The following is a 102,694-nucleotide window of genomic DNA, read 5'->3' as shown; positions in this document are numbered from 1 at the left end:
CTTATGCAGAAGATCCTCAACTAATTGGAGCACAGAGGCTTGGACAGTCAGCCCTTTCTGCAGCAAACGATGAGAGCAACCAGCCCACACATCCTGAGCTGCAGCACACTCCCACAATGCATGGAGAATTGTTTTAGGGGCTTGGTTGCAGACAGGGCACAAGTCATTCTCAACAATTCGTCGCTGCCTAAGTTTTTCATAAGTTGGAAGAATATCGTGGCAGGCTCGCCACACAAAAACTTTGATCTTAGTTGGGATGTGAAGCCCCCAAACCTTCGCCCAAACGTCGCTGCCAGCCCTTGGGTTAGACCCCTCACCCTCCTGTTTTGACTCTCTCACCAACTTCCTTGCTGTATAATAACCAGACCGCACCGAGTACCGCCCATTTTTGTTATGCAGCCAAACTATCACGTCTGGAACATATCTTCTGCTCAGAGGAATTCGATAAATAGCCTTAGCATCATATTTGCTAAAAGCCCCGTCAATGAAAGTATGGTCCCATTGGAATATTCCAATCAATTAGCTCCGCCACATACCAATCTTCCCCTACTTCATTCGGTGGAGCCAGGATTTTATTTGTTGGGTGGTGAGGCAGCCACTTGTCAGATAACACCCGAATGGAAGAGCCCGAACCAACACGCCAGCAACACCCCTTTCTCAAAATAGGTTGTGCAGCAATTAAGCTTTTCCAAACGTATGAGCTTTTTGGATGATCAGCCACCTCCAAAAAAGTGCATCGGGGGAAGTATTTTGTTTTAAAACAACGATAAAGAAGAGAGTCATGGTTGGTCAACAATCTCCACCCTTGTTTCGCTAGCATGGCTAAATTGAAACTCCGGATGTCTCTGAAGCCCAAACCTCCTTCCTTCTTTGGCTAGACAAGAGATTCCCAACTCTTCTAGTGTATCTTTTTATCATTCCCACTTTGACCCCATCAGAACCTAGCACACATCATGTTTAATTCGTTACAAAGTTTCACTGGCAGTTGAAATACTCCCATCGTGTATGTAGGGATTGATTGGGCCATTGCTTTTATTAGGACTTCCTTCCCCGCTTTCGATAGCAACTTCCCCTTCCACCCTTGAATCTTCTTTCAAACCCTCTCCTTAAGAAAAGAAAAGGCTTGATATTTTGACTGGCCAATCAGAATGGGTAAGCCCAGATAGGATTCGAATTTTTCCACTTCCTTTACCCTTAAAGCATTTTTTATCCAATCCCTTTGCACCCTTGAAGTATTGCTGCTGAAGAAGACGAAATATTTTTCCAAGTTAATACATGGACCGGAGGCCACAACATACAAATCTAAAACATCTGAAACCACTTGCACTTCCTCCTGCTTAGCTTGACAAAACACAAGAGAGTCATCAGCAAAAAGCAAATGGGAAATAGATGGGGCAAACCGACAAATGGACATTCCATGAAGCCGACCCACCACCTCCTCCCTAGTCAGCAAAGATGTAAAAGCCTCAGCACAAATAAAAAATAAATAGGTGGAAAGCGGGTCTCCTTGATGGAGTCCCTTAGTAGGTCTGAAATTACCATAAGCCTTACCATTGAGGCGGACAGAGAAGGAAGGGGTAGTTACACAACCCATGATCCGGTCAATCCACCCATCCGAAAAACCCAACTTGATCATCATTCCCTTTAAAAATGACCATTCAACCCTGTCGTACGCCTTACTTATGTCCAATTTTAGTGCAATAGCCCCTTTCTTGCCCTTTTTCCGGCCATGCATAGCATGCAGAGTTTCATAGGCCACAAGTACGTTATCAGTAATTAACCGGCCAGGCACAAAGGTGCTCTGAGAGGGAGAGATTAATTGGGGCAAAATCAACTTTAATCTATTAGCCAACACTTTAGAAATTATTTTATAAATAACATTACACAAGCTAATAGGTCTAAAGTCAGACATTTTTTTTGGATACTTCACTTTAGGAATGAGAACAATTAGTTGCCCTTCTTTATAAATATTTTTTTTGTCCCTTTGTGGTTTTGCTACCGAATTGTATTATTTAGATTTAAAAAAATTGGCATTGGTAACCCAAATGATGTAAGCACAAAGCTTGATTTTAATCTATTAATTTTTATATCAAGTAGCCATCATCAACCAACCATAGATAAAATTAGTGTCAACATTGATAACCTAGGATTGACTTAGTCCATGATTTGTTTACCAACCAAAGAATAGGTAAATGAATGGTTTTATTCTCTTCTAATTGCCGAAATAAAAAGTAGGGTCATGCTAACGAGTGCCCCCTTAGGGCACTCGTTAACAATCCATTTTAGAAAAATTTTGACATCATTTTTATGGGAAATGAAAAAAGCTGTCAAAACATTAATTGGATTCTTAACGTGTGCCCTTAGAACACTCGTTAGCATTTCCCTAAAAATTATTCAAAGTTTTCAAACTATTCAGCCATAAATGCAAGTCAAAGAGTTGAAAGTTGAAACCTCGGTTATTGAAAAGTTTTTGGCTTTTCACAAATCGAAAATTTATTAGGTATTTTGTTGCTCAGGTCCTATGGTAGGATTTATGTGTGAGACTCCCTTTTTATGTGAGAGGTGAGGGATTGCTCGTGCTTCTTGGAATATCCTTCACAAATAATAATGAGTTTTATTAATTAAATTTGTGTTAAAGTCTATTATTTATATGAGTGAAGGAAGTAGTATTTACATAATAATAAATAATTTTTCATATTACAAGGTTGATTAGAAATTACCTACAATATCGGTTAGAGATATTTTTAATTTCTCTCCCAAAACTTTTAGTATTCGTAATTAAACTTCCTTATCATTTAGATTGATACAAAATGATTTTTTTTTTTTTTGGTCATAATTATTGGATTTTCTATTCCAAGTTTACAACATGTATATGTCATATGAAAGATGGAATTTAGCCTCTAAATGGGCATGGATAATGTTGAGGTACAAATTTTCAGGCTTTAATTTCATTAGCCCACTCACAAAAATATTCACACAAGCCCATAAATTATTTTGAGCCCACATAAATATCTGCCACATATTACTCAAATATTCTCCTGTGTTATCGGGCCTTCACAAATACTCCATACACAAGCCCATAAATTGCCTTGGGTCCTCTCCTAAATATTACCCATTATATCCCACATATTATCCAACTTGGGTTTCTCACAAAAAATACTCACCATGTTACTACCAAAATTGGGCCACAAATTATGCTATCTCCACAAAAAAACCCAAAATCATTCAACTTGTGGGCAAAGCCCAAAGGCCCAACAAAACCTTCTTACAAAGCCCGCTACGATGCGACATCTCTAAAGTCTGCTATGATGCGGCATCTCTAAAACCCGCTACAAGGCAGCATCTTTAAAACTCACTACGATGCGGCATCTTTAAAGCCCGCTACGATGCGGCATATTTAAAGCCCGCTACGATGCAGCATTTCTAAAGCCTGCTACAATGCGGCATTTCTAAAGCCCGCTACGATGTGGCATCTCTAAAGTCCGCTATGATGCGGTATCTTTAAAGCTCATTACGATGCGGCATCTCTAAAGTCTGTTACGATGCGGCATCTCTAAAGCCCACTATGATGTGGTATCTCTAAAGCCCACTATGATGTGGTATCTCTAAAGCCCGCTACGATGTGGCATCTTCAAAACCCGCTACGATGCGGCATCTCTAAAGCCTGTTACGATGTGGCATCTCTAAAACCCGATACGATACGGCAATATTTTTACAAAATCCTACAAAGCCCAAATGCTAATTTGACAATAGTTTTTATAAAGCCCAAATGTTAATTTGGCACTATTTTTACAAAGCCCAAATGCTAATTTGACACTATTATTACAAAGCCCAAATACTAATTTGACATTATCCTACAAAGCCCAAATGCTAATTTGGCACTATTTTTACAAAGCCCAAATGTTAAGTTGGCACTTATTTTACAAAGCCTAAATACTAATTTGACAACTATTTCTAAAAGCCTAAATAATACAAAAGCCCAAATCTATTTTGGCAACTATTTTACAAAGACCAAAACACTATTTTGGCAAAAATAATTACTTTATGCTCAAAACCCGAATGCTATTTTGGCACTACTTTACAAAGCCCAAATGCTATTTTGGTACAAATACTATTTTTGACACTTGTTTTACATATGCTAAATCCCTCACTCATGGGAAATGTAATTATTCATCTCTCAAAAAAAATCTCTTTCACAAAATTTATGGAAACTATACTTATTTTTCCATAATCGACTAACTACAAAGGCCCATGAATATCACTCATAGCAAAACTCTTCATTTTGTTGTGATAACCAAGCCCAAAAGAGCTCAACTACAAAGCCTAGCTAAGCCGGCCCAACCCACACACAAATCCCAGCAGTTGGAGGTCACGTGAGTTGACCAGCCAAATTTCAGCAACAACTAAACAGCTGGAGCCCCTTCCCATCAGGTCCCAACTTGCCCAATCAGATCAGAAGAGGACACGTGTCCGTCAAGGGTTGAACCCTTCCTTCACAAGCTGAATTCCTATGATTTCTCATGTGACATAAAACTGAGAGGGATGTGACAGAAAGCTGGGAAGCTTCAGACAGCTGTCCTTTCTTTCTTCCCCAACCCAGCCGGTCAAAAACTAAGAGCAGCCATGACTAGGCCATTAAAGCTCCTAAAACAACATGAAATCAGCTCATTTTCATACTGAAAATGTGTATTTTCTAGTTCATGGACCGAGCACATGAACCCCAAATGGGGAAATTTAGGGAAATGTGGTTTGGAGGGCACCAAGGGGATCCCAGCAGAGTTCCCAGCAAGGGCTCCAAGGTTGACACCTGGCTTGGGGTGATCCAATCTGCCCTAAGGAGCTCTGATTCTAGTTGTAGCATAACCAAGATCATTAGCCTAAAGCATGCTCTAATCCCATCAGCCAAGGCCAATCAGCATTCAATACTAAGTCAGAATCCCAACTGTTATTACCCAAAACAGCAACAACCTTCTAAAAGTTGAGCTTACCACTATTAGCTAAAATCCCAAGAACGATTCTCTAAGGATTTTCTGAGGATTGGAAAAGATTTAGCAAAGATTATATGCTAATCACCCCCTAAAACCCCAGATATAAATGGAACTCTCCATTAATGCTGAACAAACACACTAATGACACCAAGATACGCTAAGAGATACACCAGAAAAGATTTTTCCCGAACCTCTCTGTTTAAACCTTCCCTAAGCTCTTAAAAAAGCACGGAATTCTTAGTTTCAAGCCTAGAAACTAAGTCCCTAGCTCCTAGCTCAAAAACACTTCTCATAGCTCTACTTATAAATACTTATCTACCTTCAGCAGAAAGCTTCAGCAGCCTTACTACACTCTCTCACTCATTACTCATACTACTCATAAATGATTCATTACTCACTATATATTCACGAACATGTCTTGGCACCATAATGATCTTATTGAGCTGGCTGGGATCTCTCTCTCTCTCCCTTCATCTCACACTAAGTTTTCCTCATTATTTGTCATAATGGAACCCATTTACTTATTCATTTACTATTAATGGTTATGATGTAACTGTTACTATAAAATTTTTCCCTCATATTATTGTATTAGAAGACTCCTCTCTAGAGCTAACGGATGATGAGTCTGAAAGTGTAGATATTTTCCTTAATCTATGAAATAGCTAATAGCTGGAGGCTTATTCTGTTTTATCTTACTTTACCGCTAGACTATTTTCAGCAGAAACACCTTACCGTTGGGTCATTTTCTGCAAAACATTTTATTGTTGGGTTATTTCTTACAATATGCTTTTTAACCGTGCTGACGTGTCCACTGTAAGGATTGTTTATGTGCTACTCTTGTTAGTTCCAATCTAGGCCCAAGGCATAAAATACAATGAATTCTTTGGATCTTCACCGATAACCTTTGGACCGTGCATCAAGCTCATTGTCGAGTTTCGGTTTAGACCTCCAACCCAATATAAATCCTATTTATCGGAAGGAAAACTTTTTTGCCCCCGACAGATAACTATTAGGCCTTAAGGTTGCTTCTTCTTCTTCTTCTTTTTATTTTTATTTTTTTTAACATAAAATGTTTGTTAAGGGAGACATTTTTTTCCGTGTTTAGTTGTGTTCCTAAAAATGCTTTGAAAAATATATTTTGGTGTTTAGCTTGTATGAAAATCTAACATGGCTAATTGCACAAAATCTAACATAATGAAGAGAAAATCCATCACAAAAAATACACCACTCCAACATATGTTCTCATAACAATCCAACCTACACCAGATCTCCAATCAATCACAATAGCAAACAAAATCTCACAATAATTCCAATGCCACAAATTTTAAGCCAATTTAAAAATTTTTAAAAGCAATATTAATTCTAGACCTTATAAAAATTTATCAAAAAAGACATAAAAGAAACCTTTGTTTCTATTGAAGGGTTTCTAGGAAATTGTTTTATGCCTCTTTAGGGCTGTAAAAAAAATTTATGCCCCACAAACTTTATTTTTCTAGCTAAACCAAAACATTTTGGTTTGACGAACATTTTCAATTGAGCCAAACACCTGAAAATTAATAAAACAATTTTAAAAAAACGTTTTGCGCTGAAATAAATGCAGCCTAAAATCAAGCAATGTATTCTACTACCTCTTCCATGAAACCATAAGTCATATGTGAAAGCTAAATGTGTTCTAATAAGTAGTATTGTTTCCTAAAAAAAAAAAAAAAAAAAAAAAGTGAAGGCTAAATTAGGGTTAAAATTTTGTAGCGATTGATATTTGTGTGTACATGGGAGAGTGGTTCATTATTTGGGCCATATGGATTTGAATTTGAGGGTCCAAATCATTTGTTTGGATAATTTAAAAGGATAAAGGTTTGGATATGACCAAAATCTAGCAAAGATTTCAAGACCCTAAATCTTTTTATTTCAAATGACATCACATTAGTTTGTAACACCTATATTAGTAAAATTATTCTAAAAACTTCGATATACTTGCTTTTCCATCTTGTCTAAAAGCAATAGCAGTTGTTGTATATTTGTAAGTCAACAATCATATACTATTTAAAAGTTTTACTAAGAAGCAGCATAATAACACAAATTAAGACATATTTAATATTCTTCTCAAAAAAAAAGAAGAAGATGTATTTAATATTCTACTAAATAATGTTTTGGCATATTTAAACAAAACAAATTTAATAAATTCAAAATTTGGACAAATTTAAAGAGAACTACACATAGTTATAGATCAATAAATTATTTATATGTAGATTTCTCTTTTCGAAAAGTGTGCATAACAAGTCTTTTTAATGGAGTTTGTATTATGCTTTTGTGATAGAGTCTCATGATATGTTTGCTCTCACTTTTAAATTATTTATAAGTATATTTCTCTCTCCATGTGTGTCTTGTTTGTTTCTAAATTTTTTTTATAAAAAACCTTAAGTTTTGTATATTTATTATTTTTAACATGTTCCCTTTATTGCTTTTGTATTAGAGTCTTAAGTTATGTTTGGTAACAGTTTTTGTTTTCTATTTTCAAAAACTTGTTTTTGGAAAAAATAAAATTTTTTTTCTTGTATTTTTGAAATCAAAAAAATGTTTGGTTAGTTAAAATTTAAAAATAGTTTTTTGAAGAAAAAGTAGAAAATACTAAAATATGTTGTTATTAGGATTTGAACTCTAATGCTAACTCATTAAATGAGATAGATTCATTGAATCAAATGCGTGCTGTCATTGACTTTTGAAAATTATAAAATGAAAATAGTATTTTGCATGTTTTCAGTTTTCTTCACAAAATGAGGTTGGAGAACAGTTTTTGTTTTCTATTCATTTTGGGTTACCAAACATGTTTTTTAGTCTCAAAAATAGAAAATTGTTTTTGGAAACATAAAATAAGGAGAAAAGCAATTACCAAACATACCCTTATTCTCTCTCTCACATGTGTATGTGTTTGTTTCTAAAAAAAAAAAAATGGAAATGTTAAAGAATGTTCTAAGGGCATTGGTTTAGAAATTATTTTTAGAAATATTTTATGGAAAAATGATAAAACAATTAATTTTGTTGACATCTTTTATATTTTCCATAAAAATTATGTCAATTTTCCTAATATGGTTTATTAAAAATTGCCCTAGGAGCATTTGTTAACATGACCCATAAAAAAAACTTTAAATTTTGTATATTTATTATTTTTAACATGTTCCATTTATGGCAGCTGTTTACAATTTTTTAGGTGTTGTACCTTATATTCTTCAATTAAATTCAACCATATGATTACATTGGCCTATATAACACAAATGACAGAACTTAGGTACAATATCTTAGATACTTTTTTTAGGCTTTCCTTTTAAGATCCAGTAATGTGATTATTTAACTAAAAAAATACACTTCTGTTCCATGTGAAAAAATCCACATGACAGAATTTTAAGAGAGGAACATATGGAACAACAGCTAAATACTGTACCTAAGTCTTGCCTTAACACAAAATATGTTTTATTTTCACAAGGACAATTAAATTCATTTATGTGGCTCATTGATCGATACAATCATGTGATTAAATTTAATTGGGAAATCTAAGGTACAACATTGAACAAATTATAACTAAGTTTTGTTGTTATAAAAAAAAGTCACGTTATGAATGTTCTAAGAGTACAAGTTAAAGAATGCTAAGAGAGAGTTTAGTAAGAGTATTTGAATATAGATTTTTGTTTTGTAATCCATAAAATGGTGGGTCCCATACTTGAATTTATTGTTTGGCTAATATTTTCTAAATACAGTTTTCAAAAAACTGTATCCTATTTTCCTGGTTTAGAACATGATTTTGAAAACGGCTAAAAAGGTGTTTTCAGGATACATAAAATGTTTTTAATAACTTTTTTTTAGAAGAATGTTTTTAATAACATGGTTGTAAATAAATTGAGAACAGTGGACCCCACATGTTTGTCCAAGCTTTTTATCTTTTAAATTAAGGAGTTTATCTTTATCACAAAAAGAATTCCCACACTTCAAATTTGAAATTTTTTCATTAAAAAAAAAAGGTACATGATGAGCTTTATTCCCTTATAATTATCTACAGAAAAAAAGTGATCTACAAATTCTACATGTTACTTTTAAATTTTTTTTTTAAAATCTCAAAAATAGAAATGGTTTCCCAAATAATTATTCTTTGATTTTAGTATTTTGAAAATTGTTTTTGAAAGTGAGAGCCAAACTTGTATAATATAAAAATTATTATCTGAAAACTAGTTTCAAGTTCAATTTTTTGAAAATTTTTTTTAATACTATTTTAGAAACAAAAACAAAAATCTTCCTACTAATCAGGCTCTAAAATTATCAACTATAAACTGTAACTCATGATATTGAAAAGAAAAATACACTTGCCAAATTTTTGGGTTGATTTCTCGTATACATATGCAAAGGAAAAAACATCAAGTGTAGTATGTTACTCTTCCAATTGGAGAAGTATTATCCACAACATTTTCTAAACAAATCATAAGTGATAAGTTGTTACTGGTTATAATTTGAATTCATCACTAAAATTACATTTTTACTCACTGGTAACAACTAATAACAACTTGTCATTTATGATTTGTTGTGAAAGTGTTGATAAAATGTTGTGAACATAACATTTCTTAACTAATTAAATTCAAATATATGATTGCATTTATTAGTGAATCACAAACTGTGTTATCTTTTTCAAGGAAAATTAAATTCAATATACATATGTGTGTGATTAATTAGGGAACCTACCAAGAGCTTTGCAGTGTTTTTTTTTTTTTTTTTGGAGAAAGAGAGCTTTGTTTGTAGTTCAAGTGTTCAATTATTACCTTTTGGTGTTTTAGAAGTAGACGTCCAATGTTCAAATCTACTTGCCCAACAATCGAATTATAAAACTAAAAAAAAAAAAAAAAAAATTTTGAAACCTTGTACTGCACATAAAGAAAATATACCTAAGTTTTATCATATTCAAAATGGTTATATGTGAAGCTAAAAAAAAAGGGTTATATGTAGTTTATTTATTTATTTGTGTATAATTTCTTTACTTTTTAACAAGTAAAAGTACATGTTCTTGTGATGATAATTCTTTGCGTTTTTCCTATCTTTGGTAGTATTAGAAAAAATAGGTAAAAATAAATTTTTTTTTAACTTTCTTTATTTAGTTTGTTATGAGATAAAATTATTTTTTAAAAAACAATTTTATCTCACATGAAGTTAAATAAGGAAAATAACCCTATTTCACATGAAACTATATAGGGAAAGTTAATAGATTTTTCAACTCATTTTAGGTTTTACGGCTAAACATAAGAAAATGAAAATTAAAAAAAAAAAAAAATTCATTTTCCAAAAAATAGTTAATGTAGAAACAAAGATAGCCTCATTTCCCCCATCAAAAAAAGAAAAAAAAAACTATATATATATATATAAAACCTCAATTCAACGTATTTCACCGACTGGCCAGTGGAGACTAGTAAGAACTACAAGTGCCAAATCCAACCTTTCTCTTTTTAAACTAATAATTTCCTCGTATTTTCCATCTTGAGATTGAAACTTGTCTGTTCCCAACAATCACGGCAATTTTAATTTTAATTTTTTTTTTTTTTAAATCACGGCGTATACATTTATTTTTATATCGTACTTCAGTGTCGGTCACTTGAATCTATTCTCCAATCAATACCATCCTTATTCCTTGCTCATCATATTCAAGAATTTTAACTCAAAATACTACATAGTTAAAAGCAAGCTCCAAAGAAAGCAACTTGAACCAGCACAGTCCAAGTCTTTCAGTGGGTAGAAAAATGAAGCTCAATTGGTTTAGAAACAAGCAGAACCATATGCTTGTGAAGTTAGTGGTTGCCATTCTGTTGATGGGTTTTGCTTTTCGTCTTGTTTTCTTTCGTTCCACAACAGTTTCTCCCATCTTAGAACAAACCCCTATTGCCCGGAAAAGTGTGCTTCCAAATCCAAATCCAAGTCCAAGTCCAAACCCAAACCCAAAAACTGTTTCTCCCATCTTAGAAGAAACGAATATTTCCCAGAAAAGTGTGGTTCCAATTCCAATTCCAATTCCAAATCCAACTCCAAACCCAAACCCAAACCCACCTGTTTATGTGCAAGTTCAAGGAAATGAAGGTCAGGTGCCTCCAAAAGGTAATCGAATCCAGCTAATCTTTGTTGTGTTTTTGTTGTTTTTACATTTTCTTTGGGTCTTAGCATTGAATGCACTTTATAAATCAAAGCTTACTATTCTTCAAAAGTGTGGTGTAGAAAATAATAAATTTTTTTTTATGACGTAGGAGTACTTCACTCAGATTTAGAAAATAATTGAGATTGGTATGAGATCTATGGACCATAAATGTTTTTTGTGGAGTTTTTTAGTTCTTTTAGAAGTGTGTAGTTAATGACTTAATTCTCATTGGTTGATTCTAACTTATGCATAGAACTGTGATGGTGTTAACTGAAAAATTTTATTGGGTTTTGTTATTTTTTTTGTTCTTTTTACATTTTTTTTTTTTTTTGGATTTTAGCATTGGATGCACTAGAAAAATCAAAACTTTCTGTTCTTGAACAGTGTGGTGTTGAGATGGACACTTGAGATTGGTTTGAGATCTATGGATCATAAATGGTTTTGTGGATTTTGGTGGTTCTTTAAGAAGTGTGTAATTAATTAACGTTGGTTGATTTTAAGTTTTTAAATCATGCATAGAAGTGTGATGGTTTTACTGGAAAATTTTAATGGGTTTTGTTCTAATTTGTATGTTGCTTATTATTATAGTACTGCATGATTCATTGATCTAGTGTAGTCTGTAGTCTACTACCATTTGTTACTTATTAGTTTTCATGAAATTTTCCGCATCAAGATTTTGTTGATTCTCTTTATAGTGTTATTGTCCATTTTGTATTGAATGGAAGTCAAATCTTGTTGCAGAAAATTTTGAAGAAAAATGTGATCTTCTTACTGGGGATTGGATACCTAACCCATTAGGTCCTACGTACACTAATCGGAGCTGCTCATTAATTGAAAGTCATCAGAATTGCATTGATAATGGGCGGCCAGATAGAGGGTACCTGTACTGGAGGTGGAATCCAAGAGATTGTGAGTTACCTCCTTTTGATCCAGAGAGATTTCTTGAGACGATGAGGGACAAAACATGGGCACTAATTGGCGATTCAATATCTCGCAACCATGTCCAGTCATTGCTCTGCATGCTCTCACAGGTACTTGTTAAGATTGTTGTAGCATATTTGAGTCTTGAATTTGGGTTATTGGACATGAAGTGAGTAGGTCCTGTCCTCCACACTATTTTTTTTTTTTTTTTTTTGTTGCTTCAATTATGATTTGTGTGATTCTCTACCCTTTCACGAGCACTTACATCTTTATTATTTGTAAATCATAGGAGGAAGGTAATCCCACCATACAGAAAATTTGATTACTTCTGATACATGTAAAATTTTTATTTAGCATAATTGCAATCCTAATGAAACCTTTTTGCTATAAGATGATGATTGCTACTTTTAGTCCTTAAGCCAATTCAAGAATTTGGCTTCTGCACTATGACTGTCTTTGTAGGTTTGTACTAGTTTAGAGGCATTATAAATGTATTTTATATAGCAGTTGTTTGTCACACTGTTGATGCTTTTGTTTCTTTGAAGTACTCACATCAATGAATCTAAGGAATCATCATGAGTTGTTGAAAGTGTACTCTCAGAGTTGTAATAACACATGCACACAAGACATCCTGGTGGTAATATGAATATACTATCTTTTAGAAAGTAGGGATTCTGATATAGAAATGGTTGTCAATGAATTTTTTATTCTAATTAAGGAGACTCTAAGTAGTGTTAGAACTTAGAAGTCTCCAACCACATTTCCTCTTGTGTGTGTGTTGATAATACATGGAGTTCAATTCCTATAAGCTCATCCTTCATCTGTGGCTTATTAACAACATTTCCATTTTCCCTCTTTTAAATCCAAGAATTTAATACCTGAAGATTTCTGTGATTTATTACTGAATTAGAATGAGAAAAGTCATCCTTCATTGTGCATTCTGTATTTTTGTAGTGCAAGATCATAATAAAATAGGCGTGAAGATACCCCTGCCTCAATTCACAACACTATTTTGCATTTCTATTTGTTGATATGCAGTATCCAAATGGATTTACCTAATTTTACTGAGTGGCATTAAATGAAGCTGCTAAACATTGCATTCATGCAGGCTCTTTTAAATCCAAGAATTTAATACCTGAAGATTTCTGTGATTTATTACTGAATTAGATTGAGAAAAGTCATCCTTCATTGTGCATTCTGTATTTTTGTAGTGCAAGATCATAATAAAATAGGCGTGAAGATACCCCTGCTTCAATTCACAAAAACACTATTTTGCATTTCTATTTGTTGATACGCAGTATCCAAATGGATTTACCTAATTTTACTGAGTGGCATTAAATGAAGCTGCTAAACATTGCATTCATGCAGGCTCAATTGCTGGTAACTCTTGACCTGTATGAATCCCACTTGGTCCATTTGCAGATGTTATTGATTACGTTTTTTATTTTTTATTTTTAAATTTCAAATTCTTTCTTGTGAATTTGATGGTTATTAATTATTAGTTTTGTTTTGTCAGTTTTTCTAGAATTGGTGTAGAGACTTGCATTTATATTTTGATTAAATAAATAAAGTTTCAAGTGTTGTTTATGACTTTATGTTGATTTTCTGAGTGCCTTCATTATGGGTGACGATTGTTGTTAGGCAGCATGATGTGGGAGATTTTATTGTTTTCAAAAAATGGCACTAGAGGATTGTCTGACCTGTGCAATTGAATTATTATGTCCTTCAGGTAGAACAAGCTGTTCAAGTTTACCATGATGAAGATTATAGGTCCAAAAGATGGCAGTTCCCCTCTTACAACTTCACTATCTCAGTTATTTGGTCCCCCTTCCTTGTAAAAGCAGATATTTTTGAGGACTTTAATGGTGTTTCAACATCTGAAGTTGAGCTGTATCTCGACAAACTTGACAAGAAGTGGACTGATCAATACCAGAAATTGGATTACATGATAATTTCAAGTGGGAAATGGTTTCTAAAAACTGCAATCTATCATGAGAATGACACAGTGTTGGGCTGTCATTACTGTCCTAAAAGAAATTTGACGGAGTTGGGATTTGATTTTGCTTATCGGAAATCCCTCCGGTTTGTATTGGACTTCATAGTATCGTCCAATCACAAGGGCCTGATATTTTTTAGGACATCCACGCCAGATCACTTTGAGAATGGAGAGTGGTCTAGTGGAGGGAATTGCCTCAGAACAGCACCAGTTAAAGAAGGTGAGATGGAACTGAATGAATTAATTAGGATCCTGCGTAAGGTAGAGCTAGAGGAGTTTGAGAAGGCAGCACTTAAAGCTTCTGAAAACGGGGTGAACCTTAAACTTCTTGACTTAACTATGCTTTCACTTTTGCGGCCTGATGGGCATCCAGGTCCATATAGAGAGTTTTATCCATATGCAAAGGACAAAAACGCCACAGTTCAGAATGACTGTTTGCATTGGTGCTTACCTGGCCCAATAGACTCTTGGAACGATGTGATTATGGAGATGGTTGTAAATGGCTAATTATTTCACCATAGTTTTGATGCATGAAACATATGTTCTCCATTTCAGGTTTTGAAAAATATTGGATATGAGAATTATTCTTGCAGGAGTTGAGAACAAGTGATACATTCCCAATTTCCCGCCCGGTGTTTGATAAGATTGGCCTTTCAGGTATACCTGTAATGTCATCTACTCATCTTTCCCTCGGGTTATCTGTTTGGTGTCAACCAGCCCTGTTAGCGGAATTTATCTTCTATGTGAAATGTGTCGGAGGATACAAAAAGAAGACGGGGTTAATTGTAACTTGTATTGTTATTTATAATTGACATTGTTTTATAATCACAAATTCAATAGTAAAATCTAATTGCATCTGAAGTTAAGAGCTCCATAGCAGTGCAAAGAACTTACAAAGAATGTGTATTTTTAGCATAAATCGGTGGCTGCTAAGTCCTGATCCCTATGGGATAAGGAACCATATGGTCATTAAGCATATTGAATGTTTAAATCATGTTATGTACAGATTGGACGTTTGGAGCAATTGGATATGTAAATGTTGATACTTCAATTTTGAATCCCCCTCCTTGAGAAATTATCCTAAATATCGCACGTAAGGATCAATTATATGTATGAAAATGAAATCCACAAATGGGGTTCACTGTTTTCTTGTATGTGAGAAAATGGTGTACTACAACAAGTGTACTAGTGGGTTTCAGTTAGTTCAATTGGTAAAGTTTTTGATGGTTGTATAAAAGATTTGTGGTTTAATCTTCACGTACACCAAAAATTGATTGGTATCTTGGTATGATAATAAAGAGTTATTATTAGGAGTAGATGTTATAAGTTGAAAACTCTCAAAAAAAAAAAAAAAAAAACTCATAAGTTGAAAACTCTCTTAAAAAAAAAAAAAAAAAAGTGCACTAAAAATTTCCAAAAGAGGGGGAAGAAGCAAGAAATTATTCACAATGACTAAATAGTAATAATACCTAGTAGTTTTCCCAGTCTTGAAGGGCCATGTGTGAGAATTTATTAAGTCAGATTCTAGTCACCAATCTAGTCATAAAAAATAAAAAACCTTCATGTTCACCCTCATCGGTGGTGCCTTGGTGGCTCCAGCACCACCATCCCCAACTCCAATTAGACAACGACATAGGCATTTCTCTCTTTATTTGTTTAGTGCATCTAGGTGTGTGTCAGTGGAGCTGGAAATTGTGATTGATTTGTGTAGGTAAAGGTGAAAGCCTTTTATTTATTTTATTTTTTTAAATTATTAAAAAAAAAAATATGTCTATGTTGGTAACTAGGATTTAATTCAGTAAATTGTCACATGTTGAACAAAATTATTTAGGGGAGGACCACATTGTACCATCTTATTGAGTGGAAAGACAGTTAAGTATTGCTGATGTGATTCTTGGGGTGAATAATTTCTTAGAGAAATCCAACTTGCATTGTGAATGAATGTAATTTCAACCCTTTGGGATAAAGGTAATGATGTAATGTGATACAATTTCAATACTAGCAAATAATGTCTTCATTTATGTTTCTCAAAAAAAAAAAAAAAAAAAATTCTTCATTTATGGCCGTTATTGTTATCATTATTATTATTTTTCACAATACGTCCAAAAAATTGCTACATTCTTAAAATGTTAAATATTTATGCAAATTATTAATTAAGCCATAAATTTTTTTGAGGATAATTAAGCCATAATTTGGTTCTCCCAATCCAAATCCTTTTCACTATGCAACAAAGCATAATATTTCAAAGTCATAAATCCTCCTCATCTATGATCTATGTGCAATAACCACGGTTTTTTGTTTACAGTCTAGGCTAATGCAATAATCACTGTAAGTTTTTTTTCCTTCTTTTTTTTTTTTTTTTTTTTTTTTTTTTTTTTTTTTTTTTTTTGAGAAAGATCTTTCTTTAATCCTACCAATTCTATCTGGATCTGAAGTTCGTAACTCCTTATCATAGACTAATGTTTAAAATTTCAAATTCCCACCTTTCTTTGGTAAGAATTACCGCCCTAGTTTCCTAACGGTCAAATTAAAAACAGCTCACTTCAATGTTATTTTTTCTCTCAAAACTTTTAGTAATCATAATTAAACCTCCTTTTTTATTTTATTTTATTTTATTTTATTTTTGAGAAGGGCCTCCTTATTATTTAGATTGATACGAAATGGTGATTTTTTTTATTTGTCACTATTAATGGATTTTTTTATTACAACATGTATGTAGAAAGACGGAATTTAGCCTCTAATTGGGCAGGAATAAATAACTATTAGGCCTTAAGGTTGCATTTTTTTCTTCTACAAACATTTTTTAGGGAAACCTTTTTTTTAAATTATTTTTTCTTTTTGGGTCGTTAGTTGCATTCCTAAAAATGTTATGGATGATATTTTCTAGTGTTTAGCTTGTATGAAAATTTTAACATAGCTTCCCTTTTTTTTTTTTTTTTTTTTTGAGATAATTACAATATACTGCTAATCTCGTAACTTGAATCATTCCCCTCCTCCCCTAGACCGCTCTTGGCAAAAATCTAACATAGCTAATTGCAATAGATCTAACATAATGAAGAGAAAATCTATAATACTAGCTTCTAATAACATAATAACACAAAATACACTATACCAACATGGAAAATTTTTATGTATTCTCGGAGTATAGTAAAATGGTACTCTCTCTTCTCACTTTCACGGTAGACCCCACCATAAATTTAATGAGTGGACTCTGCCATGAATGTGAGAAGAGGAGCCACATTCTCCATACTTTGGGAATATCTAAGAATTACTCAATTAACATCTGTTCTCATGACAATCCAACCCACACCAGATCTCTAATCAATCACTATAGCAAACAAAATTTCACAATAATTTCAATGCCACAATTTCTAAGCCGGCTTGAAAATTTTTTAAAGCAATATTAAACTTACAAAAAAGAGGGAAAAATTAGAGTAAAGCCACTTGTGATTACACAAAAAAAGAAAGAAAATGTTTGTTACTGAGGAGCTTCTAGGAAATTGTTTTCTGCCTCTACCTCTTCCATGAAACTATAAGTCCCATTTGAAAGCTAAATGAACATTAAAATTTTGTAGCAAGTGATATTTATGTGTACATGGGAGAGTGGTTCATTTGGATGGCAAGATTTGGGCCATATGGAATTAGATTTGAAGGTCCAAATTCAAATCCTTTGTTTGGATAATTTAAAAGGATAAAGTTCTTATTTGACCAAATCAAGCAAAAATTTCAAGACCCCAAATCTACTTATTTCAAACGACACCACATTAGTTTGTAACACCTATATTAGTAAAATTATTCTAAAAACTTTGATTTACTTGCTTTTGTAGCCAAGAGTCTTTTAACTTAATTAAGAATTTTTTTTGGGGGAGCTCTAACTATCTTAAAAAAAAAAAAAAAAAAAAAAAAAAAAAACTTGCTTTTTCCATCTTGTCTGTAGTAATAACTATTATTGTGATTTTGTTAGTCAACAATCATATACTATTTTAAATTTTTACTAAGAAGTAATAACATAAATTAAGATGTATTTAATATTCTATTAAATAATGTTTTGGCATATTTTTTAAAAAATTAATAAAGTCAAATCTTGTATATTTATTATTTTTTAACATGTTCCTTTTTTTTTAGAGAGTTTTAACTTATGGCGTTTACTCCTGATAATAGTTCTTTATCATCAGACTAAGACACCAATAATTTTTTGGTATAGGCGGGGATTGAACCCCAGATCTCTTATACAATCATCAGAGACTTTACCAGTTGAACTAATTGGAATCCACAACATGTTCCCTTTAATGCAGTCTTTTACAATTTTTTAAGTGTTGTACTTTATGTAGTTATGTTCTTCAATTAAATCTAACCATGTGGCTACACTGGCTAATGCAACATGAAATTTTTTTTATTTTTTCAAGGAGAATTAAATTTATTTATGTGGCTCACTAATTGATACAATCATGTGGTTAAATTTAATTGAGGAATCTATAGTACAACACTGAAGACTTTATAGCTAAGTTTTGATATTTTAAAGAAGAGTCATGTGACAAATGTTCTAACAGCATAAGTTAAAGAATACTAAATTTTCAACTATAAATTGTAATGCATGATTTTCAAAAGAAAAATACACTTGCCAAATATTTGGGTTGGTTTCTCTTATACATATTCAAAGGGAAAAACTTTAAGTGCAGTCCTGTACATTAAGCTTCCAATTAAATTCAAACATATAATTGCATTGATCAATAAATCACAAACTGTGTTATCTTTTTCAAGGAAAATTAAATTCAATGCAATTATGTGTTTTGATTAATTAGGGAACCTACCAAGAGACTTGTAGTTCAACTATCACATTTAGGATTTTTTAAGGGAGATGTCTAAGGTTCAAATCTTCTTACCTAAGTCTCAACTATGGAATTAAAATCCATATTCTGATATTCAAAACTATGTAGTTTATTTTTTATTTGTGTATAATTTCTTTACTTTTTAACCATTAAAATTACATATTCAATTCTTAACCTATGTTCACCTCAGTTTGTTTTAATGGAAAATTTTATATTAATATGATTTTTTGTATTTTTCTGTATTTGGTGGTATAAAAAAAGGTAAAAAGAAAATATTATTTCTTAACTTCTTTTATTTAGTTTAACATTATGGAAAACAACTCTATCTTACACGAAACTAAAAAAAGAAGTCAACAAATAGTTTTCTAATTTATTTTAAGGTTGCTAGGCATGAAAATGAGATAGTTTTTTAGAAAATATATATATTTAAAAATTTTTTTTTTTCTAAAAATGTTAATTTTGAAACCCTTGTTAGCGTGCCCATAAGTATGACATGGGCTTGCCAGCGTTTTCCCAGAGGGCATGCCATGCATGGGCGGCATGAACAGTGCCACCCAAACCCGTTCCTTTCTCTTTTTAAACTAATTCCTCGTATTTTACTTCTTGAGTGTCTATTCTCAACAATCACGACAATTTTTTTAAAATGGCATATACATTTTTTTATATCGTACTTCAATGTCGGTCACCTGAATCTATTCTCCAATTTATACCATCCTTATTCCCTCCTATGCATATTCAAGAATTTTAGCTCAAAAGACTATATTTAAAAGCAAGCTCCAAAAAATAGCGAGCAGCAAGTTCAAGTATTTCAGTGGGTAGAAAATGAAGCTCAATTGGTTTCGAAACAAACAGAACCATATGCTTCTGAAGTTAGTTTTTCCCATTCTATTAATGGGTTTTGCTTTTCATCTCGTTTTCTTTCGTTCCACAACAGTTTCTCCCATCTTAGAACAAACCCCTATTGCACAGAAAAGTGTGGTTCCAATTCCAATTCCTATTCCAAGTCCAAACCCAAACCCCAAAACTGTTTCTCCCATCTTAGAAGAAACACCTATTGCCCAGAAAAGTGTGGTTCCAAATCCAAATCCAAACTCAAACCCAAGCCCAAACCCAAACCCAACTCTAAACCCACCTGTTTTTGTGCAGGTTCAAGAAAATAAAGATCAGGTGCCTCCAAAAGGTAATTTGAATCCAGCTAATCTTTGTTGGGTTTTGTTTTTTTTACGTTTTCTTTGGGTTTTAGGGGCGGTTCCATGTATAAGTCAGGTGGTGACAGGACCCTTCGCTTACAAAAAAAATGTGCGTGTTTATGGTTTTATTAATGCGTGCTTTGAGGGCATGTATTGGTAACTATTTTAGGAAATTTTTATGAAAAAATGAAAAAGTTACCTACTTTTTTGATAATTTTTTCAATTTTTCATAAAATGTTTTTAAAAATAGATAATTAATGTGCACTCTTAGGACATATATTAATCAGACATATATATATATATATATATATATGAAAAAAAAGAGAAATTACATTTTATTGCTTTAAACTATACTCTTAATTATACCAAAATTATCTTTCTCAAAAAAAAAAAAAAAATTTATACCAAAATTATGATTCTTGTTACATTTTGTACCCTACCGGCATATTTGTTGTTAACTTGAATGGAAAAGCATGACACCACTTGAAAAGACTCAATTGCCTATTTTCTTAACCCCTTAAAAACAAAGAAAAAATTACACTTTACCACTTTAAATTATACTCCCAATTATACTTTACACTCTAAACTTTGGATTTCTATCCAAGCAAACTTGATGTAGTGGTGCAAAGTGTAACAATGGTCATAGTTTAGGGTACAAAATGTGCATTTGAAAAGTTGAGGGTGCAAAGTATAATATGAGGCATAGTTTAGAATGGTAAAATGCAATAAAATACAATTTTCCTTTAAAAAAATTTATATACTAAACTAACTTATTTTGACCGCCTAATAAAAATATTGAACATCATGACTTGAGAATTATAAGGATTTAAGTTTAACAAAAAATAATAGTAATGCTACATTCACAATATTTTCACAAAAAGTCATATATGATAAGTTGTTACTAATTCAAATTTGGGTTCAATACTGACATCACTTTTTAACCCACCAATAATATTGTAGACATAGCATTACTCCAAAAATGATTTTGCTCTCTCAAACATAACTCTTAACCCCTTTAACAAAAAAAATGGGCTTAAATAACAACAATAAAAATTAGCAAAAATAACAAAAAAAATAATCCAAACAAAAACAAGATTAGACCAAACAATATCAAGTGAAAAAATTATTCAACAAAAAGCTTATTAAAAAAAAAACCCTAATCATTTAATTTTATTTTGTAACTCGTTCAACCTATTACATAAAAATAATCCTTAATTTCAATTTTTCTTAATAAATGTACCAAGAGAAATATTGTGGTCTCTCCTTGGCGGTGTCGACATTTAGGCTCTCTTTGACTTTGCAGTCATAATAATTTTGCTCTCCCTAGAGTATGGATTTGCATTTGTAGCAAATATCATCTCTCTCTCCATTTTCTCTTCTCTATTTTCATTTTTGATTCTCTCTCACTTTATTACTTTTATCTCAACATCATCAATTCCCACTTTATCTCTTATCAATTAATTTTTTTTTTCTTTGTTAGTAGAAAGAAATTGTAATACTTTATATATTTGCGATTTTTGGTGATGTTGATATATTCAACTTATCTATTCATTAGATTTTGTATAATTTATGTTTGTTAGTAAGCACCCTAAAAATGATTCTTAAAGCCACCACTGGTTTTAGCATTGAATGCACTAGAAAAATAAAACTTACTATTCTTGAAAAGTGTAGTATAGAAAATAATAATTGAGATTGGTATGAAATCTATGGACCATAAATGTTTTTGTGGATTTTGTTAGTTCTTTTAGAAGTGTGTAGTTAGTTTACATCGGTTATTTCAAAACTCATGCATAGAAGTGTGATGCAGTGATGGTGTTATTTCAAAACTCACGCATAGAAGTGTGATGTAGTGATGTGTTACCGGAAAATTTTATTAGGTTTGTTCTTTTTACATTTTCTTTGAATTTTAACATTGGATGCACAAGAAAAGTCAAAACTTTCTATTCTTGAAGTATGTGGTTTGGAGATGGATACTTGAGATTGGTTTGAGATCTATTGACCATAAATGGTTTTGTGGATTTTGTTGGTTTCTTTTTGGAAGAGTGTAGTTATCATCGCGCACCCTTGGCATAATGGTTACTTAACAAGTACAAAGTTCTTGTGAGGTGGGGGGGTTGAGGTTCAAGTCTTTAGGAGAGAACTTCACACATATATACATTTAGATTAGGTTGGAGTAGAATTTCTATCTTGTATAAAAGAAAGTACGTACTTAATTAAAGTTGGTTGATTTTAAATTTTTAACTCATGCATAGAAGTGTGATGGTTTTACTAGAAAATTTTAATGGGTTTTGTTCTAATTTGTATGTTTCTTATTATTAGCATATTGCATGATTCATTGATCTAGTGTTGTCTATAGTCTACTATGATTGGTTACTAGTTTAGTTTTCATGAAATTTTTCCTCATCAAGATTTTGTTGATTCTTAAGAAGTAAGAACATGAATACGGGAATAGGTACAAGTACGAAACAACAACACATCAATTTTTGAAAAAATAGGAAATGGGTACAGCATGATACGTTTATTAAATATATTTTTATTCATATTTTTATATATTAATAATAATTTATTTTCATACAATTTTATTTATATACACACACATATCAAACTAAGAGTAACAATGCGGTCAATGGATAATAAATCAAATCCTCTACCATTAAAGGATGTTTGGAAATTATGATAAAAATCAAGAATAAAGATATTTATTAAATTTTCAAATGCATTATTACTATTTAAAGCATGAATGCTTTCTGTGTTTTGTGAAAGGGTATTAGATTCTTTTTGTTCTCTTGTCCCGGCTGTTCGACGCATGTTCAATGCGTGTTTGACACGGTATGACACTCAAATAAAGTGACTCTTTCCTAGTTTGATTCTCTTTATAGTGGTATTCTCCATTTTGTATTGAATGGAAGTCAAATCTGGTTGCAGAAAAATGTGATCTTCTTACTAGGGATTGGATACCTAACCCATCAGGTCCTACGTACACTAATCGAAGCTGCTCATTAATTGAAGGTCTTCAGAATTGCATTAATAATGGGCGGTCGGATACAGGGTACCTATACTGGAGGTGGAATCCAAGAGATTGTGAGTTACCGCCTTTTGATCCAGAGAGATTCCTTGGGGCGATGAGGGACAAAACATGGGCATTAATTGGTGATTCGATATCTCGCAACCATGTCCAGTCATTGCTCTGCATGCTTTCGCAGGTACTTGTTAAGATTGTTGTAGCAATATTAAGTCTTGAATTTGGATTTTTGGACATGATGTGAGTAGGTCCTGTCTGTAAAGTTGTGATTTACAACTATGTTTTATATTGGCTTTATTCTGTGATAAAAAGTGTTATAATTGCTTTAATTTATATCCTTGTACTTTGTGGGATTTTATTGTATTGGGTTTAGTATTAAGTTGGTGAAGACTCAAGCTTAAATGAAGAATCAGTGGATTTCGCGAGAAGCTCGTGAGAAGCTAAGCCGCGAAAGAGCCACGTGAGGAGCACATGACTGGAAGCTGAAGAGTTATGCCAGACTATCGTTTTTGCGAGTGTCTCCTAGGTAAGGCCTTCCCGCGAGACAGTCGCGAAACATTCTGCCTGGAGGATTTATTAGTGTGACTTCCCTACCCTCCACCTATACTATATATACTCTTATTATCCACAAATGTAAAGAAGGCCATTCAGAGAGAAAAACCCTAGATAGGTTTTCTACAACACACACCTATCTTTTTGAGAGAGAGCTACTCATCCTTAGTGAGAAATCATTATAGCCTCTTTTCCTCCCCTCTCCCATTATCATACATTTTCAATGTAGTGAGTGTTTTTGGTGTTGCTAGGAAGCATTGGAAGAAGTCAAGGATGACAGATGCAACATGGAGCTTGTTGCGGGATCCGGAGAGCTAGACAAGACATGGTTCCGAGAAGTCTTGTTGGAGTAGGAACTTGGAGGGCTTAGGTACAGCAGGTAGATTAGGCTTGGAGGGTCTCTTGTTAACCCATGTATCCCAACTGATTGTCTCGTAGATTGATTACCGCTTGGAGAGCGGCAGAGAGGTTTTTCGTCGAGTTCTTCAGTTTCCTCTTCGATAACACATCGGTGTGTTATCTGTGTTTGCATTCTTCTTCTCTACTCTTTTACATTTCATTTTACTGCTGTGATTATATGAATATGTGTTTGAGTAGCTTGTTTGTTTATCCGCTCGCATTTATACTATTCTGCACTTAGAATTAAGTTAGTGTAAAATCTATTGAGTCTTAACTTTAATTTGAGGGTCTAAACAGCTCTTGTGTTTTTTAACACATTTTCGAGCTTTCACTGTCCGTACTAACTTTTTTTTGGGTTTCAATTGCATATATGATTTGTGTGATTTATCTTTTCCTGAGCACTTACATAATTTATTATTTGTAAATAGTAGGAGGAATGTAATCCACTATACATAATTTTTTTTTAACATGTAAAATTTTAATTTAGCATAATTGCGATCCTAATGAAACCTTTTTGCTATAAGATGATGTTTGCTACTTTAAGCCCTCAAGCCAATTCAAGAATTTGGCTTCTGCGCTATGACTATCTTCGTAGGTTTGTACTAGTTTAGATGCATTATAAATGTATTTTATATAGCAATTGTTTGTCACACTGTTGATGCTTTTGTTTCTTTGAAGTACTCACATCAATGAATCTAAGGAATATGTTGTGTCCCAGAGCCTCATATCTGGATTACATTCACCTATTAAGTAGTAATAGTGGATTAGCTAAGAAGATTGCTTCCAAGAGTTTAGTTTAATAAAGGACTCCTTTAGTTGCTTGTAACTGGGAGATTAGGTTGCTGTTATATTTTGTTATTATCGTTTGTTATTAGATTGCTATTTTTTATCTAAGATAGGTGTTATAGTTATTATCTAGTTTAGCCAAAGTTTCGGCTAAAGTGGAATAGCTGTCATTGTTATCGGTTGTGGTTATTTGGTATGTATTTAAGTTGAATCATGATGAATAAGAGGCAACAGAGAATTGAACCAAAATTTCCTTTATTTTTCCTCATTCTTGGAGATTAGTCGTCTCGAATAGACTACAATTCCATTAAACCAACTAGGACAGATTATTTGGTATCAGAGCTAGATGATGAACAACCCACCACCTACTCATTCAACAACTAATGAGGATCAGATAGTAGCCTTGGAGGTTAGAGACCATTCTATCCGGAGACAGATCGAAGTCCAAGGAGAAGAGTTCGCTACGGAGTTTATTGATATAAGGAGAGTGTAGAGGCCTTTGAGGCCCTTGCCAACATAATAGCTCAGATGGGAAGAAGAATTGAAGGGATGGACAACCAAAGAAACTCAACTACTCACAACAGCCACCGCGAAGAAGGCTTAGCTAGCCGGAATCGCGATAATGGAGAACACTTTGCTAGCCGTAATCACGGATCAAAAGGGACTAATGGAGGAACTATTGGGGGAATACAAACTCAATTTTCTTGGGTGGATTTTCCTCAATTCAATCGAGAAGACCCAACGGGATGGATCTACAAGGCATAAAAATTCTTCCGTTATTAATGGACAAAGAATAGTGAGAAGATAACTCTTGCTTCCTTCCATTTGCTGGACGATGCTCTTCAATGGTACCAGTGGTTTGAGGAAACAAGGACGAATGTTTCATGGGAGGAATTTACACATGCTTTGTGTGTCCGTTTTGGGCCATCGGATTATGAAGACTTTGATGAAACTTTAGCCAAATTACGCCAAACTAGCACAGTGCGAGAATATCAAGCAAATTTTGAATGTTTGGTAGCCTGAGTACAAGATTGGCTAGAGAAGGCTCTCGTTGGGAGTTATATCTATGGACTACATGAAGAAATTCACGCCGAGGTTAAATTATTCAGACCCATTACCTTGGTCCTTGCTACTAGTCTAGCTCGCTCACAAGAAGACAAACTACAAAAGCTTCGACACACTTCCACCCAAACAAGACCAACACTCCTACCTAGTCCACAACCTACCAAAGGAATATACAACCATCCTAATCCTCTGCCCTGCATTCCCTTTAAAACCCAGCCTTTAAAAAACTTTCTTGGACAGAGATACAAGCACATCGTGACAAGGGACTGTGCTACAATTGTGATGAGAAATTTGGGCTAGGCCACCAATGCAAGACACAGTAGGAATTATTTGCTCGAAGTCATGGGCGAAGAAATAGAGATTGATGGTCCAATTGTGACAACCGAGGAAGAGGAAGACCCAACCACCACTCCTGAAATCTCGCTACATGCCTTAGTGGGGGTATCTTCCCCACAAACTATGCGTGTGATAGGGACTATCAATGGGAGACCAATACATATTCTCATTGATAGTGGGAGTACCCACAATTTTGTTAGTTTGAAATTTCCCAAGCGGATGGGGTGTTGCAAAACGGCATCTCCAACCTTTGCGGTGATGGTGGCCAATGGCGAACGGCTAACAAGTGAAGAAATATATTTGGCTGTACCTATGGAGATCCAAGAGTACGGATTTCAAGCCAATGTATACCCCTTAGACTTACAAGGGTCAGATGTGGTCTTGGGAATGCAATGGTTGCAAGGCTTAGGTAGAGTTTTGCATGATTGGAGTAAACTCACAATGGAATTTTGGGACAAAGGGAAGAAATATGTGATATGTGGTGAAGATAGAGGTTGGGTTACGTAAGGCTCAGTACATCATGTTCAAAAGTTGACATCCACCAACACTGGTGCTATTGTCATGCAACTACTTGGACCTATAGAATCTACCGCGGAGGAATCGTTGAACCAAAACCAAGCAGTAGCTTTGAAACAACTTTTGAAGCAGTACTGGGCCATATTTCAAATCCCTACTACATTGCCTCCACCATGATCTCATGACCACCGGATCACTTTGGAACCATGAAGCGGACCGATTAATGTTAGACCATACTGCTACCCTCACATTAAAAAGAAATGAGATAGAGCGGGCGGTGAAGGGGATGCTCACTACCGGAATTATATGACCCAACTCCAGTCCATTCTCATCACTGGTCTTGCTAGTGAAAAAGAAAGATGGCTCTTGGTGCTTTTGTGTTGATTATTGAGCACTAAATTGCGCTACGCTGAAGGATTGTTATCCCATTCCTACCATAGATGAGCTGTTAGATGAGTTACATGGTGCTGCATATTTCACTAAATTGGATCTTAAATTGGGGTACCATCAAATTTGAGTGCAACCTGATGATGTCCATAAGACGGCATTCTGCACCTATGACGGTTACTATGAGTTCCTTGTAATACCTTTCGGCCTCACCAATGCACCTTCCACATTTCAATCACTCATGAATGACATATTTCGTGCTCGATTGCGAAGGTATGTGCTAGTCTTTTTTGATGATATATTGTTTATAGTAAAAATTAGAATGATCACTTGCACCATCTCCAAATGGTTTTCGACACCTTACTAGGTGTCGAAAACCAACTATATTTTAACCAATCTAAATGCTTAATTAGGCAGTGAAAAGTAGAATATTTGGGTTACATAATCAGTGCAGCTAGAGTTTCAGCAGATCCTACGAAGATTTGTAGCATGGAAGCATGGCCTACTCCAACAAACATTATTGCACTCCATGGTTTCCTTGGATTGACTGGATACTACCAAAAATTCATTCGTAATTATGGTAGCATTGCAGCACCCTTGACAAAGCTATTGAAGAAGGACGCATTCCATTGGAATGCCGAGGCAGATGAGGCATTTCAAAATCTCAAGAAGGTCATGACTCAAGCACCAGTCCTTTCCTTACCAAAATTTTCTAAGCAATTTATGATAGAAGTCGACACATTTGATAAAGGTTTAGGCACTGTGCTTATGCAGGAAAGACAACCAATGGCTTTTTACAATAAGGCCATATCGGGTCGATCTTTAGCTCGATCAACCTATGAGAAAGAAGAAAGAAGTTATGGCAATTGTTTACTCTGTTCATCACTAGCGGAATTATCTATTGGGTTGAAGGTTTCGAATTCGTATGGATCATAGAAGTTTAAAATATCTTTTGGAGCAACGAATTACAACACTAGACCAACAGAGGTGGATCGTGAAGCTTATGTGGTATGATTATGAGATCAAGTATCGTCCTGGATGAGAAAATAAAGCCGCTGATGCATTGTCGCGGTTACATGGGGACCTGGCTACCATTTCTTGTCCATGACCAACTTGGTTGGATGAAATTCATTATGAAGCCCGTTATGACCCAAGTATGGTTGACCTTCGAGATGCAATTAAAAGGGGAGAGGCTGCTATTCAGAAATTTTCAGACAAGGAAGGGTTGTTGTGGTACCAAGGGAGGCTGGTTCTACCTACTGGATCTCGCCACAAGACGAATTTTATCAATGAATTTCATGATACACCCATTGGTGGACACTCTGGAGCATTACGAACCTATAAACGAGTTGCAGCAAATTTTTATTGGGTGGGAATGAAGAGAGATATTCTGGAGTATGTTTGATATTATGATGTTTGTCAACGTAGTGAGTACGACTCTCAAACTCCAGGTGGGTTGCTTCAACCGTTACCAATCCCAGATCGTGTGTGGGAAGATGGCTCCATAGATTTTATTAAGGGACTTCCATCATCTAATGGGTATTCTGTGGTACTTGTAGTGGTTGACCAACTCTCTAAATACGAGCATTTTATTGGCCTCAAGCACCCATATTCGGCTAAAACAGTGGCTGAAATCTTTGTCAAAGAGGTGGCGCGATTGCATGGTATGTCGCGTTCCATTGTTTCAGATAGAGACCTGGTGTTCATAAGTCAATTCTGGGCTGAATACTTTTGTCTTCAAGGGTCTGAGTTGCATATGAGTTCGGCTTACCATCCGTAGAGTGACGGAAAAACAGAGGTTCTTAATAGATGTTTGGAAACATATTTGAGGCGCTTTGTGAGTTCTAAACAAAAACAGTGGGTTCAGTGGCTTCCCTAGGCTGAGTTTTGGTACATTACTTCCTATCAAACCACCACACGCATGACACCGTTTGAGGTGGTATATGGGCGAGCTCCACCAACAATTCACAGATATAAGCATGGAACTACATCAGTGGTGCAAGTTGAGAACACTTTGGGACAGAGAGATGAGATATTAAAGCAGCTAAAGGAGAATTTATTGGAGACTCAACATTGGATGAAATTGTATGAAGATCGCCACCGTTGCGAGCTAGAGTTTCAACCTGGTGATATGGTTTATTTGAAGTTACAGCCCTTTGGGCAAATGTCCTTAAGAGTACGAGGGAATATGAAGCACTCGCCGTGTTTTTATGGACTTTATCAGATTATTGAGCGGTTGTGAAAGGTGGCTTATCGATTGGAATTGCCGACCCACTCCCGATTACACTTGGTCTTTCATGTCTCGCAGTTAAAAAAGAAGCTAGGACATTTTGATCGTGTAGCACCAGAGTTACCTAACGTGGGGGACGATGGCGCAATGGTCTTGGAGCCCAAATGTATAATTGATTTTCGATGGGTTAAGAATGGCAAGAAGGTGTTGCACGAAGCCTTGGTACAGTGGGTTGGAGTCAATGAGGAAGATGCCACTTGGAAGCCCTATGATGCACTCCAGCAACAATTTTCAAATTTAAATCTTGAAGACAAGATTTTTCTTCAAGGGGAGGGGAATGTTGTGTCCTAGAGCCTCATGTCTGGATTACATTCACCTGCTAAGTAGTAACAGTGGATTAGCTAAGAAGATTGCCTCCAAGAGTTTAGTTTAATAATGGACTCCTTCAGTTGCTTGTAACTGGGAGATTAGGTTGTTGTTATCTTTTGTTATTATTGTTTGTTATTAGATTGCTATTTTTATCTAGGATAGGTGTTATAGTTATTATCTAGTTTAGCCAAAGTTTCGGCTAAAGTAGAATAGCTGTCATTGTTATCGGTTGTGGTTATTTGGTATGTATTTAAGTTGAATCATGATGAATAAGTGGCAACAGAGAATTAAACCAAAATTTCCTTTCTTTTTCCTCATTCTTGAAGATTAGTAGTCTCGAATAGACTACAATTCCATTAAACCAACTGGGACAGATCAGGAATCATCATGAGTTGTTGAAAGCATACTCTCAGTTGTAATAACACATGCACACAAGACATCCTGGTGGTAATATGAATATATTATATTTTAGAAAGTAGGGTTTGTGATATAGAAATGGTTGTTAATGAATTTTTTATTCTAATTAAGGAGACTCTAAGAAGTGCTAGAACTTAGAAGTCTCCAACCACATTTCCTCTTGTGTGTGTGTGTTGCTAATACCTGAAGTTCAATTCCTATAAGCTCATCCTTTATCTGTGGCTTATTCAACATTTCCATTTTCCCTCTTTTAAATCCAAGAATTTAATACTTGAAGATTTCTGTGATTTATTACTGAATTAGAATGAGAAAAGTCATCCTTCATTGTGCATTCTTTATTTTTGTAGTGCAAGATCATAATAAAATAGGTGTGAAGATACCCCTGCTTCAATTCACAAAAACACTATTTTGCATTTCTATTTGTTGATACGCAGTATCCAAATGGATTTACCTAATTTTACTGAGTGGCATTAAATGAAGCTGCTAAACATTGCATTCATGCAGGCTCAATTGCTGGTAACTCTTGACCTGTATGAATCCCACTTGGTCCATTTGCAGATGTTATTGATTACGTTTTTTATTTTTTATTTTTAAATTTCAAATTCTTTCTTGTGAATTTGATGGTTATTAATTATTAGTTTTGTTTTGTCAGTTTTTCTAGAATTGGTGTAGAGACTTGCATTTATATTTTGATTAAATAAATTAATAAAGTTTCAAGTGTCGTTTATGACTTTATGTTGATTTTCTTAGTGCCTTCATTATGGGTGACGATTGTTGTTAGGCAGCATGATGTGGGAGAGTTTATTGTCTTCAAAAAATGGCACTAGAGGATTGTCTGACCTGTGCAAGTGAATGATTATGTCCTTCGGGTAGAACAAGCTGTTCAAGTTTACCATGATGAAGATTACAGGTCCAAAAGATGGCAGTTCCCCTCTTACAACTTCACTATCTCAGTTATTTGGTCCCCCTTCCTTGTAAAAGCAGATATTTTTGAGGACTTTAATGGTGTTTCAACATCTGAAGTTGAGCTGTATCTCGACAAACTTGACAAGAAGTGGACTGATCAATACCAGAATTTGGATTACATGATAATTTCAAGTGGGAAATAGTTTCTAAAGTCTTCAATCTATCATGAGAATGACACATTGTTGGGCTGTCATTACTGTCCTAAAAGAAATTTGACGGAGTTGGGATTTGATTTTGCTTATGGGAAATCCCTGCGGTTTGTATTGGACTTCATAGTATCGTCCAATCACAAGGGCCTGATATTTTTTAGGACATCCACGCCAGATCACTTTGAGAATGGGGAGTGGTCTAGTGGAGGGAATTGCCTCAGAACAGCACCAGTTAAAGAAGGCGAGATGGAACTGAAGGCAGCATTTAAAGCTTCTGAAAACGGGGTGAACCTTAAACTTCTTGACCTAACTATGCTTTCACTTTTGCGGCCTGATGGGCATCCAGGTCCATATGGAGAGTTTTATCTATATGCGAAGGGCAAAAACTTAACAGTTCAGAATGACTGTTTGCACTGGTGCTTACCTGGGCCAATAGACTCTTGGAATGATGTGATTATGGAGATGGTTGTAAATGGCTAATTATTTATCCATAGTTTTGATGCATGAAACATATGTTCTCCATTTCAGGTTTTGAAAAATATTGGATATGAGTTGCAGGAGTTGAGAACAAGTGATACATTCCCAATTTCCCGCCCGGTGTTTGATAAGATTGGCCTTTCAGGTATACCTGTAATGTCATCTACTCATCTTTCTCTCAGGCAATCTGTTTGGTGTTAACCAGCCCTGTCAGCGGAATTTATCTTCTATGTGAAATGTGTAAGAGGATACAGAAAGAGGGGGGAGAAAGTTAAGAGAATGTGTATTTTTAGCATAAATTGGTGGCTGCTAAATCCTGGTCCCTTTGGGATAAGGAACCATTTTGGTCATTCAGCATATTGAATGTTTAATCATGTAATGTACAGGTATGAAGTTTGGAGCATTGGATTTCTGAATGTTGATACTTCCACTCTGAATCTTAGTTTTTTTGAGAATTTATCTTGAATATCCCGTTACTTCTCTCACATAAAAATCAATTTTATATATGAAATCCAAAATAAGGTATACCGCTCATCTTTATGTGGGAAAATGGTGTAGTACAACAAGTGTACTAATAACTTTAAAAAGAGGGAGGAGAAAGCTAGAAATTAGGCAAAAATATTACTTTGCTTCCTATACTTTAGACTCACAGTTAGTTTGGTTATTATATTTTGGTAACAATCAATTTGATCATTGTTATTTTCAACTTATAGTCAATTTAGTCCTTATTGTTAACTATTAATGAAAAATGCCTACATGGCAAATGGTGTTCATTGTTGGCACACTTGAAGCTTATGTGACAACTTAAAATAATAATAATGGTGCCACATCAACATCTAAATAAAAATTAATTAATTTATCAATTAAAAAAATTAATTTCTTTAAAATTGGTAAATTAAAATGTTTTATTTAGATGCAGAAGTGATATTTATTATTATTATTTTTAGTTTCCACGTAAGCTTCGAGAATGCCAACAATGCACACCTTTTACCACATAGGCATTTTTTGTTAATAGTTAATAGTAGAGACCAAAGTGACTTCAAGTTGAAAATAACAGAAACCAACTTAATTGTTACCAAAATGTAAGAAACAAATTGAATGTGACCCCAAAATTTTATTTTCTTTGAGAAATTATTTGCTCCATTGGGAGGACCACAATAGTAATCCCTAGTGGTTCTCCCACTCAATACTCAATAGTTGCCATGTCTGAGAATTTATTGAGTCATATTCTAGTAACAAACCTAGTCCTAAATGAAAGAAAATATGAAAACCATCACCTTCACCCTCACCCTCACCATCACCATTGGTGGCTCCCGCCATCCCCAACTCCCAGAAGATGCCATAGGTCTCTCTCTCTCTCTCTCTCTCTCTCTCTCTCTCTTAGAAAATTGTGACTGATTTGAGAAGGTAAAGGTAAAAACTTTCATAAAAAAAGAAGAAGATACGTTAGTGACTAAGATTTGATTTAACAAATTTTCCCACGTTGCATAATATTATCGAGGGGAGGACACTTTGGGATAAAGGTAATGCACTAATGTGGTACAACTTGGATACTAGCAAATAATTTCTTCATTGGGTAAACTACAGATTTAATCCCTGACCTTTTTGATGTATTTCAATTTAGTCCTTAATGTTTCAAGAGTGTCAATTTAGTCCATAATATTTTGGTACTGTATCAAATTAGTCCCAACTATTAAGCGATGGATGGAAAATGCTAATATGGCTAACGACTAAAATAAAAAATAATTGTTATATCAACTCAGATGCCACGTGCACTTTTAACATGGATTAAACTTAAAAAATAAAAAATACGGTAAAAACAAAAAATAAAACAAACAAAACCCAACTTAAGGAAGACAGAAAATTATGATAAAATCCTAAATGAATCACGATCCCAAAATCTATGTGGGGGGTTTTTGTTGCTAAGGTCAGATTGTCGATGGGGAAGGGGACATAGAGTTTGTAGTCATTGCCAGAGTGTGGTCCTTCGTCAGAGTGAGTGGAGGAGCTGTATGGCTTGAGTCGCCATGAAGTAGCTTGTGTCCTCTAGCGATCTGGTCATGAGTCGCTGGATAATTTTGGGATTTTTAAAAATATTTTTTTATTATTTTTTTGTTATAGAATTGATGAACAATTTGGGTTTTCAAGGTCCGGGACGAACAAATTCACCTTACAAGCCAAAGCGGATGTTAGCATGATTTGGTCAATTCGGTATTGGGTTTTACTCAGTTTACCTTGTTGTTGGTAAGGTGATTGTGACAACAAAGTACAATGACGATGAATAGCATATCTCCAAGCTGGTGGTTCATTCATTGTGATAAGGGATGTTTATCGAAAGCAACTTGATATAGGTTATATAAAACCAGTTATGATTTATGAGGCTGGGCAGGTGCTTCAACGACAGTAATGTTGCTTCTAGTTCCAAATCCAAAGCTTACTTGTACCTAATTATAATCTTTTCTTTACTTGATCTATTTGGTGTCTTCATTAAGCTAGGTTTTATCTTTATTTTTTAAGTTTAATCCATGTCAGCAGTACACATGGCATCTAAGTTGACATAAAAATTATTTTTTATTTTGGTCATTAGCCACATCAGTATTTTCCATCTATCACTTAACGATTGAGACTAATTTGACATAATACCAATATGTTAGGAACTAAATTGACACATTTAAAACGTTAAGGATTAAATTGAAAAAAAATGAAAAGGTTAGGGACAAAATTTGTAGTTTACCATTTCTTCATTTTATGGCTGTTATTATTATTATTCACAATATCTCCGAAAAATGGCTACATTCTTAAAATGTTAAATATATATGCAAATAATTTAATTAAGCCATAATATTTTTTTTAAGAATAATTAAGCCATAATTTGGTTCTCCCAATCCAAATTCTTTTCACTATGGAACGAAGACGAACCATGATATTTGAAAGTCAAAGATGCTCCTCATCAATGTGTAATAACCACGACTTTTTTGTTTACAGTTAGGCTAATGATATGGCAATGTTTTTTTCTTCTTTTTTATTTATTTATTTTTAATAATACTAGATATACAATCTATTTTACAAATATTTTTGCAAACTACTGATGTGATGAGTGATTATTAGTAAATAAAAAAGTGATATTAATGGTGGGTCTAAATGAAAACTAATAAGAGGTTGGTCACATTAACATTTTATAAAAATGTTATAAAATAATATGCGACTATAACATTACTTTTTTTCTTTATTTTATTTATTTATTTTTATCCTAACAATTCTATCTGATCTGGATCTGAACGTTAGTAACTCCTTATATGTGTCACTGTGCGACTTTTTTCCAAAACCAACCAATCATAGACTAATGTTTAAAATTTCAAATTCCCATCTTTCTTTGGTAAGAATTCAATTACCGCTCCCAGATTCCCAACGGTCAAATTAAAAACATATACGCTCAATAGTCCATTTGAATTTGAAAAATCTTACCGTTAGGCCCTCTCACATCTCTTCCCTATATAAAACCCCCTTCTCTGTTCACAACCCAAATCACTCACTCTTCCTCACGAACCTACCAACTCAAGCCTCTCTCGCTCTCTCTTTATCCCCAACAATGGCTGAGACCGTAGCTGTGATGCCCATCGACACAGTTCCTACAAAGAAAAGGAGCACCAGGAGGGGGGCTCTGAAGGAGAAAACCCCATCGACCAACGAGGCCAACATCTTAGCCGGAAAGGTCTCTCCGAGCCCGGTTCCACCACCACCTGCCAATGACCCGGAAAAGGAGAACCACGAGAGCCTCTCTCAGCCGCGGACCTCGCCAAAGAAAGGCAAAGCGAGAGCCTCGAAGAAACAGACAAAACAGCAGCAGAAGCAACAACCGGAGCAAGATTCTTTTGAGAAAGACTTGCTGGAAATGCAAGAGAAACTACAGAAGTTAAGGCTTGAAAAGGAGAAGACTGAGGAGCTCTTGAAGGCCAAAGATGAGATTTTGAAGCAGAAGGAGGAAGAGCTTGAGACTAGAGGCCGTCAGCAGGAGAAGCTTCAGACTGAATTGAAGAAGTTACAGAAGTTGAAGGAGTTCAAACCCACAGTGGTTAGTTTTCTTCACCCTCTTTTTCTCTTTTTGCGTCCTCTGGGTTTCTCACTGTGATTGGTTGCTTAGAAAATGGATAATCTTTTTTTTTTTGAAATTAGTCCTTTGGGTTTGATTTTGAAAGAAATGGTTTTGCCAATGTCTGAATTGATTTTTCTGAATGAGTGATTAATTCTTCTTCATATAATCTTTAAATTCACAATTTTCTTTCTTCATTTTCTGTCATTTTCCTTTTGGTTTCTCTGAAATTGTAGAAAAAATGAAATGTAGAACTTAACTGCTTGATAAAGTTCTTTCTTTTACTAACTTGGATCAGGATCTGAGAAGTATTTCTTAGCAACCAACAAAGTGATACTATTGTAGGGGTCTTGCTTTCTAGTGTTTGATATGATGGTTGCCTAATCTGAATTTGTCTTTATGTTCAGACTTTCCCCGCTGGTCAATCTCTGAGAGACAATGAACAGGACAAGAAAGAGAAGAAGAAGAAGGCATGCCCTGAAAGGAAAAGGCCTTCTGCACCTTACATTCTATGGTGCAAAGATCAATGGGTTGAGGTAAGATACAGAAATGGTCTTTGAGAGTTGAGCTAAATATTTGGATTCATGTGCCTTTGGTAATTTTGTTGGGGGGTTTTGATGCAGATCAAAAAAGAGAATCCAGAGGCAGAGTTCAAAGACATCTCAAACATTTTGGGGGCAAAATGGAAGAATGTTACTGCAGAAGAGAAGAAGCCCTATGAGGAGAAGTATCAGGCTGAAAAGGAAGCTTATTTGCAGGTAATTGCTAAGGAGAAGCGTGAGACCGAAGCAATGAAGCTCTTAGAGGAGGAGCACAAACAGAAGACTGCTATGGAATTGCTTGAACAGTATCTCCAGTTCAAACAAGAATCAGAAAAAGAAAACAAGAAGACCAAGTAAATTCCATTATCTGTGTGGCTCTCTCAATACTCCGTCTCTCTCTGATTATAGCATTCATAAAATATCTGATTCTTTGTTCACAGGAAAGAAAAGGATCCATTGAAACCTAAGCATCCCATGTCAGCATTTTTCGTGTTCACAAATGAGAGGCGGGCTGCTTTGCATGCAGAGAAAAAGAGTGTTTCAGAGGTGCTTTAATTTCACAACATTTGCAAATTTGTTTGAATTGTTAAACATTGGTCTCCTCTAATTTGTTGAATTTGGTACTGTATAATAGATTGCAAAGATCACTGGTGAAGAGTGGAAAAACATGACAGAAGAACAAAAAGGCCCTTATGAAGAGGTTAATTTCTTTCTCAGATAAAACCTTTTGTCCTTTTTCTGTCCAGCAACCATGACTTGATTCTATTTAGCTTGATTCTTGTATAATTTTATTTCGTTTGAAACTTACAGATTGCAAAGAAGAACAAGGAGAAGTATTTGCAAGAAATGGAGGCTTACAATCAAATGAAGGACGAAGAAACTGCCAGTCTCAGAAAGGAAGAGGAAGAGCAGATGAAACTTCAGAAGCAGGAGGCCTTGCAGCTTCTCAAGAAGAAGGAGAAAACTGAAAATATAATCAAGGTTCTTTATAAAATCAACCTTTAAAAAGTTTTGTTATTGGTACTTTCTCAAACTTTACTGTGGCTAATCTAATTATAAAATGTGCAGAAAACGAAAGTGGATCGCCAGAAGAAGAAGCAACAGAAGGAAGAAAAGAAGAATTCTGACCCTAACAAGCCTAAGAGGCCTGCATCCTCATTCATTTTATTCAGGTAAAAGTTCTACCGTGAATTATGGTTGTTTGAGTTTTTTTTTTTTTTTTTTTTTTTTTGATAGGAGTTGTTTGAGTTTTTGAATATGATAAAATTATGCTTTTGGTTGATGCAGCAAAGATGCAAGGAAGACTTTATTGGAGGAGAGACAAGGGATCAACAACTCTACCCTCAATGCACTAATTTCAGTGAAGTGGAAGGTATTGTTTCTTTAATCAAGTTGATGGATATAATATGGAAATGCATATTTTTAATAATCTCTTGCTGGTTGATATTATAGGAACTGAGTGAAGAAGAGAAAAAGGCTTGGAATGACAAAGCTGCTGAAGCTATGGAGGCGTACAAGAAGGAATTGGAGGAGTACAACAAATCTGTTGCTTCAACCTTGGAGAAAGTAGATAGTTGATGTTCAAGCGTTAAATTTTGAACATCTGGATTTTTGGCTATCAGTTTGATAGCCTAATCAGTGATTTTTAATTTTAGTATTGGTGTATTTAACCCAATGATATGGCAGCTTTATTTTCTCAATCTGAATAAAAATTCAAATATTTATTTGATCCATGTCTGCTACTTGCCAGTTCAAAAATTTTTAACATTCATTTTCTTCCTTGTGTTTGGAGTATTTGCTGAAAACAGAAAATTTATTGTTGAAAACACTGTAACAAAATAATTTTTAATGGTGTAAATAGCCGTGGGACCTAAAAATGTATGGGTATGCGCGTTTTTGTGTTTTTGACTAGGTCATGAATAGTAGATATTTTTTACGTCATCCATCAAAGTTGGGAGAAGTGATGTGGTTCACCAATTTCTCCAAAGTTGGGTTGCATCATTCTTCTTTCAATTATGACTTTAAGAAAAATAATATTTCAATTATGACGTGTGTAATTTGACTTTATTTAAAAAAAAATGCATAATAAAAAAACATTTATTTTAACTATGGCAGTTGAATAAGAGATCTGGTAAGCAAAATCATCAGAAACAGATACCATATGTTGAAATCAATTTGTTTTAAAAGTCTCTCTCAAATACAAACCATGCCATCGGTGAGCTGAGGAGAGGGTGGTCAACAATCTATATTAGTTTTAAAAACTTATTTTTTCAAGGAATATATGTTTTTAACTATGACAGTTGAATAAGAGATCTGGTAAGCAAAATCATCAGAAACAGATACCATAGGTTGAAATCAATTTGTTTTAAAAGTCTCTCTCAAATACAAACCATGCCATCGGTGAGCTGAGGAGAGGGTGGTCAACAATCTATATTAGTTTTAAAAACTTATTTTTTCAAGGAATATATGTTTTTTTTTTTTTTTTTTTTGGTGTCAAGGTTACTATAACTATAAGTATATTATCATTATTAGATGAAGTTAAAAAAATAAATCTAAATATAAGATATTCAGACAAGTCGTTTGATTACTTGAAAGTAAAATGAAAAATAAATTAATTTAAAAGTATCAAAAGTACGATAATACATTTGAAAATATTCTAAATATGCCTTGATTTTAACTTAACTTTCATTCCAGCTTTTCAAAAGGAGGTTACTAAAAAATTAAAAAATAAAAATTCAAAAGGTGGGTCATTGCAAAAGAAGAAGTATATAGTAATGTGGGAATAAAAAATGAATCGACAAAAAGTAAAATTTGTTAGATTGGTAATGGGATATTGTAAATAACCATTTTATGATTCCGAGCTATGCACATAGGGGGAATCAGCATCTTAAAACATTTTTATATAGAAATTAATATTTTAAAATTTATTTATTAAAAAATGAAATGGTTTTTACTTTTTAAGACGGCGTAAAGGAGGGAAATTCCCGCTGGCCCTCCTTGGCTTAGCCTTTATTGTTATACTAGTTATCATGTGATGGCTGACAAGCAGATATACACTATGCAAGACTAGATTTATATCAAAACTAGAAATTTTAACGTTTCATTAAAATATACAGTAAATTATTTTAGCATTTTTAATATATTTGTCGTGAGTTATAAAGTTTTAAAAGACAAATAATTTTAATTGAATAATTTTAGAAACACACTAATTTAGGGGTGGATTTGCTGTTGGTTGTGTGTGGTGACTTCGGCCTCCGACTTTGTTGTTATTTAGTTGCTTAGTTGCTAGTTGTTTAAAATTTTTTAAGAGTTAGATTGTTAATTTGTTTTAAATAAAATTGGTTGACTAGACCCAAACTTTTTTTTTTGTGCTTGTATATATATATATTTTTAAAGATTTTAGACTTATAAATTTTTCAGTGGTCTTTAAAAATTAAAATGAGGAAATTCTTTTTTATTATTTAATTTTATTAGAGAGTTTCAATTTATGGTGTCCGCTCCTAATAATAACTCTTTATTATCAAACTAAGATACCAATCGATTTTTTGTGTAGGCTGGAATTGAACCACATATCTCTTATTCAACCATTAGAGACTTTATCAGTTGAACTAACTGGAATTTACTTAAATGAGGAATAAGTTTGAAATACAAACTTTTTTACAAATTACTGATAATGTAAGCGATAGGCCCAAATACGAACTACTAAGAATTTGCTACCTTAACAGTTTGTCAAAATATTATAGAAAAATTTGTGATTATAAAAATACTTTTAAAAGAATCAATGATATTTTTAAGAGACAAAAATGTAATTTTCTAAAACAAAATTACTAAAATTAATACCCATATATATAATAATATTTTTTAAAAAAATTTGGGGGGGCAATGTCCAACCATGGCTCTGTCCATGTACCAATCATATACTCAATTTCACAAATTGCTGACTTGTGCCATATTGACTCATTACTTTTTGTTAATCACTTCCAATAACAAATCAACAAATTGTCAAATTGGATCTGAGTATTTTTGTCAGTAGTATTGTTGACTTTTTCAAGGGGTAGTAATGTTATTGACTTTAATATATTTATATTGACCCGACGTACATGAGTATGACATATGATTATGAATTGCATATATTGAGCTATCAACATAATCAACATTTAAGACTTATTTTTATTATTTGTATTAAATACTATATAAGATTTTTTTTTGAGGAAAAAAAAAAAACTATATAAGATGATACAGTGTGCTATAATTTAATTAATTTTTTTTGCTTCTCCTCCTGTATCGTGCGTAGCATTAAAGCAATATACTCGGGAGAGTTACCGTTAAAAAAAATAAAAAAAATTTGGAGAGACGTTGAAAACTTATTCAACTCCAATGCAGTAGAGCTTAAACAGTTTTGACATGAACAAAAACTTATCTTATCAACAGATGCAAACCCCGCTTAATTCTCGTGTGTACCTCACTTTTAGCAACCACGCTTAAACAAATCAAGCATGATTCAGTCATGACTTCCTCATCAAAATAAAAAAATTAAGCACTGTTTTAGACTTATCAACTACTTAAACCATTTTTTTCCTAACGAAAATATTACATCATCCCCCCCTTTTTTTTTTTTTGGGCATAAAATACTATAAATCATCATTTAAAAAAAAAAAAAAAATTTTCCCGAGAAAAAGTACTTTTCTACGTATGTTTGGAATAATTCACAAATCCCTCTCCTAATTTTGAAACTAATTAATTTTTTCATTTATATTTGAAAAAAGAGAAAATATCCCAAATTTAGTACTTTTTCAATTAAATCAAACAATCACAATAATTACAAATGCAATAAAAAAAAAAAAAAAATGCAAATCTCCACTTTTTCTCTTTTTTGTGGTGTAGAATTAATACTTTTTTTTCTTCAAATGATTCCATTAAATTTAAATGAAAAAACAATAGATTAAAGGTATTTCCTTATTTTTCAAACATAAAAAAGAAATTAGTTTATTTAAAGATAAATGAGAGAATTAGGAATTATTATTATTATTATTATTAATTTTATTTTTGCTGTTAGGAATCAGGAATTAACCCCAAACATAGAGTGTGTTTAACATCAACTTATTTTGTTGAAATTAAAATTTTTTTCCTGAAAGTATTATAGATAAAGGTAAAAATTAACTGAAATAGTATAGTGAGACCCATGAATAGTACTAAAAATTATAGTAAAACTCATAAATAGTAGTAAAAATAAACTAAATAATAAAATTAATTGGTAAAATTAATCATTTCAAATAAAACATTTTCCTTACTTTTTAGAATTTAGTCAACATCAAAGGACAATCTCGTAAATTACGGAGAACCGACTTATTATCCAGTTGACTTATCTACTTGTTTTATTACGTGTCCCGCTCAATTCTCAAAAGAATTAAAGAGAATGCGATGCTCACTCTCTGTCTTATACACACTCAATGCTTCACTTTTGGACTTATTTATATCTACTCGGCAAGGGCAAGGTACAACAAGCGTATTATTTTCATTCCACCTCCGGCGCACTTTAGCTGAGTTTCGACGCCACCAAGAAACAGCACTTCCCCCACCTGTGTTATCTCCGCATCTCATGCTCCGCCTATAACTAACATGCGCGGCTGAGTCAATCAATCCTTATCCTACGCACACACCCCATTCTCTCCCTTTATCTTTCCTCTCATATCAATGGCACAGCCTCCTCGAATGGATCCATTTGCCCAAAACCTTCGAGACCAGGACGCCGGTGCTGCCTTCGTCCTCCAATCAAAAGGTGCCACCTCATCCCCGATAATTCTAGTCTTCTATTTTTTTTTTTACTTTTTTTCCTCTTCATCCGTGTAAATTTGAATCTAAATTTCTTATTTGATTACAAAAGATTTTATCGAGTTACGAGCCCCCACACACACCAAACTAGTTATCGCTATGTTTGACTTTTGAGTGTAACATAATTTAAATGGCATTGAATTGATGGACACAACAATTATGATTTTACAGGGGAATGGTGGCATGCGGGGTTTCATTTGACGACGGCGATAGTTGGGCCCACGATACTAACGTTGCCATATGCGTTCAGTGGATTAGGATGGGTCCTAGGGTTCTTTTGTTTAACGGTGATGGCCATCGTTACCTTCTATTCCTATTACTTGATGTCTAAGGTGCTGGAACACTGTGAGAAAGCTGGTCGCCGCCACATCAGATTCCGTGAACTCGCCGCTGACGTCTTAGGTATATATCCACTTGCTTAATTTTGTTTCCGTAAATATCGAAAAACACGCACGCGCCATTTTTTGTTTGTTTCCTCTTTGCTCTTTGTTGCGTTCACGCCGCAACAACGTTGCGGCCTACTTACGTTGCTTATGTATACATCTCATGTCATGTAACTTTCATTGGTGTAATTATAATCCACGACCACACAAAAAAGTAATTATAATCCACGTCGAAAGTAAAAATATTATTGCACCTTTAATAGTGTATATATAGTTAGTCTAGAGCTATAATTTTTCAAAATAGTTGAGGTGTTCGAGCTGTAAATGGATAATAAAGTGAGGTTTAGATAATAATTAGCAATAATTTACCAATTTAACAGCTGTAAAAATTTGTTATAAAAAATGTTGTATAAGTAATATATATGACATTATATATGCTTTAATGAGAATGATTAAGAATGAATTCATTTGAAATAGAAGTCTTTTTTTTTTTTGGTTGAGGGTTAGTTTTGATGCGCCGTAAATCTTGAGAGTATTTGTTCACCTTAAGCTATATATAATCTCTCACTTAGGATGGATTCCTTTTCAAAAGTTACAAAAATGTGCCTCTCTTATTACCTTTTTTTTAAGTTATATTATACCCAGTGTTACCTTTTTTTTGTTTTTTGAAAAGCACCAAATTAGAGCTATCATTGGGATTGTTTGTGATTTGGGAATTTTGAAAAGTTATGTGAATTGATGAGTTGTGATGAATGTGGTTTTTTTTATTGGTCTTAAAGAATGAGAAGAGATCAAAATCATCGCGAAGATTCCTAAATGTGGACATGATTCCTTAATACAGATATTAGTCCAATCAAACTACTTTTTTTTTTTTTTTTTTTGAGAAACCAATCAAACTACTTCTACCTCCAAAGTAAGTGCGCCACTAGGTTTGTCATATAAAAGGTTTTCTTTTGTTTGATTGGAATCATTGAAGATTTGAAAGCAGCTATACACATGTTATCTTTTTAGGAGAATATTTGTTTGTTAAAGATTCACATATCCTTTCTACAAAATATCTCATTTTACCATCTTAGTAGATACTTTATTTATCATATCATACCATTTTACAATACATTCAACAATCCAACTTTTATTTTATTATACAATACATTAAAATAATATATCTACATAATAAAATAATATAACCTAAAACCCAATAAAACCCAAAGTCAGTGAAAGAGGAAGACAAAATGATCAAGAGAAAGAGGCTGAGCGAATAAAAAAGAATTAAAAAATAAATACAAGTTGCTACAATAAGTTGCATATATAAGAGCCTACTATAGCAGTATTGTATATTTTTTAGGATATAGAAATCGGATAAAGCATCATTTTAGTGTTTGTGAATGGTAAAATACCATTTTGGGGCTTTTACAAGCTCCAATACTAATGTTCTTAAAAGGAAAATTACAGTTAATATCTTATTGTTTGGACTAATACTAGTTAGGTCTAAGAAATTTTATTATTTATTTTAGAGAGTTTCAATTTATAACATCTGTTTCTGATGATAGTTTTTTATCATAAGACCAAGTCATTTTAAAATTGGACAATTTGGTCTCTAATCAATAATCATTGTAACAGAGAATAGAAAAATGGTAAAGGTTTAGGGACCAAGTTGCTTAAATTTTGAATTGTCTTGGATCTGACTGACATCAGCCTAAAACCTCATGGGTGTTAACTGTATTTTACCATTTTTGTTAAAATTTTTAATGTTCTTACTAATCTTTATTGAAACTTATTATTATTATTATTTTCACACAACAATTTACGTTCTCTTGGTGCTTCATTTGCTTAGCTTAGTGTGGGCTTTTTTAAAATTAAAAGAATCACATGAGATATATGAATGGTGATTTTAGTTTTATAAATTTTACTATGTAAACCTTATAAATTGATGTCTAATTTTTAACCAAAAAAAAGTTTATGAAATTTATTTATTATGTAGTTGATGTGGTATTAATCACATTTATTATCATGTTAGTTGATATGATTTTTGTTATAAAATTTTGATAGTACCATTACTGTTTTAATATTTTAGAGATTATAACTTATAGCAATTCAAATGTTGTTAAGAGTACTTTGTAACTCAAGTGACATTTACTAGTGTTTTCAACATATGCTTGCGTCTATATATATATATATATATATAATCAGAAATCCATAAAAAAAAATCTTTAAAAAAATCACTTATTTTGTGCCTTTGTTTTTCTTACAGGGTCGGGATGGATGTTTTATTTTGTAATATTAATCCAAACGGCTATCAACACTGGAATTGGAATAGGAGCAATTTTGCTGGCAGGGCAATGCCTTGAGGTATAGTTATTAATAATTATCAAGAAAAAGATGAGTTTTATTTGTAATGTGAAAATTGGTAGTGCTGCTAATTGCAGTTGGTGGGGGATAAATGAGTGCAAGCTACATATATAATTTTCTAGGATAAAGATATAACACCAAAATAGATTGCTTGGCTTGTTAAAAAAAAAAAAAAAAAATAGATACAGTCATTTGTAAATTTTTTTCCCTCAAAAAGAATCAAATGGTCTACAAAATAGATACCTTCATAAAAAAATTAAAAAAAAAAAAATTGGATTAAAATGTTACTCTTTATTTATTTAATTCCTTAATGACCCTTTGCATTTTTTTCCCCTCTTTTTCTTTTGGTTCTCAAAGATCCTGTATTCGAATCTTTCCCCCAATGGGCCCTTGAAGTTGTACCACTTCATAGCAATGGTGACACTTGTAATGATAATTCTCTCTCAGTTTCCTACCTTTCATTCTCTCAGACACATCAACTTTGGTTCACTGCTTCTCAGCTTGGGCTACACTTTCCTTGTCGTTGGCGCTTGTATACATGCAGGTACAGAAAATTATCGATCCGTCTATGAAGCTTCGTTTATATAAACTAACCATGAATTATATATGTTAGTTGCTAGAGTATCAGGTCTAGGCCCACTTGGGCCCAAACTTGATAAATTGCTGTACTTTTCTACTACCTACTAGTTGTACACGTACTGTCCTAGCTGTTGAGAGTTGTCAAAGATGGCTCCTCTATAGTTAGAGCATTGCCAAGTTACCGACTTTTTAGGCTTTCATATTATTACGCATCTATATTTATTTTCATATTTTTAAGAAAAGTAAACCTACTTTTGAGGCGTCCATAATTCTTGTGGTGACTTGAAATGGAAGAATCATTATCAAAATGAATAGATGAAGAAGTGGATGGTAAAGTGGATGACGCATTTAATCCCAAGGGTTATTTTAGTGGTTTCAGTCTTATGTGATCATGAGGTCCTAAGTTTAAGTCTCATAACCATCATCACACCCAAGTTGACAAAAAACCCTGTCCAAAAAATTTTGTAGATGTTATGCTCGTCTCCTCAGTTTATGCACCTTGTCCTAAATGCGGAATTACTGAAAATAAAATTAAAGTCCTGATGGTGTCCTAAATGCAGAATCACTGGTAACAAAATCAAAGCCCTCATGGTTTCATGTCTGCTTATTTATCATTTTCCCAAAACTAGGCCAGGCAAACTTAAGAAAGAAAGTTCTAACACTTGTAGATAGCCCATAGCTCCTTGAAGATTATAATTGTATTTTCCTGTAAATTTTATAACATAATTAACTTGTTTTCCTTGGGGATACAACTCTCTTCTAGAATTGGAATGATTTGAATAATTTATTAATATGCTTTGGTGATTAAACAAGTTTCATCTGTCCTGCAGGTACCTCAAAAAAGGCCCCTCCAAGGGACTACTCTTTAGAATCTAAAATGACAACAAGGGTTTTCAGTGCCTTTACATCTATATCTATATTTGCTTCCATTTTTGGAAATGGGATACTACCTGAAATACAAGTAAAGCTTCTGAATAAATAAAGCTCTATATTTTTCTTTTTCCTTTTTTGAGCTTTCCATTAGTCTTTCTTTTTCCATAGGCGATGTGGCACCACAGATGAATAAGTGGATAGGAACAAGTGACCAGGGGCGGAGCTACATTGGTGACTGGGGGGGCCATCCCCCCACAAAAGTTAAAAAAAAAAAAAAAAAATTAGAGTAGGGAAAATTGCATACTTGAACAATTTTTCTAAGAACTGGCCCCTACATGAAAATTTATTTGCCCCTGCCCCTGCCCCCCCCCCCCCCCCCCCCCCCAATATGTCCACGTTTAGAATTCCTTCCAAACTTGCTTTTCATCTTTTAATATTTTCCCTCATTTATTATTAGTCTTTATTGTTGAAACTTCTTCAAATGTCAAATTATTGGTTTGATTAGAAGTTTTACTTTTTCAATTCCCAAGCTTCAATATATTTTTCTGATCTAGGGTCCGTTTGGATACAGCTGAAAACTGAAAACTGAAACTGAAAAACACTGTAGCAAAATAATTTTTAAATGTGTAAATAGTACCGTGGGACCCATTTTTAATATTTTTTTCTGAATAAAGTGATTGTGGGTCCCATGAACAGTGTACAAACAGTATATGCACAGTAAAATTTGTCTCCCGCACAGTACATAAACAGTACTTTTACTGTTCATTCGCTTAAAAAAAAAAAAAAAAAAAAAATCTTGAAACGCAAACGTGCGTTTGGGAAGCGCAAAACGCGCTACCCAAACGCACTCCTAGTGTGAGCTGATATTGCTCTTTATTGTTATTATATTGCTCTATGTTGTAAGCTGAGATTGTTGTCTGCATCTGTTGGCACTTGCTAGTAAATGTTGCTCTCTGTTACTGAATATACATGATGCTGTTTTTCCTGCTCTGTTGTGCTATGGCCATTCTTTTGGCTTTGTATTCTTTCTTTTCTTTGCATAAAATTTATAATTTTGTCTCAAAAAAGAGTGCTGAGCTTATTTGAAACTAGCAAAAATGACTTTAAGATCTTGAGAATTACTAGAGTATTCTTCTCCTCTTTTTTTATTTTATTATTATTATTATTATTATTATTTATTTTTTTATTTTATTAAACCAATTGATAAGCTTTATTCAAAATACCAAAGTCATCTTGTATTTTTACATATAATTTCATATTGGCTTATAAGGATTTTGTTATTTTTAATTCTAAAAATTTTATATTTTCTTGTAGATGTAATTGTTATATTTATATTTAATTTCTTGAATGGTTTGAACTTATGGTTGTGAAAAGGACTAAGAGAAACTTAGAAGGGAAAATGAACTTAAGATACTTAATTGGTTATTTAGTTTTTTTAAGTGCTAATAAGAATTACATTGATTAAACCAATGCACAAAAACATATATGTAGCATTTTGATTTTTTCTTGAATTGTAACTCACTACGAGATGGTTTAACCTCGGCCCCCCCAAACCAAATTTTCTAGCTCCACCCCTAGGAACCACTGTCAACTAGGCCTCTTGATCTGGTTAATTTTACTGAACTGCACAATGGCACTTGCTGCCTGATTAGTAAAATAGGTTGTTCAGATTATATCAAACGTTAAAGAATTACGGTCGAGCAATGATTTATCATGCTTCTTGATTTTAAATTTTGCCCTGCCATCAATACAGGCAACTCTTGCTCCACCTGCCACTGGGAAGATGGTAAAAGGGCTTCAAATGTGTTACGCCGTAATTTTTGTTACCTTCTACTCGGCTGCAGTGTCTGGATATTGGGTGTTCGGAAACAAAGCTAATTCAAATATTCTCAATAGCTTATTCCCGGATGAAGGTCCTTCTTTGGCTCCAACATGGGTTATTGGCCTTGCTGTGATCTTTGTTCTCCTGCAGCTCTTTGCCATTGGCCTGGTAAGCTTCCAAATGGCAATCAATTCTTCTAGATATTGCATTCCAATATATGCATTGGCACATCAATTCTAAAAGAGAGAATAAGAAAAAATAAGTCTAGAGACATGGGCGATTTTGACCTATTGCGATTTGTATATTAAAAGTGGTGTCAATGATGAGTCCAAGTAAGAGTTATGTTGTACTAATCACAATAAGTCATGTCAATAGTTTTAAATAATGTTGTGTCACTAGCATTACTAAACAAGAAGAGGGGGAATTTTTTTGTCTTTTTATTTTTATGTATGTTTTGGGAAAGGGGGGGGGGGGGGGGGGGGTGGTATAAAATGAATGGCCATTCATAGTATATTCCTTTGTTTAAACAAAATTTCAGGTTGCATTCAGTAACTCTCTCTGATATATCACAGGTTTATTCTCAAGTTGCTTATGAGATCATGGAAAAAAAATCAGCTGATGTAAAACAAGGGATGTTTTCTAAAAGGAACCTTATTCCTCGGATAATTCTTCGGACGCTGTATGTGATATTCTGCGGATTTTTTGCAGCAATGCTTCCATTCTTTGGAGACATTAATGCTGTGGTAGGAGCAACTGGCTTCATCCCTCTGGATTTCGTCCTCCCAATGCTTCTCTACAACATGACTTTCAAGCCTCCAAAATCATCTTTCACCTATTGGATCAATATGTCTATTATTGTTGTCTTCACAGGTGCAGGACTCATGGGCTCGTTCTCTTCAGTAAGGCAATTGATTCTTGATGCCAACAAATTTAAGCTCTTTAGCAGTAATGTGGTTGGGTAGGTTCAAAATGAATTACACAGCAATCTTGCTCTCAATTTGGGTTATTCACCACTTGGAAAGGTGAATCTGTATCGTTGTGCTCTTCGAAGTAATTGAAATACGAGTTTCCATACCGCATCTTTTGTGGCTGACATAAAAAACACAAAATTACATGGGGACCGTGGGGCACTAGCATTTACCATAGTACAGCATACTTAGCTAGATATGAGCTTTGTAAATTGAATTGCGTTTGGGAACGGTGGAAATTAAATCGAATTAAAAGCGTACTCGTTCGTCAGACAGATCTTAACTCCTATCACGAGTCTCGGCTTAGATTGAAAATTGGCTTCGTTGAACTTCATGTATTAATTGCATTAAGTACTGACAGATGATGGTACGTACCATCCTGTCACGCAATAGGAGAGACTGGAGAGGCCATACTTTTTAGTTGGAGAAATTCTATAATCATAACATTTTTGTAACAAATTTTAAGTAATTGGTTGTTATTTGTGGACAAAAAAAAAAAAAAAAAAAAAAATAGTGATGGGTTCAAATTAGAATCGGTAACAACTTATTATTTATGATTTGTTGTGAAAGTGTTGTAAAAATTTTGTAGACGTAACACTTTTGTTATATGGTTAACTGAAAACTGATTACTTTCTCTCAAGGGTAATGCTATTTTTTGTCCTAGGCATGAATAAACCCATCTCCATCATTGATATTGAAAATTATGTCGCGTAAATGGAGAGATGAATTCTTAAATTATAAGCCTAGTGCTAAAAAAAATCACATCTTTTTCACAATTGTGACTAATTAAAAAATAGTGGTGACTCTAGGATTTTTTTTTAAGGGGTTAGTAAGAAACAAAAATTATACAAATTCTAAAACAGAAGAAAACATGAATATATCAACATAAAAAAAAAAAATACATAATGTTTTACAATTATCTTTTTTATAAGGTTCCATATTTTGAAATTGTTGTATAATATCTTCATTATTCATCGAACGAGCTATATCTATTTCAATGCACACAGTTAAGTACCATTTGACTAATTCATTTCAAATTTATTAAGATCTAAATGAAATTTTCTTTTTTATGGTTCAAGATCAACAATTTTTTACTTTTGTTGTTGGACTTACTATTTTTTTTTTCCTTCTAGATTTTATATCAAATTAGTTTGTTATTGATTTTTTTTAATGTTTAAAAATGTCAAGATATTATTAAGAGGATCATATTTAGACTTATTTCAATTGGGTTTAAAAAAGATTTAGGACTAGAATGTTTAAATTTGTATTTTAGAGGGGCTAAACTTGGCGTCACCCTTGACTGTTAAAAAACAATGTTAGTAGTTGCCTCATGTAAAAGTGATGTAGCACCAATCTTGGTGTTTGTAAAAGTGAGTGCTGATGGTGTCACAAAAAACATCAACTCCTGAACTCGTCCACATGGCTCGTCCAATGAAAGACCAACTAGGGCGAACCAGACAAGCAAAGTGATCGTCCCAAGTGTCCTTGCTAACCTCGTCCGTCTTTGGACGGACGAGATCCCATGGGAAGCTTATCCATCCTTAATCATTTGGACAAGGACGAGCCGTCCTAGATAGTCTCGTCCGTCCTTAATGAAAGATGGACGAGTTCACTGGATTAAACTACTAAGTGCCAAATTCTCCATTAACCATTATGGAAGGAGCTGTCCAACTGAGGTAACTTCCATAGCGGTTATGGAAGTTACCCCCAATTCTCCGGACTCCTCAACATTAGGAACGGTTATTAAATAGATAACCGTTCCACACATACTATATAAGGATTCTTCGATGAGAAGGTAAGTCATGCAGACATTTTTATTCAAGAAATCACTCCCTTCTTACAGAGAATTCCAAGTTCACTAACTTCGCCATCGGAGGACTTTTGGCCAATCCCCATCGGTCTCCTCTGATTCAATGTTCTTGTTTACAGGATACAGCCCAAAGATCATCAGCGCTCGAGACTTATCAACCTACTGATATCCAAGGAACTATCAAGTGCTAATCAAAGTAATCACTGATCACCTCAGTAAATTGAGAAATTTTTATGTATAGGCTTTGGATAAATGGGGACGAAGGTACAGGGATTTTTATGAGGGCCGAAATGTAATTGGGGAAAGTGACTGGAAAATATTATATATATTGAAAATACAAGCATTTTTAGCCTATGGCCCATATTGAACTTGAATTCTCATATATTAATAATATAAATAAATAAATAAATAAATAAATAAAAGAAGGGCTCTTCAGGCCAAGGTCAAGGATTACCAATGCAAACAATGTTTCACTTTTACCATAGCAAAAAAAGGGCAAGGGCTGGCCTTTTTATAGGCTAAGAGCACCCACAACAGATGTTTTATAAAAAATGTCATTTTGACACATCAAAAACCTACTTTATTATTTTACCACATCATTTTACAATATCTTATTTATCAGATGTTTTATCATTCAATTCTATATATTAAAATAATACTTACTATACATTAAAATAATATATTAACTCCTCCCACCAAACACCAAGAAAAAGAGAATAGAGAGAAAGTCAAAAAGGATGAGAGAGAAATGAATAAAAAACTTTTTCTTTTTTTTAGCATTCTTGTCCGCACCATTCCAAAATGGATTGGTACCATTCACATGCGGCAAAAATTATGAGATTTAGAACATCTCATATGCATGCTTTAAGGAAAACTTCCTTATCAATCCGAATAGATTGGCAATATCTCTTATTAGTCGTCATATGGCAAAGTGGTCCACTTGTCCTACTGCTCGGAAATCATGCAGTTTGCTGATTCTATAATCTTGGGGCTTGTAGTTAGTGCGGTGATGATATTCCCTTATTGATTAGATCATATGTCGCACGGAAAAATCGTAGGTCGCTGTTAATGGTATATACGAGAAAGTGATGTTTGGGATATTATAATTACCCATTTGTTATTAAAAAATATATTTAATAAAATAAATACTCATTCGCAAATTCACTCCATAGTGGGAAAATGTACTATATTATATTATAAAAATAAAATATTATAATAAAAATTTTGTTGGTTTTTTTTTTAAAATAGGGCATGTTGTTTAAAAGTATTTTTTATTTTTATAAGTTTTATGTAATGGAATATATAATGTATTTTGCATTCAATAATAAATATATATATATATATATATATGAAAAACACAATTTAATAAATAGATTTAAATTATATAATTATAATATTGTTTTATATAAGTGGAGAAGATGTTATTAAAATGATTTAAAAAAAAAAAAACCCTAATTGGTTGGCATATTAAAAAAAAAATGTACGACCTCCATTCCATCCAACACATGTAACATGTTATATTAAATTTAAATTATTATTTAAGTTTAGAATTATAACATTTTTTTTTTCCTTTCCAAATATAAGTATAATGCATGTATTATTGAAACTTGAATTTTAAGGTGATTTTTTTGAATATTTATCACTTTCATTGTTTTTTAGGGCTCATATCTCTAATTTCTAATGTCTATATATATATATATATATATTGTATTTTTTATCCCAAAATTAAATAGTTTGGCCAAAATAGAATAAAATTTCATACTTTTCAACCGAAAAAAAAGAAAAAAAAAAGGAATATTTGAGTCCAAAATGGAAAAGGCAACATATAAAAAGAATTAATTTAAGGCCCAATTAGTTCAAAATAGACCGTATGGAGTCTATGGACCGATGGGATCAAAGTGGACCGATTGGGACCAAATGGACCAAAGTGGACAAAATTGGACTGAGGTGAACCGATGTGAGCCAAATGGACTAAAGGCTACATTGTTGTGGCTTAAGAGGAACATAGCAACAATAAATGCTACGCTTCAGTTTTAAGATATTATATATATTTGTAAGACTTATATGTAATAAAATTTGTACTAACGACAATATCACTAAAAAATAATCAGGAATGTGTTTATTATGTTATTGATGTGAAACTAACCAATCATGTCACTTTGTAAACTTTTTGATAAAAATTGATATCATTGAAGTGTTCTTTTTGCCATTAAAAATTTAAATGAGAACATTCATAAGATGCATTATTTAAAAAAACTTATTGTGTGGTTAATATTAATTAAAAAAAGGCTTAAATGACTTCATATACTAATAGATTTGGAAAAAAATAAAAATAAATTAACTAATTTAGTTATTTACGAATAGACCTTACAATTGAAATGAACTGAAGTGGATCAAAATACTACGCTGATGTGGCTTAACAAAAGTATAGTAATAATAAATGCTACGTTTCGACTTTTAAATATTATATAAATGTATGACTAATTACTAAAAAAGAATGGTTAAAATATTTATTTGAAATTTTCTTTATATATATATATATATTCTTTATTATTCTAATATAAAAAATCAATAATAAAAACAAAAATAAATTGAATCTACACCTTGCAAGTGACTTCATAAAATAGATTCACTAATTTCACATTTCATCTGAGTTATTATGTTGTTGAACATTAATTATATTTATTATCATGTCAATTTTTAAGTATTTTGTAATTATAAAGGAGATGAGGTAATACCATTGTTCATGCCTCATTTTTTTTTTCCTATGCCTCAAAAGGCCAACCTCAAAATGTTAGGCTAATGGTTTTTTAATTGTCCACATGTGTGTCAAATGACTGTTGTTGGTGAATTTAACAGTAGGGTAACCAAAGTATCAATTTGGCACATTTGTGAATTTTAGGGAGTAAATTGGCTAAAATAAAAGGTCAAGGGGTGTAATAGCCACTATTCCAAAGTTCAAGAAGTATCATGATATTTTCCTGTATATTATATATGAGGTAATGTTAAAGCTAACTCAATACATTTTGAAGTCTAAGGCAATAATTTTAAATGAGACACTTTTTTTAATATTTAATTACTCCATTTATCCCAAATTTTGGGATATCCCAAAATTATGTCCTGTTTGTAAAGTCAAACACCATTAATTTATTAACATTCCCTTTATGTCCTTAATTTATTTGTGGGAGCATTTTTTTTATTAAAAAAAAAATTAAAAACCTAAATTTTGAAATCCACTAAAGATATTGTTTTACCACAAGTAGAGTTTCTAATCTACTGTATTAAATTTGATTTAAAGATAAAGATTGAATTTGGATTAGGCTTGGTGGCTATAGAATTTGGATTTGAATATAAGTTTGCAAATTGTAAGAGTAGTACACTAATAGAATTTGAAATCTACAATAACTTTGAAAATTGCTTGGCAATTGGAGCCAATATTAGAAATTTTTTTTCTTAAATAATTTTTTGGTAAATTTTTTAAGGGTAATTTATGAAATTTCTAATTTTAAAAAAAGAAAAAAGAAAAAGAGATAAGGCAGTTAATAATATTTCCTTAAATAATTGGATTTTTCTAACTAGGCCAAATAATTTAGGACGGAAGGAGTAGTCATTTTGCGTCTCAATACAACATTTAAATGCTTCTCACTTCTTAACCTAGAAAATTATTAATTGAGTTTTTGTATTTAAATTTTATTAACATATACTTTTCAATTGATAATATAACTAACGTATTCTATCTAAAGTATGATTTTATCAATTTTAATTTTAAAAAATTATTTATGCCAAAACAATTATTGGGATGGGCCCTTTCTTTTTTTTTTTTTTTTAATAAATTAAAATCACTTACAAGATGAGACTTATTTTAATTAGGATGAGACCTATTTTTTATTGGCGATAAGGCTTTTATTTTGGGGGGCGGGGGGTGGGATCTTAAGCTTAGGCCTTGAGGAGCCATTGAGTGATTTGTTTTAAGCTTTAAAGATCAGTTGAGTGTACAGAAGCACTTGATCAAAAAAAAAAAAAAAAAAGTGTACAGAAGCACAAGATCAGTTGAGTGTGCCAGCTCCAATTCAGTCTCCACCGCAACAGACATGGCAGCCTCCGCAGGGAAATTTCTTCATACTGAATTTTGATGGCACTTGCTTTGATGAGGGAGCTGCTTCGGGCTATGGAGCTGTGATTAGGAATGAAAAGGGCAAAGTAATGGCTGCTCTTGCTGCGAAGGGCGGTGCTGTAAGGGATAGTGAAGAGGTGGAAGTGATGGCATGTCGTAAAGCCCTCGAGTTTGCAATAGACGCTGGCTTCATGGAGATAATCTTGGAAGGTGATAGTGCGTTGGTGATGCAGATGGTTTCCCAGGCTCAACCGAATCTGTCACGGCTTGGATTATTTTATGAGGATATTTGGTGCTTGGTTGCAGGTTTCAGATCCATTTTGACAAATTGTGTTAGGCGCATTGCTAATAGTGTCGCTCATGCTTTGGCTAGATACGCTAGATCAATTGATAATGATATTGTTTGGTTGGAGGAGGATTCTCCACCTGTGGTGGATGCCTTGTATTTGGATGCTAGTTCTCTAAATTAATGAAAATTGGTTAGTTCCGGCTTAAAAAAAATACTACTAAAGTCCTTAAAAGCAAAATGTTACGATCCCAAAAAGAGGTTGCTTGTCTTGGTAAGGTTTTCTCTGTAAACCCCTGCCAAGCCATGGCACTGTAGTCCCTTCCTTTGGAAGGAGAGTCTGTCCCTTGCATTAACAGTGTTAGTGCAAGGCTAGTTTGGGTTTTTTCCTGGGGATTGGGAAACACCACAAGAGCTTAGTGCTGGATCTCCTTCCCTAGACATGGAAGATTTAACAAAACACTGGAGTTCTTTATCTCTGTCGGAAAATGAGGGCCTCGGTCTAAACCTTAAAAGCGAACAAGCAGTCAATGAAGTCGGTATCGTCGCGAGATTCCTAACCAGACGCCCTTTGAACCTTGAAGCAATTGCCAACACTTTTTCTCCTCTGTGGCGATCTAAATCGGGTTTCAAAGTCAGAAACATTGGGAACCATGCGACCCTTTTTTCTTTTGACAATAACTTAGATGTTGAGCGTATTCTCTCGTCGGAGCCTTGGAGCTTCGACAAACACATTATGGTCCTATCTCGATACGACAAGGAAAACCCAACCATTGTCTCCGAACTAAATAAGGTTGCATTTTGGGTTCAAGTTTATGATATTCCCTTAAGGTTCAGGAACAAAGAAGTTGCAGAGCAGATTTGTGAGATAGTTGGAACAATCCTTCACCCCAGCGGAGACTCAGATTATGAGGGAGGGAGTTTCATAAGGGTCAGAGTCATGGTTGATATATCCAAACCTCTCTGTAGAGGCCGACGCATATCGCTTGAAGATGGGAAAACGCATTGGGTCTCCTTCAAGTACGAACGCCTCCCCAACCTCTGTTATTGGTGCGGTTGTCTCACCCATAATGATAGGGACTGTGAGAAATGGATTGCGAGCGAAGGAAGCCTAAATCCTGATGAACAACAATTCGGGTCATGGTTACGTGCTCCTCCTTTTCTTTCTTCAAGGAAAAATGTTATTTCAGTTCAAGGTTTCTTTTCGAAGAAAAAACAGAGCGCAGCAACTCACCCCACCACCGACCCTCAACAACCCTCCCCTCCGGCTAGAAAACAACATCCCTCCTCCGAAACTCCGCCACATCCCCCGAGGACATCCGCTGTGATTCCTGACAAGGAAAAATCTGAAGCTGTCAAGGCAGCGGATTTTCCGCTTCAAAAACATTTTGTTAGTTCCGAGGAGGTTCTCCCGCTGAAATTTTCGAACCATGGGGACTTCGAAAAGGTAATCCAAGACCTTGACAGTGACATTCACTGTTTTGACAGGACAGAGTCTTCCCCATTGGTCCCAAAAAACGCCTTACCCGTGGAAGATCAGAGTAACCCGCCACACCAAGCCCAATCAGCGGGTCCAACGGCTGTATGTTCTCAGGCCCAGCCCAACGAGCCCATTCCCCTAAGTGATCTAACGAATCTGGACTCAGACACCACGATGACCAAAACCCAGTCTGAAGGCAAATGGTTAAGAATTCAAAGGCCGGCCCAACTCAAGGAAAATCAAAACCCCGTTGTTACCTTAGGTAAGCGCTTCTCCATTGATCATCTAGATTCCTCCATTCCTCCAAAACGCAGAGGCCGTATCGGCGCTGCACAAGATGAAATCTCTTTACCAGAGGCGGTGGCTGACATCCAGCCCCGCCGTAAGAGATGAGTTGGCTCGTCTGGAACGTGCGTGGGCTTGGGAACCTGCGCACATCCCGAGAGCTCGAGGTAGTCACTCAAGCACAAGTCCCCTCTGCCCTGTTTTTGGCCGAAACGTGGGTAGGTGAAGCTAGGCTGTGTCGTTTATGCAATGAGTTGAAGTTTGATCACTGTTGGATCAGTCCAAGCGCCGGTAAGACTGGTTGTTTGGCTTTGTTCTGGAAAAAATCTCTTACGATTGAAGTGATGTCTTGTTCGCCGAACCACATCGATGCGTCTGTTGGGAAAAGATCAGAGTCCCAATGGCGTTTCTCCGGTGTTTATGGGTTTGCCGACAAGGCCAGGAAGCACGAGACTTGGTCCCTTCTCCGTGACCTCCACCGGCGATCCCCTTTGCCGTGGATGTGCGCCGGAGATTTCAATGAGATTCTCTGGTCCCATGAGAAGCTTGGCTTGGGTGCTAGACAAGAAGGAATGATGAAGGACTTCAGAGACGCTTTGGACGTTTGTGGGCTTATGGACCTCGGTTTCGTGGGGGATAAATTCACCTGGCGAGGCAAACGCGTTGGCGGTTTGGTCCTTGAAAGGTTGGATAGGGCGGTGGCGGACAATGCTTGGTTCTCTCTGTTCCCCGGCACCAAGGTTCAACACCTCCGCACCCATTCCTCCGACCACAAAGCCATTCTGATCAAGCTGGAAGGTATTTCTCCCCATCCTGATCGCCCTTTTAAATTTGAGCAGATGTGGCTTAGTGAGGAAGGGTGTAGCAAAACCGTTACCTTGGCTCGGGGGCCTACTTCGTTGAATGCCTCTATGGTGCATATTGCCTCAAAGATCAGAGTGTGTGGTGAGAAGCTCCTGGATTGGAGCCGGAATTCTTTTGGCAGTGTGAGGAAGCAACTTGAATCAAAAGGCAAGCAACTCTCCAAGGCTGAGTCTAATGTTGCCAGGGGTTATCTTGACTACGAAGTGGTTAAAGTCCTAAGAGCTGAACTCAATGATCTTTTAGACAAAGAGAGTAAAATGTGGCAACAGAGGTCCAGAGCTCTTTTCCTCAAATGTGGGGACCGAAACACAAGTTTCTTCCATAGTAAGGCCTCTCATAGGTGCAGAAGGAATAAAATCTCTGGCCTTAAGAACTCTGTCAATTCTTGGTGCACGGAGAGCAGCGAGATCAAAGAGATTGCCTTTGATTACTATCGCACATTATTTACTTCTTCCCAACCTTCTGACCTTTCTGCTGTATTGGAGGCAGTTCAACCCTCTACCTCTGAAGACATGAATACTCGCCTCCTTAGGCCCTTCACCAGAGCAGAAGTTGATATAGCGATAAAAGAGATGAAGCCCATCACAGCCCCAGGCCCCGACAGTATGCCTCCTCTTTTTTATCAGTCTTTTTGGTCGTTAATTGGCAATGATATCTGTGCTGCTGTGCTTGATTGTCTAAACAACTGTAAAATCCCTAAGGAAATAAACTGTACAAACATTACCTTGATCCCTAAAGTTAAATCCCCTGAATTCATTACTGATTTCAGGCCAATTAGCCTGTGTAATGTAGTATACAAAATTGTTGCTAAGGTCCTAGCTAACAGACTGAAAGCTATCCTACCTCATGTGATATCTGAAAACCAAAGTGCCTTCCAAGCTGGCAGGGTTATTACTGACAACATCCTCATGGCTTTTGAAACCTTGCATTACATGAAACACCATCAAAAGGGTAAGTCGGGGTTTATGGCTTTGAAGTTAGACATGAGCAAAGCCTACGATCGTGTAGAATGGATTTTCCTTGAGAGTATCATGAAAAGAATGGGTTTTGATGTCAAGTGGGTTAATCTTATCATGGAATGCATTTCGACTGTCACTTATTCTGTTCTTATTAATGGTGAGCCAACCCAAGTGATCCATCCCTCTAGAGGTTTACGTCAAGGGGACCCTTTGTCGCCTTACTTATTCCTTTTGTGCTCTGAGGGTCTCCATTTTTTGCTCCAGAGGGCAGCGGAAGCCAGGCAGATTCGAGGTGTATCCATCTGCAAAAAGGGCCCTCGATTGACTCACCTATTTTTCGCGGACGATAGCTTGATTTTCTGTAAAGCCTCGCTTGTTGAATGCCAAAAAATCCAAGACCTATTGGAATGCTATGAAAGAGCTTCCGGTCAAAAGCTGAACCGGAACAAGACCGGCCTCTTTTTCAGCAAATCTACCCCTTCCAACATTCTGGACCAGATCAAATCTTCGCTTGGTGTGCAGGAGATTAAGCAATTTGAGCGCTATCTCGGCCTTCCCTCACTAGTTGGGAGGAAGAAGAAAGCTAGCTTGCTCTATATTAAGGAAAAAGTAGCAGCTAAACTCCAAGGTTGGAAAGAACAACTCCTTTCCCAAGCCGGTAGGGAAGTTCTCCTCAAATCGGTGATTCAGGCGATCCCAACCTTTGCTATGGGCTGCTTCAAACTCCCCCTCACTCTCCTCTCCGATATTGAGGCGTTAATTAGAAATTTCTGGTGGGGTCAAAGGGGGAATCAAAGAAAGATACACTGGTCTAAGTGGAAAACTCTGTGCCAGCCAAAAAGTTTAGGAGGGCTGGGTTTTAAGGAGCTCCAGAAATTCGATGTTGCCATGCTGGGTTTTAAGGAGCTCCAGAAATTCAATGTTGCCATGCTGGCAAAGCAGGTATGGCGACTAGCGGACAACCCAAACTCTTTGTTCCATAAATTCTTTAAGGAAAAGTTCTTCCCAAATGGCTCCATTTTTGATGCTAAAGAGGGTAACGACTCTTTTGCTTGGAAGAGCATCTTAAAAGGCAGAGACGTCATCAGCAAAGGGCTGCAATAGAGGGTGGGGAATGGTGCCTTAATCCGGATCTACCATGATAGATGGCTCCCCGATCCTTTCAACAAGAAAATAGTGTCCCCTAGTGACTTCCTCGGCTTGGATGCCCAGGTGGCTGTCCTAATTGATAAAGAAAGGAGGTGTTGGCTCCGGGATGCTATTGACAACATTTTCATGCCTCATGAGGCTGCCATTATTAAATCCATCCCCCTCAGCTTTTGTGATTGTGAAGATAGGTTGTTCTGGCCCCACTCTCCGGATGGCAAATACACTGTTTGTTCGGCTTACAGACTCCTTATGGATGAAGAGTTGAGTGACTCCCCCTCTCCATCTGATTTAACCCCTACCAAGAAAATTTGGAAGGGCATTTGGAGTCTTCATGTTCCGAACAGAGTTAAGACCTTGCTTTGGAGAGCGGGTTCAGATTCTCTCCCCTCTAAGGCCAATCTTTTAAAACGTAAAGTGCTTGTTGTTGACACTTGTCCCGGCTGTAATAGGGAGAGCGAAACCTCCTTTCACGCCCTTTGGTCCTGCACTGAATTAACCTCAGTTTGGGAGGGCTCCTTTGGCTGGTTAAAGAGGCTCTCCAAAGACTGCAACTCTTTTTTGGATGTCTTTCAACTTTGTCTTTCTCAAAAGGACCTTGTTGATTTGTTTGCCATGACTGTGTCTCAGATTTGGACTCGCAGAAATCAACTTAGAGTTGGTGACAGTTCAGCCCCTCTGTGTAAACTACTCCCCTTAGCCTCGGACAACCTGCTGGAATTCCAAAGAGCCTCGGCTGTAATCCCAGCAGCCAAAAAGGCTCTCTCCAGCGCCAAATGGCTCCCCCCTCCTTTGGGCTGGTTCAAGGTGAACTTCGATGGGGCTATTTTCAAGGAGAAATGCCTAGCCGGTATAGGCTGCATCATTCGAAATGACAAAGGTCTTGTAATGGCTGCCTTTACACAAGTTATTCCGCTGCCTACATCTGTAGAGATGGTGGAAGTGTTGGCAGCGCGCAGCGCCATTGGTTTTGCGCTAGAACTTCGTCTTGATCAGATTATTTTGGAGGGCGATTCAGAAACTTGCATTAATGCGCTATCCAAAGGTGGTTGGGAGTCTTCAAGCTTCGGGCACATCATCAAGGATATCAATTTCTCCGCTTCAGCTTTTGGGAGGTTATCCTTTAGTCACACCCGTAGGCTAGGGAACATAGTTGCCCATAAACTAGCAAGATCAGCTTGTAATTTTCCTTTTTTTCATGCTTGGATGGAAGACATCCCCCCTAATATTGCCTCTGTGTATGCCTCTGAGTTGCAGTAATGAATTTGCTTCCCCCTTGTTTCAGGGGTGGTTTCTAAAAAAAAAAGCAAAATGTTACCATCTGTTTTAAAAAGTAAAAAAAAAAATAGAAAAAAATATATATATATATATATATAAATATATATGAATATAAAAAAAAAATTAAAAAAAAACCCTTAGGTCCACACTTCACTCTTTTTCTCTCAGCAGAAAAAAAAAAAAAAGATCTTTTATTTATTTATTTTTAGAGAACAATTTGGAATTAAACTAATGTGAGTTAAGGCCCCTCAATGAAGTCTAATTTTAGAATTAAACTCGTTGATAATTTTGAATTCTTTTGTTTTTTAATTTATTGTGATCTCCTCCGGAATACATGGCAATATGGCATCTGTCTTCTTGTTATGAATGTTTTATTATGCGATATATATTGATGCCCTTTCGTCGTGTATACAGTGTCAGCTTTTTTACAATTGTCGTCTTTAAGGGGCCAATAATCAAGTGCAACTTCATTTGCATTGTTCATATATTAGTCTTGTGAGTTGTGGCAAATTTCACGTTAAAATGAAAAGAGTTTTTATTTCTGGATAATTTAATTTTCAGGTAAAACTACAAAATTAGTCAATGAGTTGGATTTGATAGTCCAGCTTAATTTCTCCTCTCTCTTACAGTTTAGGGAGAATTATCTACTGTTAGGTATGTTATTTACATGTCTCAGTCACCCAAAGAGACATGGATGTAACCAAATTTAGGACTTCAGAGAAAGACGCACACATAAATGTGAAAGCAATGGAATTGTTCTACAAGAAAAGTAACAAACACTCTAAATCTAATGGGAAATACCGAAAAAAGAAAAAAGAAGAAGAAAACACTCAAATCTTGTGGCTAAAATGGGCATTTGCCCATTTCTCACAAACTTTCTTGCATTTTGTCCATTTTCTCAAACTATTCAGGGAAATACTCTTGTTTTGAAACTCGATAATGTGAGGGTCGATTTTTCATATGAAATTCGATTATCCTTTAAGCGAGTTACTAAAAAACTTGATATTCATATGGTCGAGTTAGTTTGAGCGTTGTGCCATGTTGGCAAAACAGACATGGCTTTTTCCAATAAAAAAATGCTTGTGTGAACATGCATAACTCAGTAAGTAGAAAATCGAGTTTGCCTTAACAATTTGAATCCCTAACGTCTCACAACACCTATTCACTCTCTCCCTATACACTCTCCCTCGCTCTCTGCTCTACGATCACTGTTCCCCACTCTCCCCCACTCTCCTTTAGTCTCACTCTCCCTATCTAGTCTCCCTCACCCTCTTCGATCAGTCGTCGTTGTCGGAACCCTGGTGCTTCCATCGAACCCTCACCGTACCCGCCACCGTTGATTACAGGTATGTTGCTCTCCTTTGATATCTTTTCTGATTTTGGGTAATATTAGGTTTTGTTTTATGTGGGATTTTGATTATTTTGTTGAAACTTACCTAAAGGTAGTAAATTTACTAATGAAGCTGAGAATTTTGTTGTCTTTTATATGCTGCAATGATGATCTAAAGTATTTCTTGTTATATGATTATGTTTGTGTTATTTTCTCATTAATGAGTTTAAATGTTCTTGTGATATTGTTGGAATTGGGGTTTTGATGGGGGGTTTTGGCAAATCAATTGGTGGTGTTGTGGTGATATTTCTGGGTTTGTGTAAAATGTGTCTTATCCAATTTTGGTTAATATAGGGTTGTGTTTTGTTCGAGATTTTGATGATTTTGTTGAATCTTAGTTAAAATTAGTAAATTTACTAATCAAGAAGACATTTTATTGGGTTCTGTGGACATTGTGTATCAAATCAATTGACTAATTGAAATGCCAAAACCCACAAATAGATGTTTATCCAATCGTAATGAAAATTGATCTAAAATGACATTATAAATGTAATGTGATTGTTTTGTTTAAATACTATGTATAGTGTGTAAAAATTAACTTGTTAAGGGTTGGTTTAATAGTTTTTAAGATCTCATGATATTCATGAGGTTCTAGCTAGCATATTAGAGCCACTTCCAAGGAATTTCTCCCTATAATAACTTGGTATTTGTGAGCCTGAGAGGCTACTTCAAGAGATTAGTTTAATGCTCAAAGAGCTCTAAACGCCCTCATATCTTAACAAGACAAAAAAGAGAGAGAAAGGTCTTGCACAAAAATTACTAGTTTTTGTAAGTGATAATATCCAATATCAATAAAATTGTAAGTGCCACAAGACATAAAATAGAAGCTTGTTTGATCAAATGCTTATGTTCATGATATATCCAATATCAATGATACTGGAAAAGAAACTTTTAAGGTAAACCCTCAAATCCAGGACACTAAGCACTAATAAAGTTGTCTTTAAACTCTTTACGTACCAAAGCAAATCAAAGTTGCACTATCCTTCTAAACTTTTGGTTCTTTTTCTTCTCAATATGGGATTACTATTTTCAATAAAAATCATTATACCTCTGTACTATTTCTTTCTAATCAATGTGGGATTTTCAAAACCAACAAGCCTATGCATATTAACACTTATCCTTTCATGAATTAGGCTCGACAAATTTCAACCATAGAAGTGCTTTATAATGTCCTCCACAAGTGGGACAATTAATGAGTACAAAGTAATTCATGAACTTCTTTGTTGGATTTGGCTTTTCAATCATATCACTTACATTTTTTTTCAAAAATCTTTATCTCTTTCATCTATTACTATCTTCCATTCGTGGTGTTATAACTAAAACACTTCTCTTTGCCTTGTGCTCCATCATAAACATTATGATATGATCCACCTTTAATTGTATCACCGATTGACTTATACAAATTAACTCCTAAAAGTTTTCTATCCTTTTAACATAACCAAATGACCTTTATTAACTTTCATAAATCCACTATATACAAAATATATTCGTGAGCTAGAAAAAACAATTGAAATAAAGAAATCAAATTCTCTTTCCAACTTCAAAAACAGGTCTTAAATCTTAACAAACCCATCAAAAATTTTAATTTTTACCTTTCATAATCTTACAACTTACATTATATGTTAGTTAATATTACAAACTTTAGTCACAAGCTTTGTATATATCAACCAAATATTTATTCCAAAAGCATGTGAAATGACCAGATAAAATCCAAAACACATGATTTTTAAAATCAAATCATACCTTTGGAAACCATTAGAATATCATATCATCATTCCTACTATATGCTACAATAATTGTGGTGTCATTGGAAATTTCAAAGTTGTGTTACTAGACAACTAAAAATGGCTAAGTAGACAAACAAGCATATAGTTCCTCTCTATGTGGCTAAGTAGACAAATGGGTCTATGTTGTTTTGGTGATATCTTTTCTAATTTTGGGTAATAGTAGGTTGTGTTTTATGTGGGATTTTGATTATTTTGTTGAAACTTACTTAAAAGTAGTAAATTTACTAATCATAAAAGGTCAAGTTGCAAACTTGACCTTTTATATGTTTAGAAAATTGGACTGTTTGGCTAATAATAATCTCTCTCAGCCAGTAATCATAAAATTCAAGCATACACTTTCTCTCTATAATTAATAACAATCATTAATCATTTCTAGTTCTATATGTCATGTTGTTTTTGTAGTCATGAATTGACGCATATTAATCAAGCTTGTGTTAATGCGGATCAGTCACGGGTATACATTGGATCAAATGCTTAGATGACATGATTTACTATTGTAATTACATCTTGTCATAGAGTGAATTCTCAATAATTGCTAACAATCTATTTATGTCAGATATGTAGGCATTGGATAGAATGAAGCCTGGACTCGACGATGATACCCAGTTGAGCCGACAGGCGGATCATCGATCAACTCAACTTTGGAGGCGTGCCGTCGCCGAGGTATGTAGTTGTATTATTAATACATCTTCGTTTTATAATTACCTCGTGTGCACTACCTAATGCAATGCTCATCCGTGTGCAGGAGGTGCCTGGAGTCGTAAAGATTCGACGTTGTAAATGTGTACTACTGCAGGGTGGGCTAGACCCATGTATCACATAGTACATAGATGCAGTAGGTTTCACCGGGTTATTCAAGGTTCCTGATATGGAGGTCGACCACGTCTTGATCATGGCCTTGGTCGAGCGGTGGTGTCTGGAGATGCAGACATTCCACTTACCCTATGGAGAAATGGGTATCACCTTGTAAGATATAAAGGTGATGTTGGGGATTTCGGTGGATGGGTTGCCTGTCACTGGGAAGACAAATATGAGCTAGAGTCTATTGTGCCAAGAGTTGTAGGGCCATTAACCTCTGCCCCCGATACCCAAATCAAATGTCTATCCTTATTGGGGCGAGGATAAGATACAAGTGGCTTGATGCACGGGTTGCTGCTTCCCTAGTTGCGGACATCGGTGATGAAGTAGTGCAACGACATGCCTACTGCCACCTACTTGTTTAGATGGGGGCCTTGTTGTTCATGGACAAGTCGGCGAACCGAGTCTCATTCCTGCCTCTGCAGTTCCTCAACCCAATCAGCAATGAGAGACAGTATAGCTGGTGTAGTGCAGCATTGGCTTGGCTCTACAAGCACCTTTGTAGTGCACCGAAGAGGAGCACTATTGTTGGTGCAGCTATGGGTCTATTAAAGGTTCCCACGAATATGCCCAATTGCGAGGCTGCCTTTACTACCAGTGCACTTAAGGCCCCTTGCCATTAGGTACGTTCATTGATTCTCATTATTCAAGCTAAGTTTCTGTTTGGATTAATTATTTATGTGTAATATTATATTATATTTTATTTTGATATAATTAAAAATATGCCAAACTAACAAACAAAAGAAACTTATCAATGCTTAGATACTGAAGTATATGGATGTGAAATATAAAGCAAAGTTTGTTAAATGTAAAGGAAGAGAGAGTTCACTAACGACATTGTTCACAATTCATCACATGAAAGTTCACTAATGAGCATTTGTCGAAACCCCATGTTTGCTAGGTGGAGCGGCCAAAGAGCATTACACAGCATGCCACACACGTCCTTGCTGCGTACCAGATGTCACTGTCTACACTATGAGTAGAGCAAGTATTTGATTTATTTACATCCTCAATTGCATGACCACATTTATTTCACCAAAATTTGAGGTTTTTATTTTTGTTTCCCTCAATTGCATGACCATGTTTTTATTTTTATTTTGTTTCAATTCTTGTATTGTTGTAGGAATGAGTTGATTTAAGAATATTGGTTCCTTTCTAGGTTGGTTATGCTTTTATTGAAGCCTTCTGGTTTATTTAGGATCTATGCTTGGTATTGATCTATACAGAGGTGCGACCGAGGTTCCAACATGTATAATGACCTTAGGTTGACACTAGAGGTTGTCGAGGAGCTGGGCCGACTTAAATTGGCAAATGCACTTGCGGAAGCATCCGACATTGGTACACAGGCCTTGGATCACAGTGAACGAAGTGGGGGGTCTTGAGGGCGTGGACGCTGTGGAGGTGGTTGAGTTGGTCGTGGCCGTATGACTGAGCTGGAACCCATCTACGAGGAAGGGGATGAGTTGGGTGTAGAAGAGTCATGGCTTGAGGGTGATTGGGTTCTGTCTAACGATGGCGGCGGGACACCGTGATGCACATCTGATGTTGGTGCTGGGCCATCCCACATCGCCGGTCATGAGGACACTGTTCTAGCCCAGACTATGTCCCGTGGTGCTAGCACGGACTATGAGGACCCTTTTCGTATGTTGCCCACAGTTTTCAGTGGATTTGCCCATGATGATGGATGCATATTTGTCCCCACACCAGGCATGCCCACCCCACCTCTAATGCATGTGGAGCCCACCATAGGACCTTCATCTCGAATCCCCCACGAAGAGGCTTACAGATTAAGCAGATACCGGGTGAGGACATTGAGCCGGTGGAGGGTTTACGGAGATTGCGACGCCCTCCTGCGCACGCTTCCAATTGTGGGACCGGTGATGGTATGTAATTCATCTACACTTCCCATCTTCTTGAGCTAATTATACTGTGCATTATGTTCATTTAATTATACTGTTGTGTCTGATGAAACAGGTAAGATGAGACTTGTGAGGGCATATGGGTGGAAATGAAAAGGTCATTGAGTAGTCAGAGGGCATGCTTTGTAAGTACTGTGGGTATTGTTTACTGACCCTAAAAAAGAAAAAAGATAAAAGAAATTTGTCTGTGCACTTGTATTTTATTTCATTCATACGTTACACACACATACACCTACCTGTAAGTGTTTGCATGAGCTTATATTTTTTGAGTGAGTGCTTGTGCTTATTAAATGTTGATACATTGACCAAAAGGAGGACTTGTGTCCATTAGTTTTTATATTGCTCATCAATTATTTGATGAGTCAAACCTTTGATAATTTTGGCAAATATGAATAACAGAAACTGTGAATGGAAATAGGGAGGTGTTTCCCATATTAAATTTAGAATGAACACTCTTTTTTTCATTAATAATAATGTCGATAATATAGTCATAGGATCATACACATTAGTTGAATTCACTCACATCACAACGATGATGTATATGAAAAATTATGAATTGTAGATTTGAGTGAAATTTTATTTGACAGTGGTGAGAGAAAGGCAGAAAGCAATTTTTAGTAGGATTTCTAAATACATAGTTAATGTTTACAAAGCCATACTTAAAACCTGTCATTGCTTGCATCACCAATTCTTTTGAAGTTCTGTTGTCGGTCATCCAATTTCCACCCATTTCTGCACTTTTATTTAGTACTGAGCTGAGTATTATATGTTGCCAATAGAAAATTCTTGGATAGTCATACTTTATGCTATTTCAGAACCCATGGGCTACAAGTAGGGTTGTTCACAGCTGCGCTTTTTTCCCTAGAGTTATGAGTGCTTTAGAGGTATTAACTTCGTGATGAGGGTTTTTTTGGTAGAATATGAATTTGCTTTAGTTTCTAGTATACTATTCCAAGGAGTTAAAGTTGAGAGGATTGGAAAATGGGGGAGTAGTAAGTTACTTGCTTCCGTGGAGTTAGAAATGCCAGCCATTTTCCTTGCTTCCACCATGGTTAATTTTTTAGTATCGTGATGGTGAGAATTCATTAAAGTACATGTACTGCGGAAGAGAAAGAGAACCATCAGTTGAAAAATTGAGAAGTATAAGCAAGGCTTATGATTGCATCTATGTTGTAAATAAAAAAGGTAATGAGGATTATAGAGTGTTATATTGATTGTAATCTAGGTATTTGTTTCCTTCTAATGGTGCATGGACCAGTTTATGTTGGGGTTGAAGTGTTTTAACATTGGTTCATTGACATAGGACTGCAACAAAAGGTTGAATTGCAAGATTTAGGTTGCTGGAATTTACCTGATAGCAGGTTTGTTGTATTTAGGATAACTGAGATTAGGGTTTTTATTGATGAAGAGGTATTGGAAAATAGAAGGAAATATGAGATTTCTAATGGTGAGAAAGAATAGTAGGATTTGGGGATGAAACAAAGGGGGAGAACTAGGATTTGAGTTTATTTAGTGCTGTGAGCAGTTATCCGAGAACATTATTTTAGCCTTTTGTGTATTTTGGGGTTAGTAAAAGTTTTTCTCTATTTCTAGAATTGTCAGCAATGCAACCAAGTACATCACCATAACATAAAGTCAAATGTAGGTACAAAGATATAAAGGCTATCATTTCTTCTCCATATATGTGAAGTCATATATGCAATAGCAACCTTTGAACATACAGAAATGAAACAAAACAGAAAGAGATTTCTTGAATTTTTTTTTAAAGAGAGAGAAGATGATTACCATCGAGTCCACTACTTGTTACACAATTTCAGGGCCAGAAAGTTTTGAACAGGGCAGGATTGTCCTTGGCTTAATTTGTTCTGTGTGAGAAGTCAAATGATTGAGAAGTTAAATATACAATTGGATTCCACTCCTATGTTCTTTCCCTCCTATACTCATGTTTTTGCTGCCTCATGTTCACACAAGGACTCCACGGCCAAAATTCAAGAAGCAAGGGCCACAGCTTTAGCAGAGAGAGAAAGTGCCAAATTACCAACCTTTGGAAAAACCTAGAGTTCATAAACTTGGATTATGTTTTGAGTAGAACAACCTACATTATAAAAGTGGGTAAAGTAATAAAAATAATAGTATCCTTTAATCAAATGGGTATTCAAGCAAAAAGACAAATCTTAATTGGTAATTTTCAATTGAGTAATAGATAAAAATGCAATCCAATCTATATTTGAATTTGAGCTTTAATGAACAAATTAGATTCATTCAGTCAGTCTCTCGTTCTTCTTTGACTTCAAAGTCAGTCTTCACATCAATGATTCAACATGTAAATAAAATTATGTGTGCACTGAAAGAAAGAATTTTGTTTTGGCAGGAAAATAATAAGAAGCATATCACAATCAAATGATGGAAATCTTTTACCTTCGAAATATTTGGAGATGAGAAACAGGCTCCAGTTGTAGAAGGCGCGACAAGATCCAAGCAAATTAAAAAAACTTGCAGATAAGAAGATCCAGAAGTTAGGTGGTTTGAGCATTAGCAGCCTAACTTATAAAAAAAAAAAGGTGGGGAGGAAAGGTAAGAAAAATGATAGATACCTAAAACTCTGATTGGTTTATATATATAAAATTGAGAGACAAGAAATGCAATTTGGATGGAGATTTTTTTATAAAATATCATTGACCTTGGAATTGTGCATGTCTAGATACACTAGACTCAAAATCAAAACTGTGGTTGAACATAATACCTTAATAATAAGCAAAGTCTGGTAGTGTTTAGACTGTCAGTTGGTATGGTACTCCAACTGTTAAAAATATCTTCTCCATTTTTGTAATTATTAGCAAAGAAACCAAATGCATCACCTCCTTAACTAATTTTTAGGTATAAAGATGTAAATTTTTAAGAGAAGAAAATCAAGTTACATTATCCTTTTCTTCTCCATATATATGAAGAAACCATGCACTCAAGAGACTCAACTAAAGTCCTTTGGAGATACATTAAAAAAAAAAAAATAGAATATAAGGAGAATTCCTAAATGCAAATAAAAAAGAAAAAATGATTGCAAATGAGTTAACAACTTTGACACAATTTGAACAAGGTTTGAATTTTGCATTTGTTCCTTGCCTTAATCCATAATAATTAAAAAAAATCTAATGAAAACCCCATATACTTAACCCGATTTTTAGGAAATCGAGTTATTCAGAAGACCCTTCTGGGCACTTGGATTCCTCCCTGGATTGTGTCTGGATCGGTCTAAAGTCCTGGACTGGACTTGGAACCAAAGGACGTAACTCGATTTTTATGTGATCGAGTTACGTTACATGTAACCTGATTATCAGGAAATTGAGTTATTTAGAGGACCCTTCTAGACAGTTGGATTCCTCGTAGATTGCATTTGGATCGGTCCAAAGTCCTGGACTAGACCTGGAACCAAAGGGCCTAACTCGATTTTGTGCTTATCGAGGTGCTTAGTAACTCGATTCCTAAATCATCGAGTTACATGTAACTCGATTAACTATAAATCGAGTTATGCCCTAACCCATGATGATAAGTTCACCAGTTCTGCAGAATCTATAGCAATTTGTTGTTGACATTTTTTATTGCTCTCGACACATCCGATTAGAATCGACAATTTCTCGTGCAAATTTTTTGAAGATTTTATGTAGTAAGACTCTTTTAACCATTATTGTCTTTAAAATTACACTTGGTGGTGCGTTATTCTCCAAGAGTTGTTCTCAATTTCAAACTTCATTGTCTATGTAGATTGTGATGAAATTGGGTGTTTGGCTTTGAAATGCTGAATGGGTTAGGTAGTATGAATGTTGTTTGTCTGTTTAATACTCTGTAGTTTTAAAAAGTACATTAGATTTTGTTGAAAACTAAAAATCTAGGGTTGATAATGCATGCTTGGCAATTTGGGGATTTCATGATTATGGGTGCAAATGTCAGAACTAGTTAATGGGCCCTTATGTATGCATTTTGTTGACAGGTTTTATACATCTCATTGAAAAATGTCATGGTCTCTAATGAAATACAGAAGTTGGAGGATTAGAATGTGGGTTTGCATGTGAAATTGGGGATTTTCATGAACATGGGAGTTTTCTTTTATATGGGTCATTGCAAACATAGTTGTTGATAGGTTCTATACCTTTCATGGCTTTAATAGTTGGGTTTGGTTTAGCATATTATGTACTGTTGATGGATTAGGAAAACCAAGACAAAAATATATATATATATATATATATGAAGGTACAGTTGGGAAATGAGTACGTGTTTGTGTGTGTATATTTGTTCCCGTGGCTGTTTGTGTGTTGGTGGGTGAGAAAGTATGAACAAATTTAAACGAAGTTGGGAAATGAGTATTTAGTGTTGAAACTAGGACTGTCCAGTGACCCGTGATATTCGACCCGCCCGACCATACCTGCCCGACCCGAAGGTCCATGGGTGAATCCGAGTGCATGCACGGGTCGGTCACGGATGCTGTTTTAAGAGGAACCGATTATTCGGTTTGGGTTTCGGGTTACACAATAAAAAATCCGAATAACCCGACCCGACCGAATACTTGGTAAAATAAACTCATAAACCACCAGTCTCCGCTCAGGCTTAAGCACTCACATCATATAAATCACATCATAAGCTTTGGTTAGTGGGTAATGTGTAGTGGAGAGGAAACCTGATCAACCATTTTTGGGCACAAATTCCCAATTTCAAATCCAGCCGTTTAAATCAATTCAGGTTTCAAATCAACGTTTATAATTAAACTCTACAGCCCTAGCACAGCATAGAGACATCATATCACTTAAACTCTATAGCCCTAGCAATTACAAATCAATGATTAAAATTAAACTAATATCACAATCAAACGGTCACAATTAGATGTAAAATATTTGATTAGATATCTCAATGACTCTCAATCTTAATTTGATATCCCAATGGCTTCAAGTCTCACATGGAATCTCTCTGTCACTCTTCACCGAATCAAGATCAAGTTGATCAACATCAACGGCCTCAATCTCTCTTTAGTCTTCACCTAATCACTCTCTCACCAAATCCACGGCCTCAACTCAGACCTCACACACTCTCTCTCTAATCTCAATCTCATATCTCTCACTTTCAGACACAGACTTAGACGTTCTCTCTCTCTCTCTCTCTCTCTCTCTCTCTCTCTCTCTCTCTCTCTCTCTCTCTCTCAATCTTAAATCCTCAAAACTTGAAATCTCTTCACCAAATCCTCAAGTCTTACACAGACTCTCTCTGTCTCTCTAATTTATGTAGTCTCTTCACCAATTTCATATGAAATCTCAAATCTTCATCACTTCATCAGTCTTCAATCTTCACTTTTTAAAAGCCTTGATCTTCGGTCTTCTCACCAATGAACAGACAACACTCTCAAACTCTCAATTCTCACTTTGCCTCTCTCTACTCCAAGGTCCAAACCCTAGCTTCTCACTACAAGTTCTTCACACCTAGCCGCTGCCGCCACCACCAGTAGCCACTTCTCTCCCTCCCGCTGATCATATGGGTTGAACCTAGGGTATGTGTTCTCCTTTTCTCATCTTTTTTTTTTTTTGGGATAATTACACTTTACCCACCTGTGGTTTACCTCTAATTCTAAGTGCCTACCCGTGGTTTGAATTTTGACACTTTGCCCACCTGTGATTCTCACCGTTACCCAGCCGTAACCCACCTTTCCATTTTCCGTTACTCTAACACAAAAAAGGTAAAAAACAGAACCCCAAATGGATCAAAACTCATTCTCTCCCAAAACTCACTCACTCCCAACCAACGCAACGAAGATCCACAACAAAATCCATATAGATTGGAGATGCAAGCACATGGGACGTAACTACTGACAAATCAAGATCCTCATAAGCCAGGTACCCATTGAGATATACATTGAAGTACAGCAAGTTAAGTGCAAGACTAACAATATCATAGAAATGCAATCGAACCAAGTATTGAGCACCACCTAAACCCACTAGAAAATTCCAAGTGATGTTAAACCTTGAATCCAAATATACACAGCATCAGGCCAATCTCTTAACTTGCACCTCCAGGTTTTTGTTTTGAAATTTAAATTTCAAACCCTCTAATTTTGATAAGAAAAATCACTTCAAATGCATCTGAATGGTGTATGAAGGTTAATAATTTGAATTTATTTTTTCTTTATTTCTTATGGGTATTTTTTTGGCTTAAATTAGAAGTCAATTTGAGTTTAGAATGTCCTCAAGAACGTGCTCCAGTTCCTCAGCTCCCGGCGGGACCGCAACGCCGCCTCATTAGTCCGCAAGTCGTGGTGTCAAGTCGAGGCCCTGACTCGATCCGAGCTCTTCATCGGGAACTGTTACTTCGTCTCGCCTAGATGGGCCATGTCCCGGTTCCCCCGGGTTCGGGCCGTGGCCATTAAGGGCAGATCGAGGTTCGTCGACTTCAACCTCATGCCGCTGGAATAGGGGGCCCACTTCGCGCCGTGGGTCGCCGCCTTGAGCTCCGCCTATCCTTGGCTCGAAAAAAGTCTACCTGAAACGCATGTCAGTCACCAACAAAGATCTGAAATATCTCGCTAAGTATTTCCCTTCCTTCAAAGAACTCGTCCTTGTTTGTTGCGATGGCTTTGGTACATGTGGCTTCGCCGTAATAGCCAAGAAGTGCAGGTACTAGAATCCGAATCAAAACCCGACAGAGACGCCAAATCCCGATGCCACCACTCGGTTTCACTGCCTGGGTTTGTGACTTGTTTGCAGTTTTGGTGGTTCAGCAGTCATGGGTTAGAGTTTGTGACTTGTTTGTGATTTGATTTTGGGTTTGTGATTTGTTTGTGGTTTGATTTTGGGTTTGTGACTTGTTTGTAGTTTTGGTGGTTGGGGTTTGAGGTTGTGGGCGGTGGTGGCTATGGTAGTGGGTTGTGGTGGCTGGTGGCAGGGGCAGTGGGCAGTGGGTTTCGATTTTTTATTATTGATGATTTAGATGTTTTATTTTGGGTTCAACTTCCTATAATTTTTCAGATTTTTGGTATGTTCTTCATATTCAAGATTTGAGTGAGAGCGATATAGGTTTTTGAAAAACTTACCGCTTCATACTAAACATATGTAAAGAGAAAAAAGTTTCAGATGCCAAATTGATCTTTGCTTTTTTCATTGAAATTGATCTTTGCTTTTTTGAATCCATGTTTGTGTATGTTCTTCATGTGTTTGTGTATGTTCTTCATGTGAGGAGTGTTTTGATCCGTTTGGGGTTTTGTTTTTACATTTTATGTGTTAGAGTAACGGAAAGTAGAGAGGTGGGTTACGGCTGGGTAACGGTGAGAATCACAGGTGGGCAAAGTGTCAAAATTCAAACCACGGGTAGGCACTTAGAATTAGAGGTAAACCACAGGTGGGTAAAGTGTAATTATCCCTTTATTTTTTTTTTGATTATATATGTTAAATCTACTGTTAAAATCAAATAACCCCAAAGTTTTATAATTTGAAACCCTAACTAGAAATAGTTGAAACCTTAACCATTTACTTTTGTTTTTTGTCCTTTGTTCATTTGTTTGATTAATTTTGTTCCTATTTAAATTTTATTCAGGAATTGAAAGTTGTACATGTGGGGTTTTCAGTCTTCAAACTTGAAATTAACACCCACGGCTTTTTAAGGTATGATTTTTGTTTCCCTTTGTTTTTTGTGTTCAAATTTGGGATTTTGTTCTTTTTTTGTTAGAGACTTAGAGTTAATGCATGTAACTTAAGCTGCTGTGGATGTGTTCAATGTTTCTGCTTTTATTATTTAGTAAAATTTATACTGTTAAAAATCAAATAAACTCCTAAGTTTTGTAATTTGAAACACTAACTAAAAAAAATTGAAACCCTAACCATTTTACTTTTTTTGTTCTTTGTTTAATTGTTTGATTAATTCTGTTCCTATTTTAATTTTACTCAGGAATTGAAAGTTATCCAAGTGGGGTTTTCAGTCTTCAAATTCAAATCTCCAACACCCTTGGTTTCTTTAAGGTATGATTTTTGTTTCCCTTTGTGTTTTGTGTTATAAGTTGGGATTTTGTTCTTTTTTGTGTGGTTTGTTTTGATTATTATTATTAATTGTTGTTGTTCTAGTTTGCTAAATTCTATATTTGACTTTTTAGGTCATGGATTCCTCCACTAATGCTCCCTCTGTTTCTACGCAAGCTGATGGTGCTATTGCCACTGCCACCCAAGAGGTTGCTGCTGCAACCCAAGCTGAAGCTACTGATGGTGAGTTGCCCCCAGTTCCACTTAGCGTAGTGAGTAAGACTGGTACTGGTAATGGTAGGAAAAAGTCTTTAGCTTGGAATTATTTTGAAAAAGTAAAGGTAGATGAGGGTGTCACTATGGCTGTATGTAATTATTGTAAAAAATCATATTTGGTTGATAGTAAGAGTTGTGGTACTAAAAATTTGTTAGCTCATGTGACAATCTGTCCTAAGAACCCTAATAAAGAAGATAAAGGGCAGAAAAACTTAGCTTTTGAACCCAAAAATGATGGAGATGTAGGGTTCAAACTTATATCAACAACTTTTTCTGTTGAGGTTTCTAGAAAGGCACTAGCTGAAATGATTATAATTGAAGAGTTGCTTTTTAGGTGTGTTGAGGGGTATGGGTTTAGGAAATATGTAACTACCTTACAACCTAAGCTCTGTCTAAAGGATATTCCATCTCGTCAAACTGTGGCTAGAGATGTGATTGGAATTTATAATAGTGAGAGAGAGAAGCTAAAGAAATCCTTGAAGGATTGTAGGGTGTGTCTTACTAAGGACACATGGACTTCTATACAAAATTTGAATTATATGTGTCTCACATGTTACTTTATTGATGATGCTTGGAAGTTGCATAAGAGAATTTTAAATTTTTGTCAAGTTGAAGATCATAAGGGGGAGACTATAGGTAGAAAGATTGAGATGTCTTTGCATGAGTGGGGTATTGATGGCATATTCACTTTGATAGTGGATAATGCTAGTTCCAATTTAACCATAATTAAATTTTTGCAAAGGGTAACAAAAGATTGGAATGGTACAGTTTTAGAAAATGAGTTTATGCACATGAGGTGTTGTGCCCATATCCTAAATCTCATTGTTGGGGAGGGTTTGAAAGAAATTGATGCATCTGTTGCTAGGGTGCGTGAAGCTGTGAGGTATGTGAAGTTCTCGCCTAATAGAAATCAAACTTTTAGGAATTTTATGGAGAGCTTAGGTATGGAGTCCAAGAGTCTTCTTTGTCTAGATGTATCTACTAGGTGGAACTCAACTTACCTTATGTTAGAAACTGTTGAAAAATTCGAGAAAGTATTCCTTAGGATGGAATTTGAAGATGATGGTTATTCATCATACTTTAGGAGCAAGGAAGATAGTGGTGGTTTGGGATCTCCTTGTATGAGTGATTTCCAAAATTGTAGGGCATTTGTGACTTTCTTGAGGCTTTTTTACAAAGCAACAAAGAAGTTCTCTGGCTCGTTATATGTTACCTCAAATGCCTTTTTGATGAGATCTTTGTTATTCAGGAGAGTATTTCTCATTTAGTTAAATCCTAAAACACCCTCTTGAAAAACACAGCCACAAACATGCAAACTAAATTTGAGAAGTATTGGGGGGAAGGTGATAAAATTAGTCCTCTTTTGTATGTGGCTGTGGTTCTTGATCCACGAATAAAAATTGAGGTTTTTGAAGTTTTCTTTTTCTGAAATTTATGGGAATGAAGTGGGGAATGTGATGGTTGATAAGGTGAAAGCTCTTTTGATGAAGTTGTATAATTTTTACTGTTCTGTTAATTCCCCAAATGTGCAAAAACCAAGTAGGAGTGAGAGGACACCAATGGTAGGTGATGCAAGTGATCCATATGTGATGGTTCACTTTAGATATGAGCTTTTCTTAGAAGCTGAGCAATCTGTAGGTTGTAGTAATGAGGTTGACAAGTATTTGGCTAAAAATTGTGATGGTAGAAGGGATGTGAATTTTGAGGTATTGGGGTGGTGGAAGGACAATTCTAGTAGGTACCCAATGTTGTCCAAAGTGGCTAAGGATGTGCTGATTGTACCAGTTTTGACTATTGCATCTGAGTCAGCATTTAGCACTGAAGGCCGCATTGAAGGCCGCATTGTTGATCCATTTCGAAGTTCTCTCTCTCCTCTCATGGTTCAAAATCTTGTATGTGCACAAAATTGGCTTCAAGCCAAAGTACCAATTTCTTATCGCCAATCAAGGGATGAGGTTGAGGCATTAGAGGAGGAATTTCATGATTTAGGTAATATGTTTAAATTCTGGAACTTACAGTCTATGTCTCATGTTCAAACAAAATTTAATATGTTGTATTTATTTTCTTTTCTTTTTTAGTTTTAAATCAACAATCATCATCAAGTGCATCAGCAAGTACCAACTCCAAATTGGGTTCTAGCTCAAGCAAGCGACCCTTAATTAGTGTTGAAGATTGATAACTAACTTGTTATGTTACTGCCTTTGGCCTCTTATTGTTATAAACTTGCTGCTCTTTATATTTGGTCTTGTATTTGGTAGTAATGTATTATTTATTAAATATTTTTTTGTCTTTTGTAGGCGGAATCATTTATTTTGTAAAGGAGGCAGCTTTTTGGGAACATTTTGGAAGCTTTTTTGTAAATTGCTTTTCTAACAATACTAGTCTTAATGCTTATAGAAAAGAAATCCTAGGAATCATATAGGTTTTCTTTTCTATTAGTTAGAAGCTTGAGTATTTTCATTTAATGCTTGGGAAAAGCTATTTGTTTTTGGAAATACTTGTGGTATTTTATAATTTGTAATTAATTATATTGCTGGGAACATTGTATAGCCAGCAAGGTTACTACTTTCTTATGATTTACTACCTTATGGGAACATTGATTTACTGACTTCTTATAATTAATTACTTGTTGTGTAGTTGTTGGAAATACATATGTTTTGTGTATTGTTTTGCTATTTTGTCTAGGTTATTTGTTGTGGTAATTTGTGAGTAGTCAATGTGGCTGTTTAACAAGTCACAAGTGGTGAAAATAGGATTTTGTGTTACTTGTGTTGTGCTCTTTGTCCAGGTTTTACAATATATATTGATGTGTTTACTTTTTGAGGTCCATGTGTGGATGCTTAACAGATGTTGTAAAAATAGGTTTATTTTGTGTTGTTGTGGGGTAAAAATTGGCTTATTTTATGACCTGTGGTGAGGTAGCTTAATTTAAGTTTACTTGAAGGCCCATTTTTTAAAAGAAAAAAGTCTTATATGGAAAGTTCAAAAAATATGACACCCAAATACTTTTAAAAACTACCAAACTCCTTAATTTGGGCTAAAAGGGCTGCAAAAAATTGAACAAAAAAAAATTTCATAGAAGTCCAAAAACTGGGCTCATTAATGGCCCAAACCTGTCTAACCAACAACTCCGACCCGCCCATCTGATGGCCCCAAGCACCGAATTTGACTCGACTATTCGGTCGAATACGGGTCTAAGATCCAGCCACCCGACTCAAACGAGCCGAGTTCGGTTCAGGCCCAAACCCGATCCGACCCGACCCGTGGACAAGCCTAGCTAAAACATTCATCATCACTTTGATGAGTATTTTTGGAAGTAGTTTTCCCCCTTTAAGCTATTGTTAATAATTGTTTAAAACTTTGATTAGTATTATTTCTAATCAAGATGACTGTGAAATATATTTAGGGTCTACCGAAGTAGTACTTCATGCAATATGCGTATCTATGCATCTTATGCAGTAGGAGGATTAGAATGTGGGTGTTGTGTTTATCTCTTCATAATGCGGTTTTTGGTTCTTTTCTTTTGTGAGTTGATTGTGTTTCCACTGCTAACCATCAGTTAGTTATGGCTCTGAGGAGGGCTAAGAGGGGAAAATCCAAAGCTGCATCCGAACCTGAAGTGGTGTTTGATCGATTAAGGTTCCACACACATGCAAATAAGCAAACCTTTGAAACCTTGAATAAGCATAGGTCTATTTGGGGAGAAAGACAAATAAATCTAGATGAATTGCATCCTTCTGTCCGTGGGAATCTACAATCTAGGCATTGGCTGTCTCTGTGTACAAATATACAACCCCCTCCAACTGACTTGATTAGAAAATTCTATTCGAATCTCTTGGTGCATGAGGATATTTGCTATGGTCATAGATTGACATAGTGGATACGTGGTGTATGCTTTACAATAACTGGGGACAATGTATCCAATGCTCTTAATGTATCTATAATTTGTAGACCTACTTATCCATACTCTAAGTCTCCTCGTATTGATGATGTTATGGATGTTCTTTATGGAAGATCAGTCACTAGGGGTCTTGACCCAAGTAATAGCTTAAGTGAGTTAATTGAGCTTAATTATATCTTCTTTAGGATAGCTTGTCACAACATCTTCCCTATCTCTTATGTCCATACAATTCCTATAGACAGGTCTTTCTTTCTTTTCGCTCTCGTCACCGATAGTTCCATTTGTTTTCCTTCCCTTTTCATTGAAACCATTGCGGAGGTGCGTAGGAGCAAGTATAAGAGGCAAGGTCTGTTCTTTCCAGTTTTCATCCATAGGGTCCTCAAATACTTAGGATTAGAGAACTTTCCTTCCTAACAGTTGGTCCAAATCCTTGCCCCAATAGGAGCCAAATTTTTGAAACAACGAATTGTCCAAAAGAATTTTGTTGACCCCAGTGTTGGTTCATCCAAGAGACCACGAGTATGGTCTACTACTGAAGATGTTCCAGATGAGGACATGCATGCGGATCCTACAGTTGCTGTTGCCAAGGATGGTGATGATGAGGTAGATGTTGACACTGCTATTGCAGCGTATATAGGCCCTCATCCTCCCTCTCTTCATGCTATGATGGAGACCGTTATGACGACTTAGGCAGCCCATGGGTAGGTTTTAGATGGTCTTCTTGTCGAGGTTACAGCTCTGCAAGCGGACTTTGCTGACTATAGACGTCCTGCTCCACCTTCTCCACCATCTGACTCTTGATGATTGCCATTGGCCATTGTACCTAAGGGGGAGACGAAGTTTTTGTAGTTGCTGTAGCATATTTGGAGAATTGTATGAGAGTTCTGTGTAGTGACTTTTAGCCAGTTGTATATTTTGTTATTTTAGTGGCAGTTTGAAGAACATGGTATTTGTGGAAAGTAATTTGATATATTAATATGATGGTTAGTTTCATGCCCATCGATATTATTATTAGTATTATTGAAATGGTTCTAACTGTAAGAATTTTTTATGTTATTATGTGATTCTATATAATTTCAAGTAGATCCAAAAATGTAAACAAGATTTATTTCATAATTCTTTACAGCATTCACGTGTTATTAGATTATAGTAATTATTAATACAAATTGAAGGTTTGTGAAAGCACAGTTGGTTTACAGGGTTTGATATTGCCGATGAACCACCTAGGAGATTTTCCTTGGAGCAATGGATCAAGCTATATCTTGACTTCAGGCAACTGTTTTTATTGCAGGTTTTGCTTTTCAGTCATGTATTTTCCACTGATTGACCTCTCCTTTTTTCATGTATGGGTTTAATATTGGATATTGTTGTCCCTTTTAAATCAACATTTATATTATTCTAAATTTGGTCTCTGTGTGGATTGTATCTCATGCATCATATTTTCATTACGAAATTTATTGATGAACCCTTACAGTGTAGTTAGTTTACACAATTAATGAGATAACAGTAAAATATGTTTAGGTCATGCTTTGCGTAACAGTAAAAAAAAAAGAAAAAGAAAAAAAAGAGCGACACTTGGCACAACCTTATGCACTCCCGTATTAGGTGTAACCGTTTTTTTTTTTTTTTTTTTTTTTTTTTTTTTTTAATTATGAAATATTGATTGTTTTGCTTTCACGCTACTGGAATGGAGTATATGAATGTTAATCTTATGGAAGTCTTATAATGTTATTCACTATCATTTCTTCATCGTGTTGTTCAATTGGTCCATGTATTGCATGGGTTAGTGATAGTAATAGTCATAATAACTACAATAGTAATGATAACGACAACGGGTGCCAATTCATTCCCAAAAAAAAAGGTAGAGTAACTCGATACAATAGCTACTCTTGCGCCAAGTCTAGTTCTATCAAACCACTTCACGTGAATATGTACACAAACTTTCTCACAGTACCCTTATCAACCTGTTACTATTGCCCTGATTCTAGGCATATCAAACCAAATCACGTGAATACAGTTCAAATGACTAATGCGGCCAACTTTTCCACTGCTACGCGACAACTTATGACTGTTTCACCATGCTCATTGAGATAGAAACATATTCACGTGATTCATTATGCACGCTTCTGCATTACACTGCATGGACCTACTGCTTTTGCACCAAGACCAGTCATGCCAACCACATTAGACACACCACACACGCCAACAAACATTACGGTTGAGTCGAGTCATTTTCTCAATTATGTGTGCACATCTTGACATCCCATCACTGTTCCGCCCTATCCAGTTAGATCAAACACAAGCCCTACTATTGTTCTCACGTGTATACTTCTGTTACCTGATGCACTTCCTTGCATTAGCTCGAAATTGCTACACCAAGTCTAGTCATATCAAGTGAATAGCCTACATGTACCAATTACTATTATGCAGTTGAGCTTACTCCTGTACCAATTATGAATTGCTGCATCCAGTGTAGTCATATTAATCAATTAAGCTGACTCATGTATCAATTGCTATTAACTGAACAACTTGCACATGGTCGATACTACCACACCATACAGTTGTCCATGAAATCCTTTTATATATACCTCAGTCAATCCTTACACCATACTATCACACCACACCATACAGTTGCCCATCGCATCTAGATATACCTTAGTCTAATTCACCTTTTGCAATGCCGATGTGCAATTGGCTCCTACCTCATTTTCCTAATAACTACAGGAGGGAGAGAGATAACGATGAGAGGGAATATTATGCAGGACTGCGGCGAGAATGAGAGTACCGCATGAATAAGTCCAACTCTCTACATAATGATCTTCTTCTACTCGAGGCACCTTTGGTGGACTGAGTCTCACTAACAATGCCAAGGGGAAACATGGAGCAATGTAAGCGAGCTGTTGCCAAAATCCGAAAGGAAAACAACCTAATGTTTCTTCGTAGGTGCAGGTATCACCTGTTGCAGCTTGCAGAAGAGCAGGCAGCTCACCCAAGTGAAATGTAATAGTGTCCTTAGCTATGAGGACTACCTGTCTGAATGAATATCTATGTACTACATCACCTAGCTAGGTTTTATGTGAGGTGCGTACTATCTCTAGAATTATGTACTATATCGCCTAGCCAAGTTCTGTGTACTACATCGCATAGCTAGGTCCTGTGTAAGAATATGTACGCTATATGTGTTAGTTGGTCGATATGTAGGTTATGCATATCGACCAACATCATGTGTAGGAAAATTTAGGTATTATGTATGTGTTATGCATCTAATAATTTTCCTACCTCTTTGCTATAAGTAGTCATTCAAGATTACACATCAGGCGTGCATATTTGTGTAAACGATGATAAGGTTTACATAAACCCCTAACCATAAACACTGTTCCCTACACAGTACGAATACAACAACAGTGACACATATACATCTAAAACATAATTAAAGATAATAGTTATACATCAAAGTGCGAGTGGACCACAACATGATTACTCTTCATCTGACATCTCCACGTCCGACTAATACATGTCTGCTGCAAGAAGTGATTGCATGTATCGTGCATGCTCATACAACTTACACTCCACTGATTCTTGAATCTTCACTTGGGTCCGATATCGATTGAGATGTATCTTCATTCGATTATTTTTTTCTCTTATGTGGCACAATGCTCTACGAAGTTCCTCTATAGTGTCTCTTGGCATCTGCGATGCGAGTCACAGAGGCACTAGCAGCTTATAACCAGCCATCTCATCATAAAACATCTCTTGTTCATAGATTAACCAGTCCCACTCCACCCTCATGGTATTGTGGACCTGCGCACTATTTTGCTGGTTGGGATTGATTAGATAGTTGAATTCATCTTCTAGTACCCAGCAAAGACCTAGTGCAGTGAACATATTGTGTGGCCTATAGCGATAAGGGTAACCCATTGACGCTGACTACAATAACATCAAAAGATCGAGTTAACAATGTGCATCAACTGTTAGTAAATAATGTATAGCTGCGTAACATGGTACATGACTAAGACAATTCTAAATTGATGTAGTTTTACATACTAGATCTATCATGTGGCCTGTAACATAAACAAAAGAATAATTGTACAATGATGCATAATGCATGGCATTGTGTGAATCAGAGATGAGGTTTTGGTCAAGTACACTGCAACTATGCAAATATAATTGACTTATACTACTGTACACATGTGGAAATACACTGTAATAATGGGAGCATAGGTACTCCCATTCATGTACCGTTTTTCCAGCCTGTACTAACATGACAAGCCCTGATACTCATATATAAAATTTTTATGATATTTGGATCATGAGATGTGCTTATAAATGCACCACAATATTGAAAATTTTATTTCTATCCCACTAACTTCTTCAATTGACTAAGCTATGAGTCGCAACGCCTTAAGCTCAAAACCTACAGTGCGAAACAAGTTTGGATCTACTTCAACAAATGCATCATCACAAGTTCCAGCAGAGCAACAACTACAGACATACACAGACCACTATGGAGTGAAATGGGTTGAAAAGAAAAGAGATTTCGTTAATATTCCAATATACACGTACAAGAGTCTAGGAAGCGTCGGACACATCATGGTCGGCAGACCTACACAATTGAGTACAGATACCACCACAACAGAGTTCACCAAAGTAGAACAACCATGGCTAAAGCTATACGAGAAGAGGTGTGAGTTGGAGGTGTACTGTCGATGACATGGGTTACGAGTTCCTAAGGCATGGTCAGCCGAGTTACCTAGAGATGAACCTACCAACATACTTTCTCATCTCGAACGGGAGAACAATAAAATACAAAGATGACTAGACCGTTTTCATGTAGTCTAAAAGGCTAGGAAACATCTATTAGGGAAGGCGCAAGAGTGAGCCATTAAGTCTATTAATGAAATTACTAATTTAGACGATGCTAAAGATATTTCAGACTTCTCAAATTCAAGTAATGATGATTTCCAAAAATTCCTACCTACGAAAATTAGACGTTGTTGTTAATGTCTAGACATTTTGTGTAAGACGTAGTGTTATTGTCAATGTTTGACAATGATGATTATGTATGTTCAATTAAAGTATGGATTGCATTAATGCATGATATGTGAACGCCACCACCTATGGACGCATATTAACAAATAATAGATAGGGAGATCAGCATACAATGTCGTCTATAGTAACCACTTTTATTGCTTTTGCATTGTTGATTTGTTAATAAAAGCCTTATAGAGTTATCAACATGACCATAAATGCTACTTATCATATTCTTATAATTATGTGTTATACTTCATTTCACTAACCATCATATAACAATCTAAGAAAAATAAGTTATATAGTTGATTACTTCTTGCTATGGTAAAGATTCTCATTCTCTTATGATTAAAATTTACTACAACAAACAACCAAAATCACACCAATGTACTCACATAACACTTATTCAACCAAAAAAAAAAAAAAAAAAATTCAGTACAATATCAAATGAAAATACCATTGCCATAAATTTCTGGTATGGGTTTTTTACCTGAGGTGATAGAAATTTCAGTTTAGTCCAAAAGCAGCTGTGGATATGTGGAGCAGCAGTGGAATTCAATTCAGATTGAAAGCAAGATAGTCTGAATGTGAGGAGAAGTAAAGGTATAACACGAGTATAACTCGATTCTATAGATATCGATTTTTCTTTATAACTCGATAATTTTATAATCTGGTATATAATTCAATTTTATAGTAATCGAGTTATGTACGGATTAAAAAAAATATGAAAATGCCACGTTGGTGAGCCAGTGTGGCAAAAATCTCATCCAAACTCGATTATAGTATGATCGATTTTTATGAAAAACACGATTTCGGTAATGTCGAGTTTCAAAATAGGGGTATATCCCTAAATAGTTTGAGAAATGAGACAAAATGCTGGAAAGTTTGTGAGAAAGGGGCAAATGCCCATTTTGGCCCAAATCTTGTAGTTAAAAACAAAATAGAAAACCCGACTTTGGGTTTTAAAAAACTTAGGCACAAACCACATGGATTTTTATCTTTTCTTAAGGAAAATGTTATGTTCACAACATTTTCGGAGAATCTGGCATTTTACCCCTTCTTTATAAAAAATTTAGCAATATGCCGCTGTTTCCAAACTATATAGGGGCGTGTCCCTGTTTCGATACTCGATTACCTTAAAATCGAGTTTCAATTAAATACTCGATTTGTAGAAAATTGAGTTATGCCCGATCAAACTAAAAAGAAAAAAATGCATGGTTCAGGGAGCCCTATAGTGGCGTTTTTAAGTCCTATAGTGGCGTTTTTAAGCCCTATAGCAGTTTTTTTTTGAATTTTTTTTTTAAATAAGTGTGATTACCCCATACCAGGTTTAGGGAGCCCAATAGTTGCGTTTTAAAGCCCTATTGTGACGTTTTAAAGCCCTATAACGACGTTTTCCTGCAATTTTTTTTTTCTAAGTGTGATTGTCTCATGGCAGGTTGAGGGAGCCCTGTAGTGGCGTTTTTTAGCCCTATAGTGATGTTTTAAAGCCCTATAGTGGCGTTTTCTTGCAAAATTTTTTTTTTTAAGTGTGATTGTCCCATGGCAGGTTGAGGGAGCCCTATAGTGGTGTTTTTTAGCCTTATAGTGGCGTTTTAAAGCCCTATAGTGGCGTTTTGGAACCCGATCTCCATAAAATCGAGTTCTATGCAATTATTTATTTATTTATTTAATTTTTAAGTTTGATCGGTCATAACTCGATTTTAAGGTAATTGAGTTTCGAAATAGGGGCACGCACCTATATAGTTTTCAAACAGGAGCATATTGCCAAATTTTTTGCCAAATAGGGGCAAAAAGCTAGATTCTCCCAACATTTTCATAGTAAATTTCAGGTGACAGGTCATTATTAGTTGTTATTGGTGGGTAAAAAAGTTATTTTAGTAGTTGATTCAAATTAAAACTGGTAACAATTTATCAACTTGAAATTATTGTAAAAATGTTGTAAAAATATTATGGACTAAGCATGTTTCTATAGGCAACAAGGGTAACGTATATTCCCAAGTGTTTTTTCTTCTTCCTTTAATTTTTCACCCCATCACATGAGCCATGTGGAAAAGGAAGTTTGATTAAAATAAAGCATAGTGAAGACCACTAACAGAAAAATGTATAAAATAAAACCGTACCTCAAGAGAATACAAATCTTCTGTAGGGCCATAGCTATGATATTCTCTTATCAGGTTTGTCTAAACAACAAAAAGATAATTTGGTGCCAGCACTGATCTATATCGTTCAGACTAGTCGCCTGCATAATCAACATGTGATTTACCAAAAGATATTAAAAAAGAAATACAGTTCCATCCGTGTATGTAGAGAGAGAGAGAGAGAGAGAGAGATTAAATAATTTATTAATAATTTAATAAAGAAAAATGCTAATGGATAATGGTTAATAATTCATTTAAAGAAATTTTTTAGGAAGAAAAAAAAAATAATATTTTGACAGTTTTTTTCATTTCTCATAAAAGTGGTGTCAAAATTTTTTTAAATTAGATTGTTAACCATTTTCCTAAGGGCATTTGTTAGCATGAACTTTTAAAAATATTTTAAGACCACATAAGAAAAAAAAAACTACAATTTTTTTTCACAACTATTCACAGAGTAGACTATGAGTGATAAAAAAAAAAAAAAAATTAGGTCCATGTCAAGTGACAGATAGTTAGTCATAATTTGCTAAATAAAAATGTAAGATAGTTATAGCAAAAATTATGATTTTTTTTTATGGCATTATTTAATAAAGCCACCAAGTTCCCTCAAAGGTCATTAATTATTTAATTAAGACACCAAGTTCCCCTCAAAATGCCTTCAATAAGAAGCAATTGTACACCACAAAACAGGAACCACCTAATTATTTATGCATTTAACACAACTGGGTCACGATCATATCATTATCATCTTTATTATTAGTTTATTTATAATTTTTTATTAGAACGTTCCCCTATAATCAGATTTCAATAATTCAGCCTAAATCCTAAAGACTTTTTAGTTGGACCGATCAAACCCGTACGTTAATGGTAGAAATTAATATGCTTTTGTTATAACTCAATAAATATTATGATTTAATTTAAAAATTTTTTTTGAGGGGGAATACTATGATTTAATTAAGGACTTAGAGGATACGCTACATGCTCTTTGGCTTTGCCCAGAAATTTCGAGTTGTTGGGGGTCGGATTCTACTTAGAATTTTCGCAATTCAACTCACTTCACAGGATTCTCAGATCTGGTGCAATACGTGATAGAGGAGCAGAAAGGTTTGGAAGATTTTGGCATGCTCATTTGGGCTTTATGATTCCGTAGAAACAGATTAAGGACTGAAGATAAGCCTTTTTCGATTGGAGATGTTCGTCCATTGGCGAAACAAACTCTAGCTGATTTTACCAAAGCCAATTTTCTATTGCTCATAACTTTATTAGACATAATTGTATTCTTGTAGCCCATTTTAGCTAGTTTTTAGCTTTTTCTTTTAATACAAGTATCTTCTTCTTAAAAAAAAAAAAAAAAAAAAATTAAGGACCCTGTACTGTCCAATTAGTATATATTAAAGTATTCTCGCTAACATTATAGCACGCCCTAGCTAGTGGCATCATATGCCCAACTATTTTTTCTTAATTTATTTATAGATATCTGCTGTTACCTAGTGTTCTTAAAACATATTAAAGTATATTTAATATTCCATAAAATGATATTTTTATACCTTTTAAAAAAATTATGTCAAATTGTGTACAAATATAAAAGTTCTGCACCCTTGGGGAACAAGTTTAACTAGACCCTTTATATATAGTTTGGCCTAATTGATTATCATACCAATTTGGCAAAGCCCTTTATAGTTTCATTTTTTTTTAAAGCTTTAAATGATTTGGCTTTCTTTAGTGGTAACTTGTATGATCATTTTATGATTTACATGATCATATTCATAAAAGTTGTGATCAAGTGGTTAGTTTGTGGAGGTCAAAAAGCTAATCTAAATCCTACTTAATATTTATATTTATTAAAGTAATGAGAGGTAACATCATAGAAGAAAAAAAAGAGAGGTAACATCATAGAAGAGTCTTTCGCACAACCTTCTTCCAATGAAGATAGGCTTAAGGAATGGAAAGCTTCCACACGGCAACACAATTTAATGGTTCACATGTGGTGCACCCTTTTAGGTACTAAGTCTTAACTAACGCGTTTGAAGTTTCACCAACCATTTGAAAAGTAAAGAGACTTCTCCTCTCTCTCTCTCTCTCTCAAACCTTCTATTGCTCTTATAGAACCCAAACTATATATCTTCCTCTTTCTTTGTGTGTGTAAACAGTAAGTAATGGAGAAAGCTCAAGAGCACAAACAAAACCAATATGAAAAACCCAAGTCCCATGTATGGGATTGTGGTAGCACACTCTATGACTCCTTTGAGCTCAACTCTTTCAAACGCCAGCTTGATTCAGCTATTGCTACAAGAACCTTTTCCATGTCACGTATACCTGATCGTCAAGCACCTTCTCCTCCTCCTCCTCCTCCTCCTCCTCCTCCACCACCACAAGCTTCCAAGTCCAAAAAGACCTCGAAGCTATCCCGGTCACTTCACAAGTTTCTCAGGTCAGTGTTCAAGCCAAAACCATCTCCCAGTTCTGTGGTTCGAGTTCAAGATCAACCCAAGGATGGATTTTACTTCGTTTACGATAAGTCCGGGGCACTTACCACCATTCCTGAAGCTCCTGAGATTGATTTTAGTAAGCTTTCGCCGGAAATCGGTTCCTTGGTAAGAAAGTCAGCCTCAGAGCGGTTTACAGCTACTCCTATTGGTATTTCATGTGCTTAGCGCGCGTTTGGATTAGCTTTTTTATTTTATTAGTTTATGTAAAGTTCATTAAAAACTTATTTTTCTAGGTACAACGGTACTTACAAGAATATGCGTGATAGATAAATTTATGTATAGTATGAGATTTCTTTTTAAAATTAATACTATAATGTTTATGATGTAGCGAATAGGATGTACTTTTTTTGCTAAGGTGTCTACTGTCTAGTTAATTTGTCTCATACGTTGCTTGAGGTTCTAAACTTTGACAATTTTACGGTGTGCGTTTCAAACTGATCTGGTCAATGTTTTGGTATGTGCAAGCTAAGAAAAGATTCAAAGGTTTGGATTCCTATAAACTCGTTGATCAAGAACTTAGCTCTCAAACGGGGCCACAGAAATCTCTGAGCTGTTTAACACTTTGACGTGTTTAGCAATTTCTTGAATTGATCATCGAGAAGTTAATCTGATCGATTATTCATATGGACTACTCAGTGTGTTTACACAAGCTAATAAGACCTATTCATACGGTGGGCTTCAATATTTTACGACTTATTTCTCAAGTTCTTTCATTTTGACTTTCTAATGATCTTGAAGGATTTGAGCCTATAAGCTAGATTGGCTTCATAATGGTTTTAATTTGTTCACCAAGTTAAAATGATCTTACTTGACTTTTGAGAGCCACCCAATTATGTACTATTTGAAAATAAATCATAATTTGTTCCAAAAAAGAAAAAGAAAATAAATGATCCTTAAATGGATTTTAAATGAAGTACAGTGAGAGTTATGAATTTCTACCATTTCAAATTTCTTGCATGGTACGGGGTTCAAATATTTATAGATGTACTATGTATTTAAAATCCGCCTTGAGCATTCCGAAAATCTCAAACAGCCATAAGTTTCTTCTAATTAAAATTTTGCAGTATGTGCTGATGGAAGGACCGCACATAATATGGGAGAATGTTTTCATGGTGCTGCTCCCATATTATAGCTTTTTCTTGTACACAAATCGCAAAACAAAAAGTTTGAAAAAACAACGATTTTTACTATTACTTACATAATTTGTTGCAATTGATGCACAATAAAAAATTATGTTTGTGGTGATTTTAGATAAAATAATGTTTTAATTATAACAGACCATGTCAATATGTTATAAATGAAACTGTTCTTGTACTCTTTAGCGTTACTCTATATTAAAATTTTTGGTTAATAAATATAGATGAATTATTCAGTATTTTGGCACAAATTAAAAACATTTTCTATCTAGTCCGGACCATCTTAGGACTGATCATTTTGGCACTAAGATGGTTGTTCTCTATAATACCAACTTTCCTGTTGAAAACAAGGTTGCCTCTTGGCCCATATTCATCGTCTAGACACCATCAATGCCAGACTGGCAAATTTTTTTGTTTGTGGTTCCCGAACATAGTTTATTTGTTACTATTTAAACTTAAGGCCTATCTGAATCCTACCTCAGGTGATGACTTAAACAAGCGAGTTGTTTTATTTGTATGAGCTACGTGACAGTATCATATGAACAATTTTGCATATATCAAAAGTTCAATTTCCAGTCTCACTACAGGTTAAAAAATCTGGTACCAAAATTGGCCGTATGTACTGTTTTGGGGTTAACCTTTTTGATGACCAATATGATATTGACTACCTTGGATCGAACTTAGAAAGCGTTAATAACCCACCTACTTGATGCGAATAATTACTCAATATGTCTTGAAGTATAGCAATGCCCCTCCTATCATATAATATAGTATGTGTCACTAATAGAATTTGACAAGATTTTTAGTGTTGCCTAATTCCATGTCAATTTTTCTTGCATATGTGAATTTCTCCACATTGCATTTCATTTGAGTTGTATTTGCATTGGAGACGAGATTCAAATGCTGAAGTTGGAAATGTTGTTGGCAAAATTCGCTCAAGTGAAATATCACTGTTAGGCAAATTTGAGCAAAATGAAACTTTTAAAATCTATCATGGCATAGAGTTTTGTTAGAAACTTGCCTAAATTTTTGGTCAAGCAATATTTATCTGTTGTTCCTATCCAATTACCCCTTATATTTCTCATAAAACTCACAAATTGATACCCTAATTTTGTGTGTGTGTGTGAGAGAGAGAGAGAGAAACTACCCATTTCACTAGAGAGAGAACCATAGTAGAGTAATTGCTTTCACCCTCTCAAATTGCAATACCTTGTGAGATGAGATTAACCAAAACATTCCCAATTACCCTTCTTCATCATGGATTGACTGATTGGTGTTGGAAATCACAAATCATATCCCAAAAAACCTTCAAATGGCCTTGGAGTATCCATTAGCTTGGATTTGCAATTGGTGTCTCAACTTTTAGATTCAAACTAGGAAGAAAAATGGTTGATGCAGCCGATTGCTAGTAGGAGCGGAGAGCTTGGATATAAGTATATATATATATATACTATGAGGGTCTGTAAGTGTATTGTATTGCAACTATTTTTCTTGTGGATTCATTTGTTGGGCTACACCCCGAAGAGTTTTTTTTCCTCGTTGTAGGTTTTTCTCTTTGTAAACACATCTTGTGTTTGGGTGTGTGAGTTTGGGATATTACTACTTTTTGTGTATTTTCATGCAATATGTAATTGGCTATTTAAGAATTGGACCTAATTGTTCACATGCTTAAAATTGGCAAAAAGTCTACTAGGGGTCAAAACCACTTAATCCATTAATTTGGAACTTTCAAAATCTATGGTAGGATCTATCATTTATGTGAGAGGAGAGAGTACCACATCATTGTATTACTCAATAGTCTTTCCACTTGATGTTATATTATATATGTATTTCATAATAGAGTGATGTAAGAGTAACTACAAATTTTATTACATATATCTTATAAGTTGATTTGTCACCTTTTAACATAATATAAAAAAGTAATTAATAAAAATTTGTCGGCAATGGAACTACCCTTTTGGTCCTTTAACAATTGGGGACATTTTAATTTTGTCCCTATCTATTCAAATAATTTTATAATTTCATCTCCTCAACTTTCCAAAATCAAGTTTATCCTTCCTCAAGTCTACTTCAAAGGATAAAGTTGACTTAATTTGAAAATTGAGAGATCAAATTAACTAATTTGAAAGTTGAGAAGTGAATTAATGAATGGAAGTGATACCATTAATATAGTTTAGACGAAAGATAAAAAAAAAAGAAACACTTTAATGGTCTGTTTGGAAGTTTAGAGAGGGAGGAGAGTAGAGGGGAGTAGAGGGGATGAGAGTAGTGGAGAGGAGAGTAGAGGGCAATGGTTCCCCTCCACCTTGTTTGGATGTTTTTAAAATTAGTAAGGGGGAAGTGAGTAATTAGCCCTTCCCATTGTTTGGATGTTTTAAAAATTAGGATGGAGAGGAGAGGAAATGATTAAAATAGACAAATTTATCCCTATTTGAAAATGGACTTGCAATATTGGTCTATTATTAATTTAGAAATGGTAAAATTGAGAAATTTATCTAGTCAATAATTTATTTACTCTATTCTCCCTCCAAATCTCTCCAATTTGGGGGAATTAAAAATGAGGGGTTAGAGGTGGTTGAAACCCCTCCAAACTCTTTCCCCTCCTTCTTTAAAAAACTTCCAAATAAGGTAATTGAATTACTTTCCCTCTCTCTACTCTACTCCCTCTCCTTTTTTAAACTTTCAAATAGGCCATAATTGTTTTTAAATGGAAAGAAATTCAAACTGTAAAAAATGTGCATGAACCACACCAGAGTTATAATTTGGTCAACTTTGTCCATATAGGCGCAAGATAGTGGGCCATGGATTCCGTAGCCGGATTAGGACATACGTAATGTGGCACCTGCAGGTAGGTGGGCTTGTTTATAGCAAAGGGGGTCTCACTTTTCCCTATTGGGCGGTTCAAATGGATCTAAAACCCATGACGAAATTGAATAAATGAGCTATTTATTGAGCCTGGTCCAATTGTGTCTCTGGTTGTGCCAGATTGTCAGGGACATTCACTGCAATTTTATAATTATATTATCACCATCATCTTTTTTTCTGGTTCCAAAATTTCAATTTTAAAATATGAAAAAGAAAATTGTACCATATATCAAGTTGCAGGATTGGTCAGTTTACATACTTACATCATTCTGACTCTCTTTGAATGAACCCATTTTTCTTTTGGGCTCGTGACTCTGCTTTTTTTTTTTTTTTTGAAAAGGTGACTGTTTTTTTTATCTTTTGGGTTGGAAAGTAATTATTCGGTATTATCTCCCCTCTTAGTATTGGGTCTCAATTAAAATATTTCATGATGAAATCTACCATCTAATCTAATATAATATATAATTAATTTTAAAAAATAAATGAATCCTTAGCTACAAGGCGCACAAAAATCCTTGGCCATAGGTTTTTTCACCCATTGTAAAACATGCCATGGTCTAGTAATTGTCATACTAATTGGACATGTTTCAAAAAGTACAGGATATATGGAACCTTAAGAACTTGTGTGTAATATGAGGCTGGCAGTGGCACATCAAGAAACATACAGGAGAAAGTGACTAGCCTGTTTCTGAAAACCATGCTCAATTCCCATTTCCTGGTCATCCTAATTGAAACTAGCCCAAATTCAATAAATAAATAAAAACCCTAATCAAAGAAGCAGGATAATAAACAAGAAAATATCAACATACCCAGCCATGCATCTGTATATTTGGGCAGGAAAAATATACAATTATTTTTTGGGTTTTTCCTTTACTCCTACAAAAGAGATTTGATTCCTATTTTCAGCTAAAATTGGAGTAGATTTTATAATGTGGGTGACGCTTTAACGGTTAACTGGAGTGTGCATCCTCTCAACAATTCTGTTTACAGCATTACGGGACATCACCAAAGTGTCATGGAGCATGATGCTGTAGACATTCAAACCCTCCAAATCGTGTGCAACAAGCATCAGCGGTTAAACGAAAGCTAACTTCAAAGGTAGCTGATCACGGGCGGAGAGTATATAGGAAAAAAGACATGGGCCCCCTCAAAAATTAATATCCAAGCACCCCACCCCCCAAAAAAAAAAAATATTTTCAAGACTAATTCTAGTCCAATAAATACTCAAATAAAACTAAAAACTTGACCCACTTTGGTGCCGTTTGGATTCGGCTGAAACTTGTGTCTGGCGTCTGCATTCCTTTTTTTTTTTTTTTTTTTTTTTTCATTTCACGCGTTTTGCAGAAAGGAGGGGACAATTAACACTATAGCAGTACTGTTTATACATTGTAGCAATGGCCAAAATGGCCCAATACCACGAATTTTTGAAATATTTTGTAAAAAAACACTGTTTCGGAACTATATAGGAAAATACCACTTTTTATGGAACTCGAGTTTCTTAAACTCGAGTTCCTAGGAGTTTTGCCACCGTGGCATTGCTGAGGTGGAAATTGGGCCATTAAAAAATGCTTTTTTTTTTTTGTCTAAGGTACTCGAGCTTGGTGAGCTCAAGTACCTTGTAAGGAACTCGAGTTTAATAAACTTGAGTTCCTTATAACTTTTTTTTTTTTTTTTTCCTAAGGTACTCGAGCTCACCAAGCTCGAGTACCTTGTAAGGAACTCGAGTTTATTAAACTCGAGTTCCTCATAACTTCTTTTTTTTTTTTGGTTGTTGGGATTATTGACAAATAAACATAAACATAAAAATAAGTAGATTTTTTTTTTTAATGTTTTTATTTATTTAAATAGAAGCATTGTAAAATATAGAGATTTTAATTTCAAAATATGAATTTAATTTCTACATTAAGTAAAACTGTTCATTGTTTTTTCATAAAATTTTTCCCGGAGGCGTTGCCCCCGGACCCCCAAAAGGCTTGTCCATGAGCACTCCAACTTGGGCCTGTCGGCCCAAGCCTTCACTCCATGGACTAAGTCTCCAAAAATCTCCCATTAAAAACCACACAATATTATTCGAGTCGGGTCGGGTTGTCAACATGAATCAAATGATACCCTTAAAGTGTGGATGAAATGTTTTATAATGCTTAAATTTATAAAAGATACTAGTGAAAGTTCCATGCGTTGCATGGCTTTAATCCTAAATTTTCTTTATATATTTTTTTGAGAAATTATAACTAAATGAACTCAAGTACCTTAGGAAAAAAAAAAAAACAAAGTTATATGGAACTCGAGTTTATTAAACTCGAGTTCCTTACAAGGTACTCGAGCTCACCAAGCTCGAGTACCTTAGACAAAAAAAAAAAAAAAAAAAAAAAAGCATTTTTTAATGGCCCAATTTCCACCTCAGCAAATGCCACGGTGGCAAAACTCCTAGGAACTCGAGTTTAAGAAACTCGAGTTCCATAAAAAGTGGTATTTTCCTATATAGTTCCGAAATAGTGTTTTTTTACAAAATATTTCAAAAATTCGTGGTATTGGCCCATTTTGGCCCTGTAGCAATACTGTTTATGTACTATTTATGGGATCAACAACCACTTTATTCATAAAAAAATATTAAAAATGGGTCTTACAGTACTATTTACACATTTAAAAATTATTTTGCTATAGTGTTTTCAGTTTTCAATTTTTAGTTTCAATAACAATAAATTCAATCCAAACGGACCCTTTATGTACTTCATTCCCAATCTACGTTTTTTTCCCCTTCTCTAAACTAAAGCACTGCCAGCCCACACCAACCCCAAATCCCTAATCAAACAAAACAAAACCCAGTCTCATGCCTCCTCAGTCCTCACTGTTCAAAAAAAGAAAAAAAAAAAAAGACCTATTTTTTTTTTCCCTTCTCATCTCATGCTGTCACGCAGTCGGTAGATTTTAGAATTGGCACATTTATAGTTGCGATAAACTTTCAATTGCAGGAATTCCCTCAAAAAAAATTGCAAGAATTGAAAAGTAGATTTTGTGATGTAACAATGGAACTTGTCATTCTTAGTTCAGCTTTAAATCCCAAGGATGCTTTTAGATTATTCAAAATTGTTGATATATGCAATTTGGTTAAGAAATATTATCCTCAAGATTTCATTGAACAAGAACAAGAACTTTTGGTGTCTCAATTGCAACATTATGAGCTTGATGTGACAAAACATCCGGATTTTCTGAATATGAGTACAATTTCTGAGCTATGTAAGGGATAAAAAATTCCAAGAAAGTCTAAAATCTATTTTTTGATTGATAGACTTATTCGTCTTGTGTTGACCATTCTAATTTCTACAGCAACTATAGAACGAGCTTTCTCAGCTATGAAGCTTTCAAAAACAAAACTTCACAATAGAATGGAGGATGAGCTTTTGGCAGATAATATAATAGTTTATATAAAGAAGGAAATCGCAAGGAACTTCACTACAGAGATGATAATGGATGAATTTTTTTCCATGAAAAATCGCCACCAAGCATGATTTGATGTGAATGTTCTTTTTTGGATATTTTGTATGTCTATATTAAACTAGACAGTTTTTTTTTTTATTTTTTTTTTATTTTTTATGTTCATTTTTGTTCAAGAATATGATGATATATCAAAGTTGATAATTTTTTATTCAATAGACTTATGAATTATATTTAGTTTATCTCTACTACAATCCGACCCCCCAAAGTAATTATTCCTGGCTATGCCCCTGGTTGATCATACCATGATGTGGAGTCATCGTCATGGATTTTTTTGCTAATGATGCACATAGTGAATTTTTGTTTTTTTATTTATTTTTTATTTTTTTGGTTTTTTGGTTTTTTTTATTTTTTATTTATTTTTTTATAATAACAAAACCATTCTATCAAGTATTTGAGTGAGAAGAAAGAAAAGAGGAGTGCCGTGGTTTTGGGGGGGAGTCATGGGGGAATTATGCATCACATGTTTGGTTGCCTTTTTGTAATTAATCAAAACAATATGAAATTCATAGAGACAGTAGAATTATTTTTCAAGTATTTACTCATGGACCTGAGGCAACTTGAATCCCCAACCACCCCATGCTTATGGGGAGGATGATAATCCAACAATTCTAGGAATTTGAAAATTTTCATCATCTTGTTGTAAGTTGAAACCCTGATTTCATTGTCCACAAAAAAATGAAGCCCTTTGCTTCTAGGGACATGTCTGAACTTATCTCAACTAAGACCTACAAATTAATTAATTTACTTCCAACTGAAAAACAACAAGGATCACAAGAGCAACTTACAATAGATGGAAATACATTGACAAGGCCACACAAAATCTCCATAATGCATATTTTCTGTAGTCTTCCCCCCCCCCCCAAAATATTTTTTTAGTGTGCGTTTAGGATGAGCTGAATTTTCCAGCTTATCTCCACTTTCAGCTTATTTTTGCTACTATTTATGGGTCTCAGTACACTTTTTGATACTATTTATGGGTCCCACTGTACTATTTAGCTTATTTTTTAACATTTTTTTTTCTATACTTTTAGTAAAAAGTTTTTAATTTCAACTAAATAAGCTGTTCTAAATGGACACTTAGTCCAAAAATAAGTTATATTTTCTATAAACACTTTCCTCAAGTTAATTCTTATCTAATTGGGCCCTAAATCAACCTTGGGCTTTAGAATTCTAACATCATTGGGGAATAGGGGCCAGCGTCATAAGGGGTACAAAATGTGGTGTCTACACCTGCCAAGAATCCCTTCTTACACCTAGCCTAGCAAATATACAATCTCTCAAAATAGCGCACTCCATTCTGTAACTCCATCTCAGCTGGTAGGTCTCCTTTATTAAAAGTGTGAGTCTTCATTAGAATTGTACTACCAAGACTGGATCTCCTCAGTTCTGCACAATAATCTCAAAGCTGATTGTATTGCTCTATGTAAGACCCATCAACAAACTCTTAAGCCCTTTCCCTAGCCCCGCTGGCCTTCCCTGCATTGATATTCACAATATACTTCTCATGCATAGCATCTTGAATGTCCTTCAGCTTGATATCAGGTTGTCTCTTCACCTTTTTCATCAACATTTTTTACAAGGAACTTGGCAGAACACCTTGAGTTTTTGTAGCTCCTGGTATATGTGTGCTCCAAGTTTGGGGTCTTAAACTAGTAAGTCATCTCCTTTGATATCTTTGCTAGGTAAGCTGTAAACTTGCAGGGAGATTGACACCTGGCTCTAACCCTTAGTTTATCATTCTTCACAAACGTCACCCCCCCTCCACCATGCATGACATACTTTGTGATAGCTTCCTCGAACTATTTAGTTGAAATAAACAACATGTTCTTCTTAAACCTAATGTGTTTTGGATCAGAAATTGGTCTAAACACTAGAAACCTGTTCTTCTTGGTGACATTATCCACATGCCCATGATCAGTAGTATCATCACCATCACCCTCACTGTCATTGTCATCATCACCCTCATCATCACTATCAGATGATGACTCAGTGAGACTTAACAGCTCTTCACTTGAGTAATCTGAGTTCATTACACCAGTACTCATCTGATCTAGCAATTGCACCACAACCTCAGTGTCCCAGCTGTCACTACTATCTTCACCCACATACCTCTGGTTAGGGTTCATTTGTCTAGCTCCTTCCACATCACTATCCCTATTGCTGTCATTACTGTCAATGGTAATAGCCCTATCCTCTTGTGGTTCCTTAACAATTGGTTCCTTACCTGATCTCCTGCATCCAAGTACTTCAACATCTTAATCACTTTGTTTACCATCTACATTAGTGGGAGCAGGACCTTTACCATCAAGATTGCCATCAGCAGCACCTATACCACTCTTATCATGACTACCATCCCAACCACCCTCATCATTAACACCACCATCCCTACCATCTCTATCATCCTTATCACCCTCATAGAAGTACTGATGACCATCAAAATCATCATCACCATCATAGAACTCATCATCATCATTAGAATCACTACTACAAAAATAGCCTTGACCATTATAGTAACGATCATAAGCAGGTTTAGGTTCACTAGAAGTGTACCCATCAGGATCACTAACATCCAAAGGCTCTACATCCTCAGGCTCTACAACAAGATCTAGAGTCACACCATTACCACCATTTATAAGTATAGACTCATTTACTGGATGCTCTACATATACATGAATTTGTCCATGACTCCTCACCAAAATAGTCATGAAAATTTCATCATGATCATCATTAATCAAGTTGAACATCCTCCCCTCTTTTTTATCCCCAGGCATTTTATACCACAATCTACTAACAGATGTATACCCAAAATCTTTACAGATAGACTCAATTTCTACTTTATACCACTTATTAGGATCACAATCATCTACTACTCCCACATCACCCCCTACATACTCCTTAGGATTTTCACTGTAATGCCCACCATGATGCACATACAGAGTAAAGAACTCGTCCATTTTGCATGTATGAATTATATAGTCAACATATTTTAATCCAATAAAGACAAAACTCAACCAATAGTTAAACATGCACTGACACTATATATTCAAAACAATATCCTCCAACATGGAACATAAAACAATATATATATATATATATATATTATATAATTTACTGATAACAGGAAACACACACGGACCACCTTGATCCCTAAAGTCCAAATAGGAAAAAAAAGAAAAAGAAAAGAAAAAAAAAGACAACATTATACAAATAAAAAGCGTATTAAAGTTCGAAAAGTATGGTCTCTAATTGATGAGAGAGACAGAGATACATACACAGAGATAAAGAGAAAGTGTTAAAAGTTAATGAGAGAGAGAGAGATACCTTTTCGAACTTTAAACTTAGACCAGATTATCATTCTTAGATTTGAACTTTAAACTTAGAGACAAATTCGAACTTGAAATTGCGACGTTCTCCCTCTTCCAATCACATTATTGTTCTCAAGTTCGAACTTAAAATCCTTATCTTTGTTTTGATTTGTTGTTATTTTTCAAGGAATCAATTTCTCACTTCACTGATTAGGTTTTTAGGGAAATGGGCTTGAGTTTTCTCAGGGACGAGGAGGAAGAAGACAAGCTGATTTGGGGATTTTAGGGTTCAGGTGAAATTTGGGGGTTTTAGGTCTGACATCAATGAGAGTAGTTGAGGAGTGGGGTCACGTGAGGGTCATATGGTGGGTTGAGTAATGAGAAGATGACGGGCTGGGTCACGTGAGTGTCACGTGGGTGTAAGTGGTGCATGTAGGTTAATTATAATATTATTTAAATGAGTAGCCTTGACACGTAGGACCTCTGTTTGCTATCTAGGACTTTCTTGTTAGTGAACTGATGGTAGGGGCCAAATAGAAATGATTTTCTAAAGCCAGGGACTGATTTAGGCTCAAAATCAATTTAGGGACCAAAATAAGAGTTGGCCTAAAATGTAGGGACCAAAAGTGTATTTTCACCTTTATTTTATTAAGTTTATGACACGTGGTGGCAGTGTTTGTCCATGTGGCATTAAAAATATAATTTATTTTAACAATCAGTTACATAAGAATTTTTTTCAAATGTTGGGATTAAAATAATAATTTACCCAAAAATATGTCCAAGTTATATACTTATATTCAAAAAGAGAATTCCTCTAAAAAAGTTATATTCAAATTTCCAAATAGGCAAATTGATTGGAATTATAAAATGTAATGGCCATTTGGCATTGATTAAATAATTGAATTTTATTTACTTACTGCTAAATTTAAGTAAAATTAGACAACAATTAGAATCTAATTTAAAATCTAATTGAATTTTCTATTAACTTTAACATATATATATATATATATATATGTCCAATCTTTTTTTTTTTTTTTTTTTAAATTTTGTTTTAGGTCAGTGAATGTTGTGTAAAAAATGAAAAGTGTAATATAAATAAACTAAAAAAAAAAAAAACCCAATAAACCAAAGAAAACTATAAAAAAAGGAGTCAAACTCATATACATATCTGTGGCTTAGAAAGTGTGTAACTCTTATTCTAAGTATAATTTGAACCATATATATGTGTAATTATGATTATTTTTAATTGTATCATGCATATGCACGAGTTATAGACTAATTATTATATATTTACAAAAAAAAAAAAAAATTTAAGCCACAACTAAGAGAAAATTCAATTAGATTTCTAAATTGGATTTTAATTGAGCTATGATTTTGTGGCATGTGTCAATTCAATTTCTTAATTTTGGTGAAGATATTTACTACTCATTTAAAAAATTGAAAAGTTAGTTATTTTTTAATTAAAGGTGTGGAGGATTTTTACCCCGCAAGCTATTTGTCCTCTTTGGGGGGCCAAGCCCGCAAGGTTTTGTTCTCCAAAGAGGACAAATAGCTTACGGGCTTGGCTCCCCAAAGAGGACAAATAGCTTGCGGGGTAAAAATCCCCCACAAAAGGTAACACCACAATCAAGGAGAATTATTTCTTTTTTAAATATAATAAATTTATAACAATTTCTTAATTTTGATGAAAGTATTTTTGTACTCATTGCACTAGTCTAGGAATTTGTTAATTTTATATTAAAAGTATTCTTACAAGGTTTTTTGAAGAGTTAGTAAAATATAAGAAAAAACTATGATTTTTTTTCCTCTTTTTGTATGTTATTTTAAGGATTCTATTTCCAATAGAACCAAAACTATTAATCTTACTATTGAGTATTGTTATTATATGTTTGTTGTCATGTTTCTTTCTTTCTTTGTTTTTTTACCCTGTTGTTATAAGGTCCCCCCCCCCCCCTCTCCTCCCTTTGTAATAGAACCAAAGTTGTTAATCTTAAGGTTTTTATCTTGGTTTGTTTCAGATTGTAATATGTAGGTTTTAATTTTCTATTTTCAGTTGGCCTTGGTGTTTGTACATATTTAGTTTTTTGTAGTTAATGGTTGCTTTTGGATTTGTGTTTGTACTCCAATTTTGTTAATAAAATTACTGATTATTTAATAAAAAAATATTTTGGTTTTGTTGGAATTACTTAGGTGTTTCAACTTTTAAGTTAGAATGAGTTTTGAGAATGACAAGGATGTGCAAATGCAAGAGGCAATGTTAGAAAGACGACATGAACTTGCGCAACTGAAAATGTACATGCTAAGAACATGAAACTTTTCCTTTTAATTTCAATTGGGTATTTGTTTTTGTGCTCCTTATTTTGAATTATGGTAGGGTAATGATTTAATTGAAATCAGTTTTAGTCTTTTTGCTTTTCTAGATTGATGTGTGTCAGGTTTCACTTCTTGTTGTTGTTTTTTGTTTTTCTTTTAGGGAATGTTTGATAATTGCTTTTTCCCCTTATTTTCTGTTTCCAAAAACAATTTTCGATTTTTGAGACTAAAAACTTGTTTGGCAACTCAAAATGGATAGAAAACAAAAACTGTAATTAAAACCCAATTTGTGAAGGAAACTGAAAACATGCAAAAGGTTGTTTTCAGTTTTTAGTTTTCAAAAGTCAATGAAAACACACATTTGAATTAATAAACCTGTCTCATTTAA

At 34.8% G+C, this 102,694-nt stretch overlaps 4 protein-coding genes, 1 long non-coding RNA gene and 1 pseudogene across 5 annotated transcripts; 5 read left to right on the top strand and 1 right to left on the bottom strand.

The window, feature by feature from the left end:
- The first annotated feature begins 10,435 nt into the window (after nucleotides 1-10,435).
- Nucleotides 10,436-14,937, top strand: LOC126713351 (protein trichome birefringence-like 23). Its single transcript, XM_050413085.1, has 3 exons — nucleotides 10,436-11,111; nucleotides 11,890-12,179; nucleotides 13,799-14,937. The coding sequence occupies exons 1-3, from the start codon at nucleotides 10,760-10,762 to the stop codon at nucleotides 14,570-14,572; spliced, it is 1,416 nt and encodes a 471-aa protein (XP_050269042.1). The 5' UTR covers nucleotides 10,436-10,759; the 3' UTR covers nucleotides 14,573-14,937.
- A 4,713-nt stretch (nucleotides 14,938-19,650) lies between these two features.
- On the top strand, nucleotides 19,651-32,185 carry LOC126713350 (protein trichome birefringence-like 23; annotated as a pseudogene).
- A 3,084-nt stretch (nucleotides 32,186-35,269) lies between these two features.
- Nucleotides 35,270-38,120, top strand: LOC126713349 (high mobility group B protein 6-like). The gene is made up of 9 exons (XM_050413084.1): nucleotides 35,270-35,827; nucleotides 36,253-36,381; nucleotides 36,469-36,740; nucleotides 36,828-36,933; nucleotides 37,022-37,087; nucleotides 37,198-37,368; nucleotides 37,456-37,559; nucleotides 37,675-37,759; nucleotides 37,840-38,120. The coding sequence occupies exons 1-9, from the start codon at nucleotides 35,345-35,347 to the stop codon at nucleotides 37,963-37,965; spliced, it is 1,542 nt and encodes a 513-aa protein (XP_050269041.1). The 5' UTR covers nucleotides 35,270-35,344; the 3' UTR covers nucleotides 37,966-38,120.
- A 3,703-nt stretch (nucleotides 38,121-41,823) lies between these two features.
- Nucleotides 41,824-49,464, top strand: LOC126713348 (probable GABA transporter 2). Its single transcript, XM_050413083.1, has 7 exons — nucleotides 41,824-42,166; nucleotides 42,391-42,621; nucleotides 44,854-44,951; nucleotides 45,309-45,495; nucleotides 46,361-46,491; nucleotides 48,157-48,393; nucleotides 48,798-49,464. The coding sequence occupies exons 1-7, from the start codon at nucleotides 42,082-42,084 to the stop codon at nucleotides 49,185-49,187; spliced, it is 1,359 nt and encodes a 452-aa protein (XP_050269040.1). The 5' UTR covers nucleotides 41,824-42,081; the 3' UTR covers nucleotides 49,188-49,464.
- An 18,339-nt stretch (nucleotides 49,465-67,803) lies between these two features.
- On the bottom strand, nucleotides 67,804-70,069 carry LOC126713347 (uncharacterized). The gene is made up of 3 exons (XR_007651324.1): nucleotides 69,788-70,069; nucleotides 69,155-69,423; nucleotides 67,804-68,468 (listed from the first exon to the last, which is right to left on the bottom strand). It is a non-coding gene; the product is annotated as an uncharacterized LOC126713347 (long non-coding RNA).
- Nucleotides 70,070-88,655: 18,586 nt separating this feature from the next.
- On the top strand, nucleotides 88,656-89,521 carry LOC126713346 (uncharacterized). Its single transcript, XM_050413082.1, has one exon. The coding sequence runs from the start codon at nucleotides 88,857-88,859 to the stop codon at nucleotides 89,352-89,354; it is 498 nt and encodes a 165-aa protein (XP_050269039.1). The 5' UTR covers nucleotides 88,656-88,856; the 3' UTR covers nucleotides 89,355-89,521.
- Nucleotides 89,522-102,694: the final 13,173 nt, after the last annotated feature.

The sequence above is a fragment of the Quercus robur genome, chromosome 2 (genome assembly GCF_932294415.1).
Source record: "Quercus robur chromosome 2, dhQueRobu3.1, whole genome shotgun sequence".
Taxonomy (NCBI): Eukaryota; Viridiplantae; Streptophyta; class Magnoliopsida; order Fagales; family Fagaceae; genus Quercus; species Quercus robur.
This window is presented reverse-complemented; position numbering and strand designations above follow the sequence as displayed.

Bases quoted from the DNA above. Each gene is read 5' to 3' on its own strand.
- LOC126713351 (XM_050413085.1), top strand. From the start codon at position 10,760: ATGAAGCTCAATTGGTTTAGAAACAAGCAGAACCATATGCTTGTGAAG. The intron at 11,112-11,889 runs GTAATCGAATCC...ATCTTGTTGCAG, and splicing joins AGGTCAGGTGCCTCCAAAAG to AAAATTTTGAAGAAAAATGT. The intron at 12,180-13,798 runs GTACTTGTTAAG...TATGTCCTTCAG, and splicing joins TGCTCTGCATGCTCTCACAG to GTAGAACAAGCTGTTCAAGT.
- LOC126713349 (XM_050413084.1), top strand. From the start codon at position 35,345: ATGGCTGAGACCGTAGCTGTGATGCCCATCGACACAGTTCCTACAAAG. The intron at 36,741-36,827 runs GTAAATTCCATT...CTTTGTTCACAG, and splicing joins AAAGAAAACAAGAAGACCAA to GAAAGAAAAGGATCCATTGA. The intron at 36,934-37,021 runs GTGCTTTAATTT...ACTGTATAATAG, and splicing joins AGAAAAAGAGTGTTTCAGAG to ATTGCAAAGATCACTGGTGA.
- LOC126713348 (XM_050413083.1), top strand. From the start codon at position 42,082: ATGGCACAGCCTCCTCGAATGGATCCATTTGCCCAAAACCTTCGAGAC. The intron at 42,167-42,390 runs GTGCCACCTCAT...ATGATTTTACAG, and splicing joins CTTCGTCCTCCAATCAAAAG to GGGAATGGTGGCATGCGGGG. The intron at 42,622-44,853 runs GTATATATCCAC...TTTTTCTTACAG, and splicing joins ACTCGCCGCTGACGTCTTAG to GGTCGGGATGGATGTTTTAT.
- LOC126713346 (XM_050413082.1), top strand. From the start codon at position 88,857: ATGGAGAAAGCTCAAGAGCACAAACAAAACCAATATGAAAAACCCAAG.